This window comes from Oncorhynchus kisutch, unplaced genomic scaffold, assembly GCF_002021735.2.
Source record: "Oncorhynchus kisutch isolate 150728-3 unplaced genomic scaffold, Okis_V2 scaffold3554, whole genome shotgun sequence".
NCBI lineage: Eukaryota > Metazoa > Chordata > Actinopteri > Salmoniformes > Salmonidae > Oncorhynchus > Oncorhynchus kisutch.
This window is the reverse complement of record NW_022265499.1, coordinates 322,551-466,729: the sequence shown is the minus strand read 5'-3', so window position 1 is coordinate 466,729 and position 144,179 is coordinate 322,551. Positions and strand designations below refer to the sequence as shown.

The 144,179-nt window shown below is 45.9% G+C and overlaps 3 protein-coding genes and 1 long non-coding RNA gene across 4 annotated transcripts; 2 read left to right on the top strand and 2 right to left on the bottom strand.

The window, feature by feature from the left end:
• Positions 1-2,041: 2,041 nt before the first annotated feature.
• LOC109877282 (uncharacterized) lies at positions 2,042-3,881 on the bottom strand. The gene is made up of 3 exons (XR_002253171.2): positions 3,354-3,881; positions 2,893-2,925; positions 2,042-2,609 (listed from the first exon to the last, which is right to left on the bottom strand). It is a non-coding gene; the product is annotated as an uncharacterized LOC109877282 (long non-coding RNA).
• Positions 3,882-46,088: 42,207 nt separating this feature from the next.
• On the top strand, positions 46,089-72,596 carry LOC109887640 (nuclear pore complex protein Nup50). The gene is made up of 10 exons (XM_031820619.1): positions 46,089-46,239; positions 47,185-47,267; positions 56,433-56,516; positions 58,257-58,476; positions 63,168-63,417; positions 63,496-63,802; positions 63,856-63,892; positions 65,734-65,815; positions 66,563-66,681; positions 72,331-72,596. The coding sequence occupies exons 2-10, from the start codon at positions 47,199-47,201 to the stop codon at positions 72,528-72,530; spliced, it is 1,368 nt and encodes a 455-aa protein (XP_031676479.1). The 5' UTR covers positions 46,089-46,239; positions 47,185-47,198; the 3' UTR covers positions 72,531-72,596.
• Positions 72,597-83,501: 10,905 nt separating this feature from the next.
• Positions 83,502-138,470, bottom strand: LOC116371702 (uncharacterized protein KIAA0930 homolog). Its single transcript, XM_031820614.1, has 10 exons — positions 137,877-138,470; positions 111,024-111,175; positions 100,842-100,946; positions 98,834-98,911; positions 98,455-98,556; positions 96,414-96,554; positions 94,256-94,444; positions 88,457-88,616; positions 86,333-86,488; positions 83,502-85,059 (listed from the first exon to the last, which is right to left on the bottom strand). The coding sequence occupies exons 1-10, from the start codon at positions 138,019-138,021 to the stop codon at positions 85,019-85,021; spliced, it is 1,269 nt and encodes a 422-aa protein (XP_031676474.1). The 5' UTR covers positions 138,022-138,470; the 3' UTR covers positions 83,502-85,018.
• On the top strand, positions 103,467-107,674 carry LOC109884917 (microfibril-associated glycoprotein 4-like). Its single transcript, XM_031820615.1, has 5 exons — positions 103,467-103,576; positions 103,736-103,930; positions 104,521-104,617; positions 106,172-106,354; positions 107,277-107,674. The coding sequence occupies exons 1-5, from the start codon at positions 103,571-103,573 to the stop codon at positions 107,510-107,512; spliced, it is 717 nt and encodes a 238-aa protein (XP_031676475.1). The 5' UTR covers positions 103,467-103,570; the 3' UTR covers positions 107,513-107,674.
• Positions 138,471-144,179: the final 5,709 nt, after the last annotated feature.

Below are 144,179 nucleotides of genomic sequence, written 5' to 3'. Positions count from 1 at the left end.
TGCTCCTCTCTGTATTCACACCGTCCCTCAACAACCTGCTCCTCTCTGTATTCACACCGTCCCTCAACAACCTGCTCCTCTCTGTATTCACACCGTCCCTCAACAACCTGCTCCTCTCTGTATTCACACCGTCCCTCAACAACCTGCTCCTCTCTGTATTCACACCGTCCCTCAACAACCTGCTCCTCTCTGTATTCACACCGTCCCTCAACAACCTGCTCCTCTCTCTATTCACACCGTCCCTCAACAACCTGCTCCTCTCTCTATTCACACCGTCCCTCAACAACCTGCTCCTCTCTGTATTCACACCGTCCCTCAACAACCTGCTCCTCTCTCTATTCACACCGTCCCTCAACAACCTGCTCCTCTCTCTATTCACACCGTCCCTCAACAAACTGCTCCTCTCTCTATTCACACCGTCCCTCAACAACCTGCTCCTCTCTGTATTCACACCGTCCCTCAACAACCTGCTCCTCTCTGTATTCACACCGTCCCTCAACAACCTGCTCCTCTCTGTATTCACACCGTCCCTCAACCAAAACCTAGGATAGAAACATAGACAGGCCTACATCCTCATAGACATATGATGCATACTGTATACTTTCTACCTCGTGTTTGTAGAGCAGTTTGGTTGAACTAGTATTTACTAGCCACCGTCAGAACATTGGCATTATAACGTCTGGATGACTATAAAGTCACTATGTTAAGTATTAATTTTATGTCATTTTTATAAAACAAAAGCCACTCAAGCAAAATACACTTTTAATTTAAGAGAAAGAAAGAAAGTAAGCGAATCATAGGCTAAATGAATAGGCTAAATGAATAGGCTAAATGAATAGGCTAAATGAATAGGCTAAATGAATAGGCTAAATGAATAGGCTAAATGAATAGGCTAAATGAATAGGCTAAATGAATAGGCTAAATGAATAGGCTAAATTATTACACATATGTTGACCTAACAAAGCTATCTTTTAACATCACAAAATTGACTTAAACAAAAGTAAACAAAAGCCTATTCTTCAGGTGATATGTAATGTCAGTGCCCTACAACAACAACAACAACAACAACAACAACAACAACAAAATCTATGACGGTGTAAAAAGCAGATTTTCTCTGGTAGCAGCAAGCATCGCTAGAGCAGAGTAAACTATAGGTCATATTCCGCTAATAAAATAAGGAGAATCGGCGCTAAACAGTGATTAAACATCCCGGGCTGCGCTGCTGCTGACTCGGGGCTCTCTCTTTTCTCTCTCCCCTCCCCCTCCTCTATAAACAGCATCAAAGCAATCAAAATGGTAATGTTCAGCATGAATGGGGCCCATCCCCCCTCTCCGAGAAACTCCGCAGACTTTTTCTCCATGTTAGGAAGGAACCAACACCCCTTCTCGGCACAAAATGGAAGCATCCACTACCAAACTAAGGCGCTTTGCGTAAAACACTACAACAAATACATTCACTGGAAAAAATCAACCTCGTGTAAATAGATAACCAACTACGTGAAAAATATAAGCATTGTTTCTCTGCATAAGCTGCCTAAATGAGTTTGTGTCTTCTGCTTTACAGGAAACGTTCAACAGCGAATGGTGGAGAAAATCAAGGCGCTGTTCAAGGCTCAAGTGCTGAAAACTGCATTCCTGAAGTAACAGGATCGATCTAACGTAGGCCAACGCAAAAACCCTTTACAATGAACTAAAATGATTCAACATCGATTGATTTGACTTCCACAACATATATTTACACATTATATGTCTGTTTTGTGTTCCTTAGTGGCTTCGGTAACTTCATATATTGAGCCAGGCAGTGTTGTGACTTTAAGCGTTCAACGGCATCTGTTCTGTGGTGCTGAAAGCTCCCGTTCTCCTGGGCGGAAGAGCTGTACTTTAGTGTTTCTCTTTATCTTTCAAATGACTCATTAGGAATACATACAAATACGTTTAAATCACTTATTACAAGATGGAAGTTCATCTTGGCCAATTTGATACTAGATGTAGTAAAAAAAAAAAAAAAAAATGAAAGTGTATAAGCTGCGATCGAATCAAAAGCAACCTTTACCGTCATGTGACCAAGAATAAATAATGGCTACAAAGTAACAAATAAAGTCAATTTAGAAGCAACAAAAAAATACGTATTCATTCGGCGATGAATATCTACGAATAGTCAGAATAGTAAAAACGTGATGCTTGATGTGTACAAAAAATAAAAAAGTCCAGACCGGATACTTGAGCATCTCCCTTTCTTACTCTCCTGAAACATGTCGACTTACTCAAAATGGACGCTACATTTTTCAACATTTCATGTTACACAACTTAAAGAGTATCCGGACAGAATCAGCAGATTATGTTGAGGAATTCTACAACACAACGACTTTAAAAGGAGGAGCAAAAGACTAAATCAATGCCTTTACTTTTGAAACCTTTTAAAAAAAAAAACAAGCACATTGTCCTGAACATAACGGTCTCACACAATACAAGACTATTGCCGTGACATGAATGATGATTATAGCCAACAGTAGTGTATAATAAAGCTTTGGTGGTTTTCTTACTTGTTTTTCGCTTAGGGCTGTTATTCTGTCGTGTCTTTCGTGTAGTTGTTTCTTAAGCTCTCCATCCTACAATTAAACAAAAACATCATCAGTCAAATAATAGGATTATAAATGGGACCAAAACACCAAGTGTAACCTAACAATGTCGGCACGTTTCAAACTTATGCCGTTGCGTTATAAACCAAAGTCACATTTGAGGACAAAGCAGGTGGAAACTCTGCTAAGTAAACAGGGTTTACAACAAGACAATAAAGAGATTTAATGCTGGTAAAGTTTCCTGCCACACTCCCTAACCCTAACCAGCCGTGTCTAGAGGACGCTTACAAGGCTTTCACAAATAGACATTTACCTGCGGGTCTTGCTTCATCTGTGCAACTAGTTTCTAACCGGAGGAAGAAAAAAAACGAAAGAGGAATTAGAAAAAAGTGTTTCAAGTTTAGTGTGTAAAGACAAGATCAAAGCAGCGAAGCATTAGGAGCGAGTCGGTTTCTACAGCTCATAAATATTCAGGTCGCGTCCTGCTCGCCACACAGGACCACCGCATTATTCCAACCTAGTTCTTGATGCTCGAAACAGACCCACGACAATAACAAAGTAGTCTAAAAAGTATCCCACTCTCATCTGGAAGTGCATGTTTATGGCGTCGCACGAACATACAAGCTAAGCATAACAGAGCACATACTCTTTTTCTCGCTGGGAAAACAAACATCTCACGTTTGATCCCTCTGAGATTTGTTTTCCTCTCTACACCACTCACTCGCTCAAAAGACCACAAATAAGGGGTAGAATGAAACGATGTTTCGTTTTTACCTGATGACATTGGATCTCGACTTTCAACGCCTCTTGCAGGCATTGTAGTTCCATGTTCCGACTTCAAAAACACTTTTGTACCACTTTCGATGTAATCAATGTGAAGTTTAAGTGAATTAAAATGTTTTTTTTAAAGCGACAATAACAATCGAAAGAAGAACTACTCAGGCTGCAAAGCAAGTTCTTGCTTCTTTGCTGTGTAGAGGGCTCATCACTCACTTTACGCCGCTGAGCAAAGTGCTCTAAACACGGGGGAAAGGTTTCAGCACCTGGACAGATCCACTCTAAAAATAACGCCGCGTCGACGCATCCTCTCCAAACGGTCGATTTATTTTTCTTTTGATCATTTTTAGTTGAATAGTGGGGACTATATTTTGTCCGAGTGAGCGGCTTGATTTCACTTTGCCTGGGGAAAAGTTGCGCTTCGGCTGTCAATGCTAATTCGAAAATTCCCGGATGGAGCAGTGAAAGAACAGAACTCTCCCCTCGTCTGTCTTTCTCTCCCCCTCGGTCACAAAAGCATACACTCAGTCATGCGCACTCTTGAATAAAATACACTCAGGCTGTCCACAATATTGCAAGGATAGATAACTATTTTTCTTAAGTCCAGGATAGATAACTATTTTATTAAACTATTTGATTAAATCCAGGATAGATAACTATTTTATTAAACTATTTTATTAAGTCCAGGATACATAACTATTTTATTAAACTATTTGATTAAATCCAGGATAGATAACTATTTTATTAAACTATTTTATTAAGTCCAGGATAGATAACTAGTTTATTAAACTATTTGATTAAATCCAGGATAGATAACTATTTTATTAAACTATTTTCTTAAGTCCAGGATAGATAACTATTTTCTTAATTAAATCCAGGATAGATAACTATTTTATTAAGTCCAGGATAGATAACTATTTGATTAAGTCCAGGATAGATAACTATTTTATTAAATCCAGGATAGATAACTATTTTATTAATTAAGTCCAGGATAGATAACTATTTTATTAAGTCCAGGATAGATAACTATTTAATTAAGTCCAGGATAGATAACTATTTTATTAAGTCCAGGATAGATAACTATTTTATTAATTAAGTCCAGGATAGATAACTATTTTATTAATTAAGTCCAGGATAGATAACTATTTTATTAATTAAGTCCAGGATAGATAACTATTTTATTAATTAAGTCCAGGATAGATAACTATTTTATTAATTAAGTCCAGGATAGATAACTATTTTATTAAGTCCAGGATAGATAACTATTTGATTAAGTCCAGGATAGATAACTATTTGATTAAGTCCAGTAATGTGCATAAGGTTAGGCTTTATCACGTGTAGAATAATAGACTTAGATTGTGTTCATTGTTTTGTTCTAACATGTTACTACTAGGTTGTTACTGAAGTAAATATACAGCCACGCCCCCCCCCCCCCCAAAAAAAAATGCTCTTTAACACACTCAGAGGGACATTCGGTCTGTAACACACTCAGAGGGACATTCGGTCTGTAACACACTCAGAGGGACATTGGGTCTGTAACACACTCAGAGGGACATTGGGTCTGTAACACACTCAGAGGGACATTGGGTCTTTAACACACTCAGAGGGACATTGGGTCTGTAACACACTCAGAGGGACATTGGGTCTGTAACACACTCAGAGGGACATTGGGTCTTAACACACTCAGAGGGACATTGGGCATTTCATGGAGAGGAAAACTAGTTATTCATTGCTCCAGTTTATTCTGAGTAAGACCACTCTGACCTGTAAAAGCGCCAGGAGAAGTGAAGCTGAGGTCATTTAAAGGTTATGTTCTCTCCCCTTATTGATTTAGCTAGTCAGCCTGGACACCAACAGACATACACCTCTGTTCCTTATAGGCTTATGTGCTTAGATGCCCAGTTAAGAATTGTTCACTGCAGTTATCAACATGTGATCTTGTGTGTGCCAGCTTAGTAAATAAAGGCCTAATGAATTATGTGTCAAAAGCATTATAGTCTTAAATAATTCCACATCTTTCTGTGTCTTTCTAACTAGCATACAGAAGAGCAAATGAATATAAACAAGCGGGTCTGAAGTTAGTAGCATATCATCTGAATTATACCAACACTCGGTTGTAACACAGAGATCGGGCTGTAGAGGGGCAGTTAGCCATTTTGTTCTGAGAGAGAGAGAGAGAAACGGGTCATATAGCTAACAGCAAGTAGCCTACCGAGTGTGACGTTTTGCTCACACAAATACATTTCTCCTTTTTCTAATCTGACACCCCTCACCCTGTGCTCAAGGATTTGTCTTCCTCCCTCCCCCTAGCCTCCCGCGTCCTCCCTCCTCCAAGCCACACAGGTCAAGCCGCCATTGGAGCTCCTTTTGGCGTGCTGCGCGAAGGGGGTGCGGGCTGTGCCAATCAGGAGTTTTCCGCTGCTGCATATGGCTTCAGACCGACGCGAGGTGGGGCGGCGAGCAGCCAATCAGTGCCTCGGAGTGGGTCTGTGTCGGTCGGCCACGGGGAGGATGTGAGTTGAGAGTTGATGTGAAACAGAGATAGCGTTGCTATGCTTTTCAAATCAACCCAAAGAGAAAACACCACAGGAATAACCTAGTCTAGAGAAGGGGGGGGGGGGGGGGGGGCGCAGCTGAGTAGTGTTGCGTGGTGTTCTACAATACTGGAAAATAGGTCTGGAATACATATTACGATATAATTACCGCTTGTAAAACACAGCAAGTGTTCCAACGGGTAACAGTAAAACACAGGCGGCAACAGAGTGGAGGCTATAGCCACGATGTGGGGGAAAGTAGCACCATGGACAGCGCTGAAACGCCGCTAAAATAGTGACTGTTTTCAGGCGGCATCCATTACATTCTATCGACGTTTTAAAGGAAGTTACTTATTCATGTTGGTCACTTGCCTGGAGTTGTACTCCATTGGTCATATTCATGTAAACGTGTTAATCCCTGGGGATATTCAATGCATTGCCACTGTTTTCAACCAGGCATTCTGAAGGGGGCAAGCAATCCTTCATGGGTAGTAGACTTTTAAAAACAACTCGATAAGTTACAGGCTAGTATACTTTTTATTATTATTATTATTATTTTGATTATTATTATTATTATTTTTATTATTATTATTATTATTATTATTATTATTATTATTATTATTATTATTATTTTATTATTATTATTATTATTATTATTATTATTATTATTATTATTATTATTATTATTATTATTATTATTATTATTATTATTATTATTTTATTATTATTATTATTATTATTTTATTATTATTATTATTATTATTATTTTATTATTATTATTTTATTATTATTATTATTATTATTATTATTATTATTATTATTATTATTATTATTAAATAGGGCCTATATAAATAAATAAATAATTAAAACTCATTCACACGTAAGAGTAACAACGCTTGTAAGTTTTGTGGACTTAGCTGAGCGGATTTTCTGTCCGGGCGTGAAAGGAAAGCTCCCCTCCCCCCACCACTCTGCACAGGTCGAAGCCGGGTTGTGTGTGTGTGTGTGTGTGTGTGTGTGTGTGATGTCTGCCGCCGTGCTACATCAGCTGTTCTTCCTCATTTCACGGCTCAGCGGTGAAACTCTGAACTCCTCGCTGGAAAAACAACCAGTCAGTCACTTTCGATTGCAAGATGCTTTTAGCAAAGATTCTCTTCACAGCAGCGTCACTGACCGAAAATGAACACCAAGATAGTTATTGCTGTGTGTTTTTGACGTTTAATAAGCTATTAGACCCACCTCTGTTTATATCCTACACGATAGTAGAGGCCTGACAGTACCACTTGATGAACAAACAGAGAATTATTTAACTGGCAACTATTTATTTTTTCATGCAGGCTCGTTAATACTGTAGCCAGCTAATTACTGTTACAATTGAATGACTTATACCGCTGCGGTATGAAGGTTAGTAACCTATCATTTTAAACCAGTGTAATAAATTAGTCGGTAATTAACTCAGTGGGCGAAATGTTATTACAACTGTGTATTTGGGTTGATATTCATGAATCATAATGATCTGAACCAGTACAGTCAAATAAATAAAAAACGGGTTTAGAACCACACACACACACACACACACACACACACACACACACACACACACACACACACACACACACACACGCACACACACACACACACACACGCACACACGCACACACACACATTACGTCTTGCCTTTATAAACGGAGCCTAAAGCCTAGACATTAAACAACGTTGTTTTTCTGCTTCCTTCATATTATCTGACGGCGTTCCATCCAGAATATAAAGGTGTTGTTAGACTGTAGAATCTATTATTACTCTCACTCGCATTAACATCTGCTAATCATGTGTATGTGACAAATAACATGTGATTTGATTTGAATCCGTTTTAAAACTGAGAAGCTTCTCTCGCGAGAAGCACTGCTGACTGGTGTAACAACAGAAATCTTACAAAGTCTAAATAGCTCACAGAAGATCTCTTTATAAGGTTCTTGTCACGTTCTGACCTTAGTTCTTTTATTATGTCTTTGTTTTAGTATGGTCAGGGTGTGAGTTGGGTGGGTTGTCTGTTGTTTTAGTCTGGTCAGGGCGTGAGTTGGGTGGGTTGTCTGTTGTTTTAGTATGGTCAGGGCGTGAGTTGGGGTGGGTTGTCTGTTGTTTTAGTATGGTCAGGGCGTGAGTTGGGGTGGGTTGTCTGTTGTTTTAGTATGGTCAGGGCGTGAGTTGGGTGGGTTGTCTGTTGTTTTAGTGTGGTCAGGGCGTGAGTTGGGTGGGTTGTCTGTTGTTTTAGTGTGGTCAGGGCGTGAGTTGGGTGGGTTGTCTGTTGTTTTAGTGTGGTCAGGGCGTGAGTTGGGTGGGTTGTCTGTTGTTTTAGTGTGGTCAGGGCGTGAGTTGGGTGGGTTGTCTGTTGTTTTAGTGTGGTCAGGGTGTGAGTTGGGTGGGTTGTCTGTTGTTTTAGTATGGTCAGGGCGTGAGTTGGGTGGGTTGTCTGTTGTTTTAGTGTGGTCAGGGTGTGAGTTGGGTGGGTTGTCTGTTGTTTTAGTATGGTCAGGGTGTGAGTTGGGTGGGTTGTCTGTTGTTTTAGTTTGGTCAGGGCGTGAGTTGGGTGGGTTGTCTGTTGTTTTAGTATGGTCAGGGCGTGAGTTGGGTGGGTTGTCTGTTGTTTTAGTATGGTCAGGGCGTGAGTTGGGTGGGTTGTCTGTTGTTTTAGTGTGGTCAGGGCGTGAGTTGGGTGGGTTGTCTGTTGTTTTAGTTTGGTCAGGGTGTGAGTTGGGTGGGTTGTCTGTTGTTTTAGTGTGGTCAGGGCGTGAGTTGGGTGGGTTGTCTGTTGTTTTAGTGTGGTCAGGGCGTGAGTTGGGTGGGTTGTCTGTTGTTTTAGTATGGTCAGGGTGTGAGTTGGGTGGGTTGTCTGTTGTTTTAGTGTGGTCAGGGTGTGAGTTGGGGTGGGTTGTCTGTTGTTTTAGTATGGTCAGGGCGTGAGTTGGGTGGGTTGTCTGTTGTTTTAGTTTGGTCAGGGCGTGAGTTGGGTGGGTTGTCTGTTGTTTTAGTATGGTCAGGGCGTGAGTTGGGTGGGTTGTCTGTTGTTTTAGTATGGTCAGGGCGTGAGTTGGGTGGGTTGTCTGTTGTTTTAGTGTGGTCAGGGCGTGAGTTGGGTGGGTTGTCTGTTGTTTTAGTTTGGTCAGGGTGTGAGTTGGGTGGGTTGTCTGTTGTTTTAGTGTGGTCAGGGCGTGAGTTGGGTGGGTTGTCTGTTGTTTTAGTGTGGTCAGGGCGTGAGTTGGGTGGGTTGTCTGTTGTTTTAGTATGGTCAGGGTGTGAGTTGGGTGGGTTGTCTGTTGTTTTAGTGTGGTCAGGGTGTGAGTTGGGGTGGGTTGTCTGTTGTTTTAGTATGGTCAGGGCGTGAGTTGGGTGGGTTGTCTGTTGTTTTAGTGTGGTCAGGGCGTGAGTTGGGTGGGTTGTCTATGTTTTAGTATGGTCAGGGTGTGAGTTGGGTGGGTTGTCTGTTGTTTTAGTGTGGTCAGGGCGTGAGTTGGGTGGGTTGTCTGTTGTTTTAGTGTGGTCAGGGTGTGAGTTGGGTGGGTTGTCTATGTTTTAGTGTGGTCAGGGCGTGAGTTGGGTGGGTTGTCTGTTGTTTTAGTGTGGTCAGGGCGTGAGTTGGGTGGGTTGTCTGTTGTTTTAGTATGGTCAGGGCGTGAGTTGGGTGGGTTGTCTGTTGTTTTAGTATGGTCAGGGTGTGAGTTGGGTGGGTTGTCTGTTGTTTTAGTGTGGTCAGGGCGTGAGTTGGGTGGGTTGTCTGTTGTTTTAGTATGGTCAGGGCGTGAGTTGGGTGGGTTGTCTGTTGTTTTAGTATGGTCAGGGCGTGAGTTGGGTGGGTTGTCTATGTTCTTTTTATCTATTTTTTGGGGATTGCTGTGTTTCGGCCTGGTATGGTTCTCAATCAGAGGCAGCTGTTTATCGTTGTCCCTGATTGAGAACCATATTTAGGTAGCCTGGTTGTCCCTGATTGAGAACCATATTTAGGTAGCCTGGTTGTCCCTGATTGAGAACCATATTTAGGTAGCCTGGTTGTCCCTGATTGAGAACCATATTTAGGTAGCCTGGTTGTCCCTGATTGAGAACCATATTTAGGTAGCCTGGTTGTCCCTGATTGAGAACCATATTTAGGTAGCCTGGTTGTCCCTGATTGAGAACCATATTTAGGTAGCCTGGTTGTCCCTGATTGAGAACCATATTTAGGTAGCCTGGTTGTCCCTGATTGAGAACCATATTTAGGTAGCCTGGTTGTCCCTGATTGAGAACCATATTTAGGTAGCCTGGTTGTCCCTGATTGAGAACCATATTTAGGTAGCCTGGTTGTCCCTGATTGAGAACCATATTTAGGTAGCCTGGTTGTCCCTGATTGAGAACCATATTTAGGTAGCCTGGTTGTCCCTGATTGAGAACCATATTTAGGTAGCCTGGTTGTCCCTGATTGAGAACCATATTTAGGTAGCCTGGTTGTCCCTGATTGAGAACCATATTTAGGTAGCCTGGTTGTCCCTGATTGAGAACCATATTTAGGTAGCCTGGTTGTCCCTGATTGAGAACCATATTTAGGTAGCCTGGTTGTCCCTGATTGAGAACCATATTTAGGTAGCCTGGTTGTCCCTGATTGAGAACCATATTTAGGTAGCCTGGTTGTCCCTGATTGAGAACCATATTTAGGTAGCCTGGTTGTCCCTGATTGAGAACCATATTTAGGTAGCCTGGTTGTCCCTGATTGAGAACCATATTTAGGTAGCCTGGTTGTCCCTGATTGAGAACCATATTTAGGTAGCCTGGTTGTCCCTGATTGAGAACCATATTTAGGTAGCCTGGTTGTCCCTGATTGAGAACCATATTTAGGTAGCCTGGTTGTCCCTGATTGAGAACCATATTTAGGTAGCCTGGTTGTCCCTGATTGAGAACCATATTTAGGTAGCCTGGTTGTCCCTGATTGAGAACCATATTTAGGTAGCCTGGTTGTCCCTGATTGAGAACCATATTTAGGTAGCCTGGTTGTCCCTGATTGAGAACCATATTTAGGTAGCCTGGTTGTCCCTGATTGAGAACCATATTTAGGTAGCCTGGTTGTCCCTGATTGAGAACCATATTTAGGGAGCCTGGTTGTCCCTGATTGAGAACCATATTTAGGGAGCCTGGTTGTCCCTGATTGAGAACCATATTTAGGTAGCCTGGTTGTCCCTGATTGAGAACCATATTTAGGTAGCCTGGTTGTCCCTGATTGAGAACCATATTTAGGTAGCCTGGTTGTCCCTGATTGAGAACCATATTTAGGTAGCCTGGTTGTCCCTGATTGAGAACCATATTTAGGTAGCCTGGTTGTCCCTGATTGAGAACCATATTTAGGTAGCCTGGTTGTCCCTGATTGAGAACCATATTTAGGGAGCCTGGTTGTCCCTGATTGAGAACCATATTTAGGGAGCCTGGTTGTCCCTGATTGAGAACCATATTTAGGTAGCCTGTTTTCACTTTTGAGTTGTGGGTGATTATTTTCTGTCTTTGTGTATGTCACCAGACAGGTATAACTGGGTTAAAATCCCAAATGACACCCTATTCCGTATATAGGGTACCATTGGATACCAAGCCCAGGTCCTATTGCATCCCCAGTGTTATTGTAGCAGGTGTGGATACCAAGACCAGGCCCTATTGTCTCCCCAGTGTTATTGTAGTAGGTGTTGAGACTAAGCCCAGGTCCTATTGTCTCCCCAGTGTTATTGTAGTAGGTGATGATACCAAGCCCAGGCCCTATTGTCTCTCCAGTGTTATTGTAGTAGGTGTTGATACCAAGCCCAGGCCCTATTGCATCCCCAGTGTTATTGTCGTAGATGTTCTATCTAAACATTTCAGGTGAGTGAAACGAGGCAATCCCTGGTCGACGTCTTTCTGGGTCATTATAATGAGTTAATGACATTAAATCAAAACTACTTTTTATCTCATAAATTAATGAATGAAGTTTTGCTTTTTGTGTCCTTGTAACTAACTCAATGCCAAGAGTCCACTCTGAATCAACTAATAAAATCAGTGACTGTTGATGCTTGATACCAGCAACGAGCATTCAGACAGGGGTGATTATCTTAGCAATGAGCATTCAGACAGGGGTGATTATCTTAGCAATGAGCATTCAGACAGGGGTGATTATCTTAGCAATGAGCAGTCAGACAGGGGTGATTATCTTAGCAATGAGCATTCAGACAGGGGTGATTATCTTAGCAATGAGCAGTCAGACAGGGGTGATTATCTTAGCAACGAGCAGTCAGACAGGGGTGATTAGCTTAGCAACGAGCAGTCAGACAGGGGTGATTAGCTTAGCAACAAGCATTCAGACAGGGGTGATTATCTTAGCAATGAGCAGTCAGACAGGGGTGATTAGCTTAGCAATGAGCAGTCAGGTTTAAGTCACTGAACTCTGAACTCTGCCTTGAGCTGTCTGCTGTAGTGTTGTTCTTCATTCCAAGAAACTCCTTTAATGGTCAACCACGACAAACCTATCAGGATCCTCCTTTAATAGTCAGCTCCTATCAACCTATCAGGATCCTCCTTTAATAGTCAGCTCCTATCAACCTATCAGGATCCTCCTTTAATAGTCAGCTCCTATCAACCTATCAGGATCCTCCTTTAATAGTCAGCTCCTATCAACCTATCAGGATCCTCCTTTAATAGTCAGCTCCTATCAACCTATCAGGATCCTCCTTTAATAGTCAGCTCCTATCAACCTATCAGGATCCTCCTTTAATGGTCAGCTCCTATCAACCTATCAGGATCCTCCTTTAATAGTGAGCTCCTATCAACCTATCAGGATCCTCCTTTAATAGTCAGCTCCTATCAACCTATCAGGATCCTCCTTTAATAGTCAGCTCCTATCAACCTATCAGGATCCTCCTTTAATAGTCAGCTCCTATCAACCTATCAGGATCCTCCTTTAATAGTGAGCTCCTATCAACCTATCAGGATCCTCCTTTAATAGTCAGCTCCTATCAACCTATCAGGATCCTCCTTTAATAGTCAGCTCCTATCAACCTATCAGGATCCTCCTTTAATAGTCAGCTCCTATCAACCTATCAGGATCCTCCTTTAATAGTCAGCTCCTATCAACCTATCAGGATCCTCCTTTAATGGTCAGCTCCTATCAACCTATCAGGATCCTCCTTTAATAGTCAGCTCCTATCAACCTATCAGGATCCTCCTTTAATAGTCAGCTCCTATCAACCTATCAGGATCCTCCTTTAATGGTCAGCTCCTATCAACCTATCAGGATCCTCCTTTAATAGTCAGCTCCTATCAACCTATCAGGATCCTCCTTTAATAGTCAGCTCCTATCAACCTATCAGGATCCTCCTTGAATAGTCAGCTCCTATCAACCTATCAGGATCCTCCTTTAATAGTCAGCTCCTATCAACCTATCAGGATCCTCCTTTAATAGTCAGCTCCTATCAACCTATCAGGATCCTCCTTTAACTTCATTGGGACTGGGGGGCAGTATTGAGTAGCTTGGATAATAAGGTGCCCAGAGTAAACGGCCTGCTACTCAGTCCCAAAAGCTAGATTTGGATAGAAAACTCTCTGAAGTTTCTAAAACTGTTTGAATGATGTCTGTGAGTTTAACAGAACCCATATAGCAGGCAAAATCCTGAGACAAAATCCAACCAGGAAGTGGGTCATCTGAGGATTGTAGGTTTTCAAGTCATTGCCTATCGAATATACAGTGTCTATAGGATGCATGGGCCCTGCTCAACAGTAGTATACTATGTAGGGAATAGGGTGCCAGAGTCCTACTGACCCTGGTCAACAGTAGTATACTATGTAGGGAATAGGGTGCCAGAGTCCTACTGACCCTGGTCAACAGTAGTATACTATGTAGGGAATAGGGTGCCAGAGTCCTACTGACCCTGGTCAACAGTAATGTACTATGTAGGGAATAGGGTGCCAGAGTCCTACTTACCCTGGTCAACAGTAGTGTACTATGTAGGGAATAAGGTGCCAGAGTCCTACTGACCCTGCTCAACAGTAGTGAACTATGTAGGGAATAGGGTGCCATTTTGGATGCATTTAAAATCGAATCCTCATTTTGTCTGAGAGGAGTAGTAAATAATGAACCCATTAACATAATAATCTAACACATGAGTAACCATCAACCCCTCGTCTCGCTGGGCCGCTCGGTCTCAAGCTGTGTGACCTTCACAGAGAACATTCATCTGATGACATCATCACCTAGGGGTCGGAGGTCAGAGCTGTTATGATTATGTTTTATTATACAGTATCTATGAGGTCAGAGATGTTATGATGACCAGAGTAGAAGAAGGTTGGTTGTATTGGACTTGAACATGGGCCCTGGTCAACAGTACTGCACTATATAGGGAATAGGGCTCAGGTCTAAAGTAGTGCACTATGTAGGGAATAGGGCTCAGGTCTAAAGTAGTGCACTATGTAGGGAATAGGGCTCAGGTCTAAAGTAGTGCACTATGTAGGGAATAGGGCTCAGGTCTAAAGTAGTGCACTATATAGGGAATAGGGCTCAGGTCTAAAGTAGTGCACTATGTAGGGAATAGGGCTCAGGTCTAAAGTAGTGCACTATGTAGGGAATAGGGCTCAGGTCTAAAGTAGTGCACTATGTAGGGAATAGGGCTCAGGTCTAAAGTAGTGCACTATGTAGGGAATAGGGCTCAGGTCTAAAGTAGTGCACTATATAGGGAATAGGGCCCTGGTCTAAAGTAGTGTACTATATAGGGAATAGGGTGCCTTAGAGCCCTGGTCTAAAGTAGTGTACTATATAGGGAATAGGGCTCTGGTCTAAAGTAGTGTACTATATAGGGAATAGGGCTCTGGTCTAAAGTAGTGCACTATATAGGGAATAGGGCTCTGGTCTAAAGTAGTGTACTATATAGGGAATAGGGCTCTGGTCTAAAGTAGTGCACTATATAGGGAATAGGGCTCTGGTCTAAAGTAGTGCACTATATAGGGAATAGGGCTCTGGTCTAAAGTAGTGTACTATATAGGGAATAGGGTTCTGGTCTAAAGTAGTGCACTATATAGGGAATAGGGTTCTGGTCTAAAGTAGTGCACTATATAGGGAATAGGGCTCTGGTCTAAAGTAGTGCACTATATAGGGAATAGGGCTCTGGTCTAAAGTAGTGCACTATATAGGGAATAGGGCTCTGGTCTAAAGTAGTGCACTATTTAGGGAATAGGGCTGTAGTATAATGTAGTGCACTATATAGGGAATAGGGCTGTAGTATAATGTAGTGCACTATATAGGGAATAGGGTTCTGGTCTATAGTAGTGTACTATATAGGGAATAGGGCCCTGGTCTAAAGTAGTGTACTATATAGGGAATAGGGCTCTGGTCTAAAGTAGTGTACTATATAGGGAATAGGGCTCTGGTCTATAGTAGTGTACTATATAGGGAATAGGGTACCCTTAGAGCCCTGGTCTATAGTAGTGTACTATATAGGGAATAGGGTGCCTTAGAGCCCTGGTCTAAAGTAGTGTACTATATAGGGAATAGGGCTCTGGTCTAAAGTAGTGCACTATATAGGGAATAGGCCACTGGTCTAAAGTAGTGCACTATATAGGGAATAGGGCTCTGGTCTGTAGTAGTGTACTATATAGGGAATAGGGCTCTGGTCTAATGTAGTGCACTATATAGGGAATAGGGTGCCCACCTCCTCCCCCTTCTCTCTGTGTTCAGATCAGCCAGTTTGTTATCATGCTGCTGACTCACGATGTGGCCACGGGGCAGTATGTCAGTACCCTCACCATCCAACTCACGATGTGGCCACGGGGCAGTACCCTCACCATCCAAATCACGATGTGGCCACGGGGCAGTACCCTCACCATCCAACTCACGATGTGGCCACGGGGCAGTACCCTCACCATCCAACTCACGATGTGGCCACGGGGCAGTACCCTCACCATCCAACTCACGATGTGGCCATGGGGCAGTACCCTCACCATCCAACTCACGATGTGGCCACGGGGCAGTACCCTCACCATCCAACTCACGATGTGGCCACGGGGCAGTACCCTCACCATCCAACTCACGATGTGGCCACGGGGCAGTACCCTCACCATCCAACTCACGATGTGGCCACGGGGCAGTATGGCAGTACCCTCACCATCCAACTCACGATGTGGCCATGGGGCAGTATTGCAGTACCCTCACCATCCAACTCACGATGTGGCCACAGGGCAGTACCCTCACCATCCAACTCACGATGTGGCCACGGGGCAGTACCCTCACCATCCAACTCACGATGTGGCCACGGGGCAGTATGGCAGTACCCTCACCATCCAACTCACGATGTGGCCACTGGGCAGTATGGCAGTACCCTCACCATCCAACTCACGTTGTGCCCACGGGGCAGTATGGCAGTACGCTCACCATCCAACTCACGATGTGGCCACGGGGCAGTACGCTCACCATCCAACTCACGATGTGGCCACGGGGCAGTATGGCAGTACCCTCACCATCCAACTCACGATGTGGCCACGGGGCAGTATGGCAGTACGCTCACCATCCAACTCACGATGTGGCCACGGGGCAGTATGGCAGTACGCTCACCATCCAACTCACGATGTGGCCACGGGGCAGTACGCTCACCATCCAACTCACGATGTGGCCACGGGGCAGTATGGCAGTACCCTCACCATCCAACTCACGATGTGGCCACGGGGCAGTATGGCAGTACCCTCACCATCCAACTCACGATGTGGCCACGGGGCAGTATGGCAGTACGCTCACCATCCAACTCACGATGTGGCCACGGGGCAGTATGGCAGTACGCTCACCATCCAACTCACGATGTGGCCACGGGGCAGTACGCTCACCATCCAACTCACGATGTGGCCACGGGGCAGTATGGCAGTACGCTCACCATCCAACTGGTCCTACCATCCGATCCTACTGGATCTCAGGTTATAAACATACTGCAGTACAGCAGGGGACCACACGCCAGATAGAGGGATCCTACTGGATCTCAGGTTATAAACATACTGCAGGGGACCACACACCTATTCCCTACACAGTACACTAATATTGACCAGGGCCCATGCACCCTATTCCCTACATAGTGCACTACTTTAGACCAGGGTCAGTAGGACTCTGGCACCCTATTCCAGACTTAGTACACTACTTTTGACCAGAGGCACCAAAGGTAGTGCTCTATATAGGTAATAGGGGGCCATTTGGGATGCGACCTTTCTCTGGGGACCACTGACACGTGATAAAACAGCCGAATAGGTGTTTACCACACTGACACGTGATAAAACAGCCGAATAGGTGTTTACCACACTGCTCGAAAGTACCTCACTTCCGTTATCGTCCACTAAACCAAAACGATAACAAGGTTGTTGGGGCGGACAGAGGCGCTGTTTCCCCTAATGAGGATTCCATCTTTAAAGACGTGCTGATTTGATGTGCGGTTGTTGGGATATCTTCTTGTTGAATCTACGGCTCCTCCGTCAACAGAGGATGGGACACATGGCATTTCAACAAGTCACCCTATTCCCTATACAGTACAGTACAGTACTACACAGTATACAGTATACAGTACAGTACAGTACAGTACTATACAGTATACAGTATACAGTACAGTACAGTACTACACAGTATACAGTATACAGTACAGTACAGTACTACACAGTATACAGTATACAGTACAGTACAGTACAGTACTACACAGTATACAGTATACAGTACAGTACAGTACTACACAGTATACAGTATACAGTACAGTACAGTACTACACAGTATACAGTATACAGTACAGTACAGTACAGTACTACACAGTATACAGTATACAGTACAGTACAGTACAGTACTACACAGTATACAGTATACAGTACAGTACAGTACTACACAGTATACAGTACAGTACAGTACTACACAGTATACAGTATACAGTACAGTACAGTACAGTACAGTACAGTACAGTACAGTACAGTACAGTACTACACAGTATACAGTATACAGTACAGTACAGTACTACACAGTATACAGTACAGTACAGTACTACACAGTATACAGTATACAGTACAGTACAGTACAGTACAGTACTACACAGTATACAGTATACAGTACAGTACAGTACTACACAGTATACAGTATACAGTACAGTACAGTACAGTACAGTACTACACAGTATACAGTATACAGTACAGTACAGTACTACACAGTATACAGTATACAGTACAGTACAGTACTACACAGTATACAGTATACAGTACAGTACAGTACTACACAGTATACAGTATACAGTACAGTACAGTACCACACAGTATACAGTACAGTACTACACCACACAGTATACAGTACAGCACTGCACCACACAGTATACAGTATACAGTACAGTACTACACCACACAGTATACAGTACAGTACTACACAGTATAGAGTATACAGTACAGTACAGTACAGTACAGTACTACACAGTATACAGTATACAGTACAGTACAGTACTACACAGTATACAGTACATTACTACACAGTATACAGTACAGTACTACACATTATACAGTACAGTACTGCACCACACAATATACAGTATACAGTACAGTACAGTACTACACAGTATACAGTACAGTACTGCACCACACAGTATACAGTACTGCACCACACAGTATACAGTATACAGTACAGTACTACACCACACAGTATACAGTACAGTACTGCACCACACAGTATGCAATATACAGTACAGTACTACACCACACAGTATACAGTACAGTACTGCACTACACAGTATACAGTATACAGTACAGTACTACACAGTATACAGTACAGTACTGCACCACACAGTATACAGTATACAGTACAGTACTACACAGTATACAGTACAGTACTGCACCACACAGTATACAGTACTGCACCACACAGTATACAGTATACAGTACAGTATTACACCACACAGTATACAGTACAGTACTGCACCACACAGTATACAATATACAGTACAGTACAACACCACACAGTATACAGTACAGTACTGCACTACACAGTATACAGTACAGTACTACACAGTATACAGTACAGTACTGCACTACACAGTATACAGTATACAGTAGAGTACTACACAGTATACAGTACAGTACTGCTCTACACAGTATACAGTATACAGTACAGTACTACACAGTATACAGTACAGTATTACACTACACAGTATACAGTACAGTACTACACAGTATACAGTACAGTACTGCACTACACAGTATACAGTACAGTACTACACAGTATACAGTACTACGCAGTATACAGTATACAGTACTGCACTACACAGTATACAGTATACAGTTCTGCACCACACAGTATACAGTACTACACAGTATACAGTACCACACAGTATACAGCACAGTACTGCACAGTATACAGTACAGTACTGCTCTACACAGTATACAGTATACAGTACAGTACTACACAGTATACAGTACAGTATTACACTACACAGTATACAGTACAGTACTACACAGTATACAGTACAGTACTGCACTACACAGTATACAGTACAGTACTACACAGTATACAGTACTACGCAGTATACAGTATACAGTACTGCACTACACAGTATACAGTATACAGTTCTTCACCACACAGTATACAGTACTACACAGTATACCGTACTACACAGTATACAGTACAGTACTACACAGTATACAGTACAGTACAGCACTACACAGTATACAGTACAGTACTACACAGTATACAGTACTACACAGTATACAGTACAGTACTGCACTACACAGTATACAGTATACAGTACTACACAGTATACAGTACAGTACTGCACTACACAGTATACAGTATACAGTACTACACAGTATACAGTATACAGTACTACACCACACAGTATACAGTACAGTACTACACAGTATACAGTATACAGTACTACACAGTATACAGTACTACACAGTATACAGTACAGTACTACACCACACAGTATACAGTATACAGTACTACACAGTATACAGTACAGTACTACACCATACAGTATACAGTATACAGTACTACACAGTATACAGTATACAGTACTACACAGTATACAGTACAGTACTGCACTACACAGTATACAGTACAGTACTACACCACACAGTATACAGTATACAGTACAGTACTACACCACACAGTATACAGTACAGTACTACACCACACAGTATACAGTACAGTACTACACAGTATACAGTACAGTACTGCACCACACAGTATACAGTACAGTACTGCACTACACAGTATACAGTACAGTACTACACCACACAGTATACAGTATACAGTACAGTACTACACCACACAGTATACAGTACAGTACTACACCACACAGTATACAGTATACAGTACTACACAGTATACAGTACAGTACTGCACCACACAGTATACAGTATACAGTACTACACAGTATACAGTACTGCACCACACAGTATACAGTATACAGTACTACACAGTATACAGTACTACACAGTATACAGTACTACACAGTATACAGTATACAGTACTGCACCACACCAGGGACTTAAACACAAGGAAACGTAAATACGTTTTACCTCATTTCTACCAGCATGTTAAATGTGCAACCAAAGGGGAAAAAAAGTCAAGACCACCTTTACTCCAGACACAGAGGCGCGTACGAAGCTCTCCCTCGCCCTCCATTTGATAAATCTGACCATAATTATATCCTCCTGATTCCTGCTTACAAGCAAAAACTAAAGCAGGAAGCTCCAGTGACTCGGTCAATAAGGAAGTGAAGCAGATGCTAAACTACAGGTGTCACGTCCTGACCTTAGTTCCTTTGTTATGTCTTTGTGTTAGTTTGGTCAGGGCGTGAGTTGGGGTGGGTAGTCTATGTTCATTTTTCTATGTTGTGTGTTTGGCCTGGTATTTCTATGTGTTTGGCCTGGTATGGTTCTCAATCAGAGGCAGGTGTGGTTCGTTGTCTCTGATTGAGAATCATACTTAGGCAGCCTGTTTTCCCCCTTTTAGTTGTGGGTGATTGTTTTCTGTCTCTGTGTCTTCACCAGACAGAACTGTTTTCTGTCTCTGTGTCTTCACCAGACAGAACTGTTTTCTGTCTCTGTGTCTTCACCAGACAGAACTGTTTTCTGTCTCTGTGTCTTCACCAGACAGAACTGTTTTCTGTCTCTGTGTCTTCACCAGACAGAACTGTTTTCTGTTTCTGTGTCTTCACCAGACAGAACTGTTTTCTGTCTCTGTGTCTTCACCAGACAGAACTGTTTTCTGTCTCTGTGTCTTCACCAGACAGAACTGTTTTCTGTCTCTGTGTCTTCACCAGACAGAACTGTTTTCTGTTTCTGTGTCCTCACCAGACAGAACTGTTTTCTGTCTCTGTGTCTTCACCAGACAGAACTGTTTTCTGTCTCTGTGTCTTCACCAGACAGAACTGTTTTCTGTTTCTGTGTCTTCACCAGACAGAACTGTTTTCTGTCTCTGTGTCTTCACCAGACAGAACTGTTTTCTGTCTCTGTGTCTTCACCAGACAGAACTGTTTTCTGTCTCTGTGTCTTCACCAGACAGAACTGTTTTCTGTTTCTGTGTCTTCACCAGACAGAACTGTTTTCTGTTTCTGTGTCTTCACCAGACAGAACTGTTTTCTGTCTCTGTGTCTTCACCAGACAGAACTGTTTTCTGTCTCTGTGTCTTCACCAGACAGAACTGTTTTCTGTCTCTGTGTCTTCACCAGACAGAACTGTTTTCTGTTTCTGTGTCTTCACCAGACAGAACTGTTTTCTGTCTCTGTGTCTTCACCAGACAGAACTGTTTCGTTTTTTTAGTTTCTGTCTTTCACGTTGTTATTTAGTATTTTCGTGTTCAGTGACTTTTCATAAAAAATGATGAACACTTACCACGCTGCACATTGGTCCGATCTCTCATACTCCTCGTCAGAGGAGGACGAATCGCGTTACAACAAGACTGTTTTGCTAGCACACACTGGAATCTGTGCCATTCTTCCAATGGCATAGACGATTACTCCACATTAGTCACTGGCTTCATCAATGGGTGCATCGATGACGTCGTCCCCACAGTGACTGTACGTACATACCCCAACCAGAAGCCATGGATTACAGGCAACATTCGCACTGTGCTAAAGGGTAGAGCTGCCGCTTTCAAGGTGCCGAACTGTAACCCGGAAGCTTATAAGAAATCCCCCTATGCCCTCGGACGAACCATCAAATAGGCAAAGCATCAATACAGGACTAAGATTGAATCGTACTACACCGGCTCTGGTGCTTGTCGGATGTGGCTGGGCTTGAAAACTTACAGACTACAAAGGGAAGCACAGCCGTGAGCTAATTCACTTCTATGCTCGCTTCGAGGCAAGTAACACTGAAACAAGCATGAGAGCATCAGCTGTTCCGGACGAGTGTGTGATCACTCTCTCCGCAGCCGATGTGTGCAAGACCTTTAAACAGGTAAACATCTACAAGGCTGCAGGGCCAGACGGATTACCAGGACGTGTACTCCGAGCATGCGCTGACCAACTGGCAAGTTGCAACCTGTCCCTGACTAAGTCTGTAATACATGTTTCACGCAGACCACCATAGTTCCTGTGCCCAAGAACACCAAGGTAACCTGCTTAAATGACTACCGACCCGTAGCACTCACGTCTGTCGCCATGTTGTGCTTTGTAAGGCAGGTCATGGCTCACATCAACACCATTATCCCAGAAACTTATACCCTCTCAGGAGACTGAAAAGATTTGTCATGTGTTCTCAGATCCTCAAAAAGTTCTACAGCTGCACCCTCGAGAGCTGGTTGCATCACTGCCTGGTACGGAAACTGCTCGGGCTCCGACTGCAAGGCACTACAGAGGGTAGTGCGTACGGTCCAGTAGCCCACTGGGGCCAAGCTTCCTGCTATCCAGGACCTCTACACCAGGCGGTGTCAGAGGAAGGCACTAAAATTGTCAAAGACTCCAGCCACCCTAGTCATAGTGTTCTCACTGCTACCGCACGGCAAGCGTTTACCGGCGCACAGGTCTAGGACCAAAAGGCTTCTTAACAGCTTCAAACACCAAACCTGGTCCTTTAGGAAACCTCTGGACTAGAGCAGAGATACTACATCACTCTATCCTTGGTCGTTAGGAAACCTCTGGACTAGAGGATAGATACTACATCACTCTGTCCCTGGTCCTTAGGAAACCTCTGGACTAGAGGATAGATACTACATCACTCTGTCCCTGGTCCTTAGGAAACCTCTGGACTAGAGGATAGATACTACATCACTCTGTACCTGGTCATTAGGAAACCTCTGGACTAGAGGATAGATACTACATCACTCTGTACCTGGTCGTTAGGAAACCTCTGGACTAGAGGATAGATACTACATCACTCTGTACCTGGTCGTTAGGAAACCTCTGGACTAGAGGATAGATACTACATCACTCTGTCCCTGGTCATTAGGAAACCTCTGGACTAGAGGATAGATACTACATCACTCTGTACCTGGTCATTAGGAAACCTCTGGACTAGAGCAGCTACTCTTCCTGGGGTCCAGCAACATTAAAGGCAGTTTATACCATTTTAAAACATTACAATACATCCCCTCAGGCCCCTACTCCACCACTACCACATATCTACAACACACTGTGTGCCCTCAGGCCCCTACTCCACCACTACCACATATCTACAACACACTGTGTTCCCTCAGGCCCCTACTACATCACTACCACATATCTACAACACACTGTGTGCCCTCAGGCCCCTACTCCACCACTACCACATATCTACAACACACTGTGTGCCCTCAGGCCCCTACTCCACCACTACCACATATCTACAACACACTGTGTGCCCTCAGGCCCCTCCTCCACCACTACCACATATCTACAACACACTGTGTGCCCTCAGGCCCCTCCTCCACCACTACCACATATCTACAACACACTGTGTGCCCTCAGGCCCCTCCTCCACCACTACCACATATCTACAACACACTGTGTGCCCTCAGGCCCCTCCTCCACCACTACCACATATCTACAACACACTGTGTGCCCTCAGGCCCCTACTCCACCACTACCACATATCTACAACACACTGTGTGCCCTCAGGCCCCTCCTCCACCACTACCACATATCTACAACACACTGTGTGCCCTCAGGCCCCTCCTCCACCACTACCACATATCTACAACACACTGTGTTCCCTCAGGCCCCTCCTCCACCACTACCACATATCTACAACACACTGTGTTCCCTCAGGCCCCTCCTCCACCACTACCACATATCTACAACACACTGTGTGCCCTCAGACCCCTCCTCCACCACTACCACATATCTACAACACACTGTGTGCCCTCAGGCCCCTCCTCCACCACTACCACATATCTACAACACACTGTGTGCCCTCAGGCCCCTCCTCCACCACTACCACATATCTACAACACACTGTGTGCCCTCAGGCCCCTCCTCCACCACTACCACATATCTACAACACACTGTGTGCCCTCAGGCCCCTCCTCCACCACTACCACATATCTACAACACACTGTGTGCCCTCAGGCCCCTACTCCACCACTACCACATATCTACAACACACTGTGTGCCCTCAGGCCCCTCCTCCACCACTACCACATATCTACAACACACTGTGTGCCCTCAGGCCCCTCCTCCACCACTACCACATATCTACAACACACTGTGTGCCCTCAGGCCCCTCCTCCACCACTACCACATATCTACAACACACTGTGTGCCCTCAGGCCCCTCCTCCACCACTACCACATATCTACAACACACTGTGTGCCCTCAGGCCCCTACTCCACCACTACCACATATCTACAACACACTGTGTGCCCTCAGGCCCCTCCTCCACCACTACCACATATCTACAACACACTGTGTGCCCTCAGGCCCCTCCTCCACCACTACCACATATCTACAACACACTGTGTGCCCTCAGGCCCCTCCTCCACCACTACCACATATCTACAACACACTGTGTGCCCTCAGGCCCCTCCTCCACCACTACCACATATCTACAACACACTGTGTGCCCTCAGGCCCCTACTCCACCACTACCACATATCTACAACACACTGTGTGCCCTCAGGCCCCTCCTCCACCACTACCACATATCTACAACACACTGTGTGCCCTTAGGCCCCTACTCCACCACTACCACATATCTACAACACACTGTGTGCCCTCAGGCCCCTACTCCACCACTACCACATATCTACAACACACTGTGTGCCCTCAGGCCCCTCCTCCACCACTACCACATATCTACAACACACTGTGTGCCCTCAGGCCCCTACTCCACCACTACCACATATCTACAACACACTGTGTGCCCTCAGGCCCCTCCTCCACCACTACCACATATCTACAGTACTACATCCATGTGTACGTGTGTATAGTGCGTATGCTAGCATGTGTGTGTGTGTGTGTGTGTGTGTGTGTGTGTGTGTGTGTGTGTGTGTGTGTGTGTGTGTGTGTGTGTGTGTGTGTGTGTGTGTGTGTGTGTGTGTGTGTGTGTATAGTGCGTATGCTAGCATGTGTGTGTGTGTGTGTGTGTGTGTGTGTGTGTGTGTGTGTGTGTGTGTGTGTGTGTGTATAGTGCGTATGCTAGCATGTGTGTGTGTGTGTGTGTGTGTGTGTGTGTGTGTGTGTGTGTGTGTGTGTGTGTGTGTGTATAGTGCGTATGCTAGCATGTGTGTGTGTGTGTGTGTGTGTGTGTGTGTGTGTGTGTGTGTGTGTGTGTGTGTGTGTGTGTGTGTGTGTGTGTGTGTATAGTGCGTATGCTAGCATGTGTGTGTGTGTGTTATGTGTCTGTGCCTATGTTTGTGTTGCTCCACAGTCCCTGCTGTTCCATAAGGTGTTTTTCAAACTGATTCTACTGCTGCATCAGTTACCTGATGTGGAATAGAGTTCCATGTAGTCATGGCTCTATGTAGTACTGTACAGTTACCTGATGTGGAATAGAGTTCCATGTAGTCATGGCTCTATGTAGTACTGTACAGTTACCTGATGTGGAATAGAGTTCCATGTAGTCATGGCTCTATGTAGTACTGTGGAATAGAGTTCCATGTAGTCATGGCTCTATGTAGTACTGCGGAATAGAGTTCCATGTAGTCATGGCTCTATGTAGTACTGCGGAATAGAGTTCCATGTAGTCATGGCTCTATGTAGTACTGTGGAATAGAGTTCCATGTAGTCATGGCTCTATGTAGTACTGCGGAATAGAGTTCCATGTAGCCATGGCTCTATGTAGTACTGTGGAATAGAGTTCCATGTAGTCATGGCTCTATGTAGTACTGTGGAATAGAGTTCCATGTAGTCATGGCTCTATGTGGTACTGTGGAATAGAGTTCCATGTAGTCATGGCTCTATGTAGTTCTGTGGAATAGAGTTCCATGTAGTCATGGCTCTATGTGGTACTGCGGAATAGAGTTCCATGTAGTCATGGCTCTATGTAGTACTGTGGAATAGAGTTCCATGTAGTCATGGCTCTATGTAGTACTGTGGAATAGAGTTCCATGTAGTCATGGCTCTATGTAGTCCTGTGGAATAGAGTTCCATGTAGTCATGGCTCTATGTAGTACTGTGGAATAGAGTTCCATGTAGTCATGGCTCTATGTAGTACTGTGGAATAGAGTTCCATGTAGTCATGGCTCTATGTAGTACTGCGGAATAGAGTTCCATGTAGTCATGGCTCTATGTAGTACTGTGGAATAGAGTTCCATGTAGTCATGGCTCTATGTAGTACTGTGGAATAGAGTTCCATGTAGTCATGGCTCTATGTAGTACTGTGGAATAGAGTTCCATGTAGTCATGGCTCTATGTAGTACTGCGGAATAGAGTTCCATGTAGTCATGGCTCTATGTAGTACTGTGGAATAGAGTTCCATGTAGTCATGGCTCTATGTAGTACTGTGGAATAGAGTTCCATGTAGTCATGGCTCTATGTAGTACTGTGGAATAGAGTTCCATGTAGTCATGGCTCTATGTAGTACTGTGGAATAGAGTTCCATGTAGTCATGGCTCTATGTAGTACTGTGGAATAGAGTTCCATGTAGTCATGGCTCTATGTAGTACTGTGGAATAGAGTTCCATGTAGTCGTGGCTCTATGTAGTACTGTGGAATAGAGTTCCATGTAGTCATGGCTCTATGTAGTACTGTGGAATAGAGTTCCATGTAGTCATGGCTCTATGTAGTACTGTGGAATAGAGTTCCATGTAGTCATGGCTCTATGTAGTACTGTGGAATAGAGTTCCATGTAGTCATGGCTCTATGTAGTACTGTGGAATAGAGTTCCATGTAGTCATGGCTCTATGTAGTACTGTGGAATAGAGTTCCATGTAGTCATGGCTCTATGTAGTACTGTGGAATAGAGTTCCATGTAGTCATGGCTCTATGTAGTACTGTGGAATAGAGTTCCATGTAGTCATGGCTCTAAGTAGTACTGCGGAATAGAGTTCCATGTAGTCATGGCTCTATGTAGTACTGTGGAATAGAGTTCCATGTAGTCATGGCTCTATGTAGTACTGTGGAATAGAGTTCCATGTAGTCATGGTTCTATGTAGTGCTGTGGAATAGAGTTCCGTGTAGTCATGGCTCTATGTAGTACTGTGGAATAGAGTTCCATGTAGTCATGGCTCTATGTAGTACTGTGGAATAGAGTTCCATGTAGTCATGGCTCTATGTAGTACTGTGGAATAGAGTTCCATGTAGTCATGGCTCTATGTAGTACTGTGGAATACAGTTCCATGTAGTCATGGCTCTATGTAGTACTGTGGAATAGAGTTCCATGTAGTCATGGCTCTATGTAGTTCTGTGGAATAGAGTTCCATGTAGTCATGGCTCTATGTAGTACTGTGGAATAGAGTTCCATGTAGTCATGGCTCTATGTAGTTCTGTGGAATAGAGTTCCATGTAGTCATGGCTCTATGTAGTACTGTGGAATAGAGTTCCATGTAGTCATGGCTCTATGTAGTACTGTGGAATAGAGTTCCATGTAGTCATGGCTCTATGTAGTACTGCGGAATAGAGTTCCATGTAGTCATGGCTCTATGTAGTACTGTGGAATAGAGTTCCATGTAGTCATGGCTCTATGTAGTACTGTGGAATAGAGTTCCATGTAGTCATGGCTCTATGTAGTACTGTGGAATAGAGTTCCATGTAGTCATGGCTCTATGTAGTACTGTGGAATAGAGTTCCATGTAGTCATGGCTCTATGTAGGACTGTGGAATAGAGTTCCATGTAGTCATGGCTCTATGTAGTACTGTGGAATAGAGTTCCATGTAGTCGTGGCTCTATGTAGTACTGTGGAATAGAGTTCCATGTAGTCATGGCTCTATGTAGTACTGTGGAATAGAGTTCCATGTAGTCATGGCTCTATGTAGTACTGTGGAATAGAGTTCCATGTAGTCATGGCTCTATGTAGTACTGTGGAATAGAGTTCCATGTAGTCATGGCTCTATGTAGTACTGTGGAATAGAGTTCCATGTAGTCATGGCTCTATGTAGTACTGTGGAATAGAGTTCCATGTAGTCATGGCTCTATGTAGTACTGTGGAATAGAGTTCCATGTAGTCATGGCTCTATGTAGTACTGTGGAATAGAGTTCCATGTAGTCATGGCTCTAAGTAGTACTGCGGAATAGAGTTCCATGTAGTCATGGCTCTATGTAGTACTGTGGAATAGAGTTCCATGTAGTCATGGCTCTATGTAGTACTGTGGAATAGAGTTCCATGTAGTCATGGTTCTATGTAGTGCTGTGGAATAGAGTTCCGTGTAGTCATGGCTCTATGTAGTACTGTGGAATAGAGTTCCATGTAGTCATGGCTCTATGTAGTACTGTGGAATAGAGTTCCATGTAGTCATGGCTCTATGTAGTACTGTGGAATAGAGTTCCATGTAGTCATGGCTCTATGTAGTACTGTGGAATAGAGTTCCATGTAGTCATGGCTCTATGTAGTTCTGTGGAATAGAGTTCCATGTAGTCATGGCTCTATGTAGTACTGTGGAATAGAGTTCCATGTAGTCATGGCTCTATGTAGTTCTGTGGAATAGAGTTCCATGTAGTCATGGCTCTATGTAGTACTGTGGAATAGAGTTCCATGTAGTCATGGCTCTATGTAGGACTGTGGAATAGAGTTCCATGTAGTCATGGCTCTATGTAGTTCTGTGGAATAGAGTTCCATGTAGTCATGGCTCTATGTAGTACTGTGGAATAGAGTTCCATGTAGTCATGGCTCTATGTAGTTCTGTGGAATAGAGTTCCATGTAGTCATGGCTCTATGTAGGACTGTGGAATAGAGTTCCATGTAGTCATGGCTCTATGTAGTACTGTGGAATAGAGTTCCATGTAGTCATGGCTCTATGTAGTTCTGTGGAATAGAGTTCCATGTAGTCATGGCTCTATGTAGGACTGTGGAATAGAGTTCCATGTAGTCATGGCTCTATGTAGTTCTGTGGAATAGAGTTCCATGTAGTCATGGCTCTATGTAGGACTGTGGAATAGAGTTCCATGTAGTCATGGCTCTATGTAGGACTGTGGAATAGAGTTCCATGTAGTCATGGCTCTATGTAGTACTGTGCACCTCCCATAGTCTGTTCTGGACTTGGGGACTGTGAGGAGACCTCTGGTGGCATGTCTTGTGGGGTGGTCATGGATGTCTGAGCTGTGTGCCAGTAGTTTAAACAGACAGCTCGGTGAATTCAACATGTCAATACCTCTCATAAATACCAGTAGTGATGAAGTCCATCTCTCCTCCACTTTGAGCCAGGAGAGATTGACATGCATATTATTAATGTTAGCTCTCTGTGTACATCCAAGGGCCAGCTGTGCTGCCCTGTTCTGAGACAATTGCACATTTTTGTGGCACCTGACCACAGGACTGAACAGTAGTCCAGGTGTGACAAAACTAGGGCCTGTAGGACCTGCCTTGTTGATAGTGTTGTTAAGAAGGTAGAAACTAGTGCCTGTAGGACCTGCCTTGTTGATAGTGCTGTTAAGAAGGTAGAAACTAGGGTCTGTAGGACCGGTCTTGTTGATAGTGTTGATAAGAAGGTAGAAACTAGGGTCTGTAGGACCTGCCTTGTTGACAGTGTTGTTAAGAAGGTAGAAATTAGAGCCTGTAGGACCTGCCTTGTTGATAGTGTTGTCTAGAAGGTAGAAACTAGGGTCTGTAGGACCTGCCTTGTTGACAGTGCTGTTAAGAAGGTAGAAACTAGAGCCTGTAGGACCTGCCTTGTTGATAGTGTTGTCTAGAAGGTAGAAACTAGGGCCTGTAGGACCTGCCTTGTTGATAGTGTTGTCTAGAAGGTAGAGCAGAGCTTTATTATGGACAGACTTCTCCCCATCTTAGCTACATGTTTTGACCATGACAGTTTCCAATCCAGGGTTACTCCAGCAGTTTAGTCACCTCAACTTGCTCAATTTCCACATGATTTATTAGTATATTTAGTTGAGGTTTGAGCTTTAGTGAATGATTTGTCCCAAATACAATGCTTTTAGTTTTAGACATATTTAGGGCTAATTTATTCCTTGCCACCCACTCTGAAACTAACTGCAGCTCTTTGTTGAGTGTTGCAGTCATTTCAGTCTCTGTAGTAGCTGACGTGTATAGTGTTGAGTGTTGCAGTCATTTCAGTCTCTGTAGTAGTTAACTTGTATAGTGTTGAGTCATCTGCATACATAGACACTCTGGCTTTACTCAAAGCCAATGGCAATTCATTAGTCAAGATTGAACAAATTAATGAGCCTAAACAGCTTCCCTTTTTCCAATGCCTGATTCTACCTGGATTATGTTGGAGAGGCTTCCATTCTAGAACACCCTCTGTGTTCTGTTACCTGGATTATGTTGGAGAGGCTTCCATTCTAGAACACCCTCTGTGTTCTGTTACCTGGATTATGTTGGAGAGGCTTCCATTCTAGAACACCCTCTGTGTTCTGTTACCTGGATTATGTTGGAGAGGCTTCCATTCTAGAACACCCTCTGTGTTCTGTTACCTGGATTATGTTGGAGAGGCTTCCATTCTAGAACACCCTCTGTGTTCTGTTACCTGGATTATGTTGGAGAGGCTTCCATTCTAGAACACCCTCTGTGTTCTGTTACCTGGATTATGTTGGAGAGGCTTCCATTCTAGAACACCCTCTGTGTTCTGTTACCTGGATTATGTTTGGAGAGGCTTCCATTAGAGAACACCCTCTGTGTTCTGTTAGACAGGAAACTCTTCATCCACATTATAGCAGGGGGTGTAAAGCCATAACACCCTCTGTGTTCTGTTAGACAGGAAACTCTTCATCCACATTATAGCAGGGGGTGTAAAGCCACAAGACATACGTTTATCCAGCAGCAGACTATGATCGATAAATGTCAAAAAGCCCCACGGAAGTCTAACAAAAACAGCCCCCACAAAAAAAATGTATCATCAATTTCTCTCAGCCAATCATCAGTCATTTGTGTAAGTGCTGTGCTTGTTTGAATGACTGTAGAGCCCTACTGGTATTGGTCAGAAGAAGTGCACTGTGGGAATCGGTGCCATTTGGCTAGCATCCAGAGTGTAATTGTATCACTATGGAAATGGTTTGGCTTTGTCCACAAAATTACATTCGTCTCTAAAAATAAACAATTGTGATTCATTGAATCTCAGCACTCTCATTGTAAAACCTTGTATTGTTCAGTCCTGGTGAGAAAAATCACATGTGGAGATCTTGGGGCTGCGTCCCAAATGAAACCTTATTCCTTATATATAGTGCACTACTTTAGACCAGGACCCCTGGGGCTATAAATAGGACCCATAAGGCTCGGGGTCAAAAGTAGTGCACTATATATAGGGAATAGGGCTCTGGTCTAAAGTAGTGTACTATATAGGGAATAGGGCCCTGGTCTATAGTAGTGTACTATATAGGGAATATGTTGCCATTTGGGACGGATCCTTTCACTGTTATTCTGAACTCCCAGAACACTTTACGAAGGCAATCTCCCGCTGTCTATTCATTATCTGTGACTGTGCTCTCTGTGTTTCGGCCTTAGCTGGAGAGAATGACAATGTTTTTCTCTTCTTGCACACAAAGGAAGTGAATTAAATTCTTATCAGGGAAAACAACAAACCCTCGTTAAATAGAGGCAATGTTTCTGTGGGTAACATTTTCAGTCTCATCAAGTACAAAGCACAATCTCAGGAACACACGGCGCTCATCAGGAACAGGCTGCGTCTGATATGACCCCCGTTCCCTATGTAGTGCACTAGTTTAGACAGGGCCCTATGGAACCCCGTTCCCTATGTAGTGCACTACTTTAGACCAGAGCCCTATTCCCTATATAGTGCACTACTATAGACCAGAGCCCTATTCCCTATATAGTGCACTACTTTAGACCAGATCCTATTCCCTATACAGTGCACTACTTTAGACCAGAGCCCTATTCCCTATATAGTGCACTACTTTAGGCCAGAGCCCTATTCCCTATATAGTGCACTACTTTACACCAGAGCCCTATTCCCTATAGTGTGTACTACTTTAGACCAGAGCCCTATTCCCTATACAGTGCACTACTTTAGACCAGAGCCCTATTCCCTATATAGTGCACTACTTTAGACCAGAGCCCTATTCCCTATATAGTGCACTACTTTAGACCAGAGCCCTATTCACTATATAGCACACTACTTTAGATCAGAGCCCTATTCCCTATATAGTACACTACTTTAGACCAGAGCCCTATTCCCTATATAGTGCACTACTTTAGACCAGAGCCCTATTCCCTATATAGTGCACTACTTTAGATCAGAGCCCTATTCCCTATATAGTGCACTACTTTACACCAGATCCCCATAGGACTCTGGACAATAGGAGTGCACTAATTAGGGGACTAGGAAGCCGTTTCAGACTCAACCCAGGTGATTGGTATGTAAGGAGGGTTTTGAAAAGACAACCAGGAATGTTCATTATCACTCTTCATAGAAGTCTGTGTTAGGATCATAATTATAGACCTCTAAATAACAAGTCATCAAATCAAATGTATTGATAAAGCCCTTCGTACATCAGCTGATATCTCAAAGTGCTGTACAGAAACCCAGCCTAAAACCCCAAACAGCAAGCAATGCAGGTGTAGAAGCACGGTGGCTAGGAAAAACTCCCTAGAAAGGCCAAAACCTAGGAAGAAACCTAGAGAGGAACCAGGCTATGAGGGGTGGCCAGTCCTCTTAGGGCTCTGGTCTATAGTAGTGCACTATATAGGGAATAGGGCCCTGGTCTAAAGTAGTGAACTATATAGGGAATAGGGCCCTGGTCTAAAGTAGTGCACTAGGGAATAGGGAGCCAGAGTCCTACACAGTGATATCAGGTTTGGTACACAGTGATATCAGGTTGGGTACACAGTGATATTAGTTAGTACCCTTCCCTGCCACTAGTCAGTACCCTTCCCTGTCACTAGTCAGTACCCTTCCCTGCCACTAGTCAGTACCCTTCCCTGCCACTAGTCAGTACCCTTCCCTGACACTAATTAGTACCATTTCTCTCACTAGTCAGTACCCTTCCCTGTCACTAGTCAGTACCCTTCCCTGTCACTAGTTAGTACCCTTCTCTGCCACTAGTTAGTACCCTTCCCTGCCACTAGTTAGTACCCTTCCCTGCCACTAGTTAGTACCCTTCCCTGTCACTAGTTAGTACCCTTCCCTGTCACTAGTTAGTACCCTTCTCTGACACTAGTTAGTACCCTTCCCTGCCACTAGTTAGTACCCTTCCCTGTCACTAGTCAGTACCCTTCCCTGTCACTAGTTAGTACCCTTCCCTGTCACTAGTTAGTACCCTTCTCTGCCACTAGTTAGTACCCTTCCCTGCCACTAGTTAGTACCCTTCCCTGTCACTAGTCAGTACCCTTCCCTGTCACTAGTTAGTACCCTTCCCTGTCACTAGTTAGCACCCTTCCCTGTCACTAGTTAGTACCCTTCCCTGCCACTAGTTAGTACCCTTCCCTGTCACTAGTTAGTACCCTTCCCTGTCACTAGTTAGCACCCTTCCCTGTCACTAGTCAGTACCCTTCTCTGACACTAGTTAGTACCCTTCCCTGCCACTAGTTAGTACCCTTCCCTGTCACTAGTCAGTACCCTTCCCTGTCACTAGTTAGTACCCTTCCCTGTCACTAGTTAGTACCCTTCTCTGCCACTAGTTAGTACCCTTCCCTGCCACTAGTTAGTACCCTTCCCTGTCACTAGTCAGTACCCTTCCCTGTCACTAGTTAGTACCCTTCCCTGTCACTAGTTAGCACCCTTCCCTGTCACTAGTTAGTACCCTTCCCTGCCACTAGTTAGTACCCTTCCCTGTCACTAGTTAGTACCCTTCCCTGTCACTAGTTAGCACCCTTCCCTGTCACTAGTCAGTACCCTTCCCTGTCACTAGTTAGTACCCTTCCCTCTCACTAGATAGTACCCTTCCCTGCCACTAGTTAGTACCCTTCTCTGTCACTAGTCAGTACCCTTCCCTCTCACTAGTTAGTACCCTTCCCTCTCACTAGTTAGTACCCTTCCCTGTCACTAGTTAGCACCCTTCCCTGTCACTAGTTAGTACCCTTCCCTGCCACTAGTTAGTACCCTTCCCTGTCACTAGTTAGTACCCTTCCCTGTCACTAGTTAGCACCCTTCCCTGTCACTAGTTAGTACCCTTCCCTGACACTAGTTAGTACCCTTCCCTGTCACTAGTCAGTACCCTTCCCTGTCACTAGTTAGTACCCTTCCCTCTCACTAGATAGTACCCTTCCCTGCCACTAGTTAGTACCCTTCTCTGTCACTAGTCAGTACCCTTCCATCTCACTAGTTAGTACCCTTCCCTGTCACTAGTTAGCACCCTTCCCTGCCACTAGTTAGTACCCTTCCCTGCCACTAGTTAGTACCCTTCCCTGTCACTAGTTAGCACCCTTCCCTGTCACTAGTTAGTACCCTTCCCTGTCACTAGTCAGTACCCTTCCCTCTCACTAGTTAGTACCCTTCCCTCTCACTAGTTAGTACCCTTCCCTGTCACTAGTTAGCACCCTTCCCTGCCACTAGTTAGTACCCTTCCCTGTCACTAGTTAGCACCCTTTCCTCTCACTAGTTAGTACCCCTTCCCGGTCACTAGTTAGCACCCTAATTCATCAGTTAGCATTTATTTTCCTAGTAGAGAAATATATATCTAATTCCACAGTTAGCATTGTAGTTCTCATTTCTTTTGATAATGGTGATTTGTGTTGAGTCATGAAATTAATTTGTCACTCTACTAATTACTGTATAACGCTGCTAACTAATTGGGTGTAATTACTGCTTCAGTGATCTGCATAGCGCCTGATTGACATTTAAATATGACACGCGTCCCAAACCGAACCCTGCTATTCGCTACATAGTGCACCTGATGTTAACCAGAGCCCAATGCGCCCTGGTCCAAAGTAGTGCGCTGTATAGTGAATAGGGTGGCCATTTTGGATGTAGCTATGTCACGATGAGAGCAGACCAGCTATTAGAGATGGCTGCTACAGGAATTATAATTAAGACCTGTGGATATAATCAAGAACACAACTAAAGGGCTGTGTATGAGGATGTTTTCTATGAGCCAAACAGCGAGTGTGTAATAAAGCATAGAGATGCTTTAGTTCACTATTATTCATTATAATATTTTACATGGAATTATATGGTAAAAAAAATAAGAAAAAGCTGTATATCTTAAATATTGTACCAGATTTAGCTGTAAATATCTCCCATTTCAATTCTTCCTGAAGAAAGCTGTGACATAACAGACATGTGGTTGAATGCGTCTTGTCCTTGTCCTGATGTACTGAGGCCGTGTGTCACGGTTTCTAGGAGTTGTGGGTGGAGGAGTCGGGCACAGAGAGCAGAGTTCAAACGTGGGTCTTTATTCCAGGAACAGAGTCACGCCAAACACAAGGGCGCATAAATACCCAAGTCCAACAAACAGGACGGAACCTTCCGGAAAAAGGAATCCACATAAATCCACACACCATGGAACAGAAGAACAAGCCCGCACAAAAGCAGGCGGCCCCTATCGGGTTTAAATAGCCCCAAAACAAAACCCAAACAACAAAACAGGTGAAACTAATCAGACAAAAATAACTGAAACAGAAAAGGGGATCGGTGGCAGCTAGTAGGCCGGCGACGACGAACGCCAAGCGCCGCCCGAACAGGAAGAGGAACCATCTTCGGCGGGATTCGTGACACCGTGTTGGAATCAGAAGCTCATCGGCAATAATCACCGGGGTCTGACATCCTCTCGTAGTGATCAAAACTCTGTCTGTCCAGAGAAACAACAAGACTGTGATTCTAGCCAGTCTCTGTCTGTCCAGGGAATAACAAGCCTGTGATTCTAACCAGTCTCTGTCTGTCCAGGGAATAACAAGCCTGTGATTCTAACCAGTCTCTGTCTGTCCAGGGAATAACAAGCCTGTGATTCTAACCAGTCTCTGTCCAGGGAACAACAAGCCTGTGATTCTAACCAGTCTCTGTCTGTCCAGGGAAACAACAAGCCTGTGATTCTAACCAGTCTCTGTCTGTCCAGGGAAACAACAAGCCTGTGGTTCTAACCAGTCTCTGTCTGTCCAGGGAATAACAAGCCTGTGATTCTAACCAGTCTCTGTCTGTCCAGGGAATAACAAGCCTGTGATTCTAACCAGTCTCTGTCTGTCCAGGGAATAACAAGCCTGTGATTCTAACCAGTCTCTGTCTGTCCAGGGAAACAACAAGCCTGTGGTTCTAACCAGTCTCTGTCTGTCCAGGGAATAACAAGCCTGTGATTCTAACCAGTCTCTGTCTGTCCAGGGAATAACAAGCCTGTGATTCTAACCAGTCTCTGTCTGTCCAGGGAATAACAAGCCTGTGATTCTAACCAGTCTCTGTCCAGGGAACAACAAGCCTGTGATTCTAACAGCTCTGAAGTCTCCATCTGACATCTATTGATCCTGTCAGCTACCCTACCATGCCTATTGGCTGAACATGTGTGTGTGTGTGTGTGTGTGTGTGTGTGTGTGTGTGTGTGTGTGTGTGTGTGTGTGTGTGTGTGTGTGTGTGTGTGTGTCTGTGTCTGTGTATAACTCTTAACCTGCCTATAGAAGTGGTTCCCCCACAGTGCCCAGTAGGGCCCCTCCATTTTGTCAGCCTGGCTGGTGATCTCCTCCACCCAGCAGGCAGGCAGAGGGCCTCCTTTTGTTACCCCATCTACGCCCCTCCTCCCTGGGCTGGAGAATAGCCTACCAAGGCCCCCTATGGATTACTGAACCTAATGCACTTCACTGGTGCTCTGAATACCGGTACGACAAATGAATATCATTATCAAGTTGAAAAGTAAACCGGCAAATTAAAACATAATGCAGCAAGCTACAACCCATGGTAGATGGCTTCCCAGCATGCATTTCACTCCATGGACCCATGGTAGATGGCTTCCCAGCATGCATTTCAATCCACGGACCCATGGTAGATGGCTTCCAAGCATGCATTTCACTCCACTGACCCATGGTAGTTGGCTCCCCCAGCATGCATTTCACTCCACTGACCCATGGTAGTTGGCTTCCCCCAGCATGCATTTCACTCCACTGACCCATGGTAGATGGCTTCCCCCAGCATGCATTTCACTCCACTGACCCATGGTAGATGGCTTCCCAGCATGCATTTCACTCCACGGACACATGGTAGATGGTTCCCCCAGGATGCATTTCACTCCACTGACCCATGGTAGTTGGCTTCCCCCAGCATGCATTTCACTCCACTGACCCATGGTAGTTGGCTTACCCCAACATGCATTTCACTCCACTGACCAATGGTAGATGGCTTCTCACCATGCATTTCACTCCACTGACCCATGGTAGTTGGCTTCCCCCAGCATGCATTTCACTCCATGGACCCATGGTAGTTGGCTTCCCCCAGCATGCATTTCACTCCACTGACCCATGGTAGTTGGCTTCCCCCAGCATGCATTTCACTCCATGGACGCATGGTAGTTGGCTTCCCCCAGCATGCATTTCACTCCACTGACCCATGGTAGTTGGCTTACGCCAGCATGCATTTCACTCCACTGACCAATGGTAGATGGCTTCCCCCAGCATGCATTTCACTCCACTGACCCATGGTAGTTGGCTTCCCCCAGCATGCATTTCACTCCATGGACCCATGGTAGTTGGCTTCCCCCAGCATACATTTCACTCCATGGACCCATGGTAGTTGGCTTCCCCCAGCATGCATTTCACTCCATGGACCCATGGTAGTTGGCTTCCCCCAGCATGCATTTCACTCCACTGTAAAATGATTTTATAGGTCCTCTCTGCTTCATGCACCTTACATTTTATATTTACCTTGAATTCTCCTCAATGACCTTTTTGTCCCTGTTCTCTCCCCGTTGGAACAGCTTTCTCTTTCTAGCAGCCCAACCAACCCAAGGCTCCCCGGCCTACTGTATTTTCTCCTGGCCAGACCAGCTGCTCCGGGCTGAAGTTTCCCCTGGTCAAGGGCCTCTAGAGCCCCCAGCTCACTTCCTCCTTTTCTCCAGCACCTGTTCCTGGCACTGGACTGGAGAATCCTGGGAGCTTGGAGACCAGCCATCTGCTCTGCTTTACAACTCTGCCCCATTCTATGGTTCTACTCCCTAGTCCCTGGAGCCTCTCTAGTCTGCAGCCAGGCCTACTGCAGCCATGGCCTACTGCAGCAATGGCCTACTGCAGCCTGGTCTACTGCAGCCTGATCTACTGCAGCCTGGCCTACTGCAGCCTGGTCTACTGCAGCCTGGTCTACTGCAGCCTGGTATACTGCTAACTGGTCTACTTCAGCCTGGCCATCTGCTCTGCTTTACAACTCTGCCCCATTCTATGGTTCTACTCCCTAGTCCCTGGAGCCTCTCTAGTCGCAGCCAGGCCTACTGCAGCCATGGCCTACTGCAGCAATGGACTACTGCAGCCTGGTCTACTGCAGCCTGGTCTACTGCAGCCATGGCCTACTGCAGCCTGGTCTACTGCAGCCTGGTCTACTGCAGCCTGGTTTACTGCAGTCGTGCCTACTGCAGCCATGGCCTACTGCAGCCCGGTTTACTGCAGCCTGGTCTACTGCAGCCTGGTCTACTGCAGCCTGGTCTACTGCAGCCTGGTCTACTGCAGCCTGGTCTACTTCTAACTGGTCTACTGCAGCCATGGCCTACTGCAGCCCGGTTTACTGCAGCCTGGTCTACTGCTGCCTGGTTTACTGCAGCCTAGTCTACTGCAGCCTGGCCTACTGCAGCCTGGTCTACTGCAGCCTGATCTACTGCAGCCTGGCCTACTGCAGCCTGGTCTACTGCAGCCTGATCTACTGCAGCCTGGTCTACTGCAGTCTGGTCTACTGCAGCCTGGTCTACTGCAGCCTGGTCTACTGCAGCCTGGTCTACTGCAGCCTGGTCTACTGCTAACTGGTCTACTTCAGCCTGGCCATCTGCTCTGCTTTACAACTCTGCCCCATTCTATGGTTCTACTCCCTAGTCCCTGGAGCCTCTCTAGTCTGCAGCCAGGCCTACTGCAGCCATGGCCTACTGCAGCAATGGACTACTGCAGCCTGGTCTACTGCAGCCTGGTCTACTGCAGCCTGGTCTACTGCAGCCTGGTCTACTGCAGCCTGGTTTACTGCAGCCTGGTCTACTGCAGCCTGGTCTACTGCAGCCTGGTTTACTGCAGCCTGGTCTACTGCAGCCTGGTCTACTGCAGCCTGGTCTACTGCCGCCCGGTCTACTGCAGCCGGGTCTACTGCAGCCTGGTCTACTGCAGCCTGGTTTACTGCAGCTTGGTCTACTGCAGCCTGGTTTACTGCAGCCTGGTCTACTGCTGCCTGGTTTACTGCAGCCTGATCTACTGCTAACTGGTCTACTGCTGCCTGGTCTACTGCAGCCCGGTCTACTGCAGCCCGGTCTACTGCTAACTGGTCTACTGCTAACTGGTCTACTGCAGCCTGGTCTATTGCAGCCTGGTCTACTGCAGCCTGGTCTACTGCTGCCTGGTCTACTGCAGCCTGGTCTACTGCAGCCATGGCCTACTGCAGCCTGGTCTACTGCAGCCTGGTCTACTGCTAACTGGTCTACTGCAGCATGGCCTACTGCAGCCTGGTCTACTGCAGCCTGGTCTACTGCTGCCTGGTCTACTGCTGCTCTGGAGCCATTCTACCCTCAGTCCCTGGAGCCATTCTACCCTCAGTCCCTGGAGCCATTCAACCCTCAGTCCCTGGAGCCATTCTACCCTCAGTCCCTGGAGCCATTCAACCCTCAGTCCCTGGAGCCATTCAACCCTCTGTCCCTGGAGCCATTCAACCCTCAGTCCCTGGAGCCATTCTACCCTCAGTCCCTGGAGCCATTCTACCCTCAGTCCCTGGAGCCATTCTACCCTCAGTCCCTGGAGCCATTCTACCCTCAGTCCCTGGAGCCATTCAACCCTCAGTCCCTGGAGCCATTCAACCCTCAGTCCCTGGAGCCATTCTACCCTCAGTCCCTGGAGCCATTCCACCCTCAGTCCCTGGAGCCATTCTACCCTCAGTCCCTGGAGCCATTCAACCCTCAGTCCCTGGAGCCATTCAACCCTCAGTCCCTGGAGCCATTCAACCCTCAGTCCCTGGAGCCATTCAACCCTCAGTCCCTGGAGCCATTCAACCCTCAGTCCCTGGAGCCATTCAACCCTCAGTTCCTGGAGCCATTCAACCCTCAGTCCCTGGAGCCATTCAACCCTCAGTTCCTGGAGCCATTCAACCCTCAGTCCCTGGAGCCATTCAACCCTCAGTCCCTGGAGCCATTCAACCCTCAGTTCCTGGAGCCATTCAACCCTCAGTTCCTGGAGCCATTCAACCCTCAGTCCCTGGAGCCATTCAACCCTCAGTCCCTGGAGCCATTCAACCCTCAGTTCCTGGAGCCATTCAACCCTCAGTCCCTGGAGCCATTCAACCCTCAGTCCCTGGAGCCATTCAACCCTCAGTCCCTGGAGCCATTCAACCCTCAGTCCCTGGAGCCATTCAACCCTCAGTCCCTGGAGCCATTCAACCCTCAGTCCCTGGAGCCATTCAACCCTCAGTTCCTGGAGCCATTCAACCCTCAGTTCCTGGAGCCATTCAACCCTCAGTCCCTGGAGCCATTCAACCCTCAGTCCCTGGAGCCATTCCACCCTCAGTCCCTGGAGCCATTCAACCCTCAGTCCCTGGAGCCTAGCTATTTTCATTTTGTATGATTTTTTATTTGACCTTAATTTAACTAGGCAAGTCAGTAAAGAACAAATTCTTATTTACAATGACGGCCTACTAAAAGGCCTCCTGCGTTGACGGGGGATGGGATCAAAAATAACAAATCAATTAAATATAAATATAGGACCAAACACACATCACGCCAAGAGAGACAACACTACATAAAGAGACCTAAAGACAACAACACATCACGCCAAGAGAGACAACACTACATAAAGAGACCTAAAGACAACAACACATCACGCCAAGAGAGACAACACTACATAAAGAGACCTAAAGACAACAACACATCACGCCAAGAGAGACAACACTACATAAAGAGACCTAAAGACAACAACACATCACGCCAAGAGAGACAACACTACATAAAGAGACCTAAAGACAACAACACATCACGCCAAGAGAGACAACACTACATAAAGAGACCTAAAGACAACAACACATCACGCCAAGAGAGACAACACTACATAAAGAGACCTAAAGACAACAACACATCACGCCAAGAGAGACAACACTACATAAAGAGACCTAAAGACAACAACACATCACGCCAAGAGAGACAACACTACATAAAGAGACCTAAAGACAACAACACATCACGCCAAGAGAGACAACACTACATAAAGAGACCTAAAGACAACAACACATCACGCCAAGAGAGACAACACTACATAAAGAGACCTAAAGACAACAACACATCACGCCAAGAGAGACAACACTACATAAAGAGACCTAAAGACAACAACACATCACGCCAAGAGAGACAACACTACATAAAGAGACCTAAAGACAACAACACATCACGCCAAGAGAGACAACACTACATAAAGAGACCTAAAGACAACAACACATCACGCCAAGAGAGACAACACTACATAAAGAGACCTAAAGACAACAACACATCACGCCAAGAGAGACAACACTACATAAAGAGACCTAAAGACAACAACACATCACGCCAAGAGAGACAACACTACATAAAGAGACCTAAAGACAACAACACATCACGCCAAGAGAGACAACACTACATAAAGAGACCTAAAGACAACAACACATCACGCCAAGAGAGACAACACTACATAAAGAGACCTAAAGACAACAACACATCACGCCAAGAGAGACAACACTACATAAAGAGACCTAAAGACAACAACACATCACGCCAAGAGAGACAACACTACATAAAGAGACCTAAAGACAACAACACATCACGCCAAGAGAGACAACACTACATAAAGAGACCTAAAGACAACAACACATCACGCCAAGAGAGACAACACTACATAAAGAGACCTAAAGACAACAACACATCACGCCAAGAGAGACAACACTACATAAAGAGACCTAAAGACAACAACACATCACGCCAAGAGAGACAACACTACATAAAGAGACCTAAAGACAACAACACATCACGCCAAGAGAGACAACACTACATAAAGAGACCTAAAGACAACAACACATCACGCCAAGAGAGACAACACTACATAAAGAGACCTAAAGACAACAACACATCACGCCAAGAGAGACAACACTACATAAAGAGACCTAAAGACAACAACACATCACGCCAAGAGAGACAACACTACATAAAGAGACCTAAAGACAACAACACATCACGCCAAGAGAGACAACACTACATAAAGAGACCTAAAGACAACAACACATCACGCCAAGAGAGACAACACTACATAAAGAGACCTAAAGACAACAACACATCACGCCAAGAGAGACAACACTACATAAAGAGACCTAAAGACAACAACACATCACGCCAAGAGAGACAACACTACATAAAGAGACCTAAAGACAACAACACATCACGCCAAGAGAGACAACACTACATAAAGAGACCTAAAGACAACAACACATCACGCCAAGAGAGACAACACTACATAAAGAGACCTAAAGACAACAACACATCACGCCAAGAGAGACAACACTACATAAAGAGACCTAAAGACAACAACACATCACGCCAAGAGAGACAACACTACATAAAGAGACCTAAAGACAACAACACATCACGCCAAGAGAGACAACACTACATAAAGAGACCTAAAGACAACAACACATCACGCCAAGAGAGACAACACTACATAAAGAGACCTAAAGACAACAACACATCACGCCAAGAGAGACAACACTACATAAAGAGACCTAAAGACAACAATATAGCAAGGCAGCAACACATGACAACACAGCATGGTAGCAACACAACATAACAACAACATGGTAGCAACACAACATGGTAGCAACATAACATGGTAGCAACACAGCATGGTAGCAACACAGCATGGTAGCAACACAACATAACAACAACATGGAAGCAGCACAACATGGAAGCAGCACAACATGGCAGCAACACAACATGGTAGCAACACAACATGGCAGCAACACAACATGGTAGCAACACAACATGGTAGCAACACAACATGGTAGCAACACAACATGGTAGCAACACAACATGGCAGCAACACAACATGGTAGCAACACAACATGGTAGCAACACAACATGGTAGCAACACAACATGGCAGCAACACAACATTGTAGCAACACAACATGGTAGCAACACAACATGGTAGCAACACAACATGGTAGCAACACAACATGGCAGCAACACAACATGGTAGCAACACAACATGGTAGTAGCACAAACAGGGTACATACATTGTTGGGCACAGACAACAGCACAAAGGGCAAGAAGGTAGAGACAACAATACATCACACAAAGCAGCCACAACTGTCAGTAAGAGGGTCCATGATTGAGTCTTTGAATGAAGAGATGGAGATAAAACTGTCCAGTTTGAGTGTTTGTTGCAGCTCGTTCCAGTCGCTAGCTGCAGAGAACTGAAAAGACGAGTGACCCAGGGATGTGTGCTTTGGGGACCTTTAATAGAATGTGACTGGCAGAACGGGTGTAGTATGTGTTGTATGTGGAGGTTGAGGGCTGCAGTAGATATCTCAGATAGGGGGGGAGTGAACAGGTGTTTTATGTGGAGGTTGAGGGCTGCAGTAGATATCTCAGATAGGGGGGAGTGAGGCCTAAGAGGGTTTTATCAATAAGCATCAACCAGTGGGTCTTGCGACCAGTATACAGAGATGACCAGTTTACAGAGGAGTATAGAGTGCAGTGATGTGTCCTATAAGGAGTATTGGTGGCAAATCTGATGGCCGAATAGTAAAGAACATCTAGCCGCTCGAGAGCACCCTTACCTGTCAATCTATAAATGACGTCTCCATAATGTAGCATGGGGTAGAGCCATAATGATTTGAAGCCACAGCCCTGATGAGGAAGAAACCATCTCATGCCATAAGTATCACAAGAACATTCTGTGCCTATTTTGAATCATACAGTATGAATATTGTACACGCCCCATATGCCTCACTGACAGGATATATAGTGTGGCACAACTCTAAGTGTGTATGTGTGTGTGTATAATCTCCTCATCACCATTCTCTTGAGGAAGTGAGTTTTGGGGAATTTTGGAGGGAATTTCAGTAGAAATATTTTAAAACAGCCAGACAAACAGACACTGAGCTCTTAAAAGGACTCTCAAACTCTGCTACAGGACTACAACTCCCATGAATGGTCCTATATTTCGCACTTGCGCATTGGGCCAACGGAGACGGGGCGCGCGGAGATTCCGTTTTGTGAAATGGCGGCGTGAAAAGGCCTGGACACATTTACTAAACTAAACCAAAGACTTTCTATTATATTGACAAGATAATCAAGTGACCGCTCTAACGATGGAAATACATGTTGTCAAAGATGGAATGCAGGCGGGAGGTAGAGACATTACTGAGCAAGGTTACATGCACACAATAATGCGATTGTTGTAGATAGGTTAATATAATAGTTCATTTGAAACGTTTACATGCTTTGCAAGAAGAACGATTTCCCTAATAATCCTGTTTACATGGACACATCTGAAATCAAGCTACTGATGGAACTCTTGATAAATGCAACAAAACTGCTGATCCCAAAAAACATTCTTACCACATGAGTTCGGACATATACAGTTTGTATGTTAAAACTATAAGATACAAACGTTCAGTTTTTCAAAACTCAATTAACTCGTTCATAAGAGGAAGGCTTTATTTACCAAGTGCTGAATTTGGTCAGTTTAATATCAAATTATTATTGTACATGAAAACGTACTGAGTATGTTTCCACGCACACTAATACTTTGCTATTAAATGGATTGTGGCAGTAGGATGATTATGCAATAGTCTTGTAAACACCGTCCTCTGTTTATTTTAATAATCGGTGTACGGTCAAAATCATACTCCGATTAAAACATCTGGTTTTCTGAGCGATCTTTCGAATTATTAGGACGTGTAAACACAATCATCATTCCAGAAGTGTATTTGACCTCTGCATGTGCTCGCGCCAGCCAAGTGAACAGCCCTCTTTAGCGGGAGTGAGTTTGAAAACAGAATCTATGCTTCTTAGAAGTCGTTTTTTCACATATTATTATGTGAATTACAAACAAATATTATAACAAATATTACAAACTCAGAATCAAATATGCTTCCCAAAAATAAATTGTTGGCTGTGTGGTAGAACGTTTATTTTTGATTGCATTTATAAGTGCTATCAGATATCCTTTTCAGATGTGTCTATGTAAACAGGATTATTACAGAATAGTTCTTCTTTTATACCATGTCAATATTTTTAATCGAACTATTATATTAACCTATCTATAATAATCGCATTATTGTGTGCGTGTAAACGTCGTCTGAGGTATATAGACCGGGGGAGATCACGTGGACCATTCTAACCAATGAGAGGGCAGATACACATATGATTGACATAAAAGCCGTTGTTTTATTAATTTTTTATTAATCAAGTTCACGAAATAGTTAAGTGCTTTTATCAGTGCATTCGTAACAGCCTAAACATTACTGAAACTTTTATTCGACCAAATAAACCTCATGTAGCAAATTACATTTTTAAATTCGACCAAATTCTACACTCTCATTGACCACACACATACAACAAAATAAATCACAATTCCGATGGGCGGAGTAAAACCTCTCGCTTTGCCTCCTCTTCTTCGCTGATCGGACAACCAGCGATTATTCCAAGTTTAGTAGCATTTGGAATTGATTTGCTATCAAAGGGCAGTTGTTATCGAACATTTTAATTAAAGGGGGGAAAAAAGGTATGTTTCTTTTATATATTCAATGACATCGGAGCAGTAGTTAGCCTATCAACACAGCTAGCAGGAGACTTCATGGCTGTTCATATTGTTGATGGTGGTGCTACTGTAGCTAGCATGGAATAAATCACATTATAGGGCCATGCTAAACACGCAAAATACACTCTACTGTTACTCTGCACCACGTGTGACTAAAAGGTACCAAATATATCATGCCAAAAAATAGCAAGTTGCTAAATTGGTTAGCGAACTAGCTAACTTGTTAGATACATAAGTAACCCGTGTTGTTACCGGCAACTGATATTTCGCCGAACTTTTTATAGTCCGCTAACTACTATTGTCTTTGATATTGACAAACATTTAGAGTTGGCTAACATTAGAGAAGGGAAATCCACCCACAGATGGTTGGCCAAATTATCCTTAGCCAGAAGAGAAAATACGTACTCGATAATATGTAACGTTACTTAGTTAACTAGTAGTACATCTAGTTACTACCAGGCATTTCGACATCCTAATGGTGCAAGCTAAAGTTACCTATGTTGATATTTCATCATTAGCGAGCCCATAACTATTCACTAAACAACAACACATACGGGCTCTTCTTTTGTCCTACACTTTTCTGTCTCTTTGTACAACAGTTTGTGACTTAAATCAGTATCAACGTGTTACATAACTAACTATAACTAACTACATCAACTCAGTCTAACAGGACATAGGGGGAAAGGCACTCACCTTAATCAACTAGTTACTGTAGTTAACTTAGTTTGCTGTTTACTGTAGTTAATTATGTTCGTCCAATGTCCCAGATGTTGAAATATTGTTATTGAGATTCTCTAGTGTTTTATTGTATTTGTTTATAGTATACTTGTACATACATTTTGAAGTCTGCTATTAATGATCACCGTTGAATCATTTGTGTGTTGACTCATGTCTTGTGTTGTCTACCAGAGAGCAGCGTTGCCATGGCGAAGAGGATTGCCGACAAAGAGCTGACTGACCGGAACTGGGATCAGGAGGATGAGGGAGAGGAGGTTGGCTGCTGCACTGTGGTTCTACTGCCTCACTGATACTACTATAGTCTGTCTAATAATACACAGTTTACAGGCCTTCAGTGATTGGTATAGAGGAAGTTGGATAAGCCTTCAGTGATTGGTATAGAGGAAGTTGGATAAGCCTTCAGTGATTGGTATAGAGGAAGTTGGATAAGCCTTCAGTGATTGGTATAGAGGAAGTTGGATAAGCCTTCAGTGATTGGTATGGAGGGGTTGGATAGGCCTTCAGTGATTGGTATAGAGGGGTTGGATAGGCCTTCAGTGATTGGTATAGAGGGGTTGGATAGGTCTTCAGTGATTGGTATAGAGGGTGTTGGATAGGCCTTCAGTGATTGGTATAGAGGAAGTTGGATAAGCCTTCAGTGATTGGTATAGAGGAAGTTGGATAGGCCTTCAGTGATTGGTATAGAGGAAGTTGGATAGGCCTTCAGTGATTGGTATAGAGGGGTTGGATAGGTCTTCAGTGATTGGTATAGAGGGTGTTGGATAGGTCTTCAGTGATTGGTATAGAGGAAGTTGGATAGGCCTTCAGTGATTGGTATGGAGGGGTTGGATAGGCCTTCAGTGATTGGTATGGAGGGGGTTGGATAGGCCTTCAGTGATTGGTATAGAGGAAGTTGGATAGGCCTTCAGTGATTGGTATAGAGGAAGTTGGATAGGCCTTCAGTGATTGGTATGGAGGGGTTGGATAGGCCTTCAGTGATTGGTATAGAGGAAGTTGGATAGGCCTTCAGTGATTGGTATAGAGGAAGTTGGATAGGCCTTCAGTGATTGGTATAGAGGGGTTGGATAGGCCTTCAGTGATTGGTATGGAGGGTGTTGGATAGGCCTTCAGTGATTGGTATGGAGGGGGTTGGATAGGCCTTCAGTGATTGGTATAGAGGGGTTTGTATAGGCCTTCAGTGATTGGTATAGAGGGGTTGGATAGGCCTTCAGTGATTGGTATAGAGGGGTTTGGATATGCCTTCAGTGATTGGTATAGAGGGGGTTGGATATGCCTTCAGTGATTGGTATGGAGGGGGTTGGATAGGCCTTTAGTGATTGGTATAGAGGGGTTGGATAGGCCTTCAGTGATTGGTATAGAGGGGTTGGATAGGCCTTCAGTGATTGGTATAGAGGGGTTGGATAGGTCTTCAGTGATTGGTATAGAGGGGGTTGGATAGGCCTTCACTGATTGGTATAGAGGGGGTTGGATAGGCCTTCAGTGATTGGTATAGAGGAGGTTGGATAGGCCTTCAGTGATTGGTATAGAGGGGTTGGATAGGTCTTCAGTGATTGGTATAGAGGGGGTTGGATAGGCCTTCAGTGATTGGTATAGAGGGTTACTCAGGAGCTAGAGAGCTGGTTGGATAGGCCTTCAGTGATTGGTATAGAGGGGGTTGGATAGGCCTTCACTGATTGGTATAGAGGGGGTTGGATAGGCCTTCAGTGATTGGTATAGAGGAGGTTGGATAGGCCTTCAGTGATTGGTATAGAGGGGTTGGATAGGTCTTCAGTGATTGGTATAGAGGGGGTTGGATAGGCCTTCAGTGATTGGTATAGAGGGTTACTCAGGAGCTAGAGAGCTGGTTGGATAGGCCTTCAGTGATTGGTATAGAGGGTTACTCAGGAGCTAGAGAGCTGGTTGGATAGGCCTTCAGTGATTGGTATAGAGGGTTACTCAGGAGCTAGAGAGCTGGTTGGATAGGCCTTCAGTGATTGGTATAGAGGGGGTTGGATAGGCCTTCAGTGATTGGTATAGAGGGGGTTGGATATGCCTTCAGTGATTGGTATAGAGGAGGTTGGATAGGCCTTCAGTGATTGGTATAGAGGGTTACTCAGGAGCTAGAGAGCTGGTTGGATAGGCCTTCAGTGATTGGTATAGAGGGGGTTGGATAGGCCTTCAGTGATTGGTATAGAGGAGGTTGGATAGGCCTTCAGTGATTGGTATAGAGGGTTACTCAGGAGCTAGAGAGCTGGTTGGATAGGCCTTCAGTGATTGGTATAGAGGGTTACTCAGGAGCTAGAGAGCTGGTTGGATAGGCCTTCAGTGATTGGTATAGAGGGTTACTCAGGAGCTAGAGAGCTGGTTGGATAGGCCTTCAGTGATTGGTATAGAGGGGGTTGGATAGGCCTTCAGTGATTGGTATAGAGGGGGTTGGATATGCCTTCAGTGATTGGTATAGAGGGTTACTCAGGAGCTAGAGAGCTGGTTGGATATGCCTTCAGTGATTGGTATAGAGGGTTACTCAGGAGCTAGAGAGCTGGTTGGATAGGCCTTCAGTGATTGGTATAGAGGGTTACTCAGGAGCTAGAGAGCTGGTTGGATAGGCCTTCAGTGATTGGTATAGAGGGTTACTCAGGAGCTAGAGAGCTGGTTGGATAGGCCTTCAGTGATTGGTATAGAGGGTTACTCAGGAGCTAGAGAGCTGGTTGGATAGGCCTTCAGTGATTGGTATAGAGGGTTACTCAGGAGCTAGAGAGCTGGTTGGATAGGCCTTCAGTGATTGGTATAGAGGGTTACTCAGGAGCTAGAGAGCTGGTTGGATAGGCCTTCAGTGATTGGTATAGAGGGTTACTCAGGAGCTAGAGAGCTGGTTGGATAGGCCTTCAGTGATTGGTATAGAGGGTTACTCAGGAGCTAGAGAGCTGGTTGGATAGGCCTTCAGTGATTGGTATAGAGGGTTACTCAGGAGCTAGAGAGCTGGTTGGATAGGCCTTCAGTGATTGGTATAGAGGGTTACTCAGGAGCTAGAGAGCTGGTTGGATAGGCCTTCAGTGATTGGTATAGAGGGTTACTCAGGAGCTAGAGAGCTGGTTGGATAGGCCTTCAGTGATTGGTATAGAGGGTTACTCAGGAGCTAGAGAGCTGGTTGGATAGGCCTTCAGTGATTGGTATAGAGGGTTACTCAGGAGCTAGAGAGCTGGTTGGATAGGCCTTCAGTGATTGGTATAGAGGGTTACTCAGGAGCTAGAGAGCTGGTTGGATAGGCCTTCAGTGATTGGTATAGAGGGTTACTCAGGAGCTAGAGAGCTGGTTGGATAGGCCTTCAGTGATTGGTATAGAGGGTTACTCAGGAGCTAGAGAGCTGGTTGGATAGGCCTTCAGTGATTGGTATAGAGGGTTACTCAGGAGCTAGAGAGCTGGTTGGATAGGCCTTCAGTGATTGGTATAGAGGGTTACTCAGGAGCTAGAGAGCTGGTTGGATAGGCCTTCAGTGATTGGTATAGAGGGTTACTCAGGAGCTAGAGAGCTGGTTGGATAGGCCTTCAGTGATTGGTATAGAGGGTTACTCAGGAGCTAGAGAGCTGGTTGGATAGGCCTTCAGTGATTGGTATAGAGGGTTACTCAGGAGCTAGAGAGCTGGTTGGATAGGCCTTCAGTGATTGGTATAGAGGGTTACTCAGGAGCTAGAGAGCTGGTTGGATAGGCCTTCAGTGATTGGTATAGAGGGTTACTCAGGAGCTAGAGAGCTGGTTGGATAGGCCTTCAGTGATTGGTATAGAGGGTTACTCAGGAGCTAGAGAGCTGGTTGGATAGGCCTTCAGTGATTGGTATAGAGGGTTACTCAGGAGCTAGAGAGCTGGTTGGATAGGCCTTCAGTGATTGGTATAGAGGGTTACTCAGGAGCTAGAGAGCTGGTTGGATAGGCCTTCAGTGATTGGTATAGAGGGTTACTCAGGAGCTAGAGAGCTGGTTGGATAGGCCTTCAGTGATTGGTATAGAGGGTTACTCAGGAGCTAGAGAGCTGGTTGGATAGGCCTTCAGTGATTGGTATAGAGGGTTACTCAGGAGCTAGAGAGCTGGTTGGATAGGCCTTCAGTGATTGGTATAGAGGGTTACTCAGGAGCTAGAGAGCTGGTTGGATAGGCCTTCAGTGATTGGTATAGAGGGTTACTCAGGAGCTAGAGAGCTGGTTGGATAGGCCTTCAGTGATTGGTATAGAGGGTTACTCAGGAGCTAGAGAGCTGGTTGGATAGGCCTTCAGTGATTGGTATAGAGGGTTACTCAGGAGCTAGAGAGCTGGTTGGATAGGCCTTCAGTGATTGGTATAGAGGGTTACTCAGGAGCTAGAGAGCTGGTTGGATAGGCCTTCAGTGATTGGTATAGAGGGTTACTCAGGAGCTAGAGAGCTGGTTGGATAGGCCTTCAGTGATTGGTATAGAGGGTTACTCAGCCAAATGACATCAGTCTACGTATGAGTTAGTTTTATGAGTTTTATTTTATTAATTTTTTAAACACATTTTCTCCCCTCCTCTGCTCCTGACCGCATGTGCTGCCATAGAAATAGAATGACTAGAACGGGGGTTGGCATAATGGCAGGACTGGCGGCCATGTTGAGTGTCCCCACAGGAGTAAAGCTAGGTTATAATATTTGAAGGTTAAAGACACCGGCTTCACAATAATGTTTGAGGTTCTACCTCTCTGAATCAACCATGTGATCAGCTCAGGTATTGGAGCTACGCTGCCTCGGCAGAAGGCAAGCTGTCTGAAACAGATCATGAGGTTGGTAAGGAAATAAAATAGCATTGAAGCTAATGTGAGAAAAGAGACAACCATCTAGCCAGCTAGCTAACGTCTAGGCTGAAGATTACAAGGTTAATAAGACAGAGGTGTTCTAATATCCCATAATTTGGCGATTCATGGGACCGGCGTTGCTAATTAGCAACGGCGCAAGTAGTTATCAACTGAACTGGTCCCATGAATTTGTTTTATTTTCAAATGCTTCCTGATGGGAGTTATTACGTTGTTGTAACCTTGTTTTTTTTTACCTTGGAGCAAAGCAGGAAGTAAAAGCAGGAAGTAAAAGCAGGAAGTAAAAGCAGGAAGTGTACCCTGTGCTGTTATTTGTTGATTCAACTCTACAGACGTTACAAATAATACATTCCATTGTTTGAGCCACATCAGTGAACATCATTTGAATAAACAAGGGTTACAGGTTCTATTCATTCTATTTACCAGGGTTAGAGGTTCTATTCATTCTATTTACCAGGGTTACAGGTTCTATTCATTCTATTTACCAGGGTTACAGGTTCTATTCATTCTATTTACCAGGGTTACAGGTTCTATTCATTCTATTTACCAGGGTTACAGGTTCTATTCATTCTATTTACCAGGGTTAGAGGTTCTATTCATTCTATTTACCAGGGTTAGAGGTTCTATTCATTCTATTTACCAGGGTTACAGGTTCTATTCATTCTATTTACCAGGGTTACAGGTTCTATTCATTCTATTTACCAGGGTTACAGGTTCTATTCATTCTATTTACCAGGGTTACAGGTTCTATTCATTCTATTTACCAGGGTTAGAGGTTCTATTCATTCTATTTACCAGGGTTACAGGTTCTATTCATTCTATTTACCAGGGTTACAGGTTCTATTCATTCTATTTACCAGGGTTACAGGTTCTATTCATTCTATTTACCAGGGTTACAGGTTCTATTCATTCTATTTACCAGGGTTAGAGGTTCTATTCATTCTATTTACCAGGGTTACAGGTTCTATTCATTCTATTTACCAGGGTTACAGGTTCTATTCATTCTATTTACCAGGGTTACAGGTTCTATTCATTCTATTTACCAGGGTTAGAGGTTCTATTCATTCTATTTACCAGGGTTAGAGGTTCTATTCATTCTATTTACCAGGGTTACAGGTTCTATTCATTCTATTTACCAGGGTTACAGGTTCTATTCATTCTATTTACCAGGGTTACAGGTTCTATTCATTCTATTTACCAGGGTTACAGGTTCTATTCATTCTATTTACCAGGGTTACAGGTTCTATTCATTCTATTTACCAGGGTTAGAGGTTCTATTCATTCTATTTACCAGGGTTACAGGTTCTATTCATTCTATTTACCAGGGTTACAGGTTCTATTCATTCTATTTACCAGGGTTACAGGTTCTATTCATTCTATTTACCAGGGTTACAGGTTCTATTCATTCTATTTACCAGGGTTAGAGGTTCTATTCATTCTATTTACCAGGGTTACAGGTTCTATTCATTCTATTTACCAGGGTTACAGGTTCTATTCATTCTATTTACCAGGGTTACAGGTTCTATTCATTCTATTTACCAGGGTTACAGGTTCTATTCATTCTATTTACCAGGGTTACAGGTTCTATTCATTCTATTTACCAGGGTTACAGGTTCTATTCATTCTATTTACCAGGGTTACAGGTTCTATTCATTCTATTTACCAGGGTTACAGGTTCTATTCATTCTACATTACCATGGAAATGATTGCATCACAATACCAGGCAGCCATGAGTTTACCAGTCATATTACCAGGGTTAGAGGTTCTATTCATTCTATTTACCAGTCATATTACCAGGGTTAGAGGTTCTATTCATTCTATTTACCAGTCATATTACCAGGGTTAGAGGTTCTATTCATTCTATTTACCAGTCATATTACCAGGGTTAGAGGTTCTATTCATTCTATTTACCAGTCATATTACCAGGGTTACAGGTTCTATTCATTCTATTTACCAGTCATATTACCAGGGTTACAGGTTCTATTCATTCTATTTACCAGTCATATTACCAGGGTTACAGGTTCTATTCATTCTATTTACCAGTCATATTACCAGGGTTACAGGTTCTATTCATTCTATTTACCAGTCATATTACCAGGGTTAGAGGTTCTGTTCATTCTATTTACCAGGGTTAGAGATTCTATTCATTCTATTTACCAGGATTAGAGGTTCCAAGCCTGTTCTATTCATTCTATTTACCAGGGTTAGAGGTTCCAAGCCTGTTCTATTCATTCTATTTACCAGGGTTAGAGGTTCCAAGCCTGTTCTATTCATTCTATTTACCAGGGTTAGAGGTTCCAAGCCTGTTCTATTCATTCTATTTCATAACTACATGTGTGCTGCTGCTGCATTGTGGGAACCGAATAATTATTTGTTGCTTGTTTCAGCAAGGAGCAACAGTTTGATCATGTTTAAGGCCATGTTACTACAGAAACTGACTCATCCGCACGAATGATCGGCCCCGTCTTCAGTCAGCCGTTTTTAATAGATTTTTTACTGTTCATTTTCATGAAGGTCTTCATCTATAACCGTCAGTTACACTGTTAGCCCCGAGTTACTACGGTTACACGGTTAGCCCCGAGTTACTACGGTTACGCGGTTAGCCCCGAGTTACTACGGTCACGCGGTTAGCCCCGAGTTACTACGGTTACGCGGTTAGCCCCGAGTTACTACGGTCACGCGGTTAGCCCCGAGTTACTACGGTCACGAGGTTAGCACCGAGTTACTACGGTCACGAGGTTAGTCCCGAGTTACTACGGTCACGAGGTTAGTCCCGAGTTACTACGGTCACGAGGTTAGTCCCGAGTTACTACGGTCACGAGGTTAGTCCCGAATTACTACGGTCACGAGGTTAGCCCCGAGTTACTACGGTCACAATTATTTCGCAAGAAAGCCTCCTTCACTCACGCCGCCAAACTTACCCTAGTAAAACTGACTATCCTACCGACCCTCGACTTCGCCGATGTCATCTACAAAATAGCTTCCAATACTCTACTCAGCAAACTGGATGCAGTCTATCACAGTGCCATCCGTTTTGTTACTAAAGCCCCTTATACCACCCACCACTGAGACCTGTATGCTCTAGTCGGCTGGCCCTCGCTACATATTCGTCACCAGACCCACTGGCCTACCTGGTTAAATAAAGGTGTTCTCAACTAGCCTACCTGGTTAAATAAAGGTGTTCTCAACTGGCCTACCTGGTTAAATAAAGGTGTTCTCAACTGGCCTACCTGGTTAAATAAAGGTGTTCTCAACTAGCCTACCTGGTTAAATAAAGGTGTTCTCAACTAGCCTACCTGGTTAAATAAAGGTGTTCTCAACTAGCCTACCTGGTTAAATAAAGGTGTTCTCAACTAGCCCTACCTGGTTAAAAGGTAAAAGGTGTTCTCAACTAGCCTACCTGGTTAAATAAAGGTGTTCTCAACTAGCCTACCTGGTTAAATAAAGGTGTTCTCAACTAGCCTACCTGGTTAAATAAAGGTGTTCTCAACTAGCCTACCTGGTTAAATAAAGGTGTTCTCAACTAGCCTACCTGGTTAAATAAAGGTGTTCTCAACTAGCCTACCTGGTTAAATAAAGGTGTTCTCAACTAGCCTACCTGGTTAAATAAAGGTGTTCTCAACTAGCCTACCTGGTTAAATAAAGGTGTTCTCAACTAGCCTACCTGGTTAAATAAAGGTGTTCTCAACTAGCCTACCTGGTTAAATAAAGGTGTTCTCAACTAGCCTACCTGGTTAAATAAAGGTGTTCTCAACTAGCCTACCTGGTTAAATAAAGGTGTTCTCAACTAGCCTACCTGGTTAAATAAAGGTGTTCTCAACTAGTCTACCTGGTTAAATAAAGGTGTTCTCAACTAGCCTACCTGGTTAAATAAAGGTGTTCTCAACTAGCCTACCTGGTTAAATAAAGGTGTTCTCAACTAGCCTACCTGGTTAAATAAAGGTGTTTCTCAACTGGCCTACCTGGTTAAATAAAGGTGTTCTCAACTAGCCTCCCTGGTTAAATAAAGGTGTTCTCAACTAGCCTACCTGGTTAAATAAAGGTGTTCTCAACTAGCCTACCTGGTTAAATAAAGGTGAAATAATAAAATAAAATGTAATTAAAATATATAGCAGAGTAAGGATGTGTTGTACATATTACCTGGACTATATAGCAGAGTAAGGATGTGTTGTACATATTACCTGGACTATATAGCAGAGTAAGGATGTGTTGTACATATTACCTGGACTATATAGCAGAGTAAGGATGTGTTGTACATATTACCTGGACTATATAGCAGAGTAAGGATGTGTTGTACATATTACCTGGACTATATAGCAGAGTAAGGATGTGTTGTACATATTACCTGGACTATATAGCAGAGTAAGGATGTGTTGTACATATTACCTGGACTATATAGCAGAGTAAGGATGTGTTGTACATATTACCTGGACTATATAGCAGAGTAAGGATGTGTTGTACATATTACCTGGACTATATAGCAGAGTAAGGATGTGTTGTACATATTACCTGGACTATATAGCAGAGTAAGGATGTGTTGTACATATTACCTGGACTATATAGCAGAGTAAGGATGTGTTGTACATATTTGATCCTATTTCTAATAGTGTTGTGATGGTGTTCATCAGGCAGGGACATTTTCCATCGCTAGTGATGATGTGATGAAGAGCCGGCCCATCAAGAAGGCCAAGCGTCGTGCTGCTGGTTCAGAGGTAGGCTGCCTGACTGACTAACCAACGCCCAAGGGCACTAGCATGCATGCTGTCTGTGTCTGTGTGTGACTAGCTGTTGACCTAGGTGACGTAGGCTGCCTGACTGACTAACCAACGCCCAAGGGCACTAGCATGCATGCTGTCTGTGTGTGTGTGTGACTAGCTGTTGACCTAGGTGACGTAGGCTACCTGACTGACTAACCAACGCCCAAGGGCACTAGCATGCATGCTGTCTGTGTGTGTGTGACTAGCTGTTGACCTGGGTGACGTAGGCTACCTGACTGACTAACCAACGCCCAAGGGCACTAGCATGCATGCTGTCTGTGTGTGTGTGACTAGCTGTTGACCTGGGTGACGTAGGCTGCCTGACTGACTAACCAACGCCCAAGGGCACTAGCATGCATGCTGTCTGTGTGTGTGTGTGACTAGCTGTTGACCTAGGTGACGTAGGCTACCTGACTGACTAACCAACGCCCAAGGGCACTAGCATGCATGCTGTCTGTGTGTGTGTGACTAGCTGTTGACCTGGGTGACGTAGGCTACCTGACTGACTAACCAACGCCCAAGGGCACTAGCATGCATGCTGTCTGTGTGTGTGTGACTAGCTGTTGACCTGGGTGACGTAGGCTGCCTGACTGACTAACCAACGCCCAAGGGCACTAGCATGCATGCTGTCTGTGTGTGTGTGACTAGCTGTTGACCTGGGTGACGTAGGCTACCTACTAACAGTACTTCCTTCCTTCCAGCTTTACATTAACCCAAGGCAAGCAGTACTTCCTTCCTTCCAGCTTTACATTAACCCAAGGCAAGCAGTACTTCCTTCCTTCCAGCTTTACATTAACCCAAGTCAAGCAGTCCTTCCTTCCTTCCTTCCAGCTTTACATTAACCCAAGTCAAGCAGTCCTTCCTTCCTTCCAGCTTTACATTAACCCAAGGCAAGCAGTACTTCCTTCCTTCCTTCCTTCCAGCTTTACATTAACCCAAGGCAAGCAGTACTTCCTTCCTTCCTTCCTTCCAGCTTTACATTAACCCAAGGCAAGCAGTACTTCCTTCCTTCCTTCCTTCCAGCTTTACATTAACCCAAGTCAAGCAGTGTCTCCTTCCTTCCTTCCAGCTTTACATTAACCCAATTCAAGCAGTCTTTCCTTCCTTCCAGCTTTACATTAACCCAAGGCAAGCAGTACTTCCTTCCTTCCAGCTTTACATTAACCCAAGGCAAGCAGTACTTCCTTCCAGCTTTACATTAACCCAATTCAAGCAGTACTTCCTTCCAGCTTTACATTAACCCAATTCAAGCAGTGCTTCCTTCCAGCTTAACATTAACCCAAGGCAAGCAGTCCTTCCTTCCTTCCAGCTTTACATTAACCCATGTCAAGCAGTACTTCCTTCCTTCCTTCCTTCCAGCTTTACATTAACCCAAGGCAAGCAGTACTTCCTTCCTTCCAGCTTTACATTAACCCAAGGCAAGCAGTACTTCCTTCCTTCCTTCCTTCCTTCCAGCTTTACATTAACCCAAGTCAAGCAGTACTTCCTTCCTTCCAGCTTTACATTAACCCAAGGCAAGCAGTCCTTCCTTCCTTCCAGCATTACATTAACCCAAGGCAAGCAGTACTTGCTTACTTGGAAGCCAGGACTCTTTTTAAAGAGACCCCTCCAGTGATGTTTTAGCCTAATGGAGGGAGATAGAAGCATCCAGTTCCCTAGTGAATACAGTTTCCTTCTTGTCTTCTCTGCGTACAGGGGCAGAGTGGAGGAGCATTCAAAGTGTTTAAAGGGTTCTCCCTGGCCCCTACATCGGGAACCGGGCCAGCCGCTGAGGGGATCACAGCCTTCTCCGGGTTCGGGAATGGGGTAGGGTTTAAACCCCTGTCTGGGCTGTCCAATGGGAACAGTGTCAAACCTGTCACTCCAGCCCTCACCGGGTTCACCTCGCCTACTGCCACCAAGACCACCACACCAGGTAAGAGACTGATTGTTTGGGGGGGTAGAAACCTGTTGTACAGTTAATGTGCAAGTCCGATCAATTAATGTGCAAGTCCGATCAATTAATGTGCAAGTCCGGTAGGATAACTTGTGAAAGCGAGTTGAAAATCCTCCATTGTTGAGCGGGATCTGGTATTACAGGATAATGGAGCTGAATCAGTGGGGTTCGTTGTGTGGATCTGGTATTACAGGATAATGGAGCTGAATCAGTGGGGTTCGTTGTGTGGATCTGGTATTACCGGTTAATGGAGCTGAATCACTGGGGTTTGTTGTGTGAATCTGGTATTACAGGATAATGGAGCTGAATCAGTGGGGTTTGTTGTGTGGATCTGGTATTACAAGATAATGGAGCTGAATCAGTGGGGTTCCCTCTGTGGATCTGGTATTACCGGTTAATGGAGCTGAATCAGTGGGGTTTGTTGTGTGGATCTGGTATTACAGGATAATGGAGCTGAATCAGTGGGGTTCCCTCTGTGGATCTGGTATTACAGGATAATGGAGCTGAATCAGTGGGGGTCGCTCTGTGGATCTGGTATGAAGATAATGGAGCTGAATCAGTGGGTTCCCTCTGTGGATCTGGTATTACAGGATAATGGAGCTGAATCAGTGGGGTTCTTTGTGTGGATCTGGTATTACAGGTTAATGGAGCTGAATCAGTGGGTTCCCTCTGTGGATCTGGTATTACCGGTTAATGGAGCTGAATCACTGGGGTTCTTTGTGTGGATCTGGTATTACAGGATAATGGAGCTGAATCAGTGGATTTGTTGTGTGGATCTGGTATTACAGGATAATGGAGCTGAATCAGTGGGGTTCCCTCTATGGATCTGGTATTACAGGATAATGGAGCTGAATCAGTGGGGCTTCCTCTGTGGATCTGGTATGAGGTTAATGGAGCTGAATCAGTGGGGTTCCCTGTGTGGATCTGGTATGAGGATAATGGAGCTGAGTCAGTGGGGTTCGTTGTGTGGATCTGGTATTACAGGTTAATGGAGCTGAATCAGTGGGGTTCCCTCTGTGGATCTGGTATTACAGGTTAATGGAGCTGAATCAGTGGGGTTCCCTCTATGGATCTGGTGTTACAGGATAATGGAGCTGAGTCAGTGGGGCTTCCTCTGTGGATCTGGTATGAGGTTAATGGAGCTGAATCAGTGGGGTTCCCTGTGTGGATCTGGTATGAGGATAATGGAGCTGAGTCAGTGGGGTTCGTTGTGTGGATCTGGTATTACAGGTTAATGGAGCTGAATCAGTGGGGTTCGTTGTGTGGATCTGGTATTACAGGATAATGGAGCTGAATCAGTGGGTTCCCTCTGTGGATCTGATATTACAGGATAATGGAGCTGAATCATGGGGCTTCCAATGTGGATCTGGTATGAGGTTAAAGGAGCTGAATCAGTGGGGTTCCCTGTGTGGATCTGATATTACAGGATAATGGAGCTGAGTCAGTGGGGTTCACTGTGTGTGTCAGCTCCTCTCCCAGTGTGGTGCCTGAGGGCAGAATGACAGAACAGAAATGCTCCTGTAGTCAGTCAGTCTAGGACGTGCTCGTTCTCCGTCTCTCGTTCTCTGTCTCTCGCTCTGTGTGGTGCTGTCACAGCCACACAGCTCTTCTTCTCTACTGTCAAACACAGGGCATACTGCGGGGCGTCTGCAGGCTTCCCATCTGAAACACAGGGCATACTGCGGGCGTCTGCAGGCTTCCCATCTGAAACACAGGGCATACTGCGGGCGTCTGCAGGCTTCCCATCTGAAACACAGGGCATACTGCGGGCGTCCGCAGACTTCCCATCTGAAACACAGGGCATACTGCAGGCGTCCGCAGACTTCCCATCTGAAACACAGGGCATACTGCGGGCATCCGCAGGCTTCCCATCTGAAACACAGGGCATACTGCGGGCGTCCGCAGACTTCCCATCTGAAACACAGGGCATACTGCGGGCATCCGTAGGCTTCCCATCTGAAACACAGGGCATACTGCGGGCGTCCGTAGGCTTCCCATCTGAAACACAGGGCATACTGCGGGCGTCCGCAGGCTTCCCATCTGAAACACAGGGCATACTGCGGGCGTCCGCAGGCTTCCCATCTGAAACACAGGGCATACTGCGGGCGTCCGCGTGCTTCCCATCTGAAACACAGGGCATACTGCGGGCGTCCGCAGACTTCCCATCTGAAACACAGGGCATACTGCGGGCGTCCGCAGGCTTCCCATCTGAAACACAGGGCATACTGCGGGCGTCCGTGTGCTTCCCATCTGAAACACAGGGCATACTGTGGGCGTCCGCAGACTTCCCATCTGAAACAGTTTGTCCATTTATGATGACGCCATTTTGTGCTGTTTTGGTCTTCGGTATGATTCTTCATAGATCTGTTTTGTCATTCAATGATAGGCTACTTTCATGCAAATCTTTTCACTTGAGAAATACTTGCACCAAACATCCTAGTCAGATGGAGAAATATATATTTCTTGAGTTATTTTGAGGAAGTGTTTACCGACTACGGCATCTCAAGATGGACAAACGGTACTATTGCCTTTTCCCCCTTCTTGTTATTCAAGCGAAAGGAGGAAGGTATGGCAACACAGTCGTTGTGTTGCTAGGCGCCAGGTGACTCACGCTGAAGCCTTAAGGCTACTGTGAGGTGTCACGGCTTCTCTCTGCTGGAACGTTTACATTCTCGTTCTCTCTTCACCTCCTCCTCCCCTCTATTCCTCCCTCCTCCTCTCCTCTATCCCCCCTCTCCTCTCTCCTCTATCCCCCCTCCTCCTCTCCTCTATCCCCTCTCCTCCTCCTCTTCCTCTATCCCCTCTCCTCCTCCCCTCTATCCCCCTCCTCCTCCCCTCTATCCCCCTCCTCCTCCCCTCTATCCCCTCTCCTCCCTCTATCCCCTCTCTCCTTCTCCTCTCCTCTATCCCCTCTCCTCCTCTCCTCTATCCCCTCTCCTCCTCTCCTCTATCCCCCCTCCTCCTCTCCTCTCCTCTATCCCCTCCTCCTCTCCTCTATCCCCCCCTCCTCTCTCCTCTATCCCCCCTCCTCCTCCCCTCTATCCCCTCTCCTCCTCTCCTCTATCCCCCCTCCTCCTCCCCTCTATCCCCTCTCCTCCTCTCCTCTATCCCCCTCCTCCTCTCCTCTATCCCCTCTCCTCCCTCCTCCCCTCTATCCCCTCTCCTCCTCTCCCCTCTCCTATATCCCCCCTCCTCCTCACTCTATCCCCCCTCCTCCTCTCCTCTATCCCCTCTCCTCCTCTCCTCTATCCCCCTCCTCCCCTCTATCCCCCCTCCTCCTCTCCTCTATCCCCTCTCCTCCTCTCCTCTATCCCCTCTCCTCCTCTCCTCTATCCCCTCTCCTCCTCTATCCCCTCTCCTCCTCACCTCTATCCCCCTTCCTCCTCTCCTCTATCCCTCTCCTCCTCTCCTCTATCCCTCTCCTCCTCTCCTCTATCCCCTCTCCTCCTCTCCTCTATCCCCCCTCCTCCTCTCCTCTAATCCCCCCCTCCTCCTCCCCTCTATCCCCCTCCTCCTCCCCTCTATCCCCCTCCTCCTCTCCCTCTAGGAATCCCCTATCCCCCCTCCTCCTCACCCTCTAATCCCCCTCCTCCTCCCCTCTATCCCCCCTCTCCTCCTCTCCTCTATCCCCCTCCTCCTCTCCTCTATCCCCCCTCCTCCTCTCCCTATCTCCTCTCCTCTATCCCATCTCCTCCTCTCCTCTATCCCCTCCCTTCCTCTCCTCTATCCCTCCCCTCCTCCCCTCTATCCCCTCTCTCCTCCTCTCCTCTATCCCCCTCCTCCCCTCTATCCCCCGCCTCCTCTCCTCTATCCCCTCTCCTCCTCCTCTCCTCTATCCCCTCTCCTCCTCTATATCATCCCCTCTCCGCCTCCCTTATCCCTCTCCTCCTCTCCTCTATCCCTCTCCTCCTCTCCTCTATCCCCTCTCCTCCCCTCCTCTATCCCCTCTCCTCTATCCCCTCTCCTCCTCACCTCTATCCCCCTTCCTCCTCTCCTCTATCCCTCTCCTCCTCCTCTCCCTATATCCCCCTCTCTCCTCCTCTCCTCTATCCCCTCTCCTCTCCTCCTCTCCCCTCTCCTCCCTCTCTATCCCCTCTCCTCCTCACCTCTATCCCCCTCTCCTCCTCCTATAATCCCCCCTCCTCTATCCCCCTCCTCCTCCCCTCTATCCCCCCCTCCTCCTCCCCCTTATCCCCCCTCCTCTATCCACCCTCCTCCTCCCCTCTATCCCCTCTCCTCCTCCCCTCCTCCTCCTCTCCTCTATCCCCTCTCCTCCTCCCCTCTTTCCCTTCTCCTCCTCACCTCTATCCCCCTTCCTCCTCTCCTCCTCCCCTCTCCTCCTCCCTCTCCTCCTCCCCTCTATCCCCTCTCCTCCACCCCTTATCCCCCTCCTCCTCTCCTCTATCCCCCCTCCTCCTCTCCCCCTCTATCCCCCTTCCTCTCTCCTATCCCCCCTCCTCCCTCTCCTCTATCCCCCCCCCTCCTCCCCTCTACCCCCCCCTCCTCTCCTCTATCCCCCCTCCTCCTCTCCTCTATCCCCCCTCCTCCTCTCTATCCCCCCTCCTCCTCTCCTCTATCCACTCTCCTCCTCCCCTCTCCTCCTCTCCTCTATCCCCTCTCCTCCTCCCTCCATCCCCTCTCTTCCTCCCCCCCTCCTCCTCCTCTCCTAGGTTCATTAACATTCAGCGGCCCCTCCAGTGCTGTCATCACAGGGCAGCAGTCTAATGGTTCCTCCCCCGCGGTTTCCAGTCGGTCTCTCAGCTCCTCTCTCTTCTCTAACAGCGGTAACAACCAGGAATACAGTAGGCAGCTCACAGCTCTCAACTGCTCTGTCAGGGACTGGATCACCAAGCACGTCAACGGAAACCCCCTCTGTGACCTAAACCCCATCTTCAGGGACTATGAAAAAGCACCTGGCCAGCATCGATAAGAAGTACGGAGGGAGTGGAGGGACTGGAGCTGTGGCTGGAGCTGCTGTGGTGGCGGACGGAGGCTCAGAGAGCAGGAGCAGAGCAGAGGAACCAGTGGAGAGAAGCGGGCAGCCAGTACACCACCAGCACCCTCCTCTAGCGCCGCCGCCCCGACCGCCACGGTGCCGGTGTTCTCCTTCAGTAAGGACAAGGACGGCAGCGCTACGGCCCCGGTGGACAGCTCAGCCGCTCCGATCCCCGCTGGCATCAGCTTTAGCTTGGGCCAGAAGGGGGACAGCTCAGCCGCTCCGATCCCCGCTGGCATCAGCTTTAGCTTGGGCCAGAAGGGGAACAGCTCAGTGTTGGGGTCTCTGAGCACCGGAGGAGCTCCTAGTGTCTCCTCCTCCTCCCTGTTTGGAGGCGCTGCTCCTCCTGCCTTCTCCTTCAGTGGGGCCAAAGCGGAGGCTGCCCCACCCAGACAACAGGTACGATATGGAAGGTGTTATGTAGGGTACCTGGTGATATGGTGCTGTTAGACAACAGGTACGATATGGAAGGTGTTATGTATGTAGGGTACCTGGTGATATGGTGCTGTTAGACAACAGGTACGATATGGAAGGTGTTATGTAGGGTAATGTAAATATTATACTGTCCCGACAGCTGTGATATCATGTGACTAGATATTATATGTGGTGCTGCTAGACAACATACTCAGAATGTTACCTGGTAATATGGGGCTGCTAGTAATAGACAACATACTCAGAATGTTACCTGGTGATATGGTGCTGCTAGACAACATACTCAGAATGTTACCTGGTGATATGGTGCTGCTAGACAACATACTCAGAATGTTACCTGGTGATATGGTGCTGCTAGACAACATACTCAGAATGTTACCTGGTGATATGGTGCTGATAGACACATACTCAGAATGTTACCTGGTGATATGGTGCTGATAGACAACATACTCAGAATGTTACCTGGTGATATGGTGCTGCTAGACAACATACTCAGAATGTTACCTGGTGATATGGTGCTGTTAGTGATAGACAACATACTCAGATTGTTACCTGGTGATATGGTGCTGTTAGTGATAGACAACATACTGAGAATGTTACCTGGTGATATGGTGCTGCTAGACAAACCTACTCAGAATGTTAACTGGTGATATGGTGCTGCTAGACAACATACTCAGAATGTTACCTGGTGATATGGTGCTGTTAGACAACATACTCAGAATGTTACCTGGTGATATGGTGCTGTTAGTGAGAGACAACATACTCAGAATGTTACCTGGTGATATGGTGCTGTTAGTGATAGACAACATACTCAGAATGTTACCTGGTGATATGGTGCTGTTAGTGAGAGACAACATACTCAGAATGTTACCTGGTGATATGGTGCTGTTAGTGAGAGACAACATACTCAGAATGTTACCTGGTGATATGGTGCTGCTAGACAACATACTCAGAATGTTACCTGGTGATATGGTGCTGTTAGTGAGAGACAACATACTCAGAATGTTACCTGGTGATATGGTGCTGTTAGTGAGAGACAACATACTCAGAATGTTACCTGGTGATATGGTGCTGTTAGTGAGAGACAACATACTCAGAATGTTACCTGGTGATATGATGCTGCTAGACAACATACTCAGAATGTTACCTGGTGATATGGTGCTGTTAGTGAGAGACAACATACTCAGAATGTTACCTGGTGATATGGTGCTGTTAGTGAGAGACAACATACTCAGAATGTTACCTGGTGATATGGTGCTGTTAGTGAGAGACAACATACTCAGAATGTTACCTGGTGATATGGTGCTGCTAGACAACATACTCAGAATGTTACCTGGTGATATGGTGCTGTTAGTGAGAGACAACATACTCAGAATGTTACCTGGTGATATGGTGCTGTTAGTGAGAGACAACATACTCAGAATGTTACCTGGTGATATGGTGCTGCTAGACAACCTACTCAGAATGTTACCTGGTGATATGGTGCTGTTAGTGAGACAACATACTCAGAATGTTACCTGGTGATATGGTGCTGATAGTGAGAGACAACATACCCAGTGATTTAAATCTTTTTTTTAAATTTATCACATTCAAGAGGCTGAGCTCACATGTAAATCATTCAGGTTTTTAATCCCAGTTATTTAAATCTCTCACATGTAAGGTCATTGTATAAATAGTGTATTGTGTAAATATTCTGAGTGTAAAGTGGATTTAGGCCGTATGTTTTTGTTTCATCTGTCCGTTTGGTTATCAGAGACTAAAACAGTGTTGCTCTTCATAACGTCCTTCTCTTCCTTGTCGTCCCGTAGATGAAAACGGGGAGGAGTCGGATGAACCTCCCAAAGTGGAAGTCCAGGAGATTAAGGAGACTGACGCGTTCTACTCCAAAAAGTAGGTCTCCTTTTACAGAAACATTTAAAATATGGCTCTATACATCTGTAGGATCTGTCTTCGAATTACCCAATGGGATGTATTATGGGATGCATTATGGGATGTATTATGGGATGCATTATGGGATCATTATGGGATGCATTATGGGATGCATTATGGGATGCATTATGGATGTATTATGGGATGCATTATGGGATGCATTATGGATGCATTATGGGATGCATTATGGGATGTATTATGGGATGTATTATGGGATGTATTATGGCTCTATACATCTGTAGGATCTGTCTATGGGATGTATTATAGCTCTATACATCTGTAGGATCTGTCTTCGAATTACCCAATGGGATGTATTATGGGATGCATTATGGGATGCATTATGGGATGCATTATGGGATGCATTATGGGATGCATTATGGGATGTATTATGGGATGCATTATGGGATGCATTATGGGATGCATTATGGGATGCATTATGGGATGCATTATGGGATGCATTATGGGAAGCATTATGGGATGCATTATGGGATGCATTATGGGATGTATTATGGGATGCATTATGGGATGCATTATGGGATGCATTATGGGATGCATTATGGGATGCATTATGGGATGTATTATGGGATGTATTATGGCTCTATACATCTGTAGGATCTGTCTATGGGATGTATTATAGCTCTATACATCTGTAGGATCTGTCTTCGAAATCTTCCAAACGAGGAACTTGACGTTAGTCGTGTGTTCCAGGTGTAAACTGTTCTATAAGAAAGAGACGGAGTTCAAGGAAAAGGGAGTTGGAACGCTGCATCTGAAAACCACCTCAGACGGAAAGACACAGCTGCTAGTCCGCGCTGACACCAACCTGGGTATGTTATTCAACCTGATTAAACCTTATCTAGAGACCGCTGACTCCAACCTGGGTATGTTATTCAACCTGATTAAACCTTATCCAGAGACCGCTGACACCAACCTGGGTATGTTATTCAACCTGATTAAACCTTATCCAGAGACCGCTGACACCAACCTGGGTATGTTATTCAACCTGATTAAACCTTATCCAGAGACTGCTGACACCAACATGGGTATGTTATTCAACCTTATCTAGAGACTGCTGACACCAACCTGGGTATGTTATTCAACCTTATTAAACCTTATCTAGAGACTGCTGACACCAACCTGGGTATGTTATTCAACCTTATCTAGAGACCGCTGACACCAACCTGGGTATGTTATTAAACCTTATCTAGAGACCGCTGACACCAACCTGGGTATGTTATTAAACCTTATCTAGAAACCGCTGACACCAACCTGGGTATGTTATTAAACCTTATTAAACCGTATCTAGAGACCACTGACACCAACCTGAGTATGTTGTTAAACCTTGTTAAACTTTATCTAGAGACTGCTGACACCAACCTGGGAATGTTATTCAACCTTATTGAACCTTATCTAGAGACTACTGACTCCAACCTGGGTATGTTATTCAATCTTATTAAACCTTATCTAGAGACCGCTGACACCAACCTGGGTGTGTTATTCAACCTTATCTAGAGACTACTGACTCCAACCTGGGTATGTTATTAAACCTTATCTAGAGACTGCTGACACCAACCTGGGTATGTTATTAAACCTTATCTAGAGACTACTGACTCCAACCTGGGTATGTTATTCAACCTTATTAAACCTTATCTAGAGACCACTGACACCAACCTGGGTATGTTATTAAACCTTATTAAACCTTATCTAGAGACCGCTGACACCAACCTGGGTATGTTATTCAACCTTATCTAGAGACTGCTGACACCAACCTGGGTATGTTATTAAATCTTATCTAGAGACCGCTGACACCAACCTGGGTATGTTATTCAACCTGATTATACCTTATCTAGAGACTACTGACTCCAACCTGGGTATGTTATTAAACCTTATCTAGAGACTGCTGACACCAACCTGGGTATGTTATTCAACCTTATCTAGAGACTGCTGACACCAACCTGGGTATGTTATTAAACCTTATCTAGAGACTACTGACTCCAACCTGGGTATGTTATTCAACCTTATTAAACCTTATCTAGAGACTGCTGACACCAACCTGGGTATGTTATTAAACCTTATCTAGAGACTACTGACTCCAACCTGGGTATGTTATTCAACCTTATTAAACCTTATCTAGAGACCACTGACACCAACCTGGGTATGTTATTAAACCTTATCTAGAGACTACTGACTCCAACCTGGGTATGTTATTAAACCTTATCTAGAGACTGCTGACACCAACCTGGGTATGTTATTAAACCTTATCTAGAGACTACTGACTCCAACCTGGGTATGTTATTCAACCTTATTAAACCTTATCTAGAGACCACTGACACCAACCTGGGTATGTTATTCAACCTTATCTAGAGACTGTTGACACCAACCTGGGTATGTTATTCAACCTTATTAAACCTTATCTAGAGACTGCTGACACCAACCTGGGTATGTTGTTAAACCTTATCTAGAGACTGCTGACTCCAACCTGGGTATGTTATTAAACCTTATCTAGAGACCACTGACACCAACCTGGGTATGTTATTAAACCTGATTAAACCTTATCTAGAGACTGCTGACACCAACCTGGGTATGTTACTCAACCTGATTAAACCTTATCTAGAGACTGCTGACACCAACCTGGGTATGTTATTCAACCTTATCTAGAGACCGCTGACACCAACCTGGGTATGTTATTAAACCTTATCTAGAGACTGCTGACACCAACCTGGGTATGTTATTAAATCTTATTTAGAGACCACTGACACCAACCTGGGTATGTTATTCAACCTTATTGAACCTTATCTAGAGACTACTGACTCCAACCTGGGTATGTTATTCAACCTTATTAAACCTTATCTAGAGACTGCTGACACCAACCTGGGTATGTTATTCAACCTTATCTAGAGACTGCTGACACCAACCTGGGTATGTTATTAAACCTTATCTAGAGACTACTGACTCCAACCTAGGTATGTTATTCAACCTTATTAAACCTTATCTAGAGACTGCTGACACCAACCTGGGTATGTTATTCAACCTTATCTAGAGACTGCTACACCAACCTGGGTATGTTATTAAACCTTATCTAGAGACCACTGACACCAACCTGGGTATGTTATTAAACCTGATTAAACCTTATCTAGAGACTGCTGACACCAACCTGGGTATGTTACTCAACCTGATTAAACCTTATCTAGAGACTGCTGACACCAACCTGGGTATGTTATTCAACCTTATCTAGAGACCGCTGACACCAACCTGGGCATGTTATTAAACCTTATCTAGAGACTGCTGACACCAACCTGGGTATGTTATTAAATCTTATTTAGAGACCACTGACACCAACCTGGGTATGTTATTCAACCTTATTAAACCTTATCTAGAGACTGCTGACACCAACCTGGGTATGTTATTCAACCTTATCTAGAGACTGCTGACACCAACCTGGGTATGTTATTAAACCTTATCTAGAGACTACTGACTCCAACCTGGGTATGTTATTCAACCTTATTAAACCTTATCTAGAGACTGCTGACACCAACCTGGGTATGTTATTCAACCTTATCTAGAGACTGCTACACCAACCTGGGTATGTTATTAAACCTTATCTAGAGACCACTGACACCAACCTGGGTATGTTATTAAACCTGATTAAACCTTATCTAGAGACCGCTGACACCAACCTGGGTGTGTTATTCAACCTTATCTAGAGACTACTGACTCCAACCTTGGTATGTTATTCAACCTTATTAAACCTTATCTAGAGACTGCTGACACCAACCTGGGTATGTTATTAAACCTTATCTAGAGACTACTGACTCCAACCTGGGTATGTTATTCAACCTTATTAAACCTTATCTAGAGACTGCTGACACCAACCTGGGTATGTTATTCAACCTTATCTAGAGACTGCTGACACCAACCTGGGTATGTTATTAAACCTTATCTAGAGACCACTGACACCAACCTGGGTATGTTATTCAACCTGATTAAACCTTAACTAGAGACTGCTGACACCAACCTGGGTATGTTATTCAACCTGGTTAAACCTTATCTAGAGACTGCTGACACCAACCTGGGTATGTTATTCAACCTTATTAAACCTTATCTAGAGACCTCTGACACCAACCTGGGTGTGTTATTCAACCTTATCTAGAGACTACTGACTCCAACCTTGGTATGTTATTCAACCTTATTAAACCTTATCTAGAGACTGCTGACACCAACCTGGGTATGTTATTAAATCTTATCTAGAGACCGCTGACACCAACCTGGGTATGTTATTAAATCTTATTAAACCGTATCTAGAGACCGCTGACACCAACCTGGGTATGTTATTAAACCTTATTCAACCTTATCTAGAGACTGCTGACACCAACCTGAGTATGTTATTAAACCTTATTAAACCTTATCTAGAGACCGCTGACACCAACCTGGGTATGTTAATATAGAACTTTAATTTAATAAGCCCCCCCCCCCCCCCCCCCCCCCCTCTCTCTCTCTCTCTCCTCCAGGTAACATCCTGTTGAACATCCTGGTCCAGCCCTCTTCAATAACAACCCCCCCCCCCTCTCTCTCTCTCCTCCAGGTAACATCCTGTTGAACATCATGGTCCAGCCCTCATCAATAACAACCCCCCCCCTCTCTCTCTCTCTCTCTCCTCCAGGTAACATCCTGTTGAACATCATGGTCCAGCCCTCATCAATAACACCCCCCCCCCCCCTCTCTCTCTCTCTCTCCTCCAGGTAACATCCTGTTGAACATCCTGGTCCAGCCCTCATCAATAACACCCCCCCCTCTCTCTCTCTCTCTCTCTCCTCCAGGTAACATCCTGTTGAACATCATGGTCCAGCCCTCATCAATAACACCCCCCCCCCCCTCTCTCTCTCTCTCTCTCCTCCAGGTAACATCCTGTTGAACATCATGGTCCAGCCCTCTTCAATAACACCCCCCCCCCCTCTCTCTCTCTCTCTCCTCCAGGTAACATCCTGTTGAACATCATGGTCCAGCCCTCATCAATAACACCCCCCCCCCCCCCTCTCTCTCTCTCTCTCCTCCAGGTAACATCCTGTTGAACATCATGGTCCAGCCCTCTTCAATAACACCCCCCCCTCTCTCTCTCTCTCTCTCTCCTCCAGGTAACATCCTGTTGAACATCATGGTCCAGCCCTCATCAATAACACCCCCCCCCCCTCTCTCTCTCTCTCTCTCTCCTCCAGGTAACATCCTGTTGAACATCATGGTCCAGCCCTCTTCAATAACACCCCCCCCTCTCTCTCTCTCTCTCCTCCAGGTAACATCCTGTTGAACATCATGGTCCAGCCCTCATCAATAACAACCCCCCCCCCCCCCCCCTCTCTCTCTCTCCTCCAGGTAACATCCTGTTGAACATCATGGTCCAGCCCTCATCAATAACACCCCCCCCCCCCTCTCTCTCTCTCTCTCTCTCCTCCAGGTAACATCCTGTTGAACATCATGGTCCAGCCCTCATCAATAACACCCCCCCCCCCCCCCCCCCCCCCCCCCCTCTCTCTCTCTCTCTCCTCCAGGTAACATCCTGTTGAACATCATGGTCCAGCCCTCATCAATAACCCCCCCCCCTCTCTCTCTCTCCTCCAGGTAACATCCTGTTGAACATCCTGGTCCAGCCCTCATCAATAACACCCCCCCCCTCTCTCTCTCTCCTCCAGGTAACATCCTGTTGAACATCATGGTCCAGCCCTCTTCAATAACACCCCCCCCCTCTCTCTCTCTCTCTCCTCCAGGTAACATCCTGTGGAACATCATGGTCCAGCCCTCATCAATAACAACCCCCCCCCCCTCTCTCTCTCTCTCTCTCTCCTCCAGGTAACATCCTGTTGAACATCATGGTCCAGCCCTCATCAATAACAACCCCCCCCCCCCCCTCTCTCTCTCTCTCTCTCCTCCAGGTAACATCCTGTTGAACATCATGGTCCAGCCCTCATCAATAACACCCCCCCCTCTCTCTCTCTCTCTCCTCCAGGTAACATCCTGTTGAACATCATGGTCCAGCCCTCTTCAATAACACCCCCCCCCCCCCCCTCTCTCTCTCTCTCTCTCTCTCCTCCAGGTAACATCCTGTTGAACATCATGGTCCAGCCCTCATCAATAACAACCCCCCCCCCCCCCCCCCCCCCCCCTCTCTCTCTCTCTCCTCCAGGTAACATCCTGTTGAACATCATGGTCCAGCCCTCATCAATAACACCCCCCCTCTCTCTCTCTCTCTCCTCCAGGTAACATCCTGTTGAACATCATGGTCCAGCCCTCATCAATAACAACCCCCCCCCCCCCCCTCTCTCTCTCTCTCTCTCCTCCAGGTAACATCCTGTTGAACATCATGGTCCAGCCCTCATCAATAACACCCCCCCCCTCTCTCTCTCTCTCCTCCAGGTAACATCCTGTTGAACATCATGGTCCAGCCCTCATCAATAACACCCCCCCTCTCTCTCTCTCTCCTCCAGGTAACATCCTGTTGAACATCATGGTCCAGCCCTCCATACTCTGTTCCAGGATGGGAAAGAACAACGTGATGGTGATGTGTGTTCCTAACCCTGTCGTGGACCACAACAACCCTACCAACCCTGTCGCCATGCTCATCAGGGTCAAAACAGCAGAGGACGCTGATGAACTGCACAACATACTGGAGGAGAAGACAGCTTAGAGGACGAGTCCCCTGGAGGGGGGTACAGGCTGCCCCCACTCCACCCTTCTGCCTATCAACTAACCCCAGGGCCAGTCCTGTACCCCTCCACCCCAGGGCCAGTCCTGTACCCCTCCACCCCAGGGCCAGTCCTGTACCCCTCCACCCCAGGGCCAGTCCTGTACCCCTCCACCCCAGGGCCAGTCCTGTACCCCTCCACCCCAGGGCCAGTCCTGTACCCCTCCACCCCAGGGCCAGTCCTGTACCCCTCCACCCCAGGGCCAGTCCTGTACCCCTCCACCCCAGGGCCAGTCCTGTACCCCTCCACCCCAGGGCCAGTCCTGTACCCCTCCACCCCAGGGCCAGTCCTGTACCCCTCCACCCCAGGGCCAGTCCTGTACCCCTCTACCCCAGGGCCAGTCCTGTACCCCTCTACCCCAGGGCCAGTCCTGTACCCCTCTACCCCAGGGCCAGTCCTGTACCCCTCTACCCCAGGGCCAGTCCTGTACCCCTCTACCCCAGGGCCAGTCCTGTACCCCTCTACCCCAGGGCCAGTCCTGTACCCCTCTACCCCAGGGCCAGTCCTGTACCCCTCCACCCCAGGGCCAGTCCTGTACCCCTCCACCCCAGGGCCAGTCCTGTACCCCTCTACCCCAGGTCATGTTTATTTTAACCCTCTTTATCCTTGCCTGTCTCACTGACAACTCTCCAATCTGGAATGGCCCCTATTCCCTATCTAGTGCACTACTAGACCAACTATGTCATCTGGAACTAGTGAACTAGAAAGGGGATAGGAGGCCATTTTGTCATGTGATGCCAGAGGGGTCGTCTACAACAAGTTTTATCTTCACACACCTGGACTAGACACACACCTGGACTAGACACACCTGGACTAGACACAGCTGGACTAGACACACCTGGACCAGACACACTGTAACACAGAGACACACCTGGACTACACACACCTGGACTAGACACACTGTAACACAGAGACACACCTGGACTAGACACACTGTAACACAGAGACACACCTGGGCTACACACACCTGGACTACACACACCTGGACTAGACACACCTGGACTATATACACCTGGACTAGACACACCTGGACTATATACACCTGGACTAGACACACTGTAACACAGAGACACCCCTGGACTAGACACACCTGGACTAGACACACCTGGACTAGACACACTGTAACACAGAGACACACCTGGACTAGACCCACCTGGACTAGATACACTGTAACACAGAGACACACCTGGACTAGACACACTAACACAGACACACCTGGACTAGACCCACCTGGACTAGACACACTGTAACACAGAGACACACCTGGACTAGACCCACCTGGACTAGACACACTGTAACACAGAGACACACCTGGACTAGACACACCTGGACTAGACACACTGTAACACAGAGACACACCTGGACTAGACCCACCTGGACTAGACACACTGTAACACAGAGACACACCTGGACTAGACCCACCTGGACTAGACACACTGTAACACAGAGACACACCTGGACTAGACCCACCTGGACTAGACACACTGTAACACAGAGACACACCTGGACTAGACCCACCTGGACTAGACACACTGTAACACAGAGACCCACCTGGACTAGACACACTGTAACACAGAGACCCACCTGGACTAGACACACTGTAACACAGAGACCCACCTGGACTAGACACACTGTAACACAGAGACCCACCTGGACTAGACACACCTGGACTAGACACACTGTAACACAGAGACCCACCTGGACTAGACACACCTGGACTAGACACACTGTAACACAGAGACCCACCTGGACTAGACCCACCTGGACTAGACACACTGTAACACAGAGACCCACCTGGACTAGACACACTGTAACACAGAGACCCACCTGGACTAGACACACCTGGACTAGACACACTGTAACACAGACACACCTGGACTAGACCCACCTGGACTAGACACACTGTAACACAGAGACGTACATGTGACAGTTGAATTGTTTTATTTGCATGCGTTGGTGTAGCAACACACATTTTTAGTTGTAAAATATGGTTGTGATTATTACTGTGAAAGTCCAATGGGCTCCACTGTCTTGCTCCTAGCAGACATGAGACTTGTTGAATGACCCATATTCATTCATCTTGTTGTTGGGGGGTTCAGTAACATTCCGTCTAGATTGAATACTGCTGCTATAGCTTTTGAGTTGGAAGAGGAGAGGGGGAAGAGGAGAGGGGGAAGAGGAGAGGGGGAAGAGGAGAGGGCGAAGAGGAGAGGGGGAAGAGGAGAGGGGGAAGAGGAGAGGGGGAAGACGACAGGGGAAGATTAGTAGGGGAGACTAGTATGACGAGGGAGTGTTTTTTTTCCCTACCTGCTCTCTGTCCAGCTCCCTCGAGGATAACGGTTGGCGATACTGTGGTTCTTCTGGTTGTGGGACAAGAGGAGATCTTTAATTAAAGTGTGGGAGACTAGTATGACGAGGGACTGTTTTTTTCCCTACCTGCTCTCTGTCCAGCTCCCTCGAGGATATTGATGTGTTGATGAGGGTTCAAATGACTCCCTATTCCCTATCTAGTGCACTATGTAGGGAATAGGGTTCCCCCCCCATAGGGCCCTGGTCAAAAGGAGTGCACTATGTAGGGAATAGGGAGCCATTTTACCTGCAGGCCCTTTATGTTAATGCAAGACTGGGTCCGTTTTATCTGATAATCTGAGAACTAGATAAACCCTCCCCAACAGCATCTAGTTAGTTCTCACCTTTCACTGCCTAAACCTAGTGTTGTCTGTCTGTGGGTTTCTACTGAATGTTTGTTCACATCTTTTTCTTTGTAAGACTTTATTTATTGTAAAAGATAAATGGAAATATGTTGTGCTGAAGTGAGATTCATTATTTTACCTGTCTGAGTAAAAGGACTCCATCTCCCTTCTCTCCCTCGTGGAATTACACTCACTCAAAATGGCCGCCGGTTCACCCATAACTGTGTACCTGTCTGAGTAAAAGGACTCCATCTCCCTTCTCTCCCTCGTGGAATTACACTCACTCAAAATGGCCGCCGGTTCACCCATAACTGTGTACCTGTCTGAGTAAAAGGACTCCATCTCCCTTCTCCCCCTCGTGGAATTACACTCACTCAAAATGGCCGCCGGTTCACCCATAACTGTGTACCTGTCTGAGTAAAAGGACTCCATCTCCCTTCTCCCCCTCGTGGAATTACACTCACTCAAAATGGCCGCCGGTTCACCCATAACTGTGTACCTGTCTGAGTAAAAGGACTCCATCTCCCTTCTCCCCCTCGTGGAATTACACTCACTCAAAATGGCCGCCGGTTCACCCATAACTGTGTACCTGTCTGAGTAAAAGGACTCCATCTCCCTTCTATCCCTCGTGGAATTACACTCACTCAAAATGGCCGCCGGTTCACCCACAACTGTCTCGAAAGGGAATGTCTGCTTCAGTAATTGTCTTTCTTTGAGAATATGTCTCCCTTCACAGCCTCTCAGAGGCATTATAGATATATATTTCTAGAGCTGCTCAAAAGAAGCACACCATTTTGGATGCAGGGAGAGGGCCTGTAAGGTCACACAGTCTGTTTTCCACAAGGCATCATCAGTTGGTGTGAAAGGATGCTCTTTCCTTCATCTCTAGGTTTGGTTGTTTCCAAGTGTCCTTTTTGTCTGTCGCTGAGGTGAGGCAATGCAGCCATCGCCTGTCTGAAACATTTTGTAGTCGTTGATTTAAAATGGGGAATAAATTCATCAACAATTCAACGGGTAGCACTTGTTTTTCTTGTCACTGGTGGTCGGTCGGCCGGGACCGCCTGGTGGTCGGTCGGCCGGGACCGCCTGGTGGTCGGTCGGCCGGGACCGCCTGGTGGTCGGTCGGCCGGGACCGCCTGGTGGTCGGTCGGCCGGGACCGCCTGGTGGTCGGTCGAACACTGAAATCTGTACCAGACTCGATTTAAACACGTCATACTTAGAAGAAGGGTCTGACCTGGTCTGAAGTAGTGCACTAGGAAGGGAATAGGGTGCCATTTGTCCGGAATATGAACACGGTGTTGCCTGTGGTGATTGATGACTATAAATGGGCCTGAGGTGAAGAAAAGACTCCCCTGGTATTCTCTGCATTCATCAGTACAGGAACATGTCCAAACAGACGAGAAGTGAGACAAGTATGGTCCTCACAGGGCAGGGTAGCCTAGTGGTTAGAGCGTTGGACTAGGTCCTAACATGCACATTTTACTGTCTGTTCTGATACAGAAACAGGTAAAACTCCAGGCCCTAGTAGTATGATATGACATAGTAATAAACCTGGTAAAACTCCAGACCCTAGTATGATATGACATGGTAATAAACCAGGTAAAACTCCAGACCCTAGTAGTATGATATGACATAGTAATAAACCAGGTAAAACTCCAGGCCCTAGTAGTATGATATGACAGTAATAAACCAGGTAAAACTCCAGGCCCTAGTAGTATGATATGACATAGTAATAAACCAGGTAAAACTCCAGGCCCTAGTAGTATGATATGACATAGTAATAAACCAGGTAAAACTCCAGGCCCTAGTAGTATGATATGACATAGTAATAAACCAGGTAAAACTCCAGACCCTAGTAGTATGATATGACATGGTAATAAACCAGGTAAAACTCCAGGCCCTAGTAGTATGATATGACATAGTAATAAACCAGGTAAAACTCCAGGCCCTAGTAGTATGATATGACATAGTAATAAACCAGGTAAAACTCCAGGCCCTAGTAGTATGATATGACATAGTAATAAACCAGGTAAAACTCCAGGCCCTAGTAGTATGATATGACATAGTAATAAACCAGGTAAAACTCCAGGCCCTAGTAGTATGATATGACATAGTAATAAACCAGGTAAAACTCCAGGCCCTAGTAGTATGATATGACATAGTAATAAACCAGGTAAAACTCCAGGCCCTAGTAGTATGATATGACATAGTAATAAACCAGGTAAAACTCCAGGCCCTAGTAGTATGATATGACAGTAATAAACCAGGTAAAACTCCAGGCCCTAGTAGTATGATATGACACAGTAATAAACCAGGTAAAACTCCAGGCCCTAGTAGTATGATATGACATAGTAATAAACCAGGTAAAACTCCAGGCCCTAGTAGTATGATATGACATAGTAATAAACCAGGTAAAACTCCAGGCCCTAGTAGTATGATATGACAGTAATAAACCAGGTAAAACTCCAGGCCCTAGTAGTATGATATGACAGTAATAAACCAGGTAAAACTCCAGGCCCTAGTAGTATGACAGTAATAAAAAAGGACTTTATGTGGATTATGATGGGGCCAGATATTTTCTAGTCAGGTCATAGGGTTAGAATGACCAGGACTGTGACAGTAGAATGACCAGGACTGTGACAGTAGAATGACCAGGACTGTGACAGTAGAATGACCAGGACTGTGACCAGGACTGTGACAGTAGAATGACCAGGACTGTGACAGTAGAATGACCAGGACTGTGACCAGGACTGTGACAGTAGAATGACCAGGACTGTGACAGTAGAATGACCAGGACCGTGACCAGGACCGTGACAGTAGAATGACCAGGACTGTGACAGTAGAATGACCAGGACTGTGACAGTAGAATGACCAGGACTGTGACAGTAGAATGACCAGGACCGTGACAGTAGAATGAGCAGGACTGTGACAGTAGAATGACCAGGACTGTGACCAGGACTGTGACAGTAGAATGACCAGGACTGTGACCAGGACCGTGACAGTAGAATGATCAGGACCGTGACAGTAGAATGACCAGGACTGTGACAGTAGAATGACCAGGACCGTGACAGTAGAATGACCAGGACCGTGACAGTAGAATGACCAGGACTGTGACCAGGACTGTGACAGTAGAATGACCAGGACTGTGACAGTAGAATGACCAGGACTGTGACAGTAGAATGACCAGGACTGTGACAGTAGAATGACCAGGACTGTGACAGTAGAATGACCAGGACTGTGACAGTAGAATGACCAGGACTGTGACCAGGACTGAGCTGACTGTATGCAGGGTTGTATCATCTGGAATTAAGTCACAATGTCAACACTATTGTGTTGATACGGCCTAGGTAGCTCAGCCACCCACAGTTTGAATAGGAAACCAATGTGATCACATTCTCTCTTATTAACACATACAGTAAATAGTCCTGTTTTAGACTGTAATACATGACCAGAGGGGATCTGGGTGCAAGGCTACCTGCTTGTCTAGGCTACCTGCTTGTCTAGGCTACCTGCTTGTCTAGGCTACCTGCTTGTCTAGGCTACCTGCTTGTCTAGGCTACCTGCAGCTGTGGTTTATCAGTAGACTACCTGCAGCTGTGGTTTATCAGTAGACTACTCTAGACCAGCTGTGGTTTATCAGTAGACTACTCTAGACCAGCTGTGGTTTATCAGTAGACTACTCTAGACCAGCTGTGGTTTATCAGTAGACTACCTGCAGCTGTGGTTTATCAGTAGACTACTCTAGACCAGCTGTGGTTTATCAGTAGACTACTCTAGACCAGCTGTGGTTTATCAGTAGACTACCTGGAGCTGTGGTTTATCAGTAGACTACTCTAGACCAGCTGTGGTTTATCAGTAGGCTACTCTAGACCAGCTGTGGTTTATCAGTAGACTACCTGCAGCTGTGGTTTATCAGTAGGCTACTCTAGACCAGCTGTGGTTTACCAGTAGACTACCTGGAGCTGTGGTTTATCAGTAGACTACTCTAGACCAGCTGTGGTTTATCAGTAGGCTACTCTAGACCAGCTGTGGTTTATCAGTAGACTACTCTAGACCAGCTGTGGTTTACCAGTAGACTACTCTAGGCCAGCTGTGGTTTACCAGTAGACTACTCTAGACCAGCTGTGGTTTATCAGTAGACTACTCTAGACCAGCTGTGGTTTATCAGTAGACTACTCTAGACCAGCTGTGGTTTATCAGTAGACTACTCTAGACCAGCTGTGGTTTACCAGTAGACTACTCTAGACCAGCTGTGGTTTATCAGTAGACTACTCTAGACCAGCTGTGGTTTATCAGTAGACTACTCTAGACCAGCTGTGGTTTATCAGTAGACTACTCTAGACCAGCTGTGGTTTATCAGTAGACTACCTGCAGCTGTGGTTTATCAGTAGACTACTCTAGACCAGCTGTGGTTTATCAGTAGACTACCTGCAGCTGTGGTTTATCAGTAGGCTACTCTAGACCAGCTGTGATTTATCATTAGGCTACTCTAGACCAGCTATGGTTTATCAGTAGGCTACTCTAGACCAGCTGTGGTTTATCAGTAGACTACCTGCAGCTGTGGTTTAGCAGTAGGCTACTCTAGACCAGCTGTGGTTTATCAGTAGGCTACTCTAGACCAGCTGTGGTTTACCAGTAGACTACCTGGAGCTGTGGTTTATCAGTAGACTACTCTAGACCAGCTGTGGTTTATCAGTAGACTACTCTAGACCAGCTGTGGTTTATCAGTAGACTACTCTAGACCAGCTGTGGTTTACCAGTAGACTACTCTAGGCCAGCTGTGGTTTACCAGTAGACTACTCTAGGCCAGCTGTGGTTTATCAGTAGGCTACTCTAGACCAGCTGTGGTTTATCAGTAGACTACCTGCAGCTGTGGTTTATCATTAGACTACTCTAGGCCAGCTGTGGTTTATCAGTAGACTACCTGCAGCTGTGGTTTATCATTAGACTACTCTAGACCAGCTGTGGTTTATCAGTAGACTACTCTAGACCAGCTGTGGTTTATCAGTAGACTACTCTAGACCAGCTGTGGTTTATCAGTAGACTACCTGCAGCTGTGGTTTATCAGTAGGCTACTCTAGACCAGCTGTGGTTTATCAGTAGGCTACTCTAGACCAGCTGTGGTTTATCAGTAGACTACCTGGAGCTGTGGTTTATCAGTAGACTACTCTAGACCAGCTGTGGTTTATCAGTAGACTACTCTAGACCAGCTGTGGTTTACCAGTAGACTACCTGGAGCTGTGGTTTATCAGTAGACTACTCTAGACCAGCTGTGGTTTATCAGTAGACTACTCTAGACCAGCTGTGGTTTACCAGTAGACTACTCTAGGCCAGCTGTGGTTTACCAGTAGACTACTCTAGGCCAGCTGTGGTTTACCAGTAGACTACTCTAGACCAGCTGTGGTTTATCAGTAGACTACTCTAGACCAGCTGTGGTTTACCAGTAGACTACTCTAGACCAGCTGTGGTTTATCAGTAGACTACTCTAGACCAGCTGTGGTTTACCAGTAGACTACTCTAGACCAGCTGTGGTTTATCAGTAGACTACCTGCAGCTGTGGTTTATCATTAGACTACTCTAGACCAGCTGTGGTTTATCAGTAGACTACTCTAGACCAGCTGTGGTTGTTACCAGTTGACTACTCTAGGCCAGCTGTGGTTTACCAGTAGACTACTCTAGACCAGCTGTGGTTTATCAGTAGACTACTCTAGACCAGCTGTAGTTTACCAGTAGACTACTCTAGGCCAGCTGTGGTTTACCAGTAGACTACTCTAGACCAGCTGTGGTTTATCAGTAGACTACTCTAGACCAGCTGTGGTTTACCAGTAGACTACTCTAGACCAGCTGTGGTTTATCAGTAGACTACCTGCAGCTGTGGTTTATCATTAGACTACTCTAGGCCAGCTGTGGTTTATCAGTAGGCTACTCTAGACCAGCTGTGGTTTATCAGTAGACTACTCTAGACCAGCTGTGGTTTATCAGTAGACTACCTGCAGCTGTGGTTTATCATTAGACTACTCTAGGCCAGCTGTGGTTTATCAGTAGACTACTCTAGACCAGCTGTGGTTGTTACCAGTTGACTACTCTAGACCAGCTGTGGTTTATCAGTAGACTACCTGCAGCTGTGGTTTATCATTAGACTACTCTAGACCAGCTGTGGTTTACCAGTAGACTACTCTAGACCAGCTGTGGTTTATCAGTAGACTACTCTAGGCCAGCTGTGGTTTACCAGTAGACTACTCTAGACCAGCTGTGGTTTATCAGTAGACTACCTGCAGCTGTGGTTTATCATTAGACTACTCTAGGCCAGCTGTGGTTTATCAGTAGGCTACTCTAGACCAGCTGTGGTTTATCAGTAGACTACTCTAGACCAGCTGTGGTTTATCAGTAGACTACCTGCAGCTGTGGTTTATCATTAGACTACTCTAGACCAGCTGTGGTTTATCATTAGACTACTCTAGGCCAGCTGTGGTTTATCAGTAGACTACTCTAGACCAGCTGTGGTTGTTACCAGTTGACTACTCTAGACCAGCTGTGGTTTATCAGTAGACTACTCTAGACCAGCTGTGGTTGTTACCAGTTGACTACTCTAGACCAGCTGTGGTTTATCAGTAGACTACTCTAGACCAGCTGTGGTTTATCAGTAGACTACTTTAGACCAGCTGTGGTTTATCAGTAGACTACTCTAGACCAGCTGTGGTTTATCAGTAGACTACTCTAGACCAGCTGTGGTTTATCAGTAGGCTACTCTAGACCAGCTGTGGTTTATCAGTAGACTACTCTAGACCAGCTGTGGTTGTTACCAGTAGACTACTCTAGGCCAGCTGTGGTTTATCAGTAGACTACTCTAGACCAGCTGTGGTTTATCAGTAGACTACTCTAGACCAGCTGTGGTTTATCAGTAGACTACTCTAGACCAGCTGTGGTTTATCAGTAGAATACTCTAGACCAGCTGTGGTTTATCAGTTGACCAATCAAATCATGAGGTGAATCAGTCTTAACACCAGTACTTTGTCTTTTCAATGGTTTTGTGTCAATTATTTTACTAAACAATATAAAGTGCCAAATGCAAATGGCAGTTCAGCAACGTGGACAGATAGACTTCATAATGCTACAAATGAGGAAACACACAGCATGTATATACACAGAAGTATGTGGACACCCCTTCAAATTAGTGGATTTGGCTGTTTCAGCCACACCCGTTGCTGACAGGTGTATAAAAATCGAGCACACAGCCATGCAATCTCCATAGACAAACACTGGCAGTAGAATGGCGGTACTGAAGAGCTCAGTGACCTTCAATGTGGCACCTTTCCAACAAGTCAGTTGGTCAAATTTCTGCTCTGCTAGAGATGCTCCGGTCAACTGTAAGTGCTGTTATTGTGAAGTGGAAACGTCTAGGAGCAACAACGGCTGTGGTAGGCCACAGAACGGGACCGCCGAGTGCTGAAGCCCGTGGCAACACTCACTACCGAGTTCCAAACTAACTATGGAAGCAGTTTGGGGAAGGCCCTTTCCTGTTTCACCATGACAATGCCCCCCCCCCCCGTGCACAAAGTCAGGTCCATACTAAAGTGGTGTGTCGAGATCGGTGTGGAAGAACTTGACTGGCCTGCACAGAACCCTGTCCTCAACCCCATCAAACACCTTTGGGATGAATTGGAACGACGACTGCGAGCCAGGCCTAATCGCTCAACATCGGTGCCCGACCTCACTAATGCTCTTGTGGCAAGTCCCCCTGCAACATTGTTCCAACATCTAGTGGAAAGCCTTCCCAGAAGAGTGGAGGCTGTTATAGCAGCAATGTTCCTACATCTAGTGGAAAGCCTTCCCAGAAGAGTGGAGGCTGTTATAGCAGCAATGTTCCTACATCTAGTGGAAAGCCTTCCCAGAAGAGTGGAGGCTGTTATAGCAGCAATGTTCCTACATCTAGTGGAAAGCCTTCCCAGAAGAGTGGAGGCTGTTATAGCAGCAATGTTCCAACATCTAGTGGAAAGCCTTCCCAGAAGAGTGGAGGCTGTTATAGCAGCAATGTTCCTACATCTAGTGGAAAGCCTTCCCAGAAGAGTGGAGGCTGTTATAGCAGCAAAGGGGGGGGGGACAACTCCATACTAATGCCCATGATTTTGAAATGAGATGTGTGACGACCAGGTGTCCACATACTTCTGTCCATGTAGTGGATGTATGTTCTGTCTAAATGGTTTTAGTTAGAAGCTTAATGTTGAGGCAGTGTCGACATTTAATTGTATTTTGGCAGGAATGGGCTTCCATAAATACAACTATCCCAGGCTCCCTCCCCCTTCTCAGAGTCGTGTGATTCGCTCCAGAATTTGAATTGATTAGCATACCACTCAGTAAAGCCACACCCCCTTAGTTCCAGACAGTTACCAGGCTCCACGTAACAGCAGCCTGGGGACGAGACCAGACAGGAACAGGGTTTAGTATCTACGGCTACTAAAGCTGAGTATCAGCAGGCCCTGTGTTTCTATATTCAGCCATCTTGTTCCAGTGCTGAGGAAAATCCTCCTCACACGTGTGTGAATTTCCAAGTCATTGTTTTTTATGTAGATGATAATTTCAGTTCCCTGTTGAAAGTTCGTCACGTTAAACTGAAGAGTTGAAGGATCTCCAGACTGTGAGCCTGATGGAAACCTACTCCCTGGTCAATACGGTGCCATTCTGGTCTCAGAGTAACATCCTTTATGTGCCAGTGGTGTGCTGATAGACTGAAGGCAGCACATCCACAAAGCCCTGGGACTTAGACAACGTTGTAGACACACACACAATCCTTTTAACCTTCCCCGCCTCGCAGACAAACACAAACACGCAACGACAAAACAGACAGAAGCTTTATGTTTCCGTCAGGAGAAGCGTAACCTTTCCTAAAGGCTTATCAGTGAATAGTTAAGCAGCAGGATATTTACAAGAAAACAGGAGCCGTTGTCCAAAATGGCACCCTATTCCCTTTTATAGAGCACTACTTTAGATCAGAGTCCACATAGGGCTAAAGCCAACATTAGTGCACTAAATTGGGAATAGAGTTCCATTTTAGATTCGTCCAGAGACATTCTAAATCATTTTAGTTCCAGGTCAGAGTTCAGCCAATGGCACTGCACTTCACGACCATTGTGATCCTGACAGGTGGGTTGCTATGCCCGTTTCCCTGGCGACCGCCTCACACCCACCGGCGAATCCTCATCGAGCAGGAACATGACAGAGGGAAGAGGCACTTTTTTGATTGGCTGGTTTTCATTGTTCCAAAGTTGTTTTTTTAGTCACCTCTTGCCATCGACTCCAGGTTTGGTTGTAGTTCTCCGTCTCGCCACCAGATGGTGGTAGTGTTGCTGTAATTCCTCCATCTCACCACCAGATGGTGGTAGTGTTGCTGTAATTCCTCCATCTCACCACCAGATGTTGGTAGTGTTGCTGTAATTCCTCCATCTCACCACCAGATGGTGGTAGTGTTGCTGTAATTCCTCCATCTCACCACCAGATGGTGGTAGTGTTGCTGTAATTCCTCCATATCGCCACCAGATGGGAGTGTTGCTGTAATTCCGCCATCTCACCACCAGATGGTGGTAATGTTGCTGTAATTCCTCCATGTCACCACTAGATGGTGGTAATGTTGCTGTAGTTTTCCATCTCACCACTGGATTGTAGTGGCGTCAGTCAGGGCCTGATGCAGGAAGGCACTTCGTAGGGAGGCTCTGGGGCAGTTAGGAGGACTGGAGATCTGCTATGTCATCAGGATGGGCTTCTGTCTCACCTCCAGGATATCTGATGACAGACAACAGAGTCAATGAGCAGTCAATACTGTAATTTACAAGACAGGGAAAGTCCATAATGGCTCCCTGTCCTCTAGAAAGTGTAAAGAATCTAGATTAGAAGACGCTAGCCGCACCCTCAGAGCATGTCCTCTAGAAAGTGTAAAGAATCTAGATTAGAAGACGCTAGCCGCATCCTCAGAGCATGTCCAGACCAGCTGGCTGTTGTGTTATCAGAACATTTTCACTCTCTCTAGCTCAGGTTGTTATCCCCACCTGCCCAAGATGTCCACCATCGTCCCCCTGCCCAAGATGTCCACCATCGTCCCCCTGCCCAAGATGTCCCCCATCGTCCCCCTGCCCAAGATGTCCACCATCGTCCCCCTGCCCAAGATGTCCACCATCGTCCCCCTGCCCAAGATGTCCCCCCCAATGGCCCTTTATTGCCCAGTCATGTCAAATCCATAGATTAGGGCCTCATTAATTTCCTTCTATGAACTGTAACTCAGTAAAATCTTTGCTCCGTTTACATCTGCAACCCTGTGCATGTGACTAATGGGGAACAGGGACTGATGGTGTGTGTGGGTCTGGACCTGAGGTGATAGGGAACCATTAGGGACTGATAGTGTGTGGGTCTGGACCTGAGGTGATAGTGACCCATTAGGGACTGATAGTGTGGGTCTGGACCTGAGGTGATAGTGACCCATTAGGGACTGATGGTGTGTGGGTCTGGACCTGAGGTGATAGTGACCCATTAGGGACTGATAGTGTGGGTCTGGACCTGAGGTGATAGGGAATAGTGACCCATTAGGGACTGATAGTGTGTGGGTCTGGACCTGAGGTGATAGGGAATAGTGACCCATTAGGGACTGATAGTGTGGGGGTCTTGACCTGAGGTGATAGGGAATAGTGACCCATTAGGGACTGATAGTGTGTGTGGGTCTGGACCTGAGGTGATAGGGACTGATAGTGTGTGGGTCTGGACCTGAGGGAATAGTGACCCATTAGGGACTGATGGTGTGTGGGTCTGGACCTGAGGTGATAGGGAATAGTGACCCATTAGGGACTGATAGTGTGTGGGTCTGGACCTGAGGGAATAGTGACCCGTTAGGGACTGATAGTGTGGGTCTGGACCTGAGGTGATAGGGAATAGTGACCCATTAGGGACTGATAGTGTGAGTCTGGACCTGAGGTGATAGTGAACCATTAGGGACTGATAGTGTGCGTCTGGACCTGAGGTGATAGGGAATAGTGACCCATTAGGGACTGATAGTGTGGGTCTTGACCTGAGGTGATGCGGTGCAGCGGCAGGGTGACGTAGGTCAGGTGGGAGTAAAGCAGGAAGTACTCCTCCGTACGGTTCAGTTTGAGCCAAGATCCCACCAGGGACCGACCTGTACCCGACAGGGAGCGAGACCGCAGGTTGGACTGGTTACACAGGTCTGCATGGGGTCACATGATCCAGGTTATAGGTTAATAAACAATCTCTCTCTTCAACACATCCTGGTTCTATACTCTCTCTCTATTCAACACATCCTGGTTCTACACTCTCTCTCTATTCAACACATCCTGGTTCTACACTCTCTCTCTCTATTCAACACATCCTGGTTCTACACTCTCTCTCTCTATTCAACACATCCTGGTTCTACACTCTCTCGCTCTCTATTCAACACATCCTGGTTCTACACTCTCTCTCTCTATTCAACACATCCTGGTTCTACACACTCTCTCTCTCTCTATTCAACACATCCTGGTTCTACACACTCTCTCTCTCTCTATTCAACACATCCTGGTTCTACACACTCTCTCTCTCTATTCAACACATCCTGGTTCTACACTCTCTCTCTCTATTCAACACATCCTGGTTCTACACTCTCTCTCTCTATTCAACACATCCTGGTTCTACACTCTCTCTCTATTCAACACATCCTGGTTCTACACTCTCTCTCTCTATTCAACACATCCTGGTTCTACACTCTCTCTCTCTATTCAACACATCCTGGTTCTACACTCTCTCTCTCTATTCAACACATCCTGGTTCTACACTCTCTCTCTCTATTCAACACATCCTGGTTCTACACTCTCTCTCTCTATTCAACACATCCTGGTTCTACACTCTCTCTCTCTATTCAACACATCCTGGTTCTACACTCTCTCTCTCTCTCTATTCAACACATCCTGGTTCTACACTCTCTCTCTCTCTCTATTCAACACATCCTGGTTCTACACTCTCTCTCTCTCTCTATTCAACACATCCTGGTTCTACACTCTCTCTCTCTCTATTCAACACATCCTGGTTCTACACTCTCTATTCAACACATCCTGGTTCTACACGCTCTCTCTCTATTCAACGCATCCGGGTTCTACACTCTCTCTATTCAACACATCCTGGTTCTACACTCTCCCTCTATTCAACACATCCTGGTTCTACACTCTCTTGCTATTCAACATATCCTGGTTCTACACTCTCTGTTCTACACTCTCTCTCTCTATTCAACACATCCTGGTTCTACACTCTCTATTCAACACATCCTGGTTCTACACTCTCTCTCTATTCAACACATCCGGGTTCTACACTCTCTCTCTATTCAACACATCCTGGTTCTACACTCTCTTGCTATTCAACATATCCTGGTTCTACACTCTGTTCTACACTCTCTCTCTCTATTCAACACATCCTGGTTCTACACTCTCTCTCTCTATTCAACACATCCTGGTTCTACACGCTCTCTCTATTCAACACATCCGGGTTCTACACTCTCTCTCTATTCAACACATCCGGGTTCTACACTCTCTCTCTATTCAACACATCCGGGTTCTACACTCTCTCTCTATTCAACACATCCGGGTTCTACACTCTCTCTCTATTCAACACATCCGGGTTCTACACTCTCTCTCTATTCAACACATCCGGGTTCTACACTCTCTCTCTATTCAACACATCCGGGTTCTACACTCTCTCTCTATTCAACACATCCGGGTTCTACACTCTCTCTCTCTATTCAACACATCCTGGTTCTACACTCTCTCTCTCTCTCTCTATTCAACACATCCGGGTTCTACACTCTCTCTCTCTATTCAACACATCCGGGTTCTACACTGTCTATTCAACACATCCTGGTTCTACACTCTCCAACACATCCGGGTTCTACACTCTCTCTCTATTCAACACATCCGGGTTCTACACTGTCTATTCAACACATCCGGGTTCTACACACTCTATTAAACACATCCTGGTTCTACACTCTCTCTTGCTATTCAACATATCCTGGTTCTACACTCTCTGTTCTACACTCTCTCTCTCTATTCAACACATCCGGGTTCTACACTGTCTATTCAACACATCCAGGTTCTATACTCTCCAACAGATCCTACACAACACGTGGTGTTTGGGTATAAAATATCATTACCCTCGTCATCCTCTTCCCTGAAGAACTCTTCACTATCGTTGGCTGAGTGACTCTTCTTCATCTCAGTGATACGGTTCCTGGGGACCTTCCGACGGAGAGAAGGGGAGAAGAACGAGGGGCGGTTCCTCTCCGGGGTGGGAGGGGTGCTGAACGACGTCACCTGACCAAACAGAACACAGACAGCCAATCAGAACCAACGTACTACAGAGAAAACAGACAGCCAATCAGAACCAACGAATTACAGAGAAAACACCCAGACAGCCGATCAGAACATATCTAATACTACCATCAGTTGCTCTTTTGCCTGTGTAGTTAAACTGTAGTAAATTAAACATGGCAGTAACTCAGTAGTAATATAATATACTACAGTGTATTAAACATGGCAGTAACTCAGTAGTAATATAATATACTGCAGTAACTCAGTAGTAATATAATATACTGCAGTAACTCAGTAATATAACATACTGCAGTAACTCAGTAGTAATATAATATACTGCAGTAACTCAGTAGTAATATAACATACTACAGTGTATTAAACATGGCAGTAACTCAGTAGTAATATAATATACTACAGTGTATTAAACATGGCAGTAACTCAGCAGTAATATAACATACTACAGTAACTCAGTAGTAATATAATATACTACAGTGTATTAAACATGGCAGTAACTCAGTAGTAATATAACATACTGCAGTAACTCAGTAGTAATAACATACTGCAGTAACTCAGTAGTAATAACATACTGCAGTAACTCAGTAGTAATAACATACTGCAGTAACTCAGTAGTAATAACATACTGCAGTAACTCAGTAGTAATATAACATACTGCAGTAACTCAGTAGTAATAACATACTGCAGTAACTCAGTAGTAATATAATATACTACAGTGTATTAAACATGGCAGTAACTCGGTAGTAATATAATATACTGCAGTAACTCAGTAGTAATATAACATACTACAGTAACTCAGTAGTAATATAATATACTACAGTGTATTAAACATGGCAGTAACTCAGTAGTAATATAACATACTGCAGTAACTCAGCAGTAATATAACATACTACAGTAACTCAGTAGTAATATAATATACTACAGTGTATTAAACATGGCAGTAACTCAGTAGTAATATAACATACTGCAGTAACTCAGTAGTAATATAACATACTGCAGTAACTCAGTAGTAATATAATATACTACAGTGTATTAAACATGGCAGTAACTCAGTAGTAATAACATACTGCAGTAACTCAGTAGTAATATAACACTGCAGTAACTCAGCAGTAATATAATATACTGCAGTAACTCAGTAGTAATATAACACTGCAGTAACTCAGTAGTAATATAATATACTACAGTGTATTAAACATGGCAGTAACTCAGTAGTAATATAACATACTGCAGTAACTCAGTAGTAATATAACATACTGCAGTAACTCAGTAGTAATATAATATACTACAGTGTATTAAACATGGCAGTAACTCAGCAGTAATATAACATACTGCAGTAACTCAGTAGTAATATAATATACTACAGTGTATTAAACATGGCAGTAACTCAGTAGTAATAACATACTGCAGTAACTCAGTAGTAATATAATATACTACAGTGTATTAAACATGGCAGTAACTCAGCAGTAATATAACATTCTGCAGTAACTCAGTAGTAATATAACATACTGCAGTAACTCAGTAGTAATATAACACTGCAGTAACTCAGTAGTAATATAATATACTACAGTGTATTAAACATACTGCAGTAACTCAGTAGTAATATAATATACTGCAGTGTATTAAACATGGCAGTAACTCAGTAGTAATAACATACTGCAGTAACTCAGCAGTAATATAACATACTACAGTAACTCAGTAGTAATATAATATACTACAGTGTATTAAACATACTGCAGTAACTCAGTAGTAATATAACATACTGCAGTAACTCAGTAGTAATATAACATACTGCAGTAACTCAGTAGTAATATAACATACTGCAGTAACTCAGTAGTAATATAATATACTACAGTGTATTAAACATGGCAGTAACTCAGTAGTAATATAACATACTGCAGTAACTCAGTAGTAATATAACATACTGCAGTAACTCAGTAGTAATATAACATACTACAGTAACTCAGTAGTAATATAATATACTACAGTGTATTAAACATACTGCAGTAACTCAGTAGTAATATAACATACTGCAGTAACTCAGTAGTAATATAACATACTGCAGTAACTCAGTAGTAATATAACATACTGCAGTAACTCAGTAGTAATATAACATACTGCAGTAACTCAGTAGTAATATAATATACTACAGTGTATTAAACATGGCAGTAACTCAGTAGTAATATAACATACTGCAGTAACTCTGTAGTAATATAACATACTACAGTAACTCAGTAGTAATATAATATACTACAGTGTATTAAACATGGCAGTAAATCAGTAGTAATATAATATACTGCAGTAACTCAGTAATATAACATACTGCAGTAACTCAGTAGTAATGTAATATACTACAGTGTATTAAACATGGCAGTAACTCAGTAGTAATATAACATACTGCAGTAACTCAGTAGTAATATAACATACTGCAGTAACTCAGTAGTAATATAACATACTGCAGTAACTCAGTAGTAATATAATATACTACAGTGTATTAAACATGGCAGTAACTCAGCAGTAATATAACATACTGCAGTAACTCAGTAGTAATATAATATACTACAGTGTATTAAACATGGCAGTAACTCAGTAGTAATATAATATACTGCAGTAACTCAGTAGTAATATAATATACTGCAGTAACTCAGTAGTAATATAATATACTACAGTGTATTAAACATGGCAGTAACTCAGTAGTAATATAACATACTGCAGTAACTCAGTAGTAATATAACATACTGCAGTAACTCAGTAGTAATATAATATACTACAGTGTATTAAACATGGCAGTAACTCAGTAGTAATATAACATACTGCAGTAACTCAGTAGTAATATAATATACTGCAGTAACTCAGTAGTGATATAATATACTGCAGTAACTCAGTAGTAATAACATACTGCAGTAACTCAGTAATATAACATACTGCAGTAACTCAGTAGTGATATAATATACTGCAGTAACTCAGTAGTAATATAATATACTACAGTGTATTAAACATGGCAGTACCTCAAGTAATAATATAATGCCATGTTGTTTCATTGGTTTTTAATAGACTGGGTTTTGTGTATCAAAGACTATGCCAGTACACTTAAGTCAATCCATTCTATCCTCCAGAACAACCCCCCAACTGAGTCAAATCCAGTCTCTGATATCCTCTAGTGGACATCACACTGAACCTCAGGTAAAGGGGGACCGTATCTCAGGACATACAGAACCTCAGTTAAAGGGAGACAGTACCTCAGGACATACAGAACCTCAGGTAAAGGGGGACAGTATCTCAGGACATACAGAACCTCAGGACATACAGAACCTCAGTTAAATGGGGGACAGAACCTCAGGACATACAGAACCTCAGTTAAAGGGGGACAGTATCTCAGGACATACAGAACCTCAGTTAAAGGGAGACAGTATCTCAGGACATACAGAACCTCAGGACATACAGAACCTCAGGTAAAGGGAGACAGTATCTCAGGACATACAGAACCTCAGGACATACAGAACCTCAGGTAAAGGGGGACAGTATCTCAGGACATACAGAACCTCAGGACATACTGAACCTCAGGTAAAGGGAGACAGAACCTCAGGACATACAGAACCTCAGGACATACAGAACCTCAGGACATACAGAACCTCAGGTAAAGGGGGACAGTATCTCAGGACATACAGAACCTCAGGACATACAGAACCTCAGTTAAAGGGAGACAGTACCTCAGGACATACAGAACCTCAGGTAAAGGGAGACAGTACCTCAGGACATACAGAACCTCAGGTAAAGGGGGACAGTATCTCAGGACATACAGAACCTCAGGACATACAGAACCTCAGTTAAAATGGGGGACAGAACCTCAGGACATACAGAACCTCAGTTAAAGGGGGACAGTATCTCAGGACATACAGAACCTCAGTTAAAGGGAGACAGTACCTCAGGACATACAGAACCTCAGTTAAAGGGAGACAGTATCTCAGGACATACAGAACCTCAGGACATACAGAACCTCAGGACATACAGAACCTCAGGTAAAGGGGGACAGTATCTCAGGACATACAGAACCTCAGGACATACAGAACCTCAGGTAAAGGGAGACAGTATCTCAGGACATACAGAACCTCTGGACATACAGAACCTCAGTTAAAGGGGAACAGAACCTCAGGACATACAGAACCTCAGTTAAAGGGGAACAGAACCTCAGGACATACAGAACCTCAGGTAAAGGGGGACAGTATCTCAGGACATACAGAACCTCAGGACATACAGAACCTCAGTTAAAGGGGGACAGTATCTCAGGACATACAGAACCTCAGTTAAAGGGAGACAGTATCTCAGGACATATAGAACCTCAGGTAAAGGGGGACAGTATCTCAGGACATACAGAACCTCAGTTAAAGGGGAACAGTACCTCAGGACATACAGAACCTCAGTTAGAGGGGAACAGAACCTCCGTTAGAGGGGAACACACACGTTACAGAATAGAAGTGTGTTCCAGCTATCTACATGTCCATTCCTGGGCTCTGACTATTTCATGTTTCTGTGGGTAATTTCTCAGATTATGAAACCATTTCCCCATCATGTATATCTGTGTACCTGAGAACATGGAATGTTTGTGGTTCTACCATAATGCTTTCCTGACCGTCTGGCGGACGGTTAGCGTCCCGACCCTCTGGTCTGGCGGACGGTTAGCGTCCCGACCCTCTGGTCTGGCGGACGGTTAGCGTCCCGACCCTCTGGTCTGGCGGACGGTTAGCGTCCCGACCCTCTGGTCTGGCGGACGGTTAGCGTCCCGACCCTCTGGTCTGGCGGACGGTTAGCGTCCCGACCCTCTGGTCTGGCGGACGGTTAGCGTCCCGACCCTCTGGTCTGGCGGACGGTTAGCGTCCCGACCCTCTGGTCTGGCGGACGGTTAGCGTCCCGACCCTCTGGTCTGGCGGACGGTTAGCGTCCCGACCCTCTGGTCTGGCGGACGGTTAGCGTCCTGTGTTTGTGTGTGTACACTGATTTTACAAAACATTAAGAACACGTTCCTAATATTGAGTTACACCCCCTTTTGCCCTCAGAACAGCCTCAATTCGTCGGAACATGGGACTCTACAAGGTGTCCAAAGCGTTCCACAGGGAAGCTGGTCCATGTTGACTCTACAAGGTGTCCAAAGCGTTCCACAGGGAAGCTGGCCCATGTTGACACCAATGCTTCCCACAGCTGTATCAAGTTGGCTGGATGTCCTTTGGGTGGTGGACCATCCTTGATACACAACAGGAAACTGTTGAGTGTGTAAAACCCAGCAGCGTTGAAGTTCTTGACTCAAACTGGTGCGCCTGGCTCCTACTACCGTACCCCGTTTAAAGGAACTTCAATATTTTGTCTTCCCCATTCACCCTCTGAATGGCACACAGACACAATCCATGTCTCAATTGTCTCAAGGTTTAAAAATCCTTCTTTAACCACCTGTCTCCTCCCCTTCATCTACGCTGATTGAAGTGGATTTAACAGGTGACATCAATCAGGGATCACAGCATTCACCTGGTCAGTCGGTCATGGAAAGAGAAGGTGTTCCTAATGTGTCCATGCACGTTGTTTTGTGTGTCCTGACCCTCTCGTATGTGTGTGTGTGCCTATTTGTCTACTCTACCTACCCTCTCGTGTAGGGGTGAGTCCAGGTCCTCCTCTGTGCCGCAGGGGGACGTGTCTCCGGTCGGGACCCGGCTGACCGCCATCTCAGCGTGACCTTTGCCCTGGGGCCCCTTCATCCTGACAAACTCCATGTTGTTGTACTTATAGAAGCCGAACGACATGCGCTGGGCCATCTTCGCTGCCACACTCACCTACAAGACAAACACACAACAGGAAGACTTGATATGGATCGTTTTGGATCTTGTCTTGTATTTCACCATCAACTACAAAGTCCTGTGTTTTTCTGTTAGTAATGTCTTGTCCACAAAGTCCTGTGTTTTTCTGTTAGTAATGTCTTGTCCACAAACTACAAAGTCCTGTGTTTTTCTGTTAGTAATGTCTTGTCCACAAACTACAAAGTCCTGTGTTTCTCTTAGTAATGTCTGTAAACTCCATTTCATCAAGACAAACATATACAGTTTCCTTCTTTCCTTTCCTTCTTTCCTTTCCTTTATGTCTTTATGTAATTCAAGCAGTAAAGTTTCTCACAGCTTGAGGCTGATTTCACATTTTCACAGAATATTCAGAAAGATGTTTCTACAACTTGATAGGAGTCCACCTGTCATAAATTCAATTGATTGGACTTGCTTTGGAAAGGCACACACCTGTCTATATAAGGTCCCACAGTTGACTGTGCACGTCAGAGCAAAAACCAAGCCATGAGGTCGAAGAAATTGCCTGTAGAGCGCCGAGACAGGTTTGTGTCAAGGCACAGATCTGGGGAAGGGTACCAAAGCATTTCTGCAGAATTGAAGATCCCCAAGAACTCAGTGGCCTCCATCATTATTAAATGGAAGAAGTTTGGAACCACCAAGACTCTTCCTAGATCCGGCTGCCTGGCCAAGCTGAGAAATCGGGGAGAAGGGTTGTGGTCAAGGAGCTGCCCAAGAATCCAATGGTCACTCTGGCAGAGCTCAGAGTCCCTCTGTGGAGATGGGAGAACCTTCCAGAAGGACAACCATCTCTGCAGCACTCCACCAATCAGGCCTTTATGGTAGAGTGGCCAGACGGAAGCCACTCCTCAGTAAAAGGCACATGACAGCCCTCTTGGAGTTTGCCAAAAGGAATCTCAGACCATGAGAAACAAGATTCTCTGGTCTGATTGAACTCTTTGGCCTGAAGGCCAAACGTCATGTCTGGAGGAAACCTGGCACCATCCCTACAGTGAAGCATGGTGGTGGCAGCATCATGCTGTGGGGATGTTTTTCAGCGGCAGGGACTGGAAGACTAGTCAGGATCGAGGGAAAGAAGAATGGAGCAAAGTACAGAGAGATCCTTGATGAAAACCTGCTCCAGAGCGCTCAGGACCTCAGACTGGGGTGAAGGTTCACCTTCCCACAGGACAATAACCCTAAGCACACAGACATGACAACGCAGGAGTGGCTTCAGGACAAGTCTCAATGTCCTTGAGTGGCCCGGCCAGAGCCCGGACTTGAACCCGATCCAACATCTCTGGAGAGACCTGAAAATATCTGTGCAGCGACGCTCCCCATCCAACCTGACAGAGCTTGAGAGGATCTGCAGAGAAGAATGGGAGAAACTCCCCAAATACAGGTGCGCCAAGCTTGTAGCGTCATACCCAAGAAGACTGGAGGCTGTAATCACTACCAAAGGTGCTTCAACAAAGTACTGAGTTCTGAATACTTATGGAAATTTGGAAATTTGATATTTCAGTTTTTTATTATTAACACAATTGCAAAAATGCTTGTCGTATTTTAGATGATTTACATTTTTTAAATATTTTTTTATACATTCTTTTATACATTTTAGAATAATGATGTAACACATTTTTGGGAAAAAGTCAAGGGGTTCGCAAACTTTCCAAATACACTGTATGGAAATTCTCCAGAGAGAGGAATCCCAGATAGATATCTATAGAGTAAAGAGACATCCCAGATAGATATCTATAGAGTAGAGAGACTTACTCTGTTGTCATAAACCTTCTTCAGAGAGGAATCCCAGATAGATATCTATAGAGTAGAGAGACATCCCAAATAGATATCTATAGAGTAGAGAGACTTACCCTGTTGTCATAAACCTTCTTCAGAGAGGAATCCCAGATAGATATCTATAGAGTAGAGAGACATCCCAAATAGATATCTATAGAGTAGAGAGACTTACCCTGTTGTCGTAAACCTTCTTCAGAGCTTCGTAGCGGATGGAACCTTGGAAGACGACTCCTTGGAACGTGTTGCTCTTATCACTGGCTACCAACTCCACACACACCATCTCCCCCTCGCCTACCGTCATGTCACAGAACACCTACACACACAGCGAGAGACAGAGCGAGAGACAGAGCGAGAGAGACAGAGAGAGAGAGAGACGCACACATTAGAACAGTGATTCTCAACTAGTGGGTTGCGACCCAAATTGGGTCTCGGGAGGTTCTGAATGGGTCGCGGGTATCTCTAATGAACTTATCCTCTGCAGCAGAGGTAACTCTGGGTCTTCCTTTCCTGTGAAGGTCCTCATGAGAGCCAGTTTCATCTTAGCGCTGGATGGTTTTTGCGACTGCACATGAACATAAATACAATTTGTTTTGATTTTGAAGAAACTTTCCAAGTTATTGAAATTTTCCGTATTGACTGCCCTTCATGTCTTAAAGTAATGATGGGCTGTCGTTTCTCTTTGCTTATTTGAGCTGTTCTTGCCATAATATGGACTTGGTCTTTTACCAAATAGGGCCATCTTCTGTATACCACCTCTACCTTGTCACAACACAACTGATTGTCTCAAACGCATTAAGGAAAGAAATTCCACAAATTCACTTTTAACAAAACACACCTGTTAATTGTAAAGCCTTCCAGGTGACTACCTCATGAAACTTAGGGCTCCCGAGTGGCGCAGGGGTCTAAGAGGCGTCACTACAGTCCCTGGTTCGAATCCAGGCTGTATCACATCCGGTCGTGATTGGGAGTCCCGCAGTGCACAATTGGCCCAGCGTCGTTTGGGTAGGCCGTCGTTGTAAATAAGAATTGATTCTTGACTGACTTGCCTAGTTAAATAAAGGTTAAATAAAAATTTAATTTTAAAAGCTGGTTGAGAGAATGCGAAGCTGTCATCAAGGCAAAGGGTGGCTACTTTGAAGAATCTCAAATATAATTTAACACTTTTTTGGTTACTACATGATTCCATATGTGTTATTTCATAGTTGTGATGTCTTCACTATTATTCTACAATGTAGAAAATAGTAAAAATAAAGAAAAACCTTTGAATGAGAAAGGTCCAAACTGTTGACTGAAACTGAATATATATTTTTAAATAATTTAAATCATAGTATTTTTAGAGTTATCAGCAGCCCTATTTAGTGGATTTGGCCGCTGTCGTCTGAAACCAACTTAACATTCTTCAAGAACCTGGGCAACATTTTATTGTCATACAATTGGTTAATTAAATATCAATATAGCATTAAAAATATATATTTTTCTATATTATTTTCCGCGATGTGAATATTAGGTCGCGACAGACAAAGTTCATGTTTCTGTTTCCAGCAAAACCAGCGTTACGGAGTGTCTGTTTGCAGAGTCAAGTCGTTTAGCTGAGAAAGCTGATATCAGGAACTGAAAAGAAACAGAGAGTGAGGAGATGAGGAAAGGAAACAGAGGGTGAGGAGATGAGGAAAGGAAAGGTTCAATCGCTGCTGTTTTATATTTTCACTGTAAAAACAGAGAGAAAGTCATTGATTTCCTTCCCAGGAAAACAATCCATTTGTAACTGACCCCATCTGCCATGAGGTTAATACACTAGAATCAGGGGACTGCAGTAGTGGCTTTGAAATGGACCGACAGCGTCAGGGGTGTATTCATTAGTTAGATTCCGTTGTGAAAAAATGTCTGGTCTGTTGCTAAAATGTTTTGCAACGGAAACCGTTTCCTCTAACAAACCAACGGAAGCAAACAGAGGAAATGGAATGAAACGGGGGAGGTTCCGACCTGAATTTGTCCAATAGAAACTCTCGTTTTCATTGTAAAACGTTTTCCATTTGGAGTAAATTGTTTCCGGGTTGCAACGGAGACCGAATAATGAATACACCCCAGGTCACACTTCAATACACAGCCCATCTCCCAGAGGGCCCTACTGGACGGCCCGGCAGTCAATCACAATCTGTCAGGTGCCTAATTGGGCTGGGGAGGAGGGGATTGTGGGCGGTTGTCACGGTTACCTCCTCAAAGTTGTCAATCATGAAGAAGATGTTGGGGTAGCTCATCTTAGACTCCTCCCCTTTACTGTCCATGGCGTGTTTACTTGGCGACGCATACACTTGCTGTGATGAGAGAGAGAGAAAAGAGAGAAAGTAAGGGAAAGAGAGGGACCAGGAGAGATACAGAGAAAGGGGGAGAGAGAGAGAGAGGAAGGGGGGAGAGAGAGCGAGAAAGGGGGAGAGAGAGCGAGGAAGAGAGAGAAACCGAGAGAGAGAGAGCGAGGAAGAGAGAGAAACCGAGAGAGAGAGAGTTACTGGGTCAGGTTCTGTAGAGGCCCATCTATCCATAGCTACATCAGTAAATCCAATGGGATGTAGTCTGAAGAGTCCTGTCTCTTACCTGAGACTTCTTCCTGTGAATGTGGATGTCTCCTGCGTCTGAGCGCGTGCAGACGGCGCACGTCACCACATAGTCCAGCTGATAGGAAAAAAAAAAAAAAAAGAGGTCATGAACTTGGTTTTATTCAACCATATTCTGAACTAGAGTTTCCTGGAAAATTACAAGTGGCCCAGCGGTCTAAGGTACTGCATCGCAGTGCTAGAGGCGATACTACAGACCTGGGTTCATTCAACTGGCACAAGTCAGCCTGCAGACACCCGGCCTGCCACAAGGAATCGCTAGAGAGCGATGATCCAAGTAAAGCTCATCGCTCTCTAGCGACTCCTTGTGGCGGGCCGGGTGTCTGCAGGCTGACTTCAGTTGCCAGTTGAACAGTGTTTCCTGTTCAACACATTGGTGCGGCTGACTTCCGGGTCAGGCTGGCGGGTGTTAAGGAGCACGGTTTGGCGTGTCATGTTTCAGAGAACGCACGACTCCACCTTCGCCTCCCGAGCCCGTTTGGAGAGTTGCAACGATGAGACAAGATCGAAATTGGGGAGAAAAAGGGGAAAAGATTGAATAAATAACATTTTCATACCCAAAGAGTGATGGGTGACAATGTTAGGCTATCACTATCAAGGACGTGTTATCCCGTGTGAATGACGTGAGAGCCCATAGGCCTATATGTTTTGGTTTGAATCACAGCTAAAGATGCCAAATAACAATTAAGCACATTAATCCGCTTTAGAACCAAACTGGAATACACAGACAGCCAAACTGGAATACACAGACTGTGTGTCAGTTTACAGTATTTGGGGAAGATCATTTTTCACCATAGAAAATGCCCCTTTATAAGAAAACACTTTTGATACCAGTTGTTTCCCACTAATTAATTGCATTTTGGAACATTTCGTGCTCACAGCCTCCTGCCGGGTGCATTGCTGCGCTTATATGGAGAAAAAAGCTGAATAGTTTATCAACATTTTCAGCGGAACGGTCTGATCTGTTGAATCAGCCTCATTGGTTTAGAAAATGTCATTTTTTGATGCTAGTGGTAATTTGGGATCTATTGTATTCCATAACTGTCCTAGACTAATGTTTGGAATATTTATTTTTCGTACACAGAATAGGTCAACTTTTGTACTATGGGGAATACTAAATTGATATAGGCTAGTTATTTTGTTGTTAGACCTACTCATCTTGTTGGCTGATGAAAAGGTTCAAAGAAAATGTGGACAGTTCTATCCAACATCTTCAATATAAGGAAGCGCTCAACTGCGTCCCTGATGTGGCTGTCTTCACTTGTAGCCTGTGAGAAGGACCCAAGATGGCTGCTAGAAGGACCCAAGATGGCTGCTAGAAGGACCCAAGATGGCTGCTAGAAGGACCCAAGATGGCTGCTAGAAGGACCCAAGATGGCTGCTAGAAGGACCAGATCACGTGACGGGCAAAGCCTGTTCAGGGTCGGGCCTGGTTAGTACTGGGACGGGAGACAGCCTGTTCAGGGTCGGGCCTGGTTAGTACTGGGACGGGAGACAACCTGTTCAGGGTCGGGCCTGGTTAGTACTGGGACGGGAGACAACCTGTTCAGGGTCGGGCCTGGTTAGTACTGGGACAGCCTGTTCAGGGTCGGGCCTGGTTAGTACTGGGACAGCCTGTTCAGGGTCGGGCCTGGTTAGTACTGGGACGGGAGACAACCTGTTCAGGGTCGGGCCTGGTTAGTACTGGGACGGGAGACAGCCTGTTCAGGGTCGGGCCTGGTTAGTACTGGGACAGGAGACAGCCTGTTCAGGGTCGGGCCTGGTTAGTACTGGGACAACCTGTTCAGGGTCGGGCTTGGATAGTACTGGGACAGCCTGTTCAGGGTCGGGCCTGGTTAGTACTGGGACGGGAGACCGCCTGTTCAGGGTCGGGCCTGGTTAGTACTGGGATGGGAGACCGCCTGTTCAGGGTCGGGCCTGTTCAGGGTCGGGCCTGGTTAGCACTGGGACGGGAGACAGCCTGGGAATGAGCTTGTTGTCATACCAACCTTCATTAAGATCAGGTTCAGGTAAACACTCTCCTCCCAGTCGATGTCAGGTTCTCCTAAACCTGGAAGCTTCTTAGAGTCTCTCCTGTACACCTCCACATCTACCTGGAATATACAGAGATATACATTATAGAATCATATTCCACCTCTACCTGGAATATACAGAGATATATACATTATAGAATCATATTCCACCTCTACCTGGAATATACAGACGTGACAATTACACTGATTTATTCCACCTGCAACACACAACACAACACCGCCCATCACTAATAGAACACTGTAGTCTCTTTGCTGCTGACTTCCAGTGTGATGATCATATAGTCTGGTTGTTTAGAAATGTCCTGATGCAGCACACAGAGTGCAGGTTAAATCAACCCTGGCTATACTCCAGGACAGCTCCTTAGCTCAGCTACATCTCACCCTTCAACGACCTCCAGCCACATCTCACCCTTCAACGACCTCCAGCCCAACCACATCTCACCCTTCAACGACCTCCAGCCCAACCACATCTCACCCTTCAACGACCTCCAGCCACATCTCACCTTTCAACGACCTCCAGCCCAACCACATCTCACCCTTCAACGACCTCCAGCCCGGCCACATCTCACCCTTCAACGACCTCCAGCCCGGCCACATCTCACCCTTCAACGACCTCCAGCCCGGCCACATCTCACCCTTCAACGACCTCCAGCCCGGCCACATCTCACCCTTCAACGACCTCCAGCCCGGCCACATCTCACCCTTCAACGACCCCCAGTCACATCTCACCCTTCAATGACCTCCAGTCACATCTCACCCTTCAACGACCTCCAGCCCAACCACATCTCACCCTTCAACGACCTCCAGCCCAACCACATCTCACCCTTCAACGACCTCCAGCCACACCACATCTCACCCTTCAACGACCTCCAGCCCAGTCACATCTCACCCTTCAACGACCTCCAGCCACAGCTCACCCTTCAACGACCCCCAGTCACATCTCACCCTTCAACGACCTCCAGCCCAGCCACAGCTCACCCTTCAACGACCTCCAGCCCAGTCACATCTCACCCTTCAACGACCTCCATCCCAGTCACATCTCACCCTTCAACGACCTCCAGCCACATCTCACCCTTCAACGACCTCCAGCCACATCTCACCCTTCAACGACCTCCAGCCACAGCTCACCCTTCAACGACCCCCAGTCACATCTCACCCTTCAACGACCTCCAGCCCAGCCACATCTCAGCCTTCAACGACCTCCAGCCACAGCTCAACCTTCAACGACCTCCAGCCCAGCCACAGCTCACCCTTCAACGACCTCCAGCCACATCTCACCCTTCAACGACCTCCAGCCCAGCCACATCTCACCCTTCAACGACCTCCAGCCCAGCCACATCTCACCCTTCAACGACCTCCAGCCACATCTCACCCTTCAACGACCTCCAGCCCAGCCACATCTCAGCCTTCAACGACCTCCAGCCACAGCTCAACCTTCAACGACCTCCAGCCACATCTCTCTCTCTCACACACACACACACACACACACACACACACACACTCTGAGATATATACTGTGAGGTTGTAGTAGCCGCTGATTGAGGTCTGTACTGTTATGCTGTGACCAGGAACAGAGTGACATATCACTCAGGGAGCACCAAGATCACTATCAGGGGTTGCTATAGTTATGGCGAAGGTGGTGTGTGTGTGTGTGTGTGTGTGTGTGTGTGTGTGTGTGTGTGTGTGTGTGCCTGTGTTTGTGTGTGCCTTTGTGTAACATAGAGATACTGTAGATAGGAGAACTAATCTTTGTATCTTAGCCAATATAGCGTCTGACAGCATCGGCAGCTCCATTGAGGCAATCGCCATTTTGTAGTCAATTTTCTTCTTCACGATTGGCTGAACCCCTCCTGATGACCCGGTTTGACATGACTCCAACAGGGTCACCAAGAGGGATCAGCTAATGAAGTTGAAAGTCCCACCCAGTTGACTACTTTTAAAATGGTGGAAGCCCTCAGTGGTGCTGCCCATGTTAATATCACCTTCTGTCCACTAGAGGCCTCTATCATTCTCTATGGTGCTGCCCATGTTAATATCACCTTCTGTCCACTAGAGGCCTCTATCATGCTCTATGGTGTGTATAAGGCCTTAATACCGACTTCTGGCCACTAGAGGCCTCTATCATTCTCTATGGTGGACTGGGAACCTGACGGAGGGAAACGGACCCGCGATAGGGAACCTGACGGAGGGAAAGGGACCGCGATAGGGAACCTGACGGAGGGAAAGGGACCGCGATAGGGAACCTGACGGAGGGAAAGGGACCGCGATAGGGAACCTGACCGCGATAGGGAACCTGACGGAGGAAAACGGACGGGAGGGAAACAGACCGCGATAGGGAACCTGACGGGAGGGAAATGGACTGTGTAAACAACATTCAACAATTGTCTAACAAAATATGAGCAGAAAGTTAGAGTACACGCATGTTATGGTGTAACATGGAGAAAACTTATAGGCTATATGGATAGTAGATAAACTGTGTTTAAAAAGACAGAGTCCAGGAAACTACAGAAGTGGAAATGTCCATATTGTGAAATCGTGTTTGCTTCCCTGATAATAAATCAGCCAATCATGATCAACCCACCCCTTCTAAAAAGTACACAAAAGGATGGATAAGAGTCACAATCACATTATTTTCTTTGTCCGGCTGAAAACCAACTGGAAAAAGACAGCTAACCGTCCCAACAATGCATGTAAGTTGAAGCCTACATTTGACAACAAACATTTTACCACTACAGACTGTTTATATGTAAACCGACATGTATTTCCATATATTGAGCAGAAAATTATTATGTTTCAAACATAGAATTACATAAAATAAATCTACATTTAATAGGCTCTCTGTGTTTCAGGCCCTGAGGATTCTCCATGTGTTGCTGCTGTCAGTAGCAGTTCATTCTAAGGGGCTGATGTTCCAGCCTCTGGACTGCGCTGATATCTACAACGACGGCTCTAAGACCAGTGGTGTCTACAGGATGTACCCTGCTGGACCCAACTCTCCTCGATACGTCTACTGTGATATGGACACCGACGGAGGGAAATGGACTGTGAGTATGTCACCTAGTAGGAAACTATTTAAACGGAGTACATAACCAGGCTAGAGTCGGCCTCAGCCCCTCCAGACCAGGCTAGAGTCGGCCTCAGCCCCTCCAGACCAGGCTAGAGTCGGCCTCAGCCCCTCCAGACCAGGCTAGAGTCGGCCTCAGCCCCTCCAGACCAGGCTAGAGTCGGCCTCAGCCCCTCCAGACCAGGCTAGAGTCGGCCTCAGCCCCTCCAGACCAGGCTAGAGTCGGCCTCAGCCCCTCCAGACCAGGCTAGAGTCGGCCTCAGCCCCTCCAGACCAGGCTAGAGTCGGCCTCAGCATCTCCAGACCAGGCTAGAGTCGGCCTCAGCCCCTCCAGACCAGGCTAGAGTCGGCCTCAGCCCCTCCAGACCAGGCTAGAGTCGGCCTCAACCCCTCCAGACCATACTAGTCAGCATCAACAAAAACATGCTACATCGACATACACTGATCTTGTTGAAGTATTTTAAGACAACTGTTTCCTGCCAGATTAGAGGTCTGATCAACCGTTGGAACTGAATTCTCCTGAGTCAGTACTTGACGACATGGCCTCCCTCTACCTTCCCCTCCTTCCAGGTGTTTCAGAGGAGGATGGATGGAACAGTGAACTTCTACAGAGGATGGGACCAGTACAAGAACGGCTTTGGACACGCAGCAGGAGAGTACTGGCTGGGTAAAGGACTTCTTTCAAAAAGCCTTATCAAGGACAGATCATCCATGAAAAAACCCTGGATAATATAAATTAATCATTGGTTTGTTAAATTGACTTCTCTAATAGTGAGGTTGTTGTGACGGTCAGTAGTTAGGCAGGATCAATCGCAACAGGGCCAAATCGCAACAAGGCCAAATCACAACAAGGCCAAATCACAACAAGGCCAAATCACAACAGGACCAATCCCCTTTAGTGCTTCTACACCTGCATTGCTTGCTGTTTGGGGATTTAGGCTGGGTTTCTGTACAGCACTTTGAGATATCAGCTGATGTACGAAGGGCTATATAAATACATTTGATTTGATTTAGTCGGTGTGTAAAACCAGTGCGTCTAGAAAAGCAACCTCCCACACTACTCCAAAGCAGTTCAAAAATAACATGTACAAAAAAATATTCACTTCCAGTCAAAAGTTTGGACACGTTTCTCATTCCAGGGTTTTTCTTTATTTTTTACTCTTTTCTACATTGTAGAATAATAGTGAAGACATCAAAACTATGAAATAACACATATGGAATCATGTAGTAACCAAAAAAAAGTGTTAAAATCTAAATATATTTTATATTTGAGATTCTTCAAAGTAGCCATCCTTTTGCCTTGATGACAGCTTTGTTCACTCTCGGCATTCTCTCAACCAGCTTCAACTGGAATATATTTTCCAACAATACCAAACTTTTGACTGGTACAGTATATACAAAAAAAAATTAAGTAACCTTTCCTTGCTGACCGAAGACACGACTTTCCTTGCTGACCGAAGACACGACTTTCCGTGCTGACCGAAGACATGACTTTCCTTGCTGACCGAAGACATGACTCTCCGTGCTGACCGAAGACATGACTCTCCGTGCTGACCGAAGACATGACTCTCTGTGCTGACCAAAGACATGACTCTCTGTGCTGACCAAAGACATGACTCTCTGTGCTGACCAAAGACATGACTGTGCTGACCAAAGACATGACTCTCTGTGCTGACCAAAGACATGACTCTCTGTGCTGACCAAAGACATGACTCTCTGTGCTGACCAAAGACATGACTCTCTGTGCTGACCAAAGACATGACTCTCTGTGCTGACCAAAGACATGACTCTCCGTGCTGACCCGAAGACACGACTTTCCTGGCTGACCGAAGACACGACTTTCCTGGCTGACCGAAGACACGACTTTCCTGGCTGACCGAAGACATGACTCTCTGTGCTGACCGAAGACATGACTTTCCTGGCTGACCGAAGACACGACTTTCCTTGCTGACCGAAGACATGACTCTCCGTGCTGACCGAAGACATCTGATATGATAGAAATAGAGATCCTGTTAAAACTCAACTCTTGACCGACGCCAGCGCCCACTACATTTATTCACATTGTTCCTCTTCATCAGGGACTGGTTTAGACCTGGGACACCAGGTGGATGATATTAATTACCAGGTAGAAGAGAAAACCAGCAGCCTGTGAACCTGGTAAGGGGTAACAGTTGAATATCTCTGTTCTAAAAAAGGTTCCCCTCTCATCTGTTCGATGCAGGTCTGGACACGATCTACCTCCTGACCCTGAAAAAGAATTACGAGTTGAGGGTGGACATGGAGGACTTTGACGGACAGAAAGCCTACGCTTTCTACTCCTCCTTCGCCATCTCTCCCAAAGTTACAGATCCTGAACTGGATGGCTACAAACTCCAGGTTACTGGCTTTAAAGATGGAGGAGCAGGTGAGAACAGTTTAAACTTCCTTAGAGAAACATCTGGGCTGTATTCATTCGTCCAGAGTTCAGCTAAGTTCCCTAATTCGGTTCTGTTTGATTCCTAGTGAATACAACCCCCCTGAGGGGGGCCGTACAGATACACCATCTTAGAGCTGATCTGGGATCAGTTTATTAGAGATCATAATGAATAGTATTACATAGGGGGACCGTACAGATACACCATCTTAGAGCTGATCTGGGATCAGTTTATTAGAAAGGACAGGGGGGGGGGGGGACCGTACAGATACACCATCTTAGAGCTGATCTGGGATCAGTTTATTAGAAAGGACAGGGGGGGGGGGACCGTACAGATACACCATCTTAGAGCTGATCTGGGATCAGTTTATTAGAAAGGACAGGGGGGGGGGGGGGGGGACCATACAGATACACCATCTTAGAGCTGATCTGGGATCAGTTTATTAGAGATCATAATGAATAGTATTACATAGGGGGACCGTACAGATACACCATCTTAGAGCTGATCTGGGATCAGTTTATTAGAGATCATAATGAATAGTATTACATAGGGGGACCGTACAGATACACCATCTTAGAGCTGATCTGGGATCAGTTTATTAGAGATCATAGTGTATAGTATTACATAGAAATGACAGGGGGGGGGGGGGACCGTACAGATACACCATCTTAGAGCTGATCTGGGATCAGTTTATTAGAGATCATAATGAATAGTATTACATAGGGGGACCGTACAGATACACCATCTTAGAGCTGATCTGGGATCAGTTTATTAGAGATCATAGTGAATAGTATTACATAGAAATGACGGAGGGGGCTGGTCCTAGATCATACTGTGACATAGTAGACTGATTTTGACCAGGGCTCTGATAGGTTACATAACATCTGACCTGTGTTTCCTGCATGAACCAAGGGGACTCTCTCACCTATCACAGCGGTATGAAGTTCTCCACCTTCGACCGAGACCAGGATACCAACTGTGCAGTCGGCGCGGTCGGAGGTTATTGGTACAACGAGTGTTACTTCTCAAACCCAAACGGTCTTTATACGTGGGGATTGAACTCACAGATTGGAGTCAACTGGAGGGGATGGAAGACCTTCTACTCTGTGAAAGCCATATCCATGAAGATTAGGCCTGTGAACCTGTGAAGGTTCTTCACAAAGTCCTTTAGTTAAAACATGGTTATATGAACTGTATATTGTCCCTTTAAATGCTAGATTGGAAGACATTTGCATGTTTTCATTCTATGCACAGTGTAACATTGATCTGTCAGTTGTCCTATAAAACTAAAAACTGTCGCGTGAAAAATGCTCCTTTTCAAAGCTCATATTCTGTTAAACCCAAATCATGTTGTTGACTCGTTCCTATACTGGTATTTGTGTCTGGGGCTGTTGTGGTGCCCATATTACCGCCACATCGGACATCAACTCTTCCATCTCCTTTAATTAACTATGGACATGGCGGTTACACCCAACTGACTAAACACCAATCAGGTCACTAACGGCCTGGTCCTTGGGAGAACCCAACTGACTACGCACCAATCAGGTCCTAACGGCCTGGTCCTTGGTAGAACCCAACTGACTACGCACCAATCAGGTCAATAACGGCCTGGTCCTTGGTAGATCCCAACTGACTACGCACCAATCAGGTCAATAACGGCCTGGTCCTTGGTAGAACCCAACTGACTACGCACCAATCAATCAGGTCCTAACGGCCTGGTCCTTGGTAGAACCCAACTGACTACACACCAATCAGGTCCTAATGGTCTGGTACTCAGGGCTCTATTGTCCCTCCATCAGGTCCTAATGGCCTGGTACTCAGGGCTCTATTGTCCCTCCATGAGGTCCTAATGGCCTGGTACTCAGGGCTCTATTGTCCCTCCGTCAGGTCCTAATGGTCTGGTACTCAGGGCTCTATTGTCCATCCTACTCAGGGCTCTATTGTCCATCCTACTCAGGGCTCTATTGTCCATCCTACTCAGGGCTCTATTGTCCATCCTACTTTGTCTGCCAACACTTGGTCTGGAATGTAATGGCATGCTAGCATGGCTAGCGGCTAAGACAGCTTGAGCTAAAATACAAACTCAGTAGCAGAGTAGATATTCCATATGAAGTCGAACATTGGTGCATTGTGGGTAGCTTATCCGGAAATAAGTTAATAATTATATAATAACCCAAAAACAGGTTTGTACTTACAGGTAACCAGATGGTGACTAAGTTACTTAAGTCTTTGACCATACTGTGTTACATTGGTGAGGAAAAACTCCTGATTCCTACCTTTAATGGTATAAATGTCTATGGATATATGCTATGCTTATCTGTTACTTGGCAAAAACAAGGTCATCTAAGTATATACGGTTTTGATCACATTCTCATATCCATAATCAATATGAAAAAGGCCAGACAAGGAAGTGAAGAGTTTACACTGGAAATTGGTCACAATAAACAACATGTGAAAAAAACATTCCACAGACTGGTTAGTGGTCACCACTAATACAGGTCTCAGAATATCCAGACTGGTTAGTGGTCACCACTAATACAGGTCTCAGAATATCCAGACTGGTTAGTGGTCACCACTAATACAGGTCTCAGAATATCCAGACTGGTTAGTGGTCACCACTAATACAGGTCTCAGAATATCCAGACTGGTTAGTGGTCACCACTAATACAGAATATCCAGACTGGTTAGTGGTCACCACTAATACAGGTCTCAGGATATCCAGACTGGTTAGTGGTCACCACTAATACAGGTCTCAGAATATCCAGACTGGTTAGTGGTCACCACTAATACAGGTCTCAGGATATCCAGACTGGTTAGTGGTCACCACTAATACAGGTCTCAGAATATCCAGACTGGTTAGTGGTCACCACTAATACAGGTCTCAGAATATCCAGAGTGGTTAGTGGTCACCACTAATACAGAATATCCAGACTGGTTAGTGGTCACCACTAATACAGGTCTCAGAATATCCAGACTGGTTAGTGGTCACCACTAATACAGGTCTCAGAATATCCAGACTGGTTAGTGGTCACCACTAATACAGGATATCCAGACTGGTTAGTGGTCACCACTAATACAGGTCTCAGAATATCCAGACTGGTTAGTGGTCACCACTAATACAGGTCTCAGAATATCCAGACTGGTTAGTGGTCACCACTAATACAGGTCTCAGAATATCCAGACTGGTTAGTGGTCACCACTAATACAGGTCTCAGAATATCCAGACTGGTTAGTGGTCACCACTAATACAGGTCTCAGAATATCCAGACTGGTTAGTGGTCACCACTAATACAGGATATCCAGACTGGTTAGTGGTCACCACTAATACAGGTCTCAGAATATCCAGACTGGTTAGTGGTCACCACTAATACAGGTCTCAGAATATCCAGACTGGTTAGTGGTCACCACTAATACAGGATATCCAGACTGGTTAGTGGTCACCACTAATACAGGTCTCAGAATATCCAGACTGGTTAGTGGTCACCACTAATACAGGTCTCAGAATATCCAGAGTGGTTAGTGGTCACCACTAATACAGAATATCCAGACTGGTTAGTGGTCACCACTAATACAGGTCTCAGAATATCCAGACTGGTTAGTGGTCACCACTAATACAGGTCTCAGAATATCCAGACTGGTTAGTGGTCACCACTAATACAGGATATCCAGACTGGTTAGTGGTCACCACTAATACAGGTCTCAGAATATCCAGACTGGTTAGTGGTCACCACTAATACAGGTCTCAGAATATCCAGACTGGTTAGTGGTCACCACTAATACAGGTCTCAGAATATCCAGACTGGTTAGTGGTCACCACTAATACAGGTCTCAGAATATCCAGACTGGTTAGTGGTCACCACTAATACAGGTCTCAGAATATCCAGACTGGTTAGTGGTCACCACTAATACAGGTCTCAGAATATCCAGACTGGTTAGTGGTCACCACTAATACAGGATATCCAGACTGGTTAGTGGTCACCACTAATACAGAATATCCAGACTGGTTAGTGGTCACCACTAATACAGGTCTCAGAATATCCAGACTGGTTAGTGGTCACCACTAATACAGGTCTCAGAATATCCAGACTGGTTAGTGGTCACCACTAATACAGAATATCCAGAGTGGTTAGTGGTCACCACTAATACAGGTCTCAGAATATCCAGACTGGTTAGTGGTCACCACTAATACAGGTCTCAGAATATCCAGAGTGGTTAGTGGTCACCACTAATACAGATCTCAGAATATCCAGACTGGTTAGTGGTCACCACTAATACAGGTCTCAGAATATCCAGACTGGTTAGTGGTCACCACTAATACAGGTCTCAGATCTTGGCAAAACAACTCATACTGTACTATACTGTGTCCCAGAGCAACAGTAACACACACACACACACACACACACACACACACACACACACACACACACACACACACACTGAGGTGGAGGCAAAACAACTCATACTGTACTATACTGTGTCCCAGAGCAACAGTAACACACACACACACACACACACACTGAGGTGGAGGCAAAACAACTCATACTGTACTATACTGTGTCCCAGAGCAACAGTAACACACACACTGAGGTGGAGGCAAAACAACTCATACTGTACTATACTGTGTCCCAGAGCAACAGTAACACACACACACTCACTCACCTTCTTGCCCTCTGATTGGTCGGGGCTGACGTATGACAGCTTCCTGCGGACGTAAAACAACATGTCGTCCTGTTCCCGCGGCGACAGCTTCTCCATGAAGTACGTGGAGAACATCCATGTCCAGAACACGATGCGGTCGTCCTTAAAACACCCTGGATCAATAAACACAGAGAGGTCAGACCTTAAAACACCCTGGATCAATAAACACAGAGAGAGGTCAGAGGTCAGGCCTTAAAACCCCCTGGAACGGTCCTATCACAGTTATCAGAGCAAGGAGGAGGACGGGACCCGGGCCACTCCTGGTTTACAGTAAACTCAAAGAGAAACGCTCTACTGTAATAAGTCTAGGTGGCTATTGGCTTTGGTCCTCAGGGAGATGGAATGGAGGAGATGTTTAACCTCAGGCTTTCCATTACAGGTCGACCGACTTTCCATCCATACAGGAAGTACTCTCACCCTTCGGGAAGTACTCTCACCCTTCGGGAAGTACTCTCACCCTTCGGGAAGTACTCTCACCCTTCGGGAAGTACTCTCACCCTTCGGGAAGTACTCTCACCCTTCGGGAAGTACTCTCACCCTTCGGGAAGTACTCTCACCCTTCGGGAAGTACTCTCACCCTTCGGGAAGTACTCTCACCCTTCGGGAAGTACTCTCACCCTTCGGGAAGTACTCTCACCCTTCGGGAAGTACTCTCACCCTTCGGGAAGTACTCTCACCCTTCGGGAAGTACTCTCACCCTTCGGGAAGTACTCTCACCCTTCGGGAAGTACTCTCACCCTTCAGGAAGTACTCTCACCCTTCAGGAAGTACTCTCACCCTTCAGGAAGTACTCTCACCCTTCAGGAAGTACTCTCACCCTTCAGGAAGTACTCTCACCCTTCAGGAAGTACTCTCACCCTTCAGGAAGTACTCTCACCCTTCGACTTATTCCACATGTCGTCGTGTTACAGACATTTTAAATGGATCACATTGACATTTTATTTGGTCACTGATCTACACACGATACTCCACAATGCCAAAGTGGAATTTTGTTTTTAAGAGTTATTTATTTTTTACAAATGAATTCATAATGAAAAGCTGAAATATCTTCAGTCAATAAGTATTCAACCCCTTTGTTATGGTAAGGAGCCTAAATACGTTCAGGAGTCAAAATGTTGCTTAACAAGTCACATAATAAGTTGCATGGACTCAATGTGTGTGCAATAATAATGTTTAGCATGATTTTTAAATGACGACCTCGTCTCTGTACCCACACACATACATACAATTATCTGTGAGGTCCCTCAGTCGAGGAGAGAATTTCAAACACAGATTCAACCACAAAGACCAGGGAGGTTTTACGTTGCAAAGAAGGGCACCTATTGGTAGATGGGTAAAAATGTTAAAAAGCTGACATTGAATATCTGTTAGAGCACGGTGAAGTTACTACACTTTGGATGGTGTATTAATACACCCAGTCACTACAACAATACAGGCTTCCTTAACTCAGTTGCCAGAGAGGAAGGAAACCACTCAGCGATTTCACCATGAGGCCAATAGTGACTTTAAAACAGTTAGAGTTTTAATGTCTGTGAAACCCTGAGGATGGATCAACACCATTGTAGTTACTCCTCAATACTAATCTAAATGACAGAGAGTTTTAATGTCTGTGAAACCCTGAGGATGGATCAACAACATTGTAGTTACTCCTCAATACTAATCTAAATGACAGAGTGGAAAGAAGGAAGTCTGTACAGGATAATAAATATTCTAAAACACTCTTCCTGTTTACAACAAGACACTAAAGTAAAACTGCAAAAAGAAATTGGCAAAGCAACTAACTTTATGTCCTGAATACAAAGTGTTATGTTTGGGGCAAATCCAACGACATGACTGAGCACCACTCTCCATATGGTCTAGTATAGTGGTGGCTGGATCATGTTATGGCTGAACACAGGCAAAATCCTAGAGAAACCCTGGTTCAGTCTGCTCTCCACCAGACACTGGGAGATGAATTCCCCCTTTCAGCAGGACAATAACCTAAAGCACAAGGGCACATCTACACTGGAGTTGTTTACCAAGGAGACAGTGAATGTTCCCGAGTTACAGTTTTCACTTACATCTGCTTGGAAATCTAAAGCAAGATCTGAACATGTCTGTCCAGCAATGATCAACAACCATCTTGACAGAGCTTGAAGAATTAAAAAAAAAAATCGCAAATATTGTACAATCCAGGTTTGCAAAGCTCTTAGAGACTTACCCAGAAAGACTCACAGCTCTAATCACTGCTAAAGGTGATTAACGTATCGACTCAGGTGGATGAATAATTATCTAATCAAGATATACAAGTGCTTTACAAATATGTTAGAATTTGTTAAGCACTTTGACAGCGCATTTTGTGTAGATCGTTGACAACAAAATGGCAACAGAATCCATTTTAATCCCATTTACACAACAAAATGACAACAGAATCCATTTTAATCCCACTTCCACAACAAAATGACAACAGAATCCATTTTAATCCCATTTCCACAACAAAATGTGGAAAAAGTCCAGGAGTGTGAATAGTTCCTGAAGGCTCTGTATATTGTGCACTACTTTTGACCAGAGCCCATAGACTCAGTAGTTTCCATTCCATATAGTTTCACTGGGGCACGATATAGGCAATAAGGCTACCATTTCGGAGACAGACAGGGTTCTTCTCTAATGGAAGGAAGCAGCTTCTGACACAAAATGGCCATTCAGTTTAAACTGCTCATTCAGAGAAACACATTCCTCCATGCCATTTCATTACAGTGAGATTCAATTCAGTGTAACTCAATCTACTGAAGCGCTGTCTGGCTTTGATTGCTTCAATTTTGGAAATTCATTATTGTTGACAAATAACATGGTGTCAAAAAGATCGCATTTGGTTTCAATAACTATTTATTCAAAGAAAATCTCCCGAACTCTTAATGCTGACACCATAAATGATGAAACTGAAGCCTTTGTTCCTCTCAGACGAGTCTAGTTTCTACAGACAGAACGAAAGGGAACTGAAATACCACTACATTTCCTGATCCTGATTTTTTTAAAATTCTACCTTTATTTAACAAGGCAAGTCAGTTAAGAACAAACGATTACATTTACAATGGACGGCCTCCCCCGGCCAACACTGAGCCAATGGTGGGGCCTCCCCCGGCCAACCCCGGACGACACTGAGCCAATGGTGGGGCCTCCCCCGGACGACACTGAGCCAATGGTGGGCCTCCCCCGGACGACACTGAGCCAATGGTGGGCCTCCCCCGGCCAAACCCGGACGACACTGAGCCAATGGACGGCCTCCCCCGGCCAAACCCGGACGACACTGAGCCAATGGACAGCCTCCCCCGGCCAAACCCGGACGACACTGAGCCAATGGACGGCCTCCCCCGGCCAAACCCGGACGACACTGAGCCAATGGACGGCCTCCCCCGGGCCAAACCCGGACGACACTGAGCCAATGGTGGGCCGCCCTATGGGACTCCCAATGGACGGCCTACCCCGGACGACACTGAGCCAATGGACGGCCTCCCCCGGCCAAACCCGGACGACACTGAGCCAATGGACGGCCTCCCCCGGCCAACACTGAGCCAATGGTGCGCCGCCCTATGGGACTCCCAATCACGGCCACTTGCGATTCAGCCTGGATTGGAACCAGGGCGTCTGTAGTGACGCCTCTAGTACTGAGATGCAGTGCCTTAGAGTGCTGCGCCACCCGGGAGCCCCAACACACACAATCTGACAGCACTGCTGAACATTCCCCACCAGAGTACAGAATGCAGCCAGCATATCACATCTACCTGGGAGGCTGAGCAAACAGACACTTCAGCAGTTATATGAAACCTCCAACCAAGCGGACACTGCTTCCAGGAAATCTCCTCAACAACTTCTCCCCCTGACAGAGACTCAGGCTACTGAGGCTAGTCATCAGGATAGTCACACACACACACCAGTACACAGGTTACTGAGAATAGTCACACACAAGTACTCAGGCTACTGAGGCTAGTCATCAGGATAGTCACACACACACACACACACCAGTACACAGGTTACTGAGAATAGTCACACACACACACACACACACACACACACACACACACACACACACGCAAGTCATCAGGATAGTCACACACACACACCAGCACACAGGCCAGTCATCAGTGACCACGACTCACCCACCACCTGACTGCTTCCATGAGCAACAAGAGCTCACGGGTCTTGCCTCCCGAGTGGCGCAGTGCTTGCGGTGTCACTACAGCCCCGGGTTCGATCCCAAGCTGTGTCACAGCCGGCCGTGACCAGGAGACCTATGAGGCGACGCACAATTGGCCCAGCGTCGTCCGGGTTAGGGGAGGGTTTGGCCCAGCGTCGTCCGGGTTAGGGGAGGGTTTGGCCCAGCGTCGTCCGGGTTAGGGGAGGGTTTGACCGGCCAGGATATCCTTGACGCATCGCGCTCTAGCGACTCCTTGTGGCGGGCCGGGCACCTGCAAGCTGACTTCGTCATTGGATGGTGTTTCCTTCGACACACTGGTGCGGCTGGTTTCCGGGTGAAGCGAGCAGCGTGTCAGGAAGCAGTGCGGCTTGGCATTGTCGTGTATCGGAGGACGCACGGCTCTCGACCTTCGCATCTCCAGAGTCCGTAGGGGAGTTGCAGCGATGGGACAAGACTAACTACCAGATATCACCAGATTGGGGAGAAAAAAGGGCTAAAAGGTTTTTACATGTATTTATTTCTCACGTCTCACTTCAGAACACTTGTCCATAAACTTCACAACTCAATGGTTAAGTTCAGGCATTGATTTTGACTGTTTATGGTTAAGGTTTGGAATAGGGTCTCCCCAACCACAACACCTAGCTAACCAGCCGAGGGCCCCCCCCCCAACCACAACACCTAGCTAACCAGCCGAGGGCCCCCCCCCCCCCCCAACCACAACACCTAGCTAACCAGCCGAGGGCCCCCCCCCCCCCCAACCACAACACCTAGCTAACCAGCCGAGGGCCCCCCCCCAAACCACAACACCTAGCTAACCAGCCGAGGGCCCCCCCCCAACCACAACACCTAGCTAACCAGCCGAGGGCCCCCCCCCCCCCAACCACAACACCTAGCTAACCAGCCGAGGGCCCCCCCCCCAACCACAACACCTAGCTAACCAGCCGAGGGCCCCCCCCCATCCACAACACCTAGCTAATCAGCCAAGAGCCCATTAGAGGGAGAGTCAGGAGGTGAAACACTGAGCTTTAACTTCGCTGGGTAATAGAGCGTGGAGAGAGTGAGCGTGGAGAGAGTGAGAGCGTGGAGAGAGTGAGAGCGTGGAGAGAGTGAGAGGGTGGAGAGAGTGAGAGGGTGGAGAGAGTGAGAGGGTGGAGAGAGTGAGAGGGTGGAGAGAGTGAGAGGGTGGAGAGAGTGAGAGGGTGGAGAGAGTGAGCGTGGAGAGAGTGAGCGTGGAGAGAGTGAGCGTGGAGAGAGTGAGCGTGGAGAGAGTGGGGGTGGAGAGAGTGAGCGAGGGTGGAGAGAGTGAGCGAGCGTGGAGAGAGTGAGCGAGCGTGGAGAGAGTGAGCGAGCGTGGAGAAAGTGTGTAGAGACCCTGTCATCCCTTGTTGTCACAACAGAACCTCTACCCTGCCATCCCTTGTTGTCACAACAGAACCTCTACCCTGCCATCCCTTGTTGTCACAACAGAACCTCTACCCTGCCATCCCTTGTTGTCACAACAGAACCTCTACCCTGCCATCCCTTGTTGTCACAACAGAACCTCTACCCTGCCATCCCTTGTTGTCACAACAGAACCTCTACCCTGCCATCCCTTGTTGTCACAACAGAACCTCTACCCTGCCATCCCTTGTTGTCACAACAGAACCTCTACCCTGCCATCCCTTGTTGTCACAACAGAACCTCTACCCTGCCATCCCTTGTTGTCACAACAGAACCTCTACCCTGCCATCCCTTGTCACAACAGAACCTCTACCCTGCCATCCCTTGTTGTCACAACAGAACCTCTACCCTGCCATCCCTTGTTGTCACAACAGAACCTCTACCCTGCCATCCCTTGTTGTCACAACAGAACCTCTACCCTGCCATCCCTTGTTGTCACAACAGAACCTCTACCCTGCCATCCCTTGTTGTCACAACAGAACCTCTACCCTGCCATCCCTTGTTGTCACAACAGAACCTCTACCCTGCCATCCCTTGTTGTCACAACAGAACCTCTACCCTGCCATCCCTTGTTGTCGCAACAGAACCTCTACCCTGTCATCCCTTGTTGTCGCAACAGAACCTCTACCCTGTCATCCCTTGTTGTCGCAACAGAACCTCTATCCTGCCATCCCTTGTTGTCACAACAGAACCTCTACCCTGCCATCCCTTGTTGTCAGAACCTCTACCCTGCCATCCCTTGTTGTCACAACAGAACCTCTACCCTGCCATCCCTTGTTGTCACAACAGAACCTCTACCCTGCCATCCCTTGTTGTCGCAACAGAACCTCTACCCTGTCATACCTTGTTGTCGCAACAGAACCTCTACCCTGTCATCCCTTGTTGTCGCAACAGAACCTCTACCCTGCCATCCCTTGTTGTCAGAACCTCTACCCTGCCATCCCTTGTTGTATCACAACAGAACCTCTACCCTGCCATCCCTTGTTGTCACAACAGAACCTCTACCCTGCCATCCCTTGTTGTATCACAACAGAACCTCTACCCTGCCATCCCTTGTTGTCACAACAGAACCTCTACCCTGCCATCCCTTGATGTCACAACAGAACCTGTACAACTCTTTCCCCCTGAAGCTGATTGGAGGAGAGAATCACCACAGGGTTGTTCATCACTGTGTGGCTCAGGCTCCGTGCCAAATGGCACCCTGTTCTTATCTAGAGCAAGGAGAGAAGTGAGACGAGGTGGGAGAGAATAGGGTGCCATGTTGGGACACAGCCTGTGTCTCATCCTGAGCCTGGAGGAGGACAGGGGAGGACTGATTCCAAATCAATACCTCTTCCACACCAGAGGAACACAAGACTGGCTACAGACACACTGCCGTCTGGCAGATAGTGAGACAATCCTGGAGACGACTGATGAGTTTGTCCTTGTCCTGCAGTGTTGTCCTCTGTTCTCCCCTCCTCGATATCTGGCCCGTCATGGAAAAACAAGGAGGGAGAGGGGGGATGCTGACAGCAGCAGGATTTGACCACTGATTTGTCCTCTGGACTCAACCATGAGCTCACAGTTTCTCCCTTCACAGCCTTCTCCACTCCCCTCACTACACAGGGAAGGGGAGAGGTGAGGGGGAGGGAGGAGAGAGAGGAGTGGGGAGAGAGAGGGGGAAGGTGAGAGGTGAGGAGGGAGAAGGGGGAGAGAGAGAGTGTGAGGAGGGAGGGAGGAGAGAGAGGGAGAGCGAGAGTGAGGAGGGAGGGAGGAGAGGGGGAGGGAGAGGAGTGGGGAGAGAGGTGGGAGAGGAGTGGGGAGAGAGGTGGGAGAGGAGTGGGGAGAGAGGTGGGAGAGGAGTGGGGAGAGAGGTGGGAAAGGTGAGAAGGGAGGAGAGGGGGAGGGAGAGAGAGGGAGGAGAGGGGGAGAGAGAAGCGAATGGAGCAGGGCCTGTTTTCTCCAACGTGGTGCAACACAGACAAGAAGCCTCCTACCTAGAACAGTAGCCTTAGGGAGCCTGGTCTATAGTAGTACCACTATATACGGAATAGGGCCCTGTGGCTACCGGGAGGCTAGTCGGTGGATGTAGAGCGAGTGGCTACCGGGAGGATAGTCGGTGGATGTAGAGCGAGTGGCTACCGGGAGGCTAGTCGGTGGATGTAGAGCGAGTGGCTACCGGGAGGCTAGTCGGTGGATGTAGAGCGAGTGGCTACCGGAAGGCTAGTCGGTGGATGTAGAGCGAGTGGCTACCGGGAGGCTAGTTGGTGGACACCTTATTAAAGTACGACGGACCACAGATTCACCCTGCGCACCCTTATTGTCAAAGAAACAAATCAAAACGTGGGGTGAGACGGGGACGCAGCTTAATCCCCCACCCTCGTCAACACACAATCTGGACCCTCTATTTCTGAAACTATCCGCCGCCATTGTCGCAACCCCTAATACCAACCATGATCAAACTTTCTTTCATATCGTCTGAGATCCCCAAGGACTGGAAAGCTGCCGCGGTCATCCCCCCTCTTCAAAGGACCCAAACTGTTACAGACCTATATCCATCCTGCCCTGCCTATCTAAGGTCTTCGAAAGCCAAGTGAACAAACAGATCACCGACCATCTTGAATCCCACCGTACCTTCTCCGCTGTGCAATAAGGTTTCCGAGCTGGTCATGGGTGCACCTCAGCCACACTAAAGGTACTAAACGACATCATAACCGCCATCGATAAAAGACAATACTGTGCAGCCATCTTCATCGACCTGGCCAAGTCTTTCGACTCGATCACCATATTCTTATCAGCAGACTCAGTAGCCTCGGTTTTTCTAATGACTGCCTTGCCTGGTTCTCCAACTACTTTGCAGACAGAGTTCAGTGTGTCACATCGGAGGGCATGTTGTCCGGTCCTCTGGCAGTCTCTATGGGGGTGCTATCTAAACTCCAAACGAGCTTCAATGCAATACAACACTCCTTCCGTGGCCTCCAACTGCTCTTAAACGCTAGTAAAACCAAATGCATGCTTTTCAACCGATCGCTGCCTGCACCCGCACGCCCGACTAGCATCACCACCCTGGATGGTTCCGACCTAGAATGTGGACATCTATAAGTACCTAGGTGTCTGGCTAGACTGTAAACTCTCCTTCCAATCTAGAATCGGCTTTCTATTTCGCAACAAAGCCTCCTTCACTCACGCCGCCAAACTTACCCTAGTAAAACTGACTATCCTACCGATCCTCGACGATGTCATCTACAAAATGGCTTCCAATACTCTACTCAGCAAACTGGATGCAGTCTATCACAGTGCCATCCGTTTTGTTACTAAAGCACCTTATACCACCCACCACTGCGACCTGTATGCTCTCGTCGGCTGGTCCTCGCAACATAATCGTCGCCAGACCCACTGGCTCCAGGTCATCTACAAGTCTATGCTAGGTAAAGCTCTGCGTTATCTCAGCTCACTGGTCACGATGGCAACACCGTAGCACGCGCTCCAGCAGGTGTATCTCACTGATCATCCCTAAAGCCAACACCTCATTTGGCCACCTTTCGTTCCAGTTCTCTGCTGCCTGTGACTGGAACGAATTGCAAAAATCACTGAAGTTGGAGACTTTCATCTCCCTCACCAACTTTAAACATCTGCTATCTGAGCAGCTAACCGATCGCTGCAGCTGTACATAGTCTATTGGTAAATAGCCCACCCTTTTCACCTACCTCATCCCCATACTGTTTTTATTTATTTACTTTTCTGCTCTTTTGCACACCAATATCTCTACCTGTACATGACCATCTGATCATTTATCACTCCAGTGTTAATCTGCTAAATTTTAATTATTATCCTACCTCCTCATGCCTTTTGCACACAATGTATATAGACTGTAAAAAAGTTAAATTCTACTGTGTTATTGACTTGTTTATTGTTTACTCCATGTGTAACTGTGTTGCTGTCTGTTCACACTGCTATGCTTTATCTTGGCCATGTCGAAGTTGTAAATGAGAACTTAAATAAATAAATTAAATAAACACACGCACATTAAAACAAAGTGGTTTAATTCCACAACCACCTAAAAGGAAGCGATTCCCAAACCATCCATAACAAAGCCAACCCCTAGAGCGAGATTAACTGACCCAAACTTCAGGAAAGCTTTGACTATGTACAGACTCAGTGAGCATAGCCTTGCTATTGAGAAAGGCTGCCGTAGGCAGACATGTCTCTCAAGAGAAGACAGGCTATGTGCTCACTGCCCACAAAATGAGGTGGAAACTGAGCTGCACTTCCTAACCTCCTGCCCAATGTATGACCATATTAGAGACACATATTTCACTCACATTACACAGACCCACAAAGAATTTGAAAACAAACCCGATCTTGATAAACTCCCATATCTACTGGGTGAAATTGCACAGTGTGACATCACAGCAGCAAGATGTGTGACCTGTTGCCACGAGAAAAGGGCAACCAGTGAAGAACAAACCATTGTAAATACAATCCATATTTATTTATTTTCCCTTTTGTACTTTAACCATTTGCACATCGTCACAACACTGTATATATAATGACATTTGAAATGTCCCTATTTAAACATTTTTAAAAAATGTGAGTGTAATGTTTACTGTTCATTTCACTTCTGTTAATTATGCATTTCACTTGCTTTGTCAATGTAAACATACGTTTCCCATGCCAATAAGGCCCTTAAATTGACAGTCTGGATGCAAGGAGGGCTGTGGGAGAGAGAGAGAGTGTCTCGGTGCTGTGTGTAGACTCATCATCAGTCAGTTTGACTCATGAACCCATGTGGCAACAGACAGACAAATCTGTTTAAATCTCTCTAGGACAAGGTGACTTTAATCAATCATATTTCTTGGTCTGTGGTGTGTAATGAGGAACAACCAGACGCTGCACTTCCTAGTTACTAATAAGCATTGCACCTAGGGAAGACACTTTCTAGTTGGCTTAGATCGGGAAAATTATCATTGTTGTTGTTTCTTACATTATTTTCTCAGAATGTTTCATGTATTTATACCTACAGCCAGACATAACTGTTGGATTAGATCGTCGGTCGGTCACCAGACATAACTGTTGGATTAGATCGTCGGTCGGTCACCAGACATAACTGTTGGATTAGATCGTCGGTCGGTCACCAGACATAACTGTTGGATTAGATCGTCGGTCGGTCACCAGACATAACTGTTGGATTAGATCGTCGGTCGGTCACCAGACATAACTGTTGGATTAGATCGTCGGTCGGTCACCAGACATAACTGTTGGATTAGATCGTCGGTCGGTCACCAGACATAACTGTTGGATTAGATCGTCGGTCGGTCACCAGACATAACTGTTGGATTAGATCGTCGGTCGGTCACCAGACATAACTGTTGGATTAGATCGTCGGTCGGTCACCAGACATAACTGTTGGATTAGATCGTCGGTCGGTCACCAGACATAACTGTTGGATTAGATCGTCGGTCGGTCACCAGACATAACTGTTGGATTAGATCGTCGGTCGGTCACCAGACATAACTGTTGGATTAGATCGTCGGTCGGTCACCAGACATAACTGTTGGATTAGATCGTCGGTCGGTCACCAGACATAACTGTTGGATTAGATCGTCGGTCGGTCACCAGACATAACTGTTGGATTAGATCGTCGGTCGGTCACCAGACGTAACTGTTGGATTAGATCGTCGGTCGGTCACCAGACGTAACTGTTGGATTAGATCGTCGGTCGGTCACCAGACGTAACTGTTGGATTAGATCGTCGGTCGGTCACCAGACATAACTGTTGGATTAGATCGTCGGTCTCACCAGACATAACTGTTGGATTAGATCGTCGGTCGGTCACCAGACATAACTGTTGGATTAGATCGTCGGTCGGTCACCAGACATAACTGTTGGATTAGATCGTCGGTCTCACCAGACATAACTGTTGGATTAGATCGTCGGTCGGTCACCAGACATAACTGTTGGATTAGATCGTCGGTCGGTCACCAGACATAACTGTTGGATTAGATCGTCGGTCGGTCACCAGACATAACTGTTGGATTAGATCGTCGGTCTCACCAGACATAACTGTTGGATTAGATCGTCGGTCGGTCACCAGACATAACTGTTGGATTAGATCGTCGGTCGGTCACCAGACATAACTGTTGGATTAGATCGTCGGTCGGTCACCAGACATAACTGTTGGATTAGATCGTCGGTCGGTCACCAGACATAACTGTTGGATTAGATCGTCGGTCGGTCACCAGACATAACTGTTGGATTAGATCGTCGGTCGGTCACCAGACATAACTGTTGGATTAGATCGTCGGTCGGTCACCAGACATAACTGTTGGATTAGATCGTCGGTCTCACCAGACATAACTGTTGGATTAGATCGTCGGTCTCACCAGACATAACTGTTGGATTAGATCGTCGGTCGGTCACCAGACATAACTGTTGGATTAGATCGTCGGTCGGTCACCAGACATAACTGTTGGATTAGATCGTCGGTCTCACCAGACATAACTGTTGGATTAGATCGTCGGTCTCACCAGACATAACTGTTGGATTAGATCGTCGGTCGGTCACCAGACATAACTGTTGGATTAGATCGTCGGTCGGTCACCAGACATAACTGTTGGATTAGATCGTCGGTCTCACCAGACATAACTGTTGGATTAGATCGTCGGTCGGTCACCAGACATAACTGTTGGATTAGATCGTCGGTCGGTCACCAGACATAACTGTTGGATTAGATCGTCGGTCGGTCACCAGACATAACTGTTGGATTAGATCGTCGGTCGGTCACCAGACATAACTGTTGGATTAGATCGTCGGTCGGTCACCAGACATAACTGTTGGATTAGATCGTCGGTCGGTCACCAGACATAACTGTTGGATTAGATCGTCGGTCGGTCACCAGACATAACTGTTGGATTAGATCGTCGGTCGGTCACCAGACATAACTGTTGGATTAGATCGTCGGTCTCACCAGACATAACTGTTGGATTAGATCGTCGGTCGGTCACCAGACATAACTGTTGGATTAGATCGTCGGTCGGTCACCAGACATAACTGTTGGATTAGATCGTCGGTCTCACCAGACATAACTGTTGGATTAGATCGTCGGTCTCACCAGACATAACTGTTGGATTAGATCATCGGTCTCACCAGACTGTTGGATCCTTTGGTTGCAGCTCTACTCATCTCGGGGGCTGCACCAAAACGCCCACGCTGGAGAAGAGGTAGAAGGAGCGGGGCCCGAGTCTGACTCAGGAGGCGTACATCACATACACCACTTCAGAGTATATTACTCGCTAACGTTCAGTCCCTGGACACATAAAGTAGATGAGTTCAGGGCGAGGATCTCCTTCCAGAGAGATGTCATGGACTGTAACATACTCTGTTTTACGGAATCATGGCTCTCTCCGGATATAATTGTCCCATTCCATTCAGCCAGCGGGGTCCTCCGTCCATCGCGCAGACAGGAAGCAAGAACTCTCCGGGTAAAAGAAAGGCGGAGAAGTTTGTTTCATGATTAACTAGTCATGGTGTGATTGTGTTAACGTACAGGAACACAAGTCCTTTTGTTCTCCCGATCTGGAATTCCTTATCAAATGCCGATCGCGTTGCCTCCGGAGATCATTTTCTTCAGTCATTGTCACTGCTGAGTATATCCCCCTCCCAAAGCTGACACCATGACGGCTCTCAAGGAACTACATTGGACTATGTGCAAACTGGAAACCGCATATCCCGATGCCGCATTTATCGTAGCTGGAGACTTCAATAAAGGAAATCTGAGGAAATTGCTACACGCGCATCACGGACCCTGGATCACTGCTACTCTCTCTTCTGGGACGGCTGCAAGGCCCTCCCCATCCTTCCCTTCAGCAAATCAAATCACGCCTCCATTTTGCTCCTCCCCGCCTATTAGGCAGAAACTTAAAACAGGAAGTACCCGTGGTAAGGTCTGACCAATCGGAATCTACGCATCAAGATGGTTTTGGGTCGCCTCAGAATAGCATCGACATAAACACTGACTGGGTTCATCAGGAAGTACATACAGGATGTAGTTCCCACTCTGATGAGTAGAAGGTATCCCAACCAGAAACCGTGGATAGATGGAAACACTGCATTCAACCACGGTGACTGGGAACAGGGACGTGTACAAACAGACCAGCTATGACCTCCGTAAGAAAATTAAAAAGAGTCAAAATGACAGTACAGAGACAAAGTGGAGTTGCAATTCAACTGCTCAGACTCGAGACGTATGTGGCAGGGACTCCAGACAAATCACGTCGAAGACACTGACATCTCGCTCCAAGACAAGCTAAAACACCTTCACCCGCGTCGAAGAATACAACATCGAGCCGTTGACGCGGGCCCCTAACGCTCTCGAGGACTGTTCTTCTCCATGGCTGACGTAAGTCATTTAAGTGTGTTAACCCTCACAAGGCTGCCGGCCCAGACGGCATCCCAAGCTGCATTCTCAGAGCATGTGCAGACCAGCTGGCTGAAGTGTTCACGGACATATTCAATCTCTCCATATACCAAATCTGTTGTCCCTACTTGCTTCAAGATGTCCACCATTGTTCCTGTGCCCAAGAATGCGAAGGTAACTATTAAATTACTAGCACTCATTTTGTTATGAGAGGCTAGTTAAGCACCATTTCCACTTTGACACCCTAAACCCACCTCAATTTACACACCGCCCTAACAGATCCACAGACTCACCGTTAAGCTCAGGGCCCTGGGTCTGAACCCTGTGCAACTGGATCCTGACGGGACGACCCCAAGTGGTGAAGGTTGACAACAACACCTCTGCTACACTGACCATCAACACAGGTACCCCACAAGGGTGCGTGCTCAGCCCTCTCCTGTTATGCACCATCAGCCTGGTAGGTCTACTACTAGTGAACAGCAGTACTACCACCATCAGCCTGGTAGGTCTACTACTAGTGAACAGCAATACTACCACCATCAGCCTGGTAGGTCTACTACTAGTGAACAGCAGTACTACCACCATCAGCCTGGTAGGTCTACTACTAGTGAACAGCAATACTACCACCATCAGACTGGTAGGTCTACTACTAGTGAACAGCAGCACTACCACCATCAGACTGATAGGTCTACTACTAGTGAACAGCAATACTACCACCATCAGCCTGGTAGGTCTACTACTAGTGAACAGCAGCACTACTACCATCAGCCTGGTAGGACTACTACTAGTGAACAGCAGTACTACCACCACCAGCCTGGTAGGTCTACTACTAGTGAACAGCAGCACTACCACCATCAGCCTGGTAGGTCTACTACTAGTGAACAGCAGCACTACTACCATCAGCCTGGTAGGACTACTACTAGTGAACAGCAGTACTACCACCATCAGCCTGATAGGTGAACAGCAGCAGTACCAGAGAGTCATTGATAAAGTGTTGGTCTATATATGGAGTACAGCTCCTCTCCCAGAGAGACATGGTGTATATATAGAGTACAGCTCCTCTCCCAGAGAGACATTGATAAAGTGTTGGTCTATATATAGAGTACAGCTCCTCTCCCAGACAGACATGGTGTATATATGGAGTACAGCTCCTCTCCCAGAGAGACATTGATAAAGTGTTGGTCTATATATGGAGTACAGCTCCTCTCCCAGACAGACATGGTGTATATATGGAGTACAGCTCCTCTCCCAGAGAGACATTGATAAAGTGTTGGTCTATATATGGAGTACAGCTCCTCTCCCAGACAGACATGGTGTATATATGGAGTACAGCTCCTCTCCCAGACAGACATGGTGTATATATAGAGTACAGCTCCTCTCCCAGACAGACATGGTGTATATATGGAGTACAGCTCCTCTCCCAGACAGACATGGTGTATATATGGAGTACAGCTCCTCTCCCAGAGAGACATTGATAAAGTCCTGGTCTATATATGGAGTACAGCTCCTCTCCCAGAGAGACATTGATAAAGTCCTGGTCTATATATAGAGTACAGCTCCTCTCCCAGAGAGACATTGATAAAGTCCTGGTCTATATATAGAGTACAGCTCCTCTCCCAGAGAGACATTGATAAAGTCCTGGTCTATATATGGAGTACAGCTCCTCTCCCAGAGAGACATTGATAAAGTCCTGGTCTATATATGGAGTACAGCTCCTCTCCCAGAGAGACATTGATAAAGTCCTGGTCTATATATGGAGTACAGCTCCTCTCCCAGAGAGACATTGATAAAGTCCTGGTCTATATATAGAGTACAGCTCCTCTCCCAGAGAGACATTGATAAAGTCCTGGTCTATATATAGAGTACAGCTCCTCTCCCAGAGAGACATTGATAAAGTCCTGGTCTATATATAGAGTACAGCTCCTCTCCCAGACAGACATTGATAAAGTCCTGGTCTATATATAGAGTACAGCTCCTCTCCCAGAGAGTGGAACTTTACATCAGCTCTGCTCTAGAACACTGCTCGGCTCTAGAACACTGCTCGGCTCTAGAACACCTCATGACAACAGGAGAATCACCAAGATCCATTCTTGTGTTTCCTAAGTCAAAATGTCAGGCTGTAATGTGACTGTTTCTATTTCAACTATTTCAGTTGACTTTATACTACAAGACCAGCGCTCTGATGTGGTCTGTCAAACAGGGAACTACAACATAAAACACATACTGTTGTCACAGAGGAACACACACAGCCAGATGTGGGAGAAAATTCATGATACAGGACCTCATTGTCCTATAACCTGCAGTCCTCCTCAAGATGCTCATAGAGCATCAGTAACTAGAGTAGAGGACTGGGTAGTGGGACAGGGAGTCAGAGGGCCATCAGTAACTAGAGTAGAGGACTGGGTAGTGAGGCAGGGAGTCATAGGGCCATAGAGTTGGTGGTTGAAGATATCCCTCTAGTGGTGTGGGGGCTGTGCTTTGGCAAAGTGGGTGGGGTTATATCCTTCCTGTTTGGCCCTGTCCGGGGGTGTCCTCGGATGGGGCCACAGTGTCTCCTGACCCCTCCTGTCTCAGCCTCCAGTATTTATGCTGCAGTAGTTTATGTGTCGGGGGGCTGGGGTCAGTTTGTTATATCTGGAGTACTTCTCCTGTCCTATTCGGTGTCCTGTGTGAATCTAAGTGTGCGTTCTCTAATTCTCTCCTTCTCTCTTTCTTTCTCTCTCTCGGAGGACCTGAGCCCTAGGACCATGCCCCAGGACTACCTGACATGATGACTCCTTGCTGTCCCCAGTCCACCTGGCCATGCTGCTGTTCCAGTTTCAACTGACCTGAGCCCTAGGACCATGCCCCAGGACTACCTGACATGATGACTCCTTGCTGTCCCCAGTCTACCTGGCCATGCTGCTGCTCCAGTTTCAACTTTCACCTGACTGTGCTGCTGCTCTAGTTTCAACTGTTCTGCCTTATTATTATTCGACCATGCTGGTCATTTATGAACATTGAACATCTTGACCATGTTCTGTTATAATCTCCACCCGGCACAGCCAGAAGAGGACTGGCCACCCCACATAGCCTGGTTCCTCTCTAGGTTTCTTCCTAGGTATTGGCCTTTCTAGGGAGTTTTTCCTAGCCACCGTGCTTCTCCACCTGCATTGCTTGCTGTTTGGGGTTTTAGGCTGGGTTTCTGTACAGCACTTTGAGATATCAGCTGATGTACGAAGGGCTATATAAATAAATTTGATTTGATTTGATTTGATAGGGCCATGGCCATCAGTAACTAGAGTAGAGGACTGGGTAGTGGGGCAGGGAGTCATAGGGCCATCAGTAACTAGAGTAGAGGACTGGGTAGTGGGGCAGGGAGTCAGAGGGCCATCAGTAACTAGAGTAGAGGACTGGGTAGTGGGACAGGGAGTCAGAGGGCCATCAGTAACTAGAGTAGAGGACTGGGTAGTGAGGCAGGGAGTCATAGGGCCATGGCCATCAGTAACTAGAGTAGAGGACTGGGTAGTGGGGCAGGGAGTCATAGGGCCATCAGTAACTAGAGTAGAGGACTGGGTAGTGGGGCAGGGAGTCAGAGGGCCATCAGTAACTAGAGTAGAGGACTGGGTAGTGGGGCAGGGAGTCAGAGGGCCATCAGTAACTAGAGTAGAGGACTGGGTAGTGGGGCAGGGAGTCAGAGGGCCATCAGTAACTAGAGTCAGCATTCTGATACAGGGGACCAGGGTCCTATAGAGACATACAGCATTCTGATACAGGGGACCAGGGTCCTATAGAGACATACAGCATTCTGATACAGGGGACCAGGGTCCTATAGAGACATACAGCATTCTGATACAGGGGACCAGGGTCCTATAGAGACATACAGCATTCTGATACAGGGGACCAGGGTCCTATAGAGACAGAGACATACAGCATTCTGATACAGGGGACCAGGGTCCTATAGAGACATACAGCATTCTGATACAGGGGACCAGGGTCCTATAGAGACATACAGCATTCTGATACAGGGGACCAGGGTCCTATAGAGACAGAGACATACAGCATTCTGATACAGGGGACCAGGGTCCTATAGAGACAGAGACATACAGCATTCTGATACAGGGGACCAGGGTCCTATAGAGACATACAGCATTCTGATACAGGGGACCAGGGTCCTATAGAGACAGAGACATACAGCATTCTGATACAGGGGACCAGGGTCCTATAGAGACAGAGACATACAGCATTCTGATACAGGGGACCAGGGTCCTATAGAGACAGAGACATACAGCATTCTGATACAGGGGACCAGGGTCCTATAGAGACATACAGCATTCTGATACAGGGGACCAGGGTCCTATAGAGACAGAGACATACAGCATTCTGATACAGGGGACCAGGGTCCTATAGAGACATACAGCATTCTGATACAGGGGACCAGGGTCCTATAGAGACATACAAACTCGGTCTCAACCTTTAAGTCTTTACTGAAGACTTCTCTTCAGTGGGTCATATGATTGAGTGTAGTCTGGCCCAGGAGTGGGAAGGTGAACGGAAAGGCGCTGGAGCAACGAACCGCCCTTGCTGTCTCTGCCTGGCCTGTTCCCCTCTTTCCACTGGGATTCTCTGCCTCTAACCCTATTACAGGGGCTGAGTCACTGGCTTACTGGGGCTCGCTCATGCCGTCCCTGGAAGGGGTGCGTCACCTGAGTGGGTTGATTCACTGATGTGGTCATCCTGTCTGGGTTGGCACCCCCCCTTGGGTTGTGCCGTGGCGGAGATCATTGTGGGCTATACTCAGCCTTGTCTCAGGATGGTAAGTTGGTGGTTGAAGATATCCCTCTACTGGTGTGGGGGCTGTGCTTTGGCAAAGTGGGTGGGGTTATATCATTCCTGTTTGGCCCTGTCTGGGGGTGTCCTCAGATGGGGCCACAGTCTCCTGACCCCTCCTGTCTCAGCCTCCAGTATTTATGCTGCAGTAGTTTGTGTCGGGGGGATAGGGTCAGTTTGTTATATCTGGAGTACTTCTGTCCTATTCGGTGTCCTGTGTGAATCTAAGTGTGCGTTCTCTAATTCTCTCCTCTCTTTCTTTCTCTCTCTCGGAGGACCTGAGCCCTAGGACCATGCCCCAGGACTACCTGACATGATGACTCCTTGCTGTCCACAGTCCACCTGGCCGTGCTGCTGCTCCAGTTTCAACTGTTCTGCCTTATTATTATTCGACCATGCTGGTCATTTATGAACATTTGAACATCTTGGCCATGTTCTGTTATAATCTCCAACCGGCACAGCCAGAAGAGGACTGGCCACCCCACATAGCCTGGTTCCTCTCTAGGTTTCTTCCTAGGTTTCAGCCTTTCTAGGGAGTTTTTCCTAGCCACCGTGCTTCTACACCTGCATTGCTTGCTGTTTGGGGTTTTAGGCTGGGTTTCTGTACAGCACTTTGAGATATCAGCTGATGTACGAAGGGCTATATAAATAAATTTGATTTGATTTGATACAGCATTCTGATACAGGGGAACCAGGATCCTATAGAGACAGAGACAGTAGAGTCCTCAAACCAACCTGCATCTGACTGGTACAGACTCCACATCCCAGCCGAGCAGGTCCCCACAGAACAACATGTAGAAGCCAATCAACAACAAAATGGTGTCAACACCTTGGTCGTCTCTAACCTTTAGTGTTGTTTTTAACCTTTAATAACCTTCAGAAAGCCATGGTCAGAGGGAAAGCTTTCACAGCGGATGCTGCTGTTCATGTTTTTAAATCCCACATAGAAAAGGGTTCTGCACTACTCCTAGTGCCCATCACCAGGCAGGGCCACAGCGTCCGCTCCCCCTTCTCAGTCTCCAGTATATACAGTGGGGCAAAAAAGTATTTAGTCTTGGCCATAGTGGAGTTTGGAGTGTGACTGTTTGAGGTTGTGGACAGGTGTCTTTTATACTGATAACAAGTTCAAACAGGTGCCATTAATACAGGTAACGAGTGGAGGACAGAAGAGCCTCTTAAAGAAGAAGTTACAGGTCTGTGAGAGCCAAAAATCTTGCTTGTTTGTAGGTGACCAAATACTTATTTTCCACCAGAATTTGCAAATAAATTTAAAAAATCCTACAATGTGATTTTCTGGATTTCTTTTCTAATTTTGTCTGTCATCGTTGAAGTGTACCTATGATGAAAATTACAGGCCTCTCATCTTTTTAAGTGGGAGAACTTGCACAATTGGTGGCTGACTAAATACTTTTTTGCCCCACTGTATGCTGCAACAGTCTATGTGCTGGGGGGCGAGCGTCAGTCTGTCTTATCTGGTGTCCTGTGTGATCTTAGATATGCTCCCTCTAATTCTCCCATCTCTCTCCCTCTCCCCTTCAGAAGGACCTGAGCCCTAAGACCATCCCTCGTAACTACCTGGTCTGATGACTCCTGGCTGTCCCCAGTCTCCAGTCCACCTGGTCGTGCTGCTGATCCAGTCTCTGCTGTTCTGCCTGCGGCTACGGAGCCTTGACCAGTTCACCAGACGTGCTACATTGTCCCGGACACCGGCTATTCATACTGCCGTTCAACTAGTCATTATGTTTTAAAAATGTCCATCCATCCTAATCCTTCAGTGATAACAGTAACAGAGCTATTGATTAGATGTGTAAAATGCCTCAGAGAAAGACAGATTGAGAACGAGAGAAAGACATTGACACGAGGAGACCCAGCGCTCTGTGGTGACATCTTAACATGAGACCCAGCGCTCTGTGGTGACATCTTAACATGAGACCCAGCGCTCTGTGGTGACATCTTAACATGAGACCCAGCGCTCTGTGGTGACATCTGAACATGAGACCCAGCGCTCTGTGGTGACATCATATTGACACAAGACCCAGCGCTCTGTGGTGACATCATCTTAACATGAGACCCAGCGCTCTGTGGTGACATCATCTTAACATGAGACCCAGCGCTCTGTGGTGACATCATATTGACACGAGACCCAGCGCTCTGTGGTGACATCTTAACAGGAGACCCAGCGCTCTGTGGTGACATCATATTGACACGAGACCCAGCGCTCTGTGGTGACATCTTAACATGAGACCCAGTGCTCTGTGGTGACATCATCTTAACATGAGACCCAGTGCTCTGTGGTGACATCATCTTAACATGAGACCCAGCGCTCTGTGGTGACATCTGAACATGAGACCCAGCGCTCTGTGGTGACATCATCTTAACATGAGACCCAGCGCTCTGTGGTGACATCTTAACATGAGACCCAGCGCTCTGTGGTGACATCTTAACATGAGACCCAGCGCTCTGTGGTGACATCTTAACATGAGACCCAGCGCTCTGTGGTGACATCATATTGACACAAGACCCAGCGCTCTGTGGTGACATCATCTTAACATGAGACCCAGCGCTCTGTGGTGACATCATCTTAACATGAGACCCAGCGCTCTGTGGTGACATCATCTTAACATGAGACCCAGCGCTCTGTGGTGACATCTTAACATGAGACCCAGCGCTCTGTGGTGACATCATATTGACACGAGACCCAGCGCTCCGTGGTGACATCATATTGACACGAGACCCGCCGCTCTGCGGCGACGTCATACTGAGACCGGAATACAGAGGACACGTCCCTGACAGAACAATACCACTACTGAGAGACAAACAAACGCTTGGCAAATCACCACGTTTCTAGTATAGAATGCAGATTAGTGTTCGGAGGTTATCCCTCAGATTACGCTGTTGAACCAAGGACTTTTTGTAGACGAGCCTAGATGTTGCGTTCACCTTGACACTCAGAGAGAGATAATCCGGTCTTCAGTCCACATTGGGCTCCCAGAGAGACTATATTTAGATGGTCATACAAGGGGAGGCAGGTAACCTAGTGGTTATTATGGGGTGGCAGGTCGCCTAGTGGTTATTATGGGGTGGCAGGTCGCCTAGTGGTTATTATGGGGTGGCAGGTAACCTAGTGGTTATTATGGGGTGGCAGGTCGCCTAGTGGTTAGAGAGTTGGGCCAGTAACCCGAAAGGTTGCTGAATCGATCGAATCCCCGAGTTGACAAGGTAAAAATCTGTCATTCTGCCCCCTGAACAAGGCAGTTAACCCACCGTTCCTAGACCAGTTAACCCACCGTTCCTAGACCAGTTAACCCACCGTTCCTAGACCAGTTAACCCACCGTTCCTAGACCAGTTAACCCACCGTTCCTAGACCAGTTAACCCACCGTTCCTAGACCAGTTAACCCACCGTTCCTAGACCAGTTAACCCACCGTTCCTAGACCAGTTAACCCACCGTTCCTAGACCAGTTAACCCACCGTTCCTAGACCAGTTAACCCACTGTTCCCCGGTAGGCAGTCATTGTAAATAAGAATTTGTTCTTAACTGACTAGTTAAATAAAAATGTTAAATTAAAAAGTACTGTACCCTCAGTATTCACAGTACTGCCGGTAGAACACACCTCAGTATTCACAGTACTGCCGGTAGAACACACCTCAGTATTCACAGTACTGCCGGTAGAACACACCTCAGTATTCACAGTACTGCCGGTAGAACACACCTCAGTATTCACAGTACTGCCGGTAGAACACACCTCAGTATTCACAGTACTGCCGGTAGAACATACCTCAGTATTCACAGTACTGCCGGTAGAACACACCTCAGTATTCACAGTACTGATGGTAGAACACACCTGCTGCTCATTACAAAAGGCTCCTTTCTACAGGAATGTGTTATCTTGACCAGCACTACATGGATGTTCCTGAGAACAGCCCCTTAGCCATGGTATAGCGCCCATATACCACACCCCCTCGTGCCTCATGGCCAACTAAAGGCCCGTTGACGAGCGTGGCGTGTAACCACTAGGAGGCAAACAGAAACAGAGGTGCTGAAACGTCGAGGGACCGACCTGAAATTGTGCAACGTTTCTGTTTTTCTTCAATGTGCACTAATGAACACACCCGTTTTGTTTCCACACCAGCTGCTTTCTGGCTGCTTTTTAAAAAAATTAACGATTTGGGTTCATTTTTATTCATGAATAACCTGGCCGGAGCTCATCTCTATGGTTTTTTGTATGATAATGAGCCTTTAGGCAGGTGTGCAGCTGTGGGTGACATTACAATGAGAATGAGCCTTCAGGCAGGTGTGCAGCTGTGGGTGACATTACAATGAGAATGGACTCTTTCAGGAGGCAGCGATGGTACAGAAACATTGAGAAGAAAGAAAACACAGTTACTGATGTTGTTTCTATCCATGAGCCAAGTTCCCTACGGTTGCTGTGGTATCGCCTGAAACATCAATATTTAAAATGTTTATAGCATGTGGTTTTCAAAAAAGGTCCAAAAATAACTTCCCGATGCTAAAGTTGAATACCCAGATATCAAGTCTGGTGGCCTGGGGATGCAATAATATATCAAAATATAGCATCCCCCTTCTCCTGGCTGGGGACAAGTCTGGTGGCCTGCGGATCCAATAATATATCAAAATATAGAATCCCCCCCCCCCCCCTTTCCTGGCTGGGAACAAGTCTGGTGGCCTGGGGATGCAATAATATTCACATGGATATCACAAGTTGTACAACACTATAGACGACTGTTTAGGACCATTGAGGCCACCTCATTCCTCATCAGTCCACTGGTCAGTGCACTATGATACACAGACAGCCTTGTCTAAATCCATGAAGCATTGGCATTAGTTTCAGAGACGGGATAGAGGTAGCTAGTTTCAGAGACGGGATAGAGGTAGCTAGTTTCAGAGACGGGATAGAGGTAGCTAGTTTCAGAGACGGGATAGAGGTAGCTAGTTTCAGAGACGGGATAGAGGTAGCTAGTTTCAGAGACGGGATAGAGGTAGCTAGTTTCAGAGACTGGATAGAGGTAGCTAGTTTCAGAGACTGGATAGAGGTAGCTAGTTTCAGAGACTGGATAGAGGTAGCTAGTTTCAGAGACTGGATAGAGGTAGCTAGTTTCAGAGACTGGATAGAGGTAGCTAGTTTCAGAGACTGGATAGAGGTAGCTAGTTTCAGAGACTGGATAGAGGTAGCTAGTTTCAGAGACTGGATAGAGGTAGCTAGTTTCAGAGACTGGATAGAGGTAGCTAGTTTCAGAGACTGGATAGAGGTAGCTAGTTTCAGAGACTGGATAGAGGTAGCTAGTTTCAGAGACTGGATAGAGGTAGCTAGTTTCAGAGACTGGATAGAGGTAGCTAGTTTCAGAGACTGGATAGAGGTAGCTAGTTTCAGAGACTGGATAGAGGTAGCTAGTTTCAGAGACTGGATAGAGGTAGCTAGTTTCAGAGACTGGATAGAGGTAGCTAGTTTCAGAGACTGGATAGAGGTAGCTAGTTTCAGAGACTGGATAGAGGTAGCTAGTTTCAGAGACTGGATAGAGGTAGCTAGTTTCAGAGACTGGATAGAGGTAGCTAGTTTCAGAGACTGGATAGAGGTAGCTAGTTTCAGAGACTGGACTGGATAGAGGTAGCTAGTTTCAGAGACTGGATAGAGGTAGCTAGTTTCAGAGACTGGATAGAGGTAGCTAGTTTCAGAGACTGGATAGAGGTAGCTAGTTTCAGAGACTGGATAGAGGTAGCTAGTTTCAGAGACTGGATAGAGGTAGCTAGTTTCAGAGACTGGATAGAGGTAGCTAGTTTCAGAGACTGGATAGAGGTAGCTAGTTTCAGAGACTGGATAGAGGTAGCTAGTTTCAGAGACTGGATAGAGGTAGCTAGTTTCAGAGACTGGATAGAGGTAGCTAGTTTCAGAGACTGGATAGAGGTAGCTAGTTTCAGAGACTGGATAGAGGTAGCTAGTTTCAGAGACTGGATAGAGGTAGCTAGTTTCAGAGACTGGATAGAGGTAGCTAGTTTCAGAGACTGGATAGAGGTAGCTAGTTTCAGAGACTGGATAGAGGTAGCTAGTTTCAGAGACTGGATAGAGGTAGCTAGTTTCAGAGACTGGATAGAGGTAGCTAGTTTCAGAGACTGGATAGAGGTAGCTAGTTTCAGAGACTGGATAGAGGTAGCTAGTTTCAGAGACTGGATAGAGGTAGCTAGTTTCAGAGACTGGATAGGTAGTTCAGAGACTGGATAGAGGTAGCTAGTTTCAGAGACTGGATAGAGGTAGCTAGTTTCAGAGACTGGATAGAGGTAGCTAGTTTCAGAGACTGGATAGAGGTAGCTAGTTTCAGAGACTGGATAGAGGTAGCTAGTTTCAGAGACTGGATAGAGGTAGCTAGTTTCAGAGACTGGATAGAGGTAGCTAGTTTCAGAGACTGGATAGAGGTAGCTAGTTTCAGAGACTGGATAGAGGTAGCTAGTTTCAGAGACTGGATAGAGGTAGCTAGTTTCAGAGACTGGATAGAGGTAGCTAGTTTCAGAGACTGGATAGAGGTAGCTAGTTTCAGAGACTGGATAGAGGTAGCTAGTTTCAGAGACTGGATAGAGGTAGCTAGTTTCAGAGACTGGATAGAGGTAGCTAGTTTCAGAGACTGGATAGAGGTAGCTAGTTTCAGAGACTGGATAGAGGTAGCTAGTTTCAGAGACTGGATAGAGGTTCAGACTGATAGAGGTAGCTAGTTTCAGAGACTGGATAGAGGTAGCTAGTTTCAGAGACTGGATAGAGGTAGCTAGTTTCAGAGACAGGATAGAGGTAGCTAGTTTCAGAGACAGGATAGAGGTAGCTAGTTTCAGAGACAGGATAGAGGTAGCTACAGTGAACGATTTTACTGAGTTACAGTTCATATAAGGAAAATCAGTCCATTGAAATAAATCAATGAGGCCCTAGTCTATGGATTTCACATGACCAGGCAGGGGAGGGGATAGGCCCACCCATTGGGGAGCCAGGCCCAGCCAATCAGAATGAGTTCTTCCCCCCACAAGAGGGCTTTATTACAGACAGAAATATTCCTCAGCACCCCGCCCCCCCCCCTCCTCCTCCTCAGACGATCCCGCAGATGAAGAAGCCGGATGTGGAGGTTCTGGGTTGTCGTGGTTACACGTGGTCTGTGGTTGTGAGACCGGTTGGACGTACTGCTAACTTCTCTAAAATGACTTTGGAAGCGGCTTATGGTAGAGAAATGAACTTTTAATTATTTGGCAACAGCTCTGGTGGACATTCCTGCAGTCAGCATGCCAATTTCACTCTCCCTCAAAAATGTAGATATCTGTGGCATTGTGTTGTTTGACAAAACTGCACATTTGAGTGGCTTTTTATTGTCCCCCAGCACAAGGTGCACCTGTGTAATGATCATGCTGTTTAATCAGCTTCTTGATAGGCCACGCCTGTCAGGTGGATGGATTATCTTGATAACGGAGAAATGCTCACTAACAGGGATGTAAACAAAGTGGTGCACAACATTTGAATAACTTTTTGTGCTGTCTGGAACATTTCTGGGATCTGTTATTTCAGCTCATTAAAACAAGGGACCAACACTTTACATGTCGCATCCCCAGAACACCTGTGGGTAAGCATCACTGGGGAAGAAGTGTAGTTCCTCGACCGGATCTGTGCTAAACTGCTCCGGTAAGTGTCTTTACAATAGAAAGATTCTCTCGCGTTGATATACCAGCAATCGACGATTGACGTTTCTAAAACGTTAAAACAGTCGGAATTTGTATGCTGGTTCACAAGCAACCAACCGCCGGGAAATATAGGTTTAACTGCTTTAAACTCTACAGATAATAACAAGGGTTTGAGAGTTTGTCCCTTACAAATTACAGTCACAAAGTCACATAACCGGATGAGCATGAAGCGTGTAACCAAACAAGCTATTTGTTGGTGATATTGCAAGACGCGATAGGCCACCAATATAATCAATTCAACAGTGCAAATTGTAAACCTCTACTCACCAAGTCCACTCGTTTCTTGTCTGACAGTAAGACGGTTCCGTTCGTCGGCTATCGCCTTCAACATCTCTTGTAGAGAATGATCCGGTTCTCCGTTCTCCTCCTCCACCGGCCCGACCTTCTTACAAACACTGGGAGAGGATGCCATTCCCAGCCCGGGCTCATGACAGTCCTACCACGGCAGATCCACCCGACCGACCGGGAGAAAGACAGAGGCGGTGGGGATACCGGGCCGTGTCTCCACTAAAACCACCCACGGATAATCCACGGGATTAATTCCAGACGATATTTACCAATAACACTGTCCCCTTGTCTGGTCACCGCTGAATGTTAAAGCCTCTGAGTAGGAGACTTCCGTCTGGATCAGCTGGGGAAGAACGCTCTCCCACTTCCTGGATATTATGCAGAACAACAGAGAACATTTAAAGGAAAAGTGACCATTTACGTCGATTTCTCATAAATTGATATTTTGGATGAACATTTCCATTCTAGCAAACAGTCAAATACCAGACACGTTGTAACAAATCAAATGTATGTATGTCTCCTAGATACGTTTCTCGCGTGTGGATCAGCGGGACAGGCCTATGATGTTTCCGTTGGTCTCGAGCTGAGGGGAGGGGAGGGGAGGGGGGGCAGCGGATATTCGGTGCGAGCTCCGGGTGATCTCCGAAGATGACGGAATTGGTGCGAGACGTTTTTTTTCAGTTTTCAGGATTCCTCCAAGTTCTAGATGCACTTATTTACAAGTGTGTTTATTAGTATTTTTTTTTTCCAGACAATCAACCACTGTCAATTACAGCACGGCCAGTACAGTAGGCTACAAACCCATCTGTCTGTTTTCTAATGTCATCATTTATATCTAGGCCTACTACTGCACACGCCAAGGCATCATCACACACAGCCTAATCATGTCAATAGTTCATGTCAATCATGCCAATCTTCTATAAATAGCCTGGTTCCGCGTTTATCGCTCGATATGATGAAGAATGGCCGATAAAAATCATGTTGTAGATTGACTCAATTATTAATGTGAGACCATAGAGAATGCTAGAGGCCTCTAGTGTCCAAAAGGCGATTTTAGGCATGGGCAGCGACATTGAAGGTTTTCACCATGCTTCTGACAGTTGAAAGTAGTCAATTGGTTGAGGATTCCTATGGGTTGTAGCCTCAATGGAGCTTCCCATGTTGTCACAGACGCTATAATGACACCGATATAAAGATGAGTCCTCTATCTATCTCTATGTGAGAGACGGAGCGACCATCGCTCCCAGCTCATCTCATGTTCTGTAGGCTCTGCCGTTTCCAGCTTGTCATTGGCCCATGGCTCGCAGTGGCTGTAAAAGTGTCTCCGAGTCGCTGGCATCGAACAGCCAATCATGTGAGCCCCCTCTGATGTCATTGTTGCAAAGGAAAAAGATTATGTCATTTCTATCCTAGGCCACAATAAACCCGGATACAGACTGCTCAATAAACCAGGATACAGACTGCTCAATAAACCAGGATACAGACTGCTCAATAAACAGAATACAGACTGCTCAATAAACAGGATACAGACTGCTCAATAAACCAGACTACAGACTGCTCAATAAACCAGGATACAGACTGCTCAATAAACCAGGATACAGACTGCTCAATAAACCAGGATACAGACTGCTCAATAAACAGGATACAGACTGCTCAATAAACCAGACTACAGACTGCTCAATAAACCAGGATACAGACTGCTCAATAAACCAGGATACAGACTGCTCAATAAACAGGATACAGACTGCTCAATAAACCAGGATACAGACTGCTCAATAAACCAGGATACAGACTGCTCAATAAACCAGGATACAGACTGCTCAATAAACCAGGATACAGACTGCTCAATAAACCAGGATACAGACTGCTCAATAAACAGGATACAGACTGCTCAATAAACCAGGATACAGACTGCTCAATAAACCAGGATACAGACTGCTCAATAAACCAGACTGCTCAATAAACCAGGATACAGACTGCTCAATAAACCAGACTACAGACTGCTCAATAAACCAGGATACAGACTGCTCAATAAACAGGATACAGACTGCTCAATAAACCAGGATACAGACTGCTCAATAAACAGGATACAGACTGCTCAATAAACAGAATACAGACTGCTCAATAAACCTGACTACAGACTGCTCAATAAACCAGGATACAGACTGCTCAATAAACAGGATACAGACTGCTCAATATACAGGATACAGACTGCTCAATAAACCAGGATACAGACTGCTCAATAAACCAGACTACAGACTGCCACAATAAACAGGATACAGACTGCTCAATAAACCAGGATACAGACTGCTCAATAAACCAGACTACAGACTGCTCAATAAACAGAATACAGACTGCTCAATAAACCAGACTGCTCAATAAACAGGATACAGACTGCTCAATAAACCAGGATACAGACTGCTCAATAAACCAGGATACAGACTGCTCAATAAACCAGGATACAGACTGCCACAATAAACAGGATACAGACTGCTCAATAAACCAGGATACAGACTGCTCAATAAACCAGGATACAGACTGCTCAATAAACCAGACTACAGACTGCTCAATAAACCAGGATACAGACTGCTCAATAAACCAGGATACAGACTGCTCAATAAACAGGATACAGACTGCTCAATAAACCAGGATACAGACTGCTCAATAAACCAGGATACAGACTGCTCAATAAACCAGGATACAGACTGCTCAATAAACCAGGATACAGACTGCTCAATAAACCAGGATACAGACTGCTCAATAAACAGGATACAGACTGCTCAATAAACCAGGATACAGACTGCTCAATAAACCAGACTGCTCAATAAACCAGGATACAGACTGCTCAATAAACCAGACTACAGACTGCTCAATAAACCAGGATACAGACTGCTCAATAAACAGGATACAGACTGCTCAATAAACCAGGATACAGACTGCTCAATAAACAGGATACAGACTGCTCAATAAACAGAATACAGACTGCTCAATAAACCTGACTACAGACTGCTCAATAAACCAGGATACAGACTGCTCAATAAACAGGATACAGACTGCTCAATAAACAGGATACAGACTGCTCAATAAACCAGGATACAGACTGCTCAATAAACCAGACTACAGACTGCCACAATAAACAGGATACAGACTGCTCAATAAACCAGGATACAGACTGCTCAATAAACCAGACTACAGACTGCTCAATAAACAGAATACAGACTGCTCAATAAACCAGACTGCTCAATAAACAGGATACAGACTGCTCAATAAACCAGGATACAGACTGCTCAATAAACCAGGATACAGACTGCTCAATAAACCAGGATACAGACTGCCACAATAAACAGGATACAGACTGCTCAATAAACCAGGATACAGACTGCTCAATAAACCAGGATACAGACTGCTCAATAAACCAGGATACAGACTGCCACAATAACAATATTTATCCTCTCTCTTTTGCACCTCAGTATCTCTACTTGCAAATCAAATCAAATTTTATTTGTCACATACACATGGTTAGCAGATGTTAATGCGAGTGTAGCGAAATGCTTGTGCTTCTAGTTCCGACAATGCAGTAATAACCAACAAGTAATCTAACTAACAATTCCAAAACTACTGTCTTATACACACACAAGTGTAGGGGGATAAAGAATATGTACATAAAGATATATGAATGAGTGATGGTACAGAGCAGCATAGGCAAGATACAGTAGATGATATCGAGTGCAGTATATACATATGAGATGAGTATGTAAACAAAGTGGCATAGTTAAAGTGGCTAGTGATACATGTATTACATAAAGATGCAGTAGATGATATAGAGTACAGTATATACATATGAGATGAATAATGTAGGGTATGTAAACATTATATTAGGTAGCATTGTTTCAAGTGACTAGTGATATATTTTACATCATTTCCCATCAATTCCCATTATTAAGGTGGCTGGAGTTGAGTCCGTGTGTTGGCAGCAGCCACTCAATGTTAGTGGTGGCTGTTTAACAATCTGATGGCCTTGAGATAGAAGCTGTTTTTCAGTCTCTCGGTCCCAGCTTTGATGCACCTGTACTGACCTCGCCTTCTGGATGATAGCAGGGTGAACAGGCAGTGGCTCGGGTGGTTGTTGTCCTTGATGATCTTTATGGCCTTCCTGTAACATCGGGTGGTGTAGGTGTCCTGGAGGGCAGGTAGTTTGCCCCCGGTGATGCGTTGTGCAGACCTCACTACCCTCTGGAGAGCCTTACGGTTGTGGGCGGAGCAGTTGCCGTACCAGGCGGTGATACAGCCCGACAGGATGCTCTCGATTGTGCATCTGTAGAAGTTTGTGAGTGCTTTTGGTGACAAGCCGATTTCTTCAGCCTCCTGAGGTTGAAGAGGCGCTGCTGCGCCTTCTTCACGATGCTGTCTGTGTGGGTGGATCAATTCAGTTTGTCTGTGATGTGTATGCCGAGGAACTTAAAACTTGTTACCCTCTCCACTACTGTTCCATCGATGTGGATAGGGGGGTGTTCCCTCTGCTGTTTCCTGAAGTCCACAATCATCTCCTTAGTTTTGTTGACGTTGAGTGTGAGGTTATTTTCCTGACACCACACTCCGAGGGCCCTCACCTCCTCCCTGTAGGCCGTCTCGTCGTTGTTGGTAATCAAGCCTACCACTGTTGTGTCGTCCGCAAACTTGATGATTGAGTTGGAGGCGTGCGTGGCCACGCAGTCGTGGGTGAACAGGGAGTACATGAGAGGGCTCAGAACGCACCCTTGTGGGGCCCCAGTGTTGAGGATCAGCGGGGAGGAGATGTTGTTGCCTACCCTCACCACCTGGGGGCGGCCCGTCAGGAAGTCCAGTACCCAGTTGCACAGGGCGGGGTCGAGACCCAGGGTCTCGAGCTTGATGACGAGCTTGGAGGGTACTATGGTGTTAAATGCCGAGCTGTAGTCGATGAACAGCATTCTCACATAGGTATTCCTCTTGTCCAGATGGGTTAGGGCAGTGTGCAGTGTGGTTGAGATTGCATCGTCTGTGGACCTATTTGGGCGGTAAGCAAATTGGAGTGGGTCTAGGGTGTCAGGTAGGGTGGAGGTGATATGGTCCTTGACTAGTCTCTCAAAGCACTTCATGATGACGGAAGTGAGTGCTACGGGGCGGTAGTCGTTTAGCTCAGTTACCTTAGCTTTCTTGGGAACAGGAACAATGGTGGCCCTCTTGAAGCATGTGGGAACAGCAGACTGGTATAGGGATTGATTGAATATGTCCGTAAACACACCAGCCAGCTGGTCTGCGCATGCTCTGAGGACGCGGCTAGGGATGCCGTCTGGGCCTGCAGCCTTGCGAGGGTTAACACGTTTAAATGTTTTACTCACCTCGGCTGCAGTGAAGGAGAGACCGCATGTTTTGGTTGCAGGCCGTATCAGTGGCACTGCACATCTATCACTCCAGTGTTAATCTGCTAAATTGTAATTATTTTGCCTCTATGGCCTATTTATTGCCTTTACCTCCCTACTATTCTACATTGGAACACCCTGTATATAGACTTTATATTGTGTTATTGACTGTAGGTCTGTTTATGTGTAACTCTGTGTTGTTGTTGTGTCGAACTGCTTTGCTTTATCTTGGCCAGGTCGCAGTTGTAAATGAGAACTTGTTCTCAACTGGCCTACCTGGTTAAATAAAGGGTTATATATATAAATACCTGGTTAAATAAAGGGTTATATATATAAATACCTGGTTAAATAAAGGGTTAGAGTTATACAGTGGGGCAAAAAAGTATTTAGTCAGCCACCAATTGTGCAAGTTCTCCCACTTAAAAAGACGAGAGAGGCCTGTAATTTTTATCATAGGTACACTTCAACTATGACAAAATGAGAAATTGTAGGATTTTTATGAATTTATTTGCAAATTATGGTGGAAAATAAGCATGTGACCAGTGGTGATTTTAGCATGTACATCTTGGTGGGGCAAAAAAAATCAATATAAAATGGGATACAGGCCAGCAAAGCCACAACACTAAACAATACATTAATTACACTATAACAGTGACAAACGGCGCCCACAAACTGTTAGGGCCTACATAAAGCTGTACCAACAGCAGAGTCCCAACAGCAGAGTCCCAACAGCAGAGTCCCAACAGCAGAGTCCCAACAGCAGAGTCCCAACAGCAGAGTCCCAACAGCAGAGTCCCAACAGCAGAGTCCCAACAGCAGAGTCCCAACAGCAGAGTCCCAACAGCAGAGTCCCAACAGCAGAGTCCCAGCAGCAGAGTCCCAGCAGCAGAGCCCCAGCAGC

Excerpts from the sequence above, each read along its gene's own strand:
- LOC109887640 (XM_031820619.1), top strand. The coding sequence starts at position 47,199 with ATGGCGAAGAGGATTGCCGACAAAGAGCTGACTGACCGGAACTGGGAT. Across the intron at positions 56,517-58,256 it reads GTCGTGCTGCTGGTTCAGAG|GGGCAGAGTGGAGGAGCATT; the intron begins GTAGGCTGCCTG and ends CTCTGCGTACAG. Across the intron at positions 63,803-63,855 it reads GCACCGGAGGAGCTCCTAGT|TGGGGCCAAAGCGGAGGCTG; the intron begins GTCTCCTCCTCC and ends CTTCTCCTTCAG.
- LOC109884917 (XM_031820615.1), top strand. Across the intron at positions 103,931-104,520 it reads CCGACGGAGGGAAATGGACT|GTGTTTCAGAGGAGGATGGA; the intron begins GTGAGTATGTCA and ends CCCTCCTTCCAG. Across the intron at positions 106,355-107,276 it reads CTTTAAAGATGGAGGAGCAG|GGGACTCTCTCACCTATCAC; the intron begins GTGAGAACAGTT and ends GCATGAACCAAG.
- LOC116371702 (XM_031820614.1), bottom strand. The coding sequence starts at position 138,021 with ATGGCATCCTCTCCCAGTGTTTGTAAGAAGGTCGGGCCGGTGGAGGAG. Across the intron at positions 96,555-98,454 it reads TGATTGACAACTTTGAGGAG|GTGTTCTGTGACATGACGGT; the intron begins GTAACCGTGACA and ends CTGTGTGTGTAG. Across the intron at positions 85,060-86,332 it reads GCTGCACCGCATCACCTCAG|ATATCCTGGAGGTGAGACAG; the intron begins GTCAAGACCCAC and ends GTCTGTCATCAG.